Source organism: Ptychodera flava, chromosome 5 (assembly GCF_041260155.1).
Source record: "Ptychodera flava strain L36383 chromosome 5, AS_Pfla_20210202, whole genome shotgun sequence".
Taxonomy (NCBI): Eukaryota; Metazoa; Hemichordata; class Enteropneusta; family Ptychoderidae; genus Ptychodera; species Ptychodera flava.
In genome coordinates, this window is record NC_091932.1 from 21,289,438 (window position 1) to 21,405,307 (window position 115,870).

At 38.5% G+C, this 115,870-nt stretch overlaps 5 protein-coding genes and 1 long non-coding RNA gene across 6 annotated transcripts; 5 read left to right on the forward strand and 1 right to left on the reverse strand.

Annotated features, from left to right (window-relative positions):
- The first annotated feature begins 2,640 nt into the window (after window positions 1-2,640).
- Window positions 2,641-10,340, forward strand: LOC139133237 (aqualysin-1-like). Its single transcript, XM_070699733.1, has 9 exons — window positions 2,641-2,768; window positions 3,548-3,669; window positions 4,251-4,385; window positions 5,013-5,139; window positions 5,626-5,738; window positions 6,509-6,650; window positions 7,439-7,623; window positions 8,423-8,594; window positions 9,833-10,340. The coding sequence occupies exons 2-9, from the start codon at window positions 3,559-3,561 to the stop codon at window positions 9,982-9,984; spliced, it is 1,137 nt and encodes a 378-aa protein (XP_070555834.1). The 5' UTR covers window positions 2,641-2,768; window positions 3,548-3,558; the 3' UTR covers window positions 9,985-10,340.
- Window positions 10,341-16,962: 6,622 nt separating this feature from the next.
- On the forward strand, window positions 16,963-18,644 carry LOC139133244 (uncharacterized). Its single transcript, XR_011552549.1, has 3 exons — window positions 16,963-17,073; window positions 17,787-17,908; window positions 18,533-18,644. It is a non-coding gene; the product is annotated as an uncharacterized lncRNA (long non-coding RNA).
- Window positions 18,645-19,980: 1,336 nt separating this feature from the next.
- LOC139133238 (aqualysin-1-like) lies at window positions 19,981-28,681 on the forward strand. The gene is made up of 6 exons (XM_070699734.1): window positions 19,981-20,113; window positions 20,677-20,789; window positions 21,592-21,733; window positions 22,383-22,567; window positions 26,901-27,072; window positions 28,160-28,681. The coding sequence occupies exons 2-6, from the start codon at window positions 20,784-20,786 to the stop codon at window positions 28,309-28,311; spliced, it is 657 nt and encodes a 218-aa protein (XP_070555835.1). The 5' UTR covers window positions 19,981-20,113; window positions 20,677-20,783; the 3' UTR covers window positions 28,312-28,681.
- An 11,607-nt stretch (window positions 28,682-40,288) lies between these two features.
- On the forward strand, window positions 40,289-41,302 carry LOC139133570 (beta-3 adrenergic receptor-like). The gene has a single exon (XM_070700299.1). It carries the CDS (start codon window positions 40,289-40,291, stop codon window positions 41,300-41,302), a length of 1,014 nt encoding a protein of 337 aa, XP_070556400.1.
- Window positions 41,303-68,199: 26,897 nt separating this feature from the next.
- Window positions 68,200-69,261, forward strand: LOC139133571 (beta-1 adrenergic receptor-like). The gene has a single exon (XM_070700300.1). The coding sequence runs from the start codon at window positions 68,200-68,202 to the stop codon at window positions 69,259-69,261; it is 1,062 nt and encodes a 353-aa protein (XP_070556401.1).
- Window positions 69,262-77,786: 8,525 nt separating this feature from the next.
- Window positions 77,787-112,875, reverse strand: LOC139133235 (digestive cysteine proteinase 1-like). Its single transcript, XM_070699731.1, has 10 exons — window positions 112,747-112,875; window positions 110,338-110,490; window positions 108,180-108,352; window positions 106,885-107,122; window positions 103,761-103,959; window positions 99,997-100,190; window positions 98,958-99,049; window positions 93,942-94,103; window positions 91,050-91,239; window positions 77,787-79,384 (listed from the first exon to the last, which is right to left on the reverse strand). The coding sequence occupies exons 1-10, from the start codon at window positions 112,799-112,801 to the stop codon at window positions 79,200-79,202; spliced, it is 1,641 nt and encodes a 546-aa protein (XP_070555832.1). The 5' UTR covers window positions 112,802-112,875; the 3' UTR covers window positions 77,787-79,199.
- Window positions 112,876-115,870: the final 2,995 nt, after the last annotated feature.

Sequence of the window (115,870 nt, forward strand, 5' to 3'; positions counted from 1 at the left end):
GTAGCGGACTCGAAGAGGGCAGTGGAAAGATGTTTCACTGGAGAGTGGGGTCAGCAAAAACTCTTCTCGGTGAGGAGAGCGGAGAGGGGAACAGAAGATACATGCAATTTTTTTTAAATCGTAGTGGAAGAGCATTGGTGAAAAGGTTACACTTCTTCTTCATATATTTATATTACAATACGGTAGAATGGTCAATTTTCATGAAAAAATACCCGCAGTTGCTTTTCCTCGAAATCTGCTGATTGGCTAGCCTTGCCTTAAACTCCTATACAAAAGAACAATAAATGTGTCGACGTCTACTGGCGCTCTTTTGGGTATTGGTGCCATCATTTATCGGGGCGTAAATCATGGCGATGAAGAACAAAGTCAGAAAATAAGACATATTATCACATTAACTTGTTAACATCTCTACCCGTCAGTGTTTTTTTCTGCATGTTCATTGAAAGGGGCACTTTGTGCCCTGTTCATCAAAATTAGGGGATAGACTTGATATTTTAGGGGGCAGTCACTGTTGATTCTCAGTTGTCACCCTCTTATGGACGTCTTTGCTGGCTTTGTTGTGCGAGCGATTTCGTTTCCGCGATATCAGGAACTTTTCCAGGACAGACAATGGCTCGAAATGCGCAATTTGCGCAGCTCCCAGTCGAGAGAAAACCCTAACCCGTGCAACTTGGAATAGCTCAGATAAAAACAGTTCCCTCTATCACCCATGTTTAGGTCATCAATCGGAACTTCTTTCCTGTGGGAGCTGGATACATTTGCATGCAAACTGCGCATGCTCACTTTATCCGAGTAACCGTACAGGAACCTCTGTTCCGCGAACAAATATAGAAATAGTAAAGCGATAAATTCATAAAATCGCACGATTCAGAGTGTGTCCAGCGAAATATCAATGCGCAAAAGTTTTTCTGATAAGATTCAAAGCTGTCCGAGCCCGAAATGAAGTTCACAAAAGGGCAACGTACACGATGTGTCAGGAATTTGTCAACGACGACCAAAGGTAGTTATAGTATTTGGCACCCGATTGCCCCCTCCCCTGGGTGCAGTTTGGCAAACAACATGATGCCTTTTTTAAATTGATAAGCGGAAAGGCAACATGGGAAGTAAAGCCTGCCGCACACGAGAGAAATTACCTGAGCAAAATTTCATTCGAGGCTGTTTGCTCAGCTTAGTTTACTCGCGTGTGCGGGCGATTCGTCGTGAGTTCTTTTCCTCTCGAGCCGTTGAGCAAAATATTCAATATGTTTGATATTTTTTCCCTCTCGACGCAAATTCATAACGGCGTGCGCCGGAGAAAGTGATTTTCCTCAAGTCGTTTTGACTAAAACATGACAGTGCAAAATGATCGCCCGTAGCCTGGCACATTGCATTTAAAACAGCCACTTGTGGTTAAATACACGGCGAATGCCGTCAAATTACATGGCAGACAAGATAGATTAGCCTGTCTTTCTAATGCGTACAGCGGCCTATATATGTATACATACATACATTCATACATACATGCACATATATATATACATATATACATACATACATACATATATTATATATATAATATCTATATATATATTTCGCCGCCTTTTGTCACCAAACGCAAATTAAATCAGTATCGGCGTGATTTTTCGCTAAATTACCGCTGTTGAATTTGAGATGGCGTGAACTGAAATTCAACAGCGATAATTTCAGTTCACGCCACCTCAAAATCAACAGTCTCAACAAAGTTTTAGACGAATCCGTCACTCCAGATCTTGTACTCTGTTTTGCAGCGAACAACCAGCCATTCGAAGCGTTAGGGTGACAACTTGAATGGCCAATCAATGCAAGCCTTGGTTGCGCATGCGCATAGGATCCATTTGCAGATTTCAAATTAAAAATAAATTATGTAAACTAGTAATGTTATATACGCAATGAAACCGATCATATTTGAAGCCTGGACGCAGTCCCGCTGTCTCTGTATTTTGACCGGCATATAATGGAGCTACATGACCTATATCACACAATGCAAATTTTTAGTTAATAAATTATTTTTGTTCCCAAGTTATGGCACTATCATACTCCTCTATCATAGTGGCGACCAACGTTTCACAGTAAAGAGAAAACAGCAGGTGAAATATCTGTCTCTTGACACAGAATTATCGTCAGATAAGTTATCACTACGGTATGTGACTCACGCCAGACCACAGCATGCACCCTGGACCTCATTTCGCAGCACTCTGTATTAAGGCAGTTCGCACTTCAAAAATTATAAGATTTAAACTCTTGCCCAAACTTTCCTCAGGGAAACTTTAAGCTATTCACTTTTGAAATCATGAATAGAGTTCAGAGGTCACCGTGAAAAATTCCGTACTGCAGAAATTATTTTTACTGACGCTTGAAATTCAAAATGGCAGCCATCCCTGTGTTAACCTATGGGAAAAAGAAATTTTCGATTTTTTGGCAAAAATAAACTGGCGACAATTGTATATGCTCAATGATCTTCAAAATGAGCCCTCACAAATTGTATATCAAAAATTATTGTAAAAGTTTAAGAGTCCGAATATTTATTCCCGAGACGCATTCTACCTTAAGTACCAGAAGTACGATGTCCCTAATGTCACAATACAAACGAAGTTATAACTGATAATTTTATCGCTAATTTTATCTAAAATAACTGATAGTCATCAAGTCAGGACTATTTGAAAATTCGGTCCGATAACGGCAGTTTTTCATTTCTGTTGAAGACACGGGTCAACAAGGTCCGACACTTTAACGTACGCAGTTTATCTAAGGTGAGGAGGCCGTATACTTTTATGATAATTTTACCACATTTTTACAATCTTTTACCACATTTTTACAATCTTACCACATTTTACAATCCTTCTCACAAAGCTCAGTTCGTAGACACATTCTAACGGACGAGTGTTCGAAACTACAGATCGGCTCCTTTTTTCGTATTTGGAGAAGTGAATCGAGCCATATGTTTGAAGCAGATAATCTATCGATAATGAGAAATTGCAACAAGTGGGTTTTTTTCGTTTTAAAAATGTAATATCATTATTTTGAAACGAACATGAAATTTGGAGGAACAGGGAGAGCCGTTAGTAACTGCTCCTCGCTAAAATTTGCAAATCACCGCCCCCCCCCGACCGTCGACAAATTTTTCCCACTCTTCCAACTGCCCATGTGGAAATTGTCCGTTGATCCTCTCTCACCATTACAAGTTCCTGACTGTATTTCCCCTAACCCATAATGTGCCCTATCAGTTGACAAAACTCCTAAAACGATCGAACTCAGGCCTACTTCTTCTGACTAACTAGTTGGTGTTTTTCCAGGTCGCCTGCTCAGAGAACGAATACATGTGACTTCTCGCTTCTGATAAAAATTACATACGTTTACCAGGTCTCTACACCCAGAACAGGCCCTCAAACAACATACTTTCCCACTCTCAAAGGAAATGCAAAGCTTAACCAACTACCTTTTCACGCAAACAGCATTATTAGCCGCCCCTTGCATGGCAATAATAATGCGGTTTATGATGTTTTTAATATCTCCACTTTTCTTTTCTTAGAGGTTACCAGGATGTATCGACTAATTCTGCTCGCTGCTATCATGCGGAGCGTGTTATCAGCTCCTCTCTACGTTTCAAACACGGGCCAGGTGGTACCGAACCAATATATCGTCGTACTGAGGGTATGAGAGATCTATGTGCTCAGTTTATATGTTGCAGGTAGAATGCGCTTCGGGGACAGATATTTCGACATTCAAATTGTATATTTCTTTTCTTATCTACCCTTTGCGGGGGCTCATTTTCGAAATTATATCGAAAAATTAGAGTTAACAGCGATGGCGGTCATTTTCAAATATCGGTAAATGTCAGGTAATACGTTTCACTAGTGCCAAACTTTGCACGGTGACCCCTGACTTTCAGTAAGAGAATGGTTGAAAGCTTCATTGAGAAAAATTCGAGCAAAAGTTATAGTCTTTCACTTTTCGGGCGCGTGTTATCTTAAATAGACAGAAAAATCAGCGTGTTGTCCCTGTATCCTGTACTCGTATGTAAATTAATGTAGGTAGGTAGGTAGGTAGGTAGGTAGGTAGGTATAGGTAGGTAGGTAGGGAGGTATAGGTAGGTAGGTAGGTAAATACATTGTTCCGAAAATATTTTAATTGGGCAGAAAAATGTTATTGTTATTTGTTATTTTGTCTCTTCACACATATTTTTATCTAATTGAGATTTCTAAAGAAACACTATTGTTCATCGCTTTCCACAGGATGACGTCACTGTCATGGAACGCGACTCTCTTGTCAGTAGATTTCAGACAGATTTCCAGATCGAGGTTGTCGGACGATACAGTCACGTGTTCCGAGGTTTTACCGCGTCAATGAACAAACATGTCGTCAAAAAGGTGAGGCTCATCCGAGCGGTTGGGAGGACGGTGTCCGAATGTAGAGTTACACCAAAGTCACTCGAATCATCAAAAGCACAAAGCGAACGTAGATAAACTACTCTTAATTGCGCAATAAGGGGATATAGAAGCGTGTGACCGACTTGTAATTTCTGAAATATTTAATGCTAAGGAATACGTCACCATCTGTTAAACACTATTCCAACAAACGCAACAGCTGTCACATGATGTTACAGTCACATCTTTTCTTAACCATGCAAATTCAGTTTCTGCAACACCAAGCCTAAATCTAAGAGGGCAGGTCTCGAATGCACTTGAACCCCATTCGTTTACACCAAAGTCAAAAACAAACCGTCCATGCGTGCACACGTTGCAGCGAAGTATCCTACAGTTGTGTGAACGATGAACTGATAAACATGTCAGACGGATACGGTTCGAAAGGAGCCATGGTAATTTCTGCGTACAGAAACGACATTTCTTAGTAAACACAACTGACCCTCACAAGTACTTGCCCTCATCAACCGTATCATCGTCTGTCTATGCGAACCATAAGTTTTATGGCCACGTTTCTGGCGGACAGATGCGATGATAACTGATGTTTGTTTTTATGAATATTCTATGATAAAGCTCTTGGAAACAGACCAAGTCAAATATGTTACGGAGAATGCTATTGGTGGAATAGTCTCCGTGGGTAGTTGGGGCCTGGACAGGGTGGATGCTAGAGTCGGATTGGATGACACATACAACCCAAAATGTGAGTGTTTAAATTAATTGTTTCCGTTGCTCATTAGGTATTCAGAGGCTTTCTTTCAAATAGAGGATAGAACTATATCGTCGCCTGATATGTCAGACCGAACAGTTTCGCTGGTGACGCATGCGCATATACACTTGCTTGCAGGCAGCGAAATAGTCAATATGTGACACACAATCTCCTTATCACAGGTTTACTCACGACGCATTCACACACTACCCAAATCAGGGCTGTAGTCTATTTCACCTCAGTGGTACGATGTCAATATATGCCATTTGTTCAGTTGATTGATAATTCTATTGTAAATTTAAGTCGTCGTTTCGAGTGCGGTACAATTGCTGTTTTGAATCGATAAGCATTGCACTAAAGTGTCACTTTATCCGCATTCTCACGAATTTGGTCTTGTCACGCCCTCTACGCTAGATCTCATATTTTTATATGTTTCTGGTATATATACACGTTTGTAATTGTTTTTTGACCCGTCCACAGATAGTGGAAGTGGTACCAATATATACGTTTTGGACACTGGTATTCGTAAGACACACGTCGACTTCGGCACCCGTGCTGACTACGGCTGGGATGCCGTGGACAAAGACATGGACGTGAGCACTATTCTTTTGAAGATAAACTTTTAATTTGTTTAGTGTCACTCTCTCTCTTGGAGTATATGCTGATAGTTTAAAAATTAATATAATACTACCGGAGCTATTGCTTCCCTAAAATCTGTGCAACGTGTCAGCTTCGAAGGAAATCTCTGGCATATTGCTTTTTGCATTGCATCATCGCGTTATTTTGCTGTACTTCACCGTAGTATGCACGAGATACTTTTCTTGGTCGATGTAGACAAACCAAAGTACCGACGTTTATTCACGGTTCAAGGCCTCAACCAATTGCACATTTCCTTGTAAAGCAAACACAACCGTGTTTTGGTCTATGACGATAAAAGTACACTTTTGAGAAAATCAAGTTTCTTCTTACACTTAAATTAGATAATTATACGATTTGTTCAGCAAGTGTTTTGATATGAAACCGGGAAATCGTTCTGTAAATAGAGTAAGGACTGGAAAATTTCTTCTTGTTTATGTGTTGCCATAAGTTAACATCTTCAAGCTTACAGATGACTTTTGTAAAAGTGACAATGAAACTTACGATCGGCGTAAAAAGATAGATCTGATTCAATATAACAATGAATTCATTTTCAATAAATTCTACGTCTACGTTCACAGTGATCCCGTTTCTTAAATTACAATAATTTAACTTCCGCTACGTTCATACCTTTGAACAACGGATTTTTTGCGACATTACGCTCTGTTTAACGTTGGTGAAGTTATTTCATCAAGTCTAATTGCTCATTTTCCAACTTCTGTTGTAGTCTGATGATTGCCACGGACACGGCACTCACTGCTCCGGCACCACATCTGGCACTGTCTATGGAGTTGCCAAGGAGGCTAATGTGTTTGGTTTGCGTGCTGTCAACTGCCTCGGGTTCGGCCCGGTCGATTGGGTCATTGAAAGTTAGTAATTAACACTGCTAGTAAATAACTTTGCAGTTTTTGAAGCCTTTACTTCAGCTTACGAAAGTTGAAAACAATAAGGTTGAGCGCGTGCGCACATACGAACTTGTCAGCCGACTGAACGATTCACTAGCGCGAGGGCGCTCTTGATTCCGCGACCTCCTACGCCTTCAGGTAGAACGCGCCTCGGGGACAGATAATCGGACTCTCAAATTTCTTCAAATCTTTTCTGCTCTACCACTTATTGGGGTTCATTTTAAAACTCTTGGAGCAAGAAAAACTTTCACCGTCTGAGTTTTTTTCGAAAATCCAAAATTTAATTGCTCCCCCATAGAGTTAACACAGGAATGGCGGCCATTTTTTATTTCAAATATCACAAAATATTGGATTATTTGTTTCGCTAATTCCGATTTTATTGTTGATTTGGTAAGAGAATGGTTAAAAGTTTCGTTCATCAAACCTTGAGCAAAAAATTAAGTGTTTCGCTTTCGAGGCGCATACTACCTTAAGGCGAATGAGCGCACATGTTTTAAATATATTAAAATGTAGTATCAGCGTTGCTATGAAACGTCAGTAGCCCTCCACAGTTTGGTGATCGACCAAAAATTCTCCGTTCAAACGATTCGCCTTATCACGATAGATGAGGTCTCACCATCTGTAATTTCTATGTAAGGGCATTTCGTCTCTGTGAAAAAGCAATGATGCCTGATGTATCGATTTAAGTTTAACTTTCTCCTTCACTGTTGTTGAATGTTGTCAAACTCATGAATTGCTTCTATACTTTTTAGCAATGGACTGGACTGTCGAAAACGGAATACACCCCGCCGTTGTCTCTATGTCGCTGGGTTATCCTCGCAACCCGGCTATCGACGACGCCGTTGACAGACTGCACTACAGCGGCATCATCGTCGTCGCTGCGGCGGGCAACGACAATGACGATTCCTGTCTGCTCTCCCCAGCGGGTGCTGCCAACGTAAGACTTTGTAATACTTTGTACGGCCTGTTGCGAGATGCGATGCGCGCGCAAAATTGATGTACTTACAAGTTGAAAATTCTTTGGTGCCAATGCTCCCTTCCTGGTCATAAGTTTATTATGTAATGGTATCATCATCGTGTATATACTTGCATATCTTCAATATTGAGTATTCTGAAATGAAAATGTCTTTCTGTATTTTATATATCCGTCAGTCTGTCTGTCTGTCCGTCAGAGCATCTGCCTGACTGTTTATCCGTAAACCCTTCCACTTCATCACAACACGAATCATAATTTTAGGTTCGTTACTAATTACAGCGTCTTGCGCGCGACAGTGGCTGCTGCCGACAGAAATTCTGACAATTTTCATTTTTGTGCCGTTTTATGGTTGCATTCTGTAATCAGATCCCTTGACAGTTACTATTACAATTCCTACCACAGAATCGACGATAATTTCAAGCCGCCATTCATATGAGAATGGTTTAAGAAAGTATCATGAACACATCAGACAATTGTTTATTTTTGTATATTAATTATGAAACTGTGACGTCATTAGGAATAATCCCTATCGGCCCATCAGTCTGCCTCTCGTCTTATCTCTCTGCCTTTATATCATTCACTGCATGACGTCTTTGGTGCCTGTTTGTATGGTCGTCTGCCGCTATAGTCTCTCAGTCTTGCTTCCCGGTGAATGTGTAACTATATACTTCTACGATATCTGAACTGTTTGTGAAATCGAAGTTGCCTTCCGTGGAACAATATCTGCGCATGAGTATCATCGCCTTCACCTTTTTTCCAGACCTACACTGTTGGCGCCACCGACATCAACGACGTTAGGGCCTCGTTCTCAAGCTATGGCACCTGCGTCGACATCTTCGCTCCCGGTGTCAACATCGTTAGCGCCCACCACCTCAGCGACGATGCCATCGCAACTATGAGTGGTACATCCATGGCTTGTCCGCATGTTGCAGGTATGTGTACCCTCATCGTGCAGTAACAGGGTCCCTTCTTAACGACAGAGAACCCGATGTTCATATTATGTACGAACATGTACCGAAATGTTTTCTCGAACGCTCCGTTGAAAGCAAAAACATGAGACAAATGTATTCATGATGAAAAACAGTTTATTTCAATGACATTATCTGCGAAAAAGTACAAAGAATGGGAGTGTCGATCGCTGCCTTGTCCAACATGTTCAAGGTATGATGTCTGTCATTGTGATCAAATGTTAAAATGATTATGTGGTGAGAGATATTGTTCGGAACGATTCCGTGAGTTGGTTCAATCAACTCAAAATATAAAGACTGGGCAGTTGCCGATGAGTGATCGTGTTTCAGTCGAATAAAACGTACTGACATAAGTTTAATGCACTCGTCTAGTATGTTACATGTACTTACACGTAAGCATGACCACCAGGTGCTTCCGTTCAACAATTGGCAATACGGAAAGTAGACAAGCTGTCTAAATTGAGTTGTCAACTTTGTCAGGTGCCCGGTTCCCGTATTGCTAAAGGCTCAACACAAACACTATACAAACATAGAGATACATAGGTACATATATATATATATATATATATATATATATATATATATATATATATATATATATATATATATATATATATATACAATCATACATCGATACATACATACAAAGGTGACTACATAATACATACATACATACATACATGCATACATACATACATACATACATAACACATACATACATACATACATACATACATACATACATACAACATACATACATACATACATACATACATACATACATACATACATACATACATACATACGTAGATGAATACATACATACATACATACATACATACATACATACATACATACATACATACGCGCTCACATATTGTACATATATGCATATATGTATATATGTTTGTGTGTGGTTGTTCATGTATGTGAGAAATACATATACTGTCATTTACGAACACACTCATGCAAGTATTTGTACATGTGCATGTGTAGAATAAGCACAATATTCTATTTATTTATTTATTTATTTATTTATTTATTCATTCAATAAATGTATGCGTGTTTATGGAATTTTCCGACGGGATTTCAGATTTACGATTTAGAATAATGCGACACCGGAATTACTTTTGTTGAATTTCTATCGATACTATATTCAAATGTAGTGAAGAATATTACAACCTCTATACTCCGTATTGCAGGTGCTGCCGCTCTGGTCCTTGAGGAAGGGCCGACGAGAACCCCAGACGAGGTCAAAGCTCGCCTCACGGAAACGGCAACTCTGGACGTTATTTCCGACATTGGTGCAGGATCACCGAATACGTTCTTGTACGTCGAACCGATGCCCGTATAAGGAAGTGCCCTTCTTATTAAAAGCAAGTTCAGGATACGAAAGCCTTATGGCGCATGTAATTGTTATTGAATGAAAATCATCGGGAAGAATTATTCCCTTAGTAAAGTTTAAGAAGGGGCACATCTTGATTCTAATACATGCAGCTAACATTGTTCTCTTCAGATGATGCAATGATATTCACAGGAAAGAACTTTCATTCCTTTCGTTGTTATTACTGTTCAGGTGGTGTTGTTACCTGTATTGTCAGTATACATCAAAGTAACTTGATTTGTTCTCAATCCTGTATACGTTCTACCAGCCCCCACGATGTATCACTATGATTTAACAATAAAACACGATATTAAGATATTCCATGACGTCAATGCCTCAGGTGTATTGTGTACATAACAAAGATGAGCTAATCAGTGCACATTTTGTCTGCTCGGGGCCAGGGGAACTATTCGAAAGCAGAATTCACTAGCTTGCCGAAATTGGGGTTGGAGTTATCACTTTTGGCGTGTCAGTGACCCCCCTTTCCACATCGTCATATCCATCGTCCGCTCGCACGGGTCTGTTACTTCTCACAAACTGCCGACTAACTGACGATTTTGGGAAGCATCCAGCTGCCCGGACAAGAGGCCTTAGCAAGCGAAGATGCATCATATCAGCCGTTAGAGATGTTGAATTCAGAGCTGCAGGAACGCCATCTGCTTCCTGCTGATAGGCAGCGACTCGGAAGGTCATGCCTGATTGGCTGGCACTGCGCAGGGGTTCGGTATGTTACGTCTGAATGGCAAATTGCTATTATTTTCAGCAAGATAAGGAGTTTGAAATCAGGACTATTCTTTACCGTATAGTTCTTTCACCGGGTCCATGATGCATTGTGCGCTAAGGTACACACGCGTACGTTACTCAGAGAACTTTTTGGTCGTAGGGTATATGCATGGTATGTTATTCGTTGAACACTATGGCAGGTTACACCCTGACTCATATTTTCGTCGCGGATGGATTCAAAATACACAAGGCAATTTTTTGCATTGCAAATGCTTATGCAAATTGCTCATGGTATCGCAGTTCCATCCCTTGGAACGATTAAATCTTAGGGTGGTGTAGCCGAGAATGCCGACAAGCAACTTTTCTCTGTTTCCCAAACTATGACATTTTTTATTTTCCTTTCATGTATTTCATAATATACTATTATATATATATATATATATATATATATATATATATATATACTATATATATATATATAATATATATATAGTTTCGGGCTCTTGGTATGGGAAAAGGCAATTAACGGGTTTTCTGATAGGGAGTTGGAAGACAAGGAAGGTGTTCACATCGTTACTTAAGGGCAATGGGCAACAGCCAGCTTTAATTTCCCCTTCCGATACCCTATGTTGTAATAGCCTAAATAGTCTAGACTGTCATAATGGTCTATCTACTTGTGAAATAAATTTAGTTTAAACTGTTTTTACATTGGCTGGTTCCGGACAATTTGCAATCTGGATTTTTTGCACAGGTTCAGGCACAGTACTTCTCGGGACGGGTAAATTTGCCGACACGCAACTCGTTCCTTCGGGCACAGATTTTTCACGATACACGATGAGCTTAAATTGAAGTGCGTTCCCGTCCACACACATCGATCACATTGCCTCACAACCACCATATGTCGTGGAAATTACACAGGCCTCGTATCTTACGAGAAAGGAGCTGGAACTGACCACGAGTTTTAACGTGAAACTTGAACTTGTTTATTGAATACGGAACCGTGGCTAGGCCTCACGGCCCAGCCACCGATACATCATTCTGTAAGTCGGCCCGTGCCATAGTCGGTCCTAGTTAGGTTTTTTTTTTGTGAGTTAGTGTGTCCATTTATAGAGTATCTTGGCTATGTCAGATACCGATGTCATAAAGAATACAATGAGACAATACTTTGATTTACCGACATTGGAAATGATACAAAAGCACAACTTATCACTTCCCCTCGAATGGTATGCTACAATTCTTTTGTTTCAAACCAACGCTATGAATAAATTAATTGATAACAACGGTTAATATTGAAATACAATGGAACATGGGGAACACGATTGGAACTAATTTGGGATAATTGAATGGTGAACTGATGTCAGTGTAAACTGCAAATAGGCTTATCTCCTTTCCTTTTTAAGTTATACCATAGGGGGTTGTAGAAATGTCCGTCCCCAGGGTAAGGGGAAGGGGTAGGGGTGTCTTGGTCTCAGCACAGGTTTCTTCTTGATATAGTTTATTTTATTTTAATACGTTTGACTATGATATGTATTGCCAATAAACATTTAAACTGCTAACCTTTGGTGTCTTGGTCTTATGTTAGCACTGGTTTTGTAACGTTTTTTCTCCGTCCGCGTTCGCTGTGTCACGTATTTGTCCTTTGACAATCTTACGCGAAGTTTTGTCACTGTGCTGCGTCTATTATCTGATGCGTTTGATTGCTTAATGCGCCAAAGCAAGCAAAGGTAAATTACTAATCTGTGGACGCTGTCACCAGATTATCACCGGATTAACTTTGACAAAGTCAACAACGAACGCACCAGCAAGGTATAACTGAAGATACCTTGCTGGTGCGTTCGTTGTTGACTTTGTCAAAGTTAATCCGATGATAATCTGGTGACAGCGTCCACAGATTAGTAATTTACCCTTGCTTGCTTTAGCGCATTAGGCAATCAAACGCATCAGGTAATAGGCGCAGCAATAGCACAGTGACAAAACTTCGCGTAAGATTGTCAAAGGACAAAACGTGACACAGAGAACGCGGACGGAGGAAAAAAGTTACAAAACCAGTGCTAACATAACAGACACCAAAGGTTGTCAGTATAAATGTTTATTGGCAATACATATCATAGTCAAACGTATTAAAAAAAATAAACTATATCAAGAAGAAACATGTGTAAGACCAATACACCCCTACCCCTGCCCCATCCCCTTGGACGGACATTTCTACAACCCCTAGGTTATACACTTGTTTTTATGAGTAATTTGTATTATCATACATATGCCTGTATTGCCATTCTCCTATTGTTTAGACGGTACTGATATGAACCCGTATTTTAACTAGATAAAATACGAATTATATTTTCACTGTGTAACCGAACTACTTACAGCTACGCGTACGCGTGACCGTGTAGATACAAGTACACTTGTACAAAAAACATACAAACAATCGCATTGAAAATTTGTATGTTTTACCGAAACGCACAGTAAGTGAGGCTATCCACAATTCCCATTGATTTGTTCACAGACTTTTTTGCTAAAGGCCTTTTCACTTTTATCAGTTCTTAACAGTTATTAATTTATAATTTAAGTTCAGGATTATTTGTTAAAACTCTGTTCCAAAATTATTGATAATGTTTAAAATTCAAGAGTAAATTGAATGAGAAGTTGATGTTGGAGGTGCTAAAATTTGCACACTTGTCAAGATAAAGTTATCATCAACTAAGATGGTCTCATCATACCACCTGTCAGACATGCAAATTTCCTTTGTTACGAGCATTAAATAAAATAGTCTGGTTCCCTGACACTTTTTTTCGGTAGAGGGCGTGGGGGAAAATAGGGTCTCTATTTTTCCCAACGCCCTCTACCGGGGAAAATGGGTCAGGGAACCAGACTATAAATAAAATCAATACCCTTTCTTTTGCCAACACAGATGCAACTTATTCCCCAGTTTCCTTGAAAATATTGTGTATGGCTGTCAAAAATCTATGTCGACAAAATTACAAAATTGCTATCTCCTCCGCGGTAAAGGGGTTTATCTTCTCATTATTCACAGTGAGAAATCAGAAAATTGTGATTATCAGAACTGTGTTGCCAGAATTTTGAAATATGGACCGAGTTGTTCTGTATACAGAAGAAATTTGCTTCAGTTCAGTGAGTGATGTCCGTGTGCACAGATCATGGAGAAATTGTGGGTAACCCCACTTACTGTGAAACCTGTCATGATCGTTCACGGCTGGTCCCACAGTGCTGCTTTCATGTCGGTCCCGGTTGGACAGTGCATCATGATAGAATCGCTATACGACAAGGGAGTTTAAGTATCTAGGTGGTGAATTACATTGTTTACAGCCATAATTGAGCCACAAAAATCCAACAGCACTGAAAATACTCACACGACAGACAAGGTGCACATTATTATATTTCCGATATGTACCTGCGTCAATGAGATTAACAGGACATGATCGTGTCCGGTGGGGGTTTCGGATACAATGTAAGATACTAGAGGAAAGTAAAACTTTCGTTTAGGTTGTTAAAAGAAGTTTAGTTCTATTTAGGCAAGCCAGTAACGAAAATATACGAGCAGACGATGTAAATACCTTTGAAATGTTTTATTCGTACAACAACAAAATCACGAACGAGTTACGACGCTACAGCTTATAAAATATACAGTGTACTCACTTCACGTTTTCCCTAATCCGCTCACAAATTCCTTTCTAAGATGGTAAATTCGGCATATTTGACGTCTGAGGACATGTATAATTTTTGTAGGTAAACTGACTGGTACGGGTATTATATCCACTATGCATTCATAGGTGTCGCAGAGCTGCTTGCTCTCAGCTGTTCATACTCGATCGACTTTGAAATCGAACACTGGCGCGGCGTGAGTATTTTGAGCCCATTTTGGCGGGCCTCATTTCTTTCGCGAAGGGATGAGGTTATATGTTTCAAAACACGAAAACACACTAATTTTACACACTCCGGCGTGTGTTTTACGTCCACCGCCATTTTAGTAATTCTGTACTCAAAATAAATCTTCTTCAAATTGTAAAGACTAGTGGCGACATCTTAATATTTAAATTGTTCGCTTTAAAAGTGTGCCATAAACCCTCCTTGAAGTGGAATGGCCCAACAGCGGAATAATATCAAGAAGTGATACGGTTGTCATCACTCCTTAGCAACCAACTTTTTATGAGTACAGCGAGGAGCAAGCAAGGTCGATTTCAGTTGATTTCGTCGCTAATTTCGGAACGTCCGTAGGAAAACAGTCATAACCAAAGCATGCATGTATGATAAAGGGGTTATTACACAAAGTTTGGGCGATATCGCGTCGTATTCGAGTGATGTGTCCGCATATGACTCGTTGCTGCGTAAGTCGTCAAAATACGGACACATCAATCGAATACGACGCGGTATCGCCCAAACTTCGTGTAATAATCCCTAAATATTGCAACATCCAGCTATATTGCACCTAACGCTTTTGAAAAATCTGAAACATATGAAGACCAAATTATCCAAAATTAGTTCCAATCGTGTTGGGTGTACTACTCAGAATACCTCCATGAGAAAAATAAGCTACTGGCGAATTTTTGCATGTGTAAACGAGCAAGACCATGTTGTCGATACCGTGCTGGCATTTCGTGTCGTCAGCATTGTTAGAGTCTAAATCGAGAGATTGCGCGGGATTTATCGCATCCATGGACGCTGATGTATCGAGAGCGTGAACAATTAATTTTCTTTGCGCCAGTTTGGAAGATCGTGACATAGGCATTGCATGGTATAGGCGCCAATGCGATAGACATTTTGGGGTGTTTTACACGTATCAATAAAATATCGGTAATATATTGCCGGTTTATATAAATTTCAGAATGCTGCAAGTCGTGCAAATCAGGCGAAAAATGAATAGAAGCATGGGATTTTAATGTGTTTATTAATAGAGTGGATAAAATGCTTTGGAGTCCCCATATTTTTGCAGAATTTTGCCATCTTTTGTCACTTAACGCAAATAAAGTCGGTATTGATGTGATTTTTACCTAAATAAGCTATTGCTGTTGAATTTCATTTCACGCCATTAACAGTCTCGACAAAGTTTTAGACGAATCCGTCACTCAAGATGTTATAATCTGTTTTGCTTAAGGTAGTATGCGCCTCGAAAGTGAAAGACTTAAACTTTTGCTCTAACTTTCCTCAAAGAATCTTTCAATCATGATTCTCTTTCAAAATCGAGAATAAAAATAGGGGGTCACCGTGCAAATTTTGATACTAGAGAAACAAATTACCCAAGATTTACCGATATTAGAAATTCAAAATGGCCGCCATCCCTGTTAACTCTATGGAGAAAAATAATTTTTTTCGAATTTCGAAAAGCTAAGCCGGTGAAAAGTTTTCTTTCCCCAAGAGCTTTAAAATGAACCCCCACATGATGTATATAAATTCAAGCCTTGGTTGCGCACGCGGAATAACTGGACAACGGATCCATTCACAGATTTCAAATTCAAAATAGATATGTAAGGTAATTATGTTATCCGCAATGAAAACGATATATTTGAAGCTTGGACGCAGTCCCACTGTCGGTGTATTTAGGCCGGCATATAATTGAATTATATGACCTGTATAACACAATACAAATCTTAAGTTAATAAATTATTTTTGTTCCCAAGTTATGCCATTTCTCAGATAAAGAGAAAACAGCCGGTGAAATATCTATCTCCTGACACAGAATTATCGTCAGATAAGTTATCACTACGGTATGTGACTCACGCCAGACCACAGCATGCACCCTGGATCTCATTTCGCAACGCTCTGTATTAAGGCGGTTCGCACTTCAAAAATTATAAGATTTAAACTCTTGCCAAAACTTTCCTCAGGGAAACTTTAAGCTGTTCGCTTATAAAATCATGAATAAAGTTCAGAGGTCACTGCGCAAAATTCCGTACTGCAGAAATTATATTAACTAACACTTGAAATTATAAAATGGCAGCCATCCCTGTGTTAACCTTGGGAAAAATAAAATTTCAAATTTTTGGCAAAAATGAACTGGAGACACAATTGTATTTGCTTAGTGATCTTCAAAATGAGCTCCTACAAGTGGTATATCAGTAAATTATTGTAAAAGTTTAAGAGTCCGAATATTTATTCTCGAGACGCATTCTACCTTAAGTACCAGAAGTACGATGTCCCTAATGTCACCGTAAACAAACGAAGTTATAACTGATAATTTTATCGCTAATTTTATCTAAAATAACTGATAGTCATCAAGTCAGGACTATTTGAAAATCGGTCCGATAACGGCAGTTTTTCATTTCTGTTGAAGACACGGGTTAACAAGGTCCAACACTCTACGTACGCAGTATATCTGAGGTGAGGAGGATCTATTGTTACAATAATTTTACCACTTGCCTTTTTAAAATCCTTCTCACAAAGCTAAGTTCGAACACAAATTCTAACGGACGAGTGTTCGAATTACAAATCGGCTCCTTTTTTCGTGTGTAAAGAATAGAATTGAGCCATATGTTTGAAGCAGATAACCTGTCGATAATGAGATATTGCAACAAGTGAGATTTTTTCTTTTTAAAAATGTAATATCATCATTTTGAAACGAACATGGAATTTGGAGGAACAGGGAAAGCCGTTAGAAACTGCTCCTCGCTAAGATTTGCAAATCACCCCCAGCCCGTCGACAACTTTTCCCCACTCTTCTAACTGCCCATGAGGAAATTGCCTGTTGATCCTCTCTCACCATTACAAGCTTCCAACTTTATTTTCCCCACCGCACAATTTGCCCAATCAGTCGACAAAACTCCTAAAGCGATCAAACCCTACTTCTTGTGACTAGTTGATGTTTTTCAACGTTGTCCACTCGGAGAATAAATACATGTGACTTTTCGCTTCTTAAAAATTCACCATGCCTCTACCCAGTACAGGCCCACAAACAACATGCTTTCCCACTCTCGAAGGATCTGCAAAGCTTAACCAACTATCTTTTCACGCAAACAGCATTATTGGCCGCCCCTTGCATGGCAATAATAATGCGGTTTATGATTTTGTTAATATCTCCACTTTTCTTTTCCTAGAGGTTAGCAGGATGTATCGACTAGTTCTGCTCGCTGCTATCATGCGGAGCGTGTTATCAGCTCCTCTCTACGTTTCAAACACGGGCCAGGTGGTACCGAACCAATACATCGTCGTACTGAGGGTACGAGAGATCTATGTGCTCAGTTTATATGTTGCAGGTAGAATGCGCCTCGGGGACAGATATTTCGACATTTCTTTTCTGATCTACCCTTTGCGGGGGCTCATTTTAAAGCTGGTGGAGTGAGACAAATTTTCACCTTTTAGTTTTTCAAAGTTATTGAAAATTTTATTTTTCCCATAGCGTTAACACAAGGATGGCGGTCATTCTAAAATATCGGTAAATGTCAGGTAATATTTGTTTCTCTAGACCCAATCTTTACACGGTGAGCCCCGATTTTTAGTAAGAGAATGGTTGAAAGTTTCATTGAGGAAAGTTTGATCAAAAGCGAAAGTCTTTCACCTTTCAGGCGCGTATTACCTTAATGGACAAAATACTAGTAAATCAGCGTGTTGTCCTTGTATCCCCTACTCGTATGTAAATTAATGTAGGTAGGTAGGTAGGTAGGTAAGTAGGTAGGTAGGTAGGTAGGTAGGTAGATATTTTAATGCACTGTTCCAAAAAGCTTTTCGTTAGGCAGAAAAATGTAATTAGTATTTGTTATTTTGTCATTACACTTATTTAATATATTTACATTTATCTAATTGAGATTTATAAAGAAACACTGTTGTTCATCGCTCTCCACAGGATGACGTCACTGTCATGGAACGCGACTCTCTTGTCAGTAGATTTCAGACAGATTTCCAGATCGAGGTTGTCGGACGATACAGTCACGTGTTCCGAGGATTTACCGCGTCAAATATTTAAGCAGTCCGGGTTATGTCCATAGAGAGGATAGTTGGGAAGAGCCAATGGCGTACCGTATATGTAATGAGGTTAAGGCAAGAACCAATCACGTACTGTATATGTAATGACGGTTAAAGGTTAAGTGGGTTCACTTTGAAATGTTATGCTGAGATCGCGATCTGACCTGACAGATCCACCGTACCGATCGAGTGAGAATGTTGGCTACCCGGAAGTGTCGAGTCGATTTGCGACGTTCTACCGTGTTAAAAATTGTAAGGATTTCTTCAGGAATAGTTTTCTGAGTTTCTTTACCCTAGACCATGTTCGACAAAGAGTTATTGGACGTTTTTCGTACTCTTTACCAGCTTCTGGTTAACTTCTCGGCGATTGATTCTGCGCGCGTTTTTCTGAGCGAAGGGTCAATCGTACCGGGAAATGCGTGGTGATCGAAAAAATCGTGCTCCATCGTGCTCCGATCATTGACAAGAACAGTTGACCCATCGTTGCAAAGCTTGAAACATTCTCCATGCTACAGATGGAAAGGTTAAATTAAATTTGACCAAAAATAGGCGATATTTGGCAACAAATAACTTGCCGTAAATTTACAAGGGTCAAATCCCGCTTTCTAAGAGCGGTACCTGGCCAGGAAAACCATCCAAAGAAGTATTTTTGGATGTAATAACCACCAGTGTCAGTCGCAATCTTGACCGTACTGAACATTGTGCGTCACATCTACATCTAAAAACTACCGAGTGCTAAAAATAAAGGGTGAAATCTGGCCGAAAGTTCCGAACTCATTGCAATCTGCGAGCCAAGGTTGCATGGTTAATTATTCATGACGTTGGCGGCGGCAGGTTCGCTGATTGGTCAATCGTAATATCCTCTCTATGGACATAACCCGGACTGTTAATGCTAAGGAGTACATCACAATCTGTTAAACACCATTCCAACAAACTCAACATGTCACGTGATGTCACTGTCATATTTTTTCTTAATCATGCGAATTCAGTTTCTGCAACACCAAGCCTAAATCTAAGAGGGTAGGTTTCGAATGCACTTGAACCCCATTCGTTTAAACCAAAGTCAAAAACAAACCGTCCATGCGTGCACACGTTGCAGCGAAGTATCCTACATTGATGTGAGCATTGAACTCATGTACGAAAGGACCAAGGGCATTTTCTGCGTACAGAAACGACATTTCTTAGGAAAACCTACACAACTGACCCTCACAAGTACTTGCCCTCATCAACCGTATCATCGTCTGTCTATGCGAACCATAAGTTTTATGGCCACGTTGCTGGCGGACCGATGCGAGGATAACTGATGTTTGTTTTTATAACTATTCTATCATAAAGCTCTTGGAAACAGACCAAGTCAAATATGTTACGGAGAATGCTATTGGTGGAATCGTCTCCGTGGGTAGTTGGGGCCTGGACAGGGTGGATGCTAGAGTCGGATTGGATGACACATACAACCCAAAATGTGAGTGTTTAAATTAATCATTTCCGTTGCTTATCAGGTTTCCATGGGCTTTCTTTCAAATAGAAGATAAAACTACATCGATGCCTGATATATCAGACTGGACAGTTTCGTTGGTGACGTATGTGCATATGCACTAATTAGTCTTGCTTGCAGGCATCGAAATAGTCTTTATTTGACACACAATCTCCATATCACAGGTTTACTCTCGACGTATTCACACAAAATTATGCACGACGTAACTTAATACTTTACTCTGAACTACTCAAAATCGGGCCGTGGTCTTTTTCACCTCAGTGGTACGATGTCAATATATGCCATTTGTTCAGTTGATTGATAACTCTACTGTAAATATAAGTCGTCGTTTCGAGTGCGGTACAATTGCTTTTTTGTATCGATAAGCATTGCACCAAAGTGTCCCTTCATTTGCATTCTCACGAATTTGGTCGTGCAACGCCCTCTACGCTAGATCTCAATTTTTTAATATTTCTGGTATATACACTTTGTGCCCTTTTGAAAGAATAGTGCAATTGAACCTTTGTAATTGGTTTTTGAGTCGTCCACAGATAGTGGAAGTGGTACCAATATATACGTTTTGGATACTGGTATTCGTAAGACACACGTCGACTTCGGTACCCGTGCTGACTACGGCTGGGATGCCGTGGACAAAGATATGGAAGTAAGCACTATTCTTTTAGAAGATAAACTTTTAATTTGTTTAGTCTCTCTCTCTCTAGGAGTATATGCTGATAGTTTGACATTTAATACTACAGGAGCTATTACTTCCCCAAAATCTGTGCAACGTGTCAGCTTCGAAGGAAATCGCTGGTATATTGTCTTTTTGCATTGCATCATTGCGTTATTTTGCGGTACTTCACCGTAGTATTCACGAGATACTTTTCTTGGTCGATGTAGACAAACCAAAGTACTGACGTTTATTCACGGTTCAAGGCCTCAACCAATTGCACATTTCCTTGTAAAGCAAACACAACCGACTTTTGGTCTATGACGATAAAAGTACACTTTTGAGGAAAAAAATCAAGTTTCATCTTACACTTAAATTAGATAATTATACGGTTTGTTCACCAAGTGTTTTAATATGAAACCTGGAAATCGTTCGGTAAATACAGTAAGGACTGGAAAATTTCTTCTTGTTTATGTGTTGCTGTAAGTTAACATCGTCAAGCTTACAAATGAGTTTTGTAAAAGTGATAACGAAACTTCCTATCGGCGTAAAAGAGATAGATCAATATAACAGTGAATTCATTTTCAATAAATTCTACTATTCCAAAGGGCTTACGTCTACGTTCTCAGTGATCCCGTTTCTTAAATTACGGCAATTTAATTTCAGCTACGGTCATACCTTTCAAAAAATTGTCTCGGCATAGATAAACGGATTTTTTGCGACATTACGTTCTGTTTCAATTTGGTGAGGTTATTTCACCAAGTACTAATCGCTCATTTTCCAACCTCTGTTGTAGTCTGATGATTGCCACGGACACGGCACTCACTGCTCCGGCACCACATCTGGCACTGTCTATGGAGTTGCCAAGGAGGCTAATGTGTTTGGTTTGCGTGCTGTCAACTGCCTCGGGTTCGGACCGGCCGATTGGGTCATTGAAAGTCAGTAATTAACACTACTAGTAAAAATGTTTGCATTTTTATTGAAGCCTTTCCTTCAAGTCACGATGCCATGCACTCGAAAAGTTGGAAACAATAAGGTTGAGCGCGAACTTCCAACACGGATCTTTGAGTGATATTGGTCAACGACACTGTTAAAGTTGGCATTGTCAGCCTGACGTCATCATCAATCCCGTCCACAAGGCTTTGCTAGGTTGGCGTAGCATAGTCTCGAGGGAGGGGCCCTGCCTGATGAAAACAGGATTGGCTAGCAGAGTTGACTGAACGATTCACTTGCGTGCGGGCGCTCTTGATTCCGGAGACCTACACGCCTTACGGCGAATGAGTGTACATGATACGTAATCAGTATAGTATAAGAGCTGTATCAGCCTTGTTATGAAACTTCTGTAGCCCTCCACAGTTTGTTGAGTGATCAAAAATTCTTTGTTCGAACCATTCATTTTTTCACAGGCATTGTCACGATGAATGAAGTCCCACCAAGTCCTGTTATCTCTATGTGAGGAATAAATTTACCAAAAATTAAATGGTTATTTCGTCTCTGTGAGAAAAGCAATTATTGATTGAAGTTTAACTTTCTCCTTTACTTTTGTTGAATGTGGTCTAACTCATGATTTGCTTCTACACTCTTTAGCAATGGACTGGACTGTTGAAAACGCAATACATCCAGCCGTTGTCTCTATGTCGCTGGGTTATCCTCGCAACCAGGCTATCGACGACGCCGTTGACAGACTGCACTACAGTGGCGTTATCGTCGTCGCTGCGGCGGGTAACGACAATGACGATTCCTGTATATACTCCCCAGCGGGCGCTGCTAACGTAAGACTTTTTATACTTATGTACGGCCTGTAGCGAGGTGCGGTGCGCGAAAAATTGATGTACTGACAAGTTTACGCCAACTTGAAAATTCTCGGGTGCCACTGCCCCCTTTCTGGTCGTAAGTTTTATTACGTATTTGTATCATCATTCGAATACGAAATGTCCCTTGGTTTTCATTTACATGTATACTGGCATATCGATCTGCCATCTTGAGTATTCTGACATGAAAATGTCTTCCTGTATTTTATATATCCGTCAATCTGTCTGTCTGTCCATCAGACCATCCGCCTAACTGTTTATCCATAAACTCTTCCACTTCATCAAAACACGGATCATAAAGTTAGGTTCGTTTCTAAATATAGCGTCTTGCGCGCGACTTTGCTGCCGACAGAAATTCTGACAATTTTTCACCTTTAGTGCCGTTTTATGGTTGCATTTTGTAATCAGGTCCCTTGACAGTTACTATTACAGTTCCCATCATCGATGTCGACGATAGTTTCAAGCCGCCATTCATCTTATAGTGATTTAAGAAAGTATCATGAAATATCAGACAATTATTCATTTTTGCATATTATTATGAAACTGTGACGTCATTAGGAATAATCCCTATCGGTCCATCAGTCCGCCTCTCGTCTTGTCTTTCTGCCTTTATATCACTGACTGCATAACGTCACAGAGTAACATGGACAGAGTGGCAACACTTGCATGCCTTTTGTTCCATGGTCGTCTCGGTAGACTATTGGCTTTTCATATTAAAATGAGCTTCAAAGGTGTTAAACTTTTTGGAGGCTTTGTTTGTGGTTGATAATTACACGAGATTATGCGAAACATACGACGAGATGGCATCGTACTGCCAGTCGCGTAGCAACCATAGTTACTTTGTGAGCTCTCAGGCCAGAAACACTGCTTCACGCCAATCAAAACATAACACGCCAGCAGTTTCATAAACATGTCCTTTATTGACGCACGTGTAAAAGACGGTACGACTGACTGTAAACCATTGAGTAAAACCAGACAGTATCGATAAAAGACTTTCAAATTTGGTTCAAACACACTCATTATATATTCATAAAAATATGAGAGGAATTTTTAAAACGGTAAAACCCACTTTCCTGAAGCTCAAAACATTCCCGTTTTTGCCAGCACATCAATTCCGATCAGCACCACACGACAACAACAACACAAACTTTGTCGAACATACTTTCGCTTAACAATTGGTGAAAATCCGAAAATTACCGAAGGGTGCATGGTCGGCACTCTTCGGAAAAGAGAGCCAGAGCTTCGTGAGGCCACAGGCAGCCCAATCATAAGCTTATTATTGAGTTTTTCTCAGTTTTCTCTGTCACTGTCAGTCCCTCTCCTTTTTTTCATGCTCCGAATGATCGTAGTAAATAAAAATAAATGACTTTATAGCCTAACCTAGCCTCTTGACTCTTTATTTATTTTACATCCCATTACAAGGACGTTTATCTCTCATATACACACATCTCGTAACTAATAGTCAACATGACTAATTATGCTAATCCGTGGACTTATCAGGGACTTTATGGGTTAGTCAACATCGCGAAAGATAGGAAAGGTTACTAAAACGGGAAGGTAAGAAGCTCTCCTGGAATGTGTCCAGAAATTACCAAATTGCGGCCAGTCATGACCATTTATCCAAAATTTACTGCAGCCAATGTATTTCGATGGCCGAGGAGAGCCAGCTACTCTAATTTCAAACGTTTAAATGGTCGCGAACAGTGCAAACCCTGCCAGTGCCTTGCGTGCAGTTCATGGCATGAGGACGTCCGTAAAGCAGGAAGTCGGAAGTTGAAACCTTTGACCTTTACGTTGTTTATATGTGGGCAAACTTGTAAACATATTTCCCAGGGACAAGTCTGATTTTGACTGGGGTCAAAGTTCGTGTGGTTAAGAGTGGTTCTCTCAATCGGGTGGTGTTGCATGTGTTGCTAAGGTTTTGTCTGCCATTCAGTTTAAATGTGCGTTGTCGATAATTTTTCTGTATTTTTTTTCCAGAAACATGGGAAATTCGTTTAAACATTAATTTCTCTATGAGAGGAATATTCTAGCTCGTTGTATCCTCGAATTAAATCGGCCGATTTTCTTTGATACAGTTATTTATGTGGTTTGGAGAAATCTTCGGGGCGGCGTCAGAAACCAAGTGGAATGAGACAACTACATTTCGTTCACATAAGGAAATCATATAGCAAGTACTTCTTGCGCTGGTGCAAATTCTACGAAATATTATGATATCAAAGATGTTTGCATTGCAATGATAGTTTACAAGGTTTCCTTCTAAATTCGCTGATATCATCAAGAATATCTTTAAAAATACTACACATAATTATGACTACATTTTGTATGTGTAGAGGTGTTGTTTGCCGTTCCGAACGTCTGCACGTACGCGACGTCTGGTTATCAAGTGACAAAGACACTACCTGTACTGATGATGGAATGTAATTACGTGTGACTAAACTTCTCTATAACGATATATGTTACCGGCAGACATGGAGATAATAGCGAGTGAATAGAAATGACGGTGACAGTGCTAGCAAAAATTCTCACAGGCTTCTTAACGTAGTGGCCGACATCATCGGTGATGTCAGTTTGTGTTTCAAAGTTGCGAGGTCACCGCTCACGTGAATTTAGTGACGGGCTACACTGAGCCTCTTCCATCGCTTGTACGCCAGAAAAAGAACGGTTTGCGAGTAGTCATATCGGAAAAAAGCTGGAAAAACGGCGATAGTTTGGTGATTTTTGAGCGGATTCCTGGTCGTGCTAGGCCCCCTAATAACCAAGCTGTCGATGAGTGTTGGCAATTGCAATTTGGGTGGAAACTTTTCGAAATATCGACGAACAAACTTGCGACAAGCGTGCTGTCGGGCAGAACATGGACGTTCCCATGGCTGTGGTGACGGGGTTAAAAACGTAAAAGTCAAAACCAGCCGTAAAAGGCAGAAATCCCGTTCGAAAATACTACAGCTATATGGACCCACAGCTAGCTTAACAGTACAAACGAAGTTTTATAGCCCGTGCGCCGCTTCTTTCGGGAAGTGTACACTAACAGCATAAGCGGCGATTGAAAAATTGATGAATTCCTTAGACTAGTATCGACTAGCTAGTATTCTAGCTCCATGTAGCGACCAACTCTCTTTTATTAGGCGAAAAAGTAACCGGTGAGATTATCTCTTTGACGCCGTAGAGTCATTCTAGTCATGAGCTTGGTTGCTACCGTATATCAGAAAACAACCGACTTTGACGTCAAAGGCTTGTTGCTAGTACGTACTTTGAGACAGCAAATAACGATGTGTTACCGGTAGACATGGAGTTAATAGCGAGTGTAGAGAAATGACGGTGACTGGTTTAAAAAATTCACAGTGCTGGCAAAAATTCTCCAGTGTGTGCTGCTGCTAATGTGTCACCATTGTGCCACGACGCGGTTTGTAAATTATACTTGGTATATACACTCCCAGAAAACGACGACGTGAAACATACATCTATATAATTTTGTTGAAAAACTCATAAAACGGCAACTCCAGCGATCTTTTTCTGCTTGGTCGGTCGATACTTTCTGGGTGGCATTTGTTACATGGAGCAGGACCATGTCTGCTTAGTTATGTTTGAATGTGGCGCTTGGCAACGAAAAGCATGCGCGTTTCCAGCGTTCCTTTCGATCAAACTTCCCGTTTATTTTTGAATAATGAGCAGTGTTTGTTTGCGCATATCATGAATATATAAGCGTCCACTAGGTTTACGGACGTCCTCGGGACATGTTTCCCAAGATCTTCATACCTTCTCCTTTTTCATTAACATCACTATCTTTGCAATGTTGACCAACCCTTGATAAGTCCACGGATTAGCATAATTAGTTGTGTTGACTAATTAACTACAAGATGTGTATATGAGAGATAAGCGTCCTTGTAATGGGTGTAAAATAAGTAAAGAGTCAAAAGGCTATAGGTTAGGCTATATAGTCATTTATTTTATTTACTACGATCAGTCAGAGCATGAAGAAAAGGAGAGGGACTGACAGTGACAGAGAAAACTGAGAAAAACTCAAAAATAAGCTTATGATTGGGCTGCCTGTGGTGAGGCGAGGCAAACATGGATTGCTTACGTAACAATAGGTGTTGCCACTCTGTGTATGTTACTCTGTGATAACGTCTTTTGTGCATGTTTCTATGGTCGTCTGCCGCTACAGTCTCTCAGACTTGCTTCCCTGTGAATACATATATACTGCTACGATAACTTAACTGTTTGTGAAATCGAAGTTGCCTTCCGTGGAACAATATCTGGGCATGAGTATCATCGCCTTCAACATTTTTTCCAGACCTACAATGTTGGCGCCACCGACATCAACGACTCCAGGGCCTCGTTCTCAAGCTATGGCACCTGCGTCGACATCTTCGCTCCCGGAGTCGACATCGTTAGCGCCCACCACCGCAGCGACGATGCCATCGCAACTATGAGTGGTACATCCATGGCTTGTCCGCATGTTGCAGGTATGTGTACCCTCATCCTGTAGTAACAAGGTCCCTTCTTAAAGACAGAGAACCCGATGTTCGTATTATGTACTAACATGAGCCGAAACGTTTTCTTGAACGCTGCGTTGAAAGCAAAAATGAGACAAATGTATTCATGGTCGAAAAAAAGATTTTTTTCAATGGCATTATCGGCCGATAAAGTACACAGAATGATAGTGTCGTTGTCTTATCCAACATGTTCAAGGTAATGATGTCTGTCTTGTACTGTGCCGAGAGATATTGGTCCAAACGATTCCGTGAGTTGAATTCACCAACTCAAAATATAAAGAGTCAGCAGTTGCCGATGAGTGATAGTGTTTCAGTCAGTCGAATAAAACGTAATGACATTGTAGTAATTTAATGCATTCGTCTACGAATGTTATACGTACGGTGCTTTCGTTCAACGGTTGGCAATACGGAAAGTAGACAAGCCGTCTATATTGAGTTGTCAACGCTGTCAGGTACGGTGTCTGATTCCCGTATTGCCAACGGTTCAACGCAAACAACTGTTCAATAACACACATACATACATAGAGAATACATAGATACATACATAGATACATACATACATAGATACATACATACATACATACATACATACATACATACATACATACATACATACATACGCAGTCACACACTATGTATGTATGCATATGTGCATATATATGAGAAATACAGGTACAGTCATATACAAACACACACACACACACATGCAAGTATTTACACATGTATAGGCCTATACGTGGAATAAGCACATATTTATTCCACACATAATTCCTATGTGTGGAATAAGCACAAATTTATTCATAAAGCTTTTATATATATATATATATATATATATATATATATATATATATATATATATATATATATATATATATATATATATATATATATATATATATATATAAATATTTGTGTGTTTACGGACTTTTCTGAGGGGATTTCAGGTTAAATGTACGATTTCAACAATGCGACAACGGAATCACTTTCGTTGAATTTCTATCGATACTATATTCAAATGTAGTGAAGAATATTACAACCTCTATACTCCGTATCGCAGGTGCTGCCGCTCTGGTCCTTGAGGAAGGGCCGACGAGAACCCCAGACGAGGTCCAAGCTCGCCTCACGGAAACGGCAACTCTGGACGTTATTTCCGACATTGGTGCAGGATCACCGAATACATTCCTGTACGTCGAACCGATGCCCCAATAAGGAAGTGCCTTTGTTTTAAAAAGCAAGTTCTGGGTATACGAAAGCTTTATGACGCAAGTAATATCCTTGAATGAAAATTATCGAGAATAATTATTCCCTTAATAAAGTTTAAGACACTTTAATAAGAGGCAATCCTGATTCTAGTACATGCAGCTAATATTATTCTCCTGAGAAGATGTAATGATATTCAAAGGCAAGAACTCTGGCCGTCATCATTTCATTCCTTCCGTTGTTATTACTGTTTAGGTGTTGTTGTTACCTGTACTGTCAGTATACATCAAAGAAGCTTGATTTGTTCTCAATCCTGTACGTTCTACCAGCCCCCTGAATGTATCAGTATGATTTCACAATAAAACACGATATTAAGAAATTCCGTGATGTCGATGCCTCAGGTGTATTGTGTACATAACAAAGATGAGCTAATCAGTGCACATTTTGTCTGCTCGAGGCCGGGGAACTAATCGAAAGGAAAATTCACTAGCTTGCCGAAATTTGGGTGGGGTTATCACTTTTGGCGTGTCATTGACCGCCGTTGTCATATTATCATACCAGCCGTTAGAGATGTTGAATTCAGAGCTGCAGGAACGCCATCTGTTTCCTGCTGATAGGCAGCGACTCGGAAGGTCATGCCTGATTGGCTGGCACTGTGCAGGGGTTCGGTATGTTATGTCTGAATGGCAAATTGCCATTATTTACAGCAAGATAAGGAGTTTGAAATCAGAACTATTCTTTACCGTATAGTTCTTTTACCAGTTCCATGATGCAGTGCGCGCTAGGGTATACAAAGCGTACGTTACTCGTAGAACTTTTTGGCCGCAGGGTATATGCATGGTATGTTATTCGTTGAACACTATGGCAGGTTACACCCTGACTTATATTTTCGTCGCGGATGGATTCAAAATACACGAGGCAATTTATAGCATTGCACATTTATGTCGTTCTTGTATAATAATCCGTTGTACAACACAAAATCAGTATATTTTTGTTGTTTTGAGTGTGTATACAGTGTTTGGTACAGCCACAGTGATGCATTATGGGATAACTGGGAAAAGGTCAATTGGCTTATGGGAAATAATTCACCAAGAACAATAAGTTTCGGCCGTGCAAAAAATTGGCTAAAAGTTTCAGCCGCGTTTCACTTTCTTAGACTTTATTATTTACAGCAATATCGCGAGTCTTGGGCTATCGTGTAGCTGATTGGCTGTTTGGAAGTGAATCCGTGAGAGTAACCGAATGTATTTTGTTGCCCGAGGGCCTGAGAGTCGCCCAGAAACAGTCTCACGAAGCCGTAGGCCGAGGGACAACATCGCTTTTTCCTGAGTGATTAAAAACCCCTCGAAATGGAAAAAAGAGAGAAACGTGCAAGCAAACCATACTTTCGCATTGTATTTCAATGCCAATGAGACACTTAAAGATCTTGATAGGTGTGTTGCGCAGCTGCCAAGGTTAATATGTATGCCTATTCTGTTGTCCTTGTTGCAAGCAAAGCAGGTAGTCATGTGACAGTGGACGCAATGACCACCTTATCAAATCTTCCAGAAAAATAAGATGAATTAAAGAAGGCCGTCGATGACGTGTTCTGTATACCTTTTGAAATCTTGCTCTTTGAGAGAAGTATTTTGATGTCTTTCCTCTGATCATATATATGATAATCGAGCGGAAGAGGGGAGTGATATCGACAACAGCATTTATGATGCAACTTCTGTGGAGTGAAATGCTGTAGTTGTGTTTACAAGAAACAGGTAAGGTTTTAAAAACTGGTTTACTTTTTCACACACAGTGATCTCGGATCGGGAGGAAAATCTAGTGTCGACGACATCTTTCCCAAATTTTTTAAAGTTTGACACAGCATTCGCTTTTCAGGTGAGAATACATAAAGTAGTGTCTGCGTGGTATTTGGTATAAAACGCCAATTTTGTATGTATAGCAAAGAGTGAAAGATAATTTGATCCATAATGAACTCAACTTTTCGATTATTCCAGAGTTTAAAGGCATCTGGATGATCACACTTTTTCCATTCCGAGCCGTTAGATGAGGAATAGTAAAATATATGTTGATCCAGTTATAGATGGAAGAAAGCGACTTCTCTTGGATACACATTTTGGAAATCCTGAGATAGGGCTGTAGCCTAACCGAATTGCCAGTTCGAGGGGGAGGGTAGAAATTCGTCTGTGTGTAATCATTGCATTTAAAATATGAAAAAGAAGCCAATTTACATAATATGCATGCAATATACATTGTATTTTTTAGCGTACGGCATTGCATGCAGCATGTAATAATGTACGTCGTCTCTTTTGAAAGAAACTGCCGAAGAGATGTGCAACATGCTGCTTTGAATAATAATAATCTGTCACTTTAAACAATGGTCGAAAGAAAACAATTTGTATATGCATATGATATAAAACTTTGAGGATGAAAAATGTGCATGAGATAGGCATATTTGAAGTCACAGAGGCTCAATAGAAGACCAAAATATTTCAACTGTCACTGGTTACAGGACAGATGAGTATTAGTCACTCTCTTTTAATTGTATAAATGAAACAAGACAAATTGGTTTCAAAATCGCCAAACAATATGCATTTTGAAGTAACAATCTACAATTCCATATGAAGAACAAACAAGAGAAAACACCTTGACCCAAGTAAGAGAAATGAATGGTAAATTTCTGGTCAAAGGGCTGCACCTAGCAGTGTTGGTTAGCCTCTAAAAAAGAAATTCATCAAATATGCAAAAGAGTTGATAATTACAATGGTTTGCAGAGTCATCAAACCCACAACATAACTAAACCCAAGTATGGTCAATTAATAGTATAGAGGTACAGTCAAAATCCGTGTCCTCACTATTGATATATAGCTTAATAAAAAAAATAGTTAAATATGCAAATTAGCTTATAATTTGCCAATTATGCCCTAAAAACTTGCATCATAAAAACACCCACGTATGATCAATATATAGATCATAGGTACAGTCAAAATTTGTGCACTCAGTATTGATATAGAGACTAATTAGAGAGCGTTTAGTTATTATGGCCGGGGATGGGTCGGCAAATTTAATCTACATGTTATGCAGATACAACGGGAAGAACAATTATTTTTCTGCTTTTCCAAAACCTCTTATAGCCCTAATTTGTGTGGAATAGGAGTTAACTCCGTAGATTTTCCTTGCCATTTTCATTTAAATGAAAATTGAAAAAAGACATTTTACGTCAAAGGTAAAACTCCGTTTACAAAAAAGAGTCCATTTTTTAATCTCAAACTGTCCATGTACCTTATTTGTATGATTCTGATCCAATTGCTTTTTTTAAATTTGATCCACGCTCCGGGAACAGTGGACAAGATCATAAAATGTAACAAGGTATTTGTTGATAAATATTGTATTTATATTAAATAATATTAAATATATTTTCGAAAAATTCCAGGAATGTCTTACATGTAAAAACACGCAGGCATTTGGATGAAAATTAAATTTTCGAAAAGAATGAAAGCTGTTTGGGCTCCCCTCACCTGACGGTTGGAAAAAATGCCCCCTCGCCATATACCAACTACTTTCCCCCTCCCTAACTGACGCGCTCTCTCCGTTACACGGGTTTTCCATCAACCTCTCATGACTCAACGGTTACAAACTGCCCTCTCTTTACTGCATGATTTTGCCCCTCCCCATCAGATTAATTTGGAGACCCCACAAATAATCGACTTCTTATTCATCCATATTCTTATGTAAAACAGCGATCTTCTAGCAGAAGGCAGATCTTTTTCAATTCCTGTAACAATAAAATTTTCAACAAGTCGCATTTTCAGCAGTATCAAGCCTATGGCTTTACCTGTGTAGGACATTTCATTAGTCCGGTAATTGCTTCGCTACCGTGAGAGCACCTGAAGGGTAATGGAAGCATTTATATTTAAAGGAAACCGGTATACAACCAATTGCATTTTAGTGTATCGAGAACTGATAAGAACCACAATAAAATCGATGTGGTACAACACTAAAATCCACGTGGTCAACGAATTTTAGGTACATATGAGGAAAGACTATATCATATTTCACTATCGGGTGCAATTGTCAGCTAGGAAGTAATAGAGGAATCAATTAAGTGTGCAAAGGTTGAAACATTGTTAAGCAGGAGGTCAGACTAAGTCAAAACAACACCACCCGATCTACAATCATCGGCGTTTTATCTCCTGCTAGACAATGTTGCAACTTCTGCAGACGGAGGTGATTAAAATGTATTAAACAAATTGTTGAAATCATCGATTTTAGTGTTGTACCACATCGATTGTTGTTCTTATCAGTTTTTCGATACACTAAAATGCAATTGGTTTTATTTACATGACGGTACACGACTGTGCTTTTGGGGACAAAATAAAAACAACAACTTGAAACTGATATGCTACACAGAGAGAGAGAGAGAGAGAGAGAGAGAGAGAGAGGAGAGAGAGAGAGAGAGAGAGAGAGAGTCGAGTAACACAACAAAGTAATCCTCAAGTTTACGCGAACATTTGCTCTAATCTTTAGCTTACGCAGATACAACGGGAAGTAAAACCAACGTTTGGAACCATTTTTTTCTACTTTTCCAAAATAGCCCTAAATTGTGTGGAATAGGAGTGAGATTTTCCTTGCCATTTTCGTTCACATGAAAACTGAAAATAGGAGTTTATGTCAAAGGTAAAACTCTGTTTAGAAATTTCAGTCCATTTTTCCATCTCAAACTGTCCATGTACCTCATTTGTATGATTCTGATCCGATTGCTTTTTTAAAATTTGATCCACGCTCCGGGAACAGTGGACAAGATGATAAAATGTAACAAGGTATTTGTTGATAAATATTGTATTTATATTAAATAATATTAAATATATTTTCTATAAATTCTAGCCAGGAGTGTCTTACATGTAAACACATCCAGGCATTCGGAAAAAAATAAATTTCCGAAGGGAATGAAATCTGTTTGGGACTCCTCTCGCCTTACGGCTGGAAACCCCTCCCCATAGACCAACTACTCCCCCCCCCTCCAAAACTGACGCGCTCTCTCCATTGCATGGGGTTTTCACTACCCTCTTAAGACTAAACGGCTACAAACTGCCCTCTCTGTACAGCATGAATTTCCCCTCACCATCGGAACCCCCCACAAATAATGGACTTCTAATGCATCCATATTCTTTTGTACAACTTACAGCGATCTTCTAGTAGAAGGCAGACCTTTTTCAATTCCTGTAACGATAAACTTTTCAACAAGTCGCATTTTCAGCAATGTCATACCCTAAGGCTTTGCCTGCGTAGGATGTTTTCAGTAGTCAGGTAATTACTTAGCGCTACCGAGAGAGCACCTGAAGGGTAATGGAATCATTAATAGTGAATATTATATGTGTACATGGTTATGCCAATGCTGTTTAGACAACTCGTTTTCAATGTCCCTCCGGCGAGGTTATTTTAGTCTTTACGAGCGAGAGAGTCAGTCCTTGCGTAACGGTTTCCCTGCTCCCAACTTTGTGCCAGATTTGTTAGCTCATTATTGCTGACTGTAGACTCTGTTACCCAGACTATACTGGCTCTCATCTGGTGCAGGGATTGCCGCATGAGGGCCCCGCAGTGCAGTCTGGGTAACCGAGATTACATTGTTCAGCCTTGCATTCCTAATCTAAAATTAAAATGATACAGAATTATCATGAGTGGATCAAATCCCCAATCGATGTATCATATACTTACAATGCATACGGTGTCATCGATAACAGATTGCAGATTGCTAGGATTTACATTGGGCTAGTTGTGGCGATTTGTCGAAATCGATCTACTCTCTCTTCAATCTGGAGCTTGCCAACTTTGTTTCTAAGTGTCAGGAGTGACATAAGACATCAGAAACGATAAATTTTCTATTTGCTGACCTCTGTATGAAAAGTGAAGTACCAATAAATTGTGAGCCAAAGGTCCAAGACCTCTCCTTTTAACAGTGTGTCAACTTCAGCGTATGATGTGTCATCACATTTATCATAACAGTTTATTTCCCACCCTCTATTGTTCATCTTATCTCAATGATTTCAAACCTTAAATAAACACTTTTTATTAATTTGGGCTGTGATTATTATTTTTGCACCACGGCTGACATATTAGAATTCATGATGTATTGAGCAGCCAACCTACTTTAAAACTATTGCTATTCTCTAAAAGAGCTTCTATATTTAGTATTTGCAAAGAATTACCGATTTGATATTTGACGGTTCCTGTTTAAACACTTAAGAATCATGCTTGGTGCGAGTTTTACTGGCATTAAAGAGATGTGTGTTACGAAGGCATATTGTTTGTTATGTTTCTTAGTGGGTTAATGTAGCCGTATTCACAAAACATACTGCCCTTAAGACATGGTTCATATTTCTCCTACCAAAAATCTTAGAAAATTGCGACTGATCGAAACATACTGATTGGTTAGATTTTTCTGAGATTCGTTCACATTAATAGCAGTGAACAATAGAGTCTTAACACTGAATGGTGTAAATTTATTGTCAATGGTCAATAACTGTAAAGTGTGGGATATGTTCAAAATATTAGTAGGGGAAATTTAGATCTACGTCCCGATGTAGTAAAAATAGCAAAAGCGTCAGAATTGTCTGGCGTTTAGTGCAGGAATGCAATCTATCTCCAAAGTAGAGAAAATGCACAGCGTGTGTTAGTCTCGGTTACCCAGACTGCTCTGCGGGGCTCTCATCCGGTAACCCTTACTAAGTCTGGGGAAATCCAATTCAAAAATCTCCAAGCAAGATGGCGCGATACGAACAAGAGCGATGCACCCTGGGAGCAACTGATCAATGATGTAATTATTCTTTCGTGAGACAAAGTTCCAGAAAATATAGCTCCAAGGTTATGTAGAAATAGCTTTCGAAGTCCATACTTAGTTATGCGTGTGAGCCATGACTTTTATTTCTTTGATCAGTTGTATCGTACTTGTCTGTAAACTGATCCAAGACATTCAAGTCATAGTTCCCACTCATTACTGAGAATCAACTTCGAAAGCCACTTCCACATAAACTTGATAATAATGTGTATTCCCAAACATTTAAGGAAACAAGAAATCATACAATAATTCAAATAGATGAAAAGGGGAAATGAGTGCGGAAAATAAACGAATCGAATTAGCCATAAGACACGTTATCAATTCTTCAAAACAGCCGCTTACTTTACGTCATCGCGGGGAAATTCAGGTTTTGAATAGAACCAAGAAAGGCGCTTCGATTTGTCCAAAGCAAGAGGTCGTACTGCATGGGCTTCAACATGAGTCCACACTTTAGCAGTAGACTTGAAACGTTATTGTACACATGTAAGAGTCCGATAAAGAAAACTGTTTCCGAGGCGCATTCTGCCTAAAATATTAATAAGTGCTATACTAGCAAATGCACAGCAATGCATGCAATGAGTAACGTCATCATTGAGGAATGACCCCCAGTCTGGACTTGACTTCAGTTGCCAACGACAACATTGGACATTGCGCATATATAGGCTGTGTTGACGGGTGGAAAACTTGGTATTTTCCCTTGACATGATTCTTGGAGTAGCAAAAGGAATGTTTACAAAAATATGGAACTGCAACAACAGCTACAGCAAATTGAGATTTGAAGACCAATACCTACAATTTTACTCTAAGCTCTTCGTCCCTGAACAATTTGGCATACAATGAATTGTTTACCTCAGAGGATTTTGGGCAGAACCGACAGTTATTATGTAATTTACTGTGGATAACTTGGGCTGATCTCTGGCGACGAATGGTTCTTTTTTGAGTCGATTGGTCGGTCAGCAGATTGACAGGTCGATGGCTGCATTGGTGGAACGAACTCTTGCTATCGAAATATTGGACAGCGTGTCTTTTTAGAAAAATGAAACTTAGTGTATAGCTTACAAATAAGCTTACAACCAATTTCAACAATGAAGGGATGGGGTTTTATACATACACTATTCCTTCACACTCAGGGACGGCTTTAGGGACTTCGTGTATGTCCTGCTGTTCTTTGTTCCTTAACAGGCTCGTACATATATACGTGTTTGATAACCTCCCGGAGAAAATGAGTCTTTTGATATTTGAGGCTACTTGCTTTCTGAAGCCGAATTTTCCCCAAGTGACCGATGATTTTGATTATTGTAATAAAATTGAATTCTCTAAATATTTATTGAACAACAATTACAACCTTCTTGTACGAGGTGAGTATTGTCCTATGCACTACCGTTCTGTAGTGCACGGCCTATAGAATGAGTAAATAAGCGAAGGTAAATCGATAAAGATACATTATCCTTGTGAAGTTGTTGTGGCCCCTATTAATTGAAATTTACAGCCACCATTTTTGGACCGTAATAGTGACATTTTTTACAGGCTAAAACCTTTACCTAATTTCAGACTTCGATATATTCAATACCAGATGTGAACTGAATATGCTCATGTGTTTTACAACACGTTCATTAAAAGTAGTATGCTTCTCAGAACAATCAAGTATCTGTTGAATCACTATATGTAGCAGGTTTCATCAACTTTCGCACAGTACTCTCTCAGAGTTAAATCAATAATTACAAAAAATATATTTAATAGGCAAATGAGCCGTTTATTAACTTGACACTGCTCAATGCGCAATGGGACAATTGCATATCTTTCAGATCAACATCTATAGCACGTTTCATTAAATTTACTGCTGTAATTTTATAGTAATATCACTAATTACAAAGTTAATGAAATAAGCAAATAGACCCTTAAAGGGGAAGTTCACCAAGGATGATTTTTACATATGTGGTAGCTCTGTGGTCATTTACCCAGGAAAAACTATTTTTACCATATATAACTTTCAATATTTTCTACAAAAACCGATAAATAGTACAGGAAGTTGCCCATGTAATTTGAATCATGGGAAAAAAGCTCCAAGCTTGGAGCTTGCATAATGTGATATGGAAGGGACCATTTCCGGACGGGTATGGCCCCCACATTGTCCAGTCACGGTAACACAGTAGTAAACAGCAACACAAAATCTGACAGTGGACAGTTTATTATAAGTGAATCATCGTTTATGCAAGGATACTCAGTATAAACAAAAGTTATGTAAATACGCAAAGCCTGGTTTAAGCATGGGTGGGTGGACGATGCCATACCCATGAAAAAATGGTTCCTTCCATATCACATTATGCAAGTTCCAAGCTTGGCGCTTTTTCCCATGATTCAATTACATGGGCAACTTCCTGTACTATTTCTATCGGGTTTTGTTAAAAATCTTGCGAGTTATAAATGGCGAAAATAGCTTTTCCGGGGTAAGTGACCACAAAGCTAGTACATATGTCAAAATCAGCCTTGGTGAACTTCCCCTTTAATTAACTTGACACTCTTCAATGTTTCATAGCACAATTAGTTATTTATCAGATCAATTTCCGTAGCAGGTTTCACCCAATTTGGTGCCGTAATTTCAGAGTTATATACCTAATTACAAAGTTCACTAAATATGCAAATGAACCCTTGATTAACATCACACTACTAAATGCTTCACAACACAGAGAGTTACCTGTCGGATCAGTATCTGCAGCAGATTTCATCAAATGTGATGAAGCTATATCGGAGTTATATGACTTATTGCAAAACTTCACAAAATATGCAAATGAGCTATTTTTAACTTGACACTGGCCAATGCTTCTCAGTACACTTAGATGTATACAAGATCAATATTTTCTTTCATGTATCATCGAATTTGGTGCAGGAATGTCAGAGTTATGTCACTAATTACAAAAGTTCATTAAATATGCAAATGAGCAGATAATTGATATGACACGCATAATATAATCATCATGTTCTGAGATTGTTATCCGTGAAAAGTTTCACGAAATTTTGTGCAGTATTTCGACACTGTCATTACTGTGTCCATAGGGAAACCATTATATGAAAAAAATTGATATTGCATAACTTCCATTAATATGCAAGCCACACTAACCAAAATCTATTAAGTTCTTGCAAGTAGCATATGGTACTTGTCTACGAAACCTGACTTGAATCTGTTCAGGCGTTTTTGAGTTATCCTGTAAACAGACAGACAGACGCACACATACACACACTCACACACACATACACACACACGGACAGACAGACAGACAGACAGACAGACATGGCTATAACATTAGCTCACATGTGTGAACACCTTAGCTAAAACAGCTGAATCTGCTCACTATTGTTACGCACAAAAGATGTCTCGTGTCCCGTCTTTTCTCGTGAGAGCTTATAAAATGTTTGGTTGTTTGCGTGGATATAAGAAGAATGCATGTTGCCGGACTTTTGTTCATTTTAATAAAGAGGAGAAGGGGAAGGCTTTTATTATTGGCCAAGCCGTTTTCCTTTAGAGCTGTAGCTTACATCACTCATAAAAGTCAATTGTCATTGCTGCTCCGTCATCTGTGGCTCCACAGAGTATTAGGGACTGGTCAGTTTCTTCAGCCGGGGGGGGGGGTGGATTGATGGGGGGGGTCACCCTGTTTTTGACTTTGGTGATAGGGGGGGGTCATCATGTTTTTGAAATGCCCAATAGGGGGGGGGGGTCAGTGTGTTTTGAATTTTGACACAGGCTCATCATTGCCTAAAATGCTAGTGTCAGCCACAAATTTCATCATTCAGTTGTATTTTTCGGCGCGCCCTTCGGGCGCGTAACTTTAATAATCAGTCATATTTTTCAGCACGCCCAACTTTAACATATAAAGCATACATACATCAGAGATATCTGATATTTTTCAGCGTGCTCTTCGAGCGCATTACTTTAGTATATCAGACATTATTCAGCATGCCCTTCAGGTGCATGACTTTAAAATACAAGGCACACATATAAGAGATATCAGGGTGTTTCATATTTTTCGGCGCGCCCTTCGGGCGCCATACTTTAATAAATCAGAGATATCTTGATGTTTGCTAAGTGAAAGTGTACCATTATGAAATCTGCATTTCATATGAAAAGAATGACAAATTCCTGATACTTTTCTGTTCTCTCTATGAGAATTCAGTATGAGAAAGCAACATGCACAAATATTTCACAATATATATTTGATACAGTGACTTATTTTAGAGATAGAAAAATGACAAGATATCTTTCCTTCTCATTGATGTAATTATTTTCCTTTGTTTCACAGGTTTTCTGTAGAAAGATGTTTTTTTATAAACAAAATAACAGTTAAAAAAGGCAGTTTTTGTCATTATTAGCTGTGCTTTTATGGTTTCAATGTTACAAGAAAAGGTCCTCTCAGACACTGTACACATCAGATTTGGCTAAAAAAGCTCTCTATGGCTCCTCCTGAGATTTAATTGGATGGTTGGCAAGTCTCAACACCCATCAAAGTTTTTGATTCACTGCTTTTTCCTCTCTGATATTAATGATTGACATCCATTTCTGTACAACAGTTCAGCACATCTGGTTAAGCATAGAAAGTGTGAAATACATTCACAGCTCATTCAAAATACAGCTCATTCAAAATGTACTGTATTCAAACTTTAAGATTGACACTTTGAAATTCCTATCTTACGACTGACATGTTAACAATTTCATTAAACGTAGAATGACTATTTAAAATATAAATATATATATGAAATGTAAAATATAATATATATACGTATATATATATATATATATATATATATATATATATATATATAATTTATGTCCACCTTTTGTTTTACCTATGTCGCGTGCTGGGGGGGGGGTCACCCTGTTTTCGAAATTTGGAATGGGGGGTCACCCTGTTTTCAAAATTTGGAATAGGGGGGGTCAGCCACTTTTTGACGTCGGCAAAAAATAATCCACCGGCCCCCCCAGGCCAAAGAAACTGACCAGTCCCTTAGAAGGCGTGTTGTATGTTGAATTGTATCGATGGTCATTAACGTTGCTGTCTTTTTTCACTGTAGGAGACTGGTAATTACTCTGTCAATCTTGATCGGCGAAAACTGGTGCTGTGGAGACATTCACGACACGTTCAGCTTTGTTGCAGTTGCAGGATGGAACCATCCCTAAACGATACTTCACCGAACGATACAGAACTGGGTTTGAGCGGATTGCATTGGGTTAGCGGAACAGGTGCAGTGTGGGTACTTTGGACAACGATCGTGGCAGCAGTCTCCTTGCTCTCAGTGTTTGCAAACCTAACTGTAATATTTGTTGTTTCGAAGATTGAGTATTTGCTGGAATATTCAAAGTACTTCATCCTGTCCATAGCCCTTGCTGACTTTGGTAATGGACTGGTGTGTTGTATGGCGATTGTACCTAGCATTACCGGTGAATGGCCGTATGGAAGAGTGGTTTGCAAGTTGCAGACCATACTCTCCCTGACGTTCACGGCTGCTTCAGTCACTGGTATCCTGCATATTCACATAGAACGCTTTGTGGCGATAGAGAAACCTCTACGCTATTACTCGATCTTGTCCAAACGAAAGTGCTTTGGCGTGATTGCCACAACCTGGATACTGTACACGGCTTTCGCGACTCTCATTGTCGTGGATGGGGGTAGTGACAGTGACCTCTACGACCATATGTTATACCAATGTTGCGGAACTATGATTTTCAAAAAACCGTCGATGTTAATCTATCTTATAGTCCTTGCCATGACGTCCCTGTTTCCCTCGTCTGTTGGTATCTTGGTTATTAACTACAGGATTACACAAGTCTTAAAGAGGCTTAGGACGACAGTAGTTCCAGCTGAATCCACCCAGGCCTCAAGGGATGCCACGCTAGGAGCACCGGCTTCAACATCACTCCCCGCCTCCGAGGAACGTCGGGGCACGTACAGGACATTCATCGTAGTGGCTTTAGCCTTTCACATTTCGTGGGTACCGCTTGTGGTGGTGGACACTTACTGCTTCGCGACGAACACCGAGGTCAACCCGACACTGCAGTTCCTACTGTATTGGCTAGCCATGTCGAATAGTTTCTGGAATTTCTTCATCTATAGCATGAGAAGCCAGAAATTTCGAAATCAGATGAAGAAAATGTTTAGCTCATGTGCAGCTACCTGAGTGACTCAACGTGTTGGACCTAACTTTGATGAGATAGTTACAACAGGGTTGACATTTTTTCAATACTCTGTTCCTCCTGGACACTTTCCTGACCCTTCAGCCATAGGGAGCTTAGTAATCTGGTTGTTGGCCTTGTTTATGTGTTTTTGTTTTTGTTTTTTTTCGCGGATAAAACATTGGCGTGATGTTCCTTTTTTGTCAGTCACATTGATATCGCCACAGTAACTAGGCTTTGTCGGTTAATGAAGAAAGTGTCAAATGTTATTCTCCTTCCTATGGTAACCCATTGAAATCTGATTATTATGGTGTTCCCTTGTAATGTTTTGCAACGATATGAAACAACAGCAACAACACACTTAGTGTTCTTTAATTTTATCAGCAAATAACAACTTAAATGGAACAAAACCCAGATTATTAAGCTTCCCGCGGTCGAACATGCCCTTATTTGATTCGCCGAAAGAGAGAGCTAAATGTTTCTTTAATTCTGAATGAGATCAAAAGAAGGGTTGTTTTTATAATCATAGTTAGAAAAGCTTGCCTTTACTCCACATTTATGTATTACGTAGAAACTATGACAGATATACCAAGGACAGACCCGTTCACTGTTTTGTAGCTCATATTTGTACCCAGGGTGTATACACATTGATAACAAGTAATAGTTCATGTGGAGTGTGTAATGATACTGATGTCTCTGGAAATTTGTCTCTCGCATCCAATGTTGCAAGGCAATTCACACGTCTGTGGTGTATTCACAAGCTCTCCTATGGGTGTGCTTTTTTGCCCTAAAGCTGTAAATGAGAAAGTAAGCATGATCTGTCTACACTGGAAAGACGCAGAATCCTTCGAATGTCACATATTCTTTTGCAATAATCTAGCGTTCAAAATTGTTAAGATCTAATGGTGAATGCATACATATAACGCATTCTACCTTAAAGATTCATCAACTCAATAGAGGTCGGATGGGTTACCATACCTCACAATTTGATGGGTTGCCATATGGATAGGTTATTTCGACAGGCATCAAGTGGTTTCGACATTTACTTTCCTCTCAACCGTGTCGCCATGTATTCTGATGATTCTCATCACGACATTACAGACATTAGAGGTCAATATATCTTTCTTTCATGATTTTGACTTTGTTGTGTGTACCGATGCGTTACTGCCTGTTCTGTGTCCATGTTCATAGCTATTGTATTATGAATATTGACCTAGGGTTTTCGGATTATGGATTGGTATGATTGCGATTATTTTACACGGGATTATGATAATATTACAAATTATATCATACCAGTACATTGATGGTGCAAATACAGCGATCTGTTTGATCGAGACGTTAAAATAACCATGGTATATTCGCGATATATTGCGGTTGGCACACTCACGAGCTCTTGGCAAGAGTAAAATATCCTTCTTTGACGTTCCATCCCAGAATTTCAATATGCTGTTACGATACAATAGCAATAATCCACACCGAGCGACGGTATACTACTCGGTGATATATACACTCGCTATCGCTCGTACATATATGTTATGTCGTTAACTGGTCAAAATCTCGTGGTATACCGTCGTTGGGTGTGGCTCATTGCTAAACAAAATATGCAACACAGAGTTAAGTCTATCTTCCACTTAACCATGGCTTCACGCCCGTCGAAATGTCATCTTTTTGAAATCCAAGAATTGTTACTAATGCAAACGAAAGAAGGACGAAACATTGCTCGTAGCCTGCAGCTCCCCCTTAACCACCATAGATTTATTTATAAAATGAATAGCAATATCAAAGCCATGATCACCTTGCCTTTCCCGAAGTGATCCCGATAAACAAACTTGCTTTGTTAATAATAAGGGCAAGGCATTTTTTTCTAGTTCAGTAAGAATTAACTATTGCTTGTGTAAGGGAAAAAGTATCTCACAAGGGTACACTTCTTATTATTACATGTGTTTACACGCGTGAGCTAATGTTATAGCGATGGCTGTCTGTCTATGTGTGTGCCTTCCTGTATGTCTGTTTACACGATAGCTAAAGAACGCCTGAACGGATTCAAGTCAGATTTGGTGGATAGGTACCATATGCTCAAGGCAAGAACTGATTAGATTTTGGTTGGTATGGCTTGCATATTAATAAAGTTATGAAACAGCATTTTTTCTCATATAATGGTTTCCTATGGAGACAGTATTGACAGTGTCGATATATATCAAGAAATACTGCACAAAATTTCATGAAACTTTTCACTCTTAACAATTTCAGAACATTAATGATGATACTGTGAGTGTCGTGTCAATTATCTGCTCGTTTGCATATTCAATAAACTTTGTAATTAGAGATATATCTCCGAAATTCCTGCACCAAATTTGATGATACTAGCTACAAATATTGATCTGGTAGATATCTAATTCTACTGAGAAGCATTGAGCAGCGTCAATTTAATAAATAGCTTATTTGCATATTTAATGAAGTTTTGTAATTAGTCATATAACTTCGAAATAATTGCACCAAATTTGATTAAATCTGCTGCAGATACTGATCCGACAGATATCTGATTGTGTTGTGAAGCATTTAGCAGTGTGAAGTACATTTTAAGCGTTCATTTTCATATTTAATTAACTTTGTAATTAGTGATATTACTCGGACATTATGGCACTAAATTTGGTGAAACCTGCTAAAGATATTGATCTGATAAATATCTAATTGTTGCCTGAAGTACTGAGTAGTATCAAGATAATAAATAGCTCATTTGCATATTTAATTAAGTTTTGCAATTAGTCATATAACTCTGAAATAACTTCACCAAATTACATGAAATCATCAATGTCATTGTTGAGTCAGCGGGATCTGAAGGAAGTAAACGAGTAGGGATTGGATGTGGATGTGTCCTGGGTAATGTTTTCTCAGTAGAAGGAGAACGTGGGTTGACAAATATGATGGAACATGAGATTCCAACTGGCTTTTTTTTAACCTCCTGTTGCTTTGATGCCACGGCGGGTGCCCTTCAACAGGTTACAGGAAGTTGAGAAATTTATTGATGATGGCCTTAAAGCAGATATAATCAGACCAAGCCACTGCTCATAGTCAAGCCCATTAGTGCTAGTTAAGAAATCTGATAGATCTACAAGATTCTGTACTGATTTCAGGCAATTATTTGAAGTAATGGTTGGCGATTCATTTCTGATTCCGAGAATCGACGACAGCTTAGCAGCTCTTGGTGGAGCAAAGATCTTACCACCCTTGACCTGGCAAAAGGCTATTGGCAGGTGCCTGAAAAGGAATCAAATCGAGCCAAAACAGCATTTGCATGTCATAAGGGCCTGTTTGAATTCAATACAATGCCCTTTGGACTGAAAGGAGCACCTGCAATGTTTCAGAGACTAATGACATCCATAATCAGTACTTTGAACTGGCAAATATTGCTGATATACCTTAATGATGTCGTCATCTTCTCATGTAGTTTCGATGAACACTTGGAACATTTGAAGGTAGTCTCCAGTAAACTACATGATGCAAGCCTACAGCTGAACGTTGGGAAGTGTGTGTTTGCTCGGCCACGAGTAAAATATATCTAGGCTTTATAGTTGGTAAAGACGGTGTCAACCCAGACCCAAATAAAGTCAATGTAATTTCCAATTTTAAACTATCCTAAACCACAGTCAGTCACAGAATTGCGTCGTTTTCTGGGTATGGCATCATATTGCCGATGCTTTATCGACATATTTGCACATATTGCACAACCGATAATCAATTAACTCAAAACAGTGTCAGTGTCAAATCGACTGATTCCTGCCAACAAACACTTGAGGAACTGAAATTGAGCGGAAAAGAACTACTTGGCTACTGAGAAGGAATGCCTTGCTGTTTTATGGGCACTTGAGAAGTTTTGGATGTATTTGGAAGGACGATGTTTCACAGTCATAATAGACAATAAACCCCTGACGTATTTGCAACATTTAAAGAAGCCCAAAGGAAAAATAGCACGTTGGCGTGTTGCAATGGACAACTATGACTTTACCATCACCCGCAGGCCTGACGAATTAATAGTAGTGGCAGATGCATTGTCTCCGGTACCCCACATAAATTCAGTCATATTTTCAGGGACATGTTCAAAAGATGAACTGATAGATCTACAATGTCGTGATACAGAAGTGAGAATAATGCGTCAGAGGAGTAGCAGCCATAGGAAACCCACGAACATACCTAACTATATGAAAAGCTTCCTCGCCAAACGAGGTAACAAACTGAAATTAGTGGATAACGTGCTGGTCCTAACATCACGAAAGGGAGACATACACATACAGCTGATTGTTACTCCAAGGACACATGGCAGACAAATCCTGACTGCGCTTCATTATGAGATGGGCCACCTTGGACCATCCAAAACAAAGGATGCTGTTGGTTCAAGGTATTTCTGGTTCCGATAGAAAAAAGATGTTAACACATGGTGCTATTCCTGTGAGGTATGCTTGTAGCATCAGACACCCACTACTTGTGACTGTCCTCCAAAGGGTGAGCTACCCACCCAACATCAACCTCTAATGTGTTTGCACATGTACTTTGTTGAGCCACTTCCAACAACGCCAAGAGGAAACAAATTCATTTTTTCACTGGCAGATCCCATCAGCAAATGGATGGAGGCATTTGCAGTGCCAGATGAATCAGTGCAAACAACAGCAGTCTGCAGGTATGGTGTTCCGAAAGTGGTACATTCTGATCAAGGGAAGAATTTTGAGGCAACGGTCACACAGGAATTGTGTCATCGCATTGGTATCCACCGTACACGTAGTTCTCAATATAATCCCCAAGGGAATGGCCAAGCAGAACGAATGTACAAGACAACAGCTGAATATCTTGCTATGATTCTGGAATCGACGGACCAAACAGATTAGGATGAGAAACTACCAACAGCGTTGTCAGCCACTTGAACAGCTGAAAGTAGTGTGACACAGGAAACCCCTCATTACATGCTGTTTTCGGGTACCTGCCAAGGAATAAGACAGACTTGCTTTCTTCCACAAGCAACTTGAACACTGAGGGAGAGAGAGATGTTAAGGATTACTTGAAACTTGAAACTCTGAGAGAAGTCCACAAGTCCGCAAGAAAGAAAATACCGGAGGAACTCGAGGCGCGCCACAAACAACAAGAGTCAAAAGTTCGTTTTAAGCCTTTTACAGTTGGAGAAAAAGTTTGGATGTATAACACCAGAAGAAGAAAGGGATTATCAAAGAAATTACTAAAGGAGTGATGGCAAGGACCATGTGTTGTAACTAGCCAGGTTGGTGAGAAAACCTACAGGATCAAGCCACTCCTTTCACAGGGAAGACAGAAAATTGTAAATCATAGACGATTGAAAAGACACTGTGACAGACCTGCTCATCTGCTGGAACCTTACAGTAATACTGATTCTAGTGATGAAAGTGCTGAGGAGGGCGGTGAACCGTTTCCAGATGATCCTTGTGTGCTGTCAGACTCTGAGAACAATATTACCAATGTTGACTTGCCAAATCAGGCAGAGTCACCATCATAGATGTCAGAGGAGAGTACTGAACTGAGAGAAGAGACAATTCAGAGACCGCATCACATGCGGCAAGCTCCGCGGTGGCACCAGGACTACTGCATGGCTGATAACAGTGACTGGTTTACTATTTCTGCATTTTTCATGTTCAAGTCTTAAATATTTTACGTTGAACTTCAAATTTGGTGTTAAATACATTGTTTTGCTCTTCTTGGGGGAGTGATAAAAGTGACTTTTGAGCATTTGACTCGTACACAAATAGAACTTGATACCCTTGACACAGGAGGGCGCTGTTTTGGGTATGTGCTTTCGTTGAGTTGTACTTCTTGAGCAGTGTTGAGTGTTGGCCCGCATTTTGGGCGATCAGTCGAAATATACTACCGTTCGTTTCCATGAACACTGTGTGTCCCATGCCTTATACCGTTCTATCATCAGGCTCGGAAACCGTTTCTGTGTTTGCTTTGCTTTTATGCAACAATGATATCTATTTCATTCGATGCCGATCGATTTTACTACTCGCCTAATTTACGCCAGCCCGTCAGGCTAGTGGGCACCAAAAATACTTGCCTGACGGTAAAAACGCAATATCTGTGAGCTCCGGCCAGTGGATTTGCTCATCCGAGGTTCAGAAGTGTGACAGTAATACTGACAAAAAAGAGAACGTCCTCTCGAGTACAGGCACTTTCAAGGGCCTGCCTTTACTTCGTGTTAAGTACAATTCTAAGCTCTTCTGAACACTTTCTAAATGCCTCATGATTCAAACAACGTCAAAATCACGATCGTTGCTTGTCAGAGTTGTTGCATCACCATGGATACCACCAGGAAATAGGCGGAGTCATATGCTAATGTTTGATCATGCACTTCGCTGGCTGCATGGGCGTAACATCATGAGGGGAACGCTCCATTAACTTGGACGTACCCGAGTAACCCGAGTTGGTTATCAGAGGATTAATCGCTATGTCAACATATGCGAACAGATTATATTTTAGTGTAAACAAACATTAGCACTGCCGGAACTACTTTTAACATGACTCATGCCGTTACGGCTCTTGTCCGGCACTCATGATTTCCGACCAGCGTTAAAAGTGCCGTCCAGCACTTGCTGTTATTTTGAAGTCATCATTTAGTTCATAAAATTGCATGAAGAGTTTATAAAAACGATGGTACTATAGAATCCCTTTCAAATAAAATGCTGTTTAAACAATACTAGCAGTTAATTAACGTACGCTGATTTTGCATACGAAAAGCTATTTTTGTATGAGAAAGTACGGTAGCGAAAATCAGCACAACAAAACAGGACTTCAGCACAACAAAACAGGACTTTTACTAAAACGTACTCTTTCAATTTCAGTTCATACTCACATTGCGGAAAGGTGCATGCAATGTAATGAAAGTCACGAGCAAACTTTGGTGTCAACGGATCCAGTCTTTGAATTATCAATGAACACTCACTTATTTTTCTGGTCAAAAGCCAAAGGCTACTCGTCCATCGCAACAAGCCTCTCTGTTTGCAGCGTGTTCATTTTTAGCCGGATGCCAGCCAAATTGACCGGCTACTTCCGTATTTTGGCCGGCTACTTTTCAGCGATGTTTCGCTCTCTAGCCCCGAAATTCTGGTTTTGATGATAATATTTTGATATTTGTTGTCTTGCAACCCGGAGATAACATTTCAGAAGTGCCTATGTGGCTATATGTAATCTAGCAATTTACGCGGTGAACTTGTTGCTATCTAGTATCAGCCTGTAGTACCGCGATCTGCGAACGTGTACTGTACTCGGAATCGCTCTCGAGGTCATCCTTGCTTTCCCGACTACAGTCCGAATTATTCCGACGTGAACTCACATCGGGTGCAGCTTGCCATTGGACTGACGTTACGCCCACCAATAGCCGGCCATTTCCGAATATAGCCAACGTTTGTTTCTCTCAAATGCGAAAGAGAAGAAAGTCTCAAACACGGAAGAGAAAGTCGACGCTTCAGAGCTTTTGTTTTCTGCGTAAGAGTAGGGCTTTGTCTGATGGGTAGGTTTTTGATCAAATGTAAAGCGACCAAAAGTTACTGAGTCTCATTTGTCATACTTTTGAAACGCCACGTCAATCCATCCATAGTCGATCATAGATCTACATCGCGTTTTTTTTGGAGGGGCCCTGGTTTAGCGGAAGGGAAAGTCTACGCGGGAGTCTATGCTTGAAAACTTTGATTTTCTGCGTAAGAGTAGGACTTTGTCTGTTGGTTGCCGGAGGTTTTAGATCAAATCTAAATAAACAAACAATTACTTGGTCTCATTTTTCGTACTTTTGAAACGCTACGTCGATCACAGTGTCAACTTTCAGGTCGACCACAGTCCCTCTATCCACCGGTCTGGAAACGCCCATTGTAAAAGTGTCAATCACCTGGATCGCACAGCCAAACCGCGATACGAGGGACAGTCACGTGATAATGCGTAGCTTGGGTTTGTCCTGCATGCCACAGTCCCCGATTGTGTGTACGCTTTTCTCGAATTTTCGCTGTTTTTGGCTCTGTTAAGTGTTCTCTGCGTCTATCTACGACACGAAGACAGAAATTATCATATCCTGAAACCGGTGTTTGTTTTTCGTGATCCTTCTCCCATCGTAAATGATGATAGTGTGCGATAATTTCTGGGGTTGATCGCTGCGAGTGTGTTGACGCATGGATGTCTATTTTTTACATTCATGGTTGACGTAGCACAAGCAACGGCTGGAATCACACCGGAAAATTTGTCGTCGCTTTCTCTTGCAATGCTAATATTCAGTGCCTCCAAATATGATCTAATTATGTTTTCTGTGTAATATTCTGTGAAATCATGTTGTCTGTTAACTGAGCAGAATAGGAAAGACAACTGCAGAAATGCATGGATAGAGGGACTGTGGGTCGACCGATATTGCATTATGTGTAAGCACAGTCCCTCTATCCAGAGGGACTGTGGTGTAAGCTTACTGTGTCACAATCGACTAGTCGACTGCAGGTTGTGTTGTACACATACGGTGTCGTACAGGTTGACGTTGGGTGTCGTCAATTTGGAATTTTATCAAACATGAACACTGGAATTTAGCTCTCTTTTTCAATTATATTCAACATCACCAAAAATCAATGGTAAGCTCGCGAATTCGTTTTATTGTGAAATTCATACCGTGAATCAAATCACTGAAAATTGTGCCGTCCGCCGACCGGCCTCGTTAACTGCCTCTACTATATCTCCTTTCTTATAATATGTACGAGTGGCCATACTGTTTACAGACGGATCCGGCTAGCAATTTATTGTAACGTCACAGGATACGCGCAGCTCTTGGAGTCCTTACTCACTCGTTTGCAAGTGCAAGAAAAATCTCGTGGAAAGAACGTTCCATGCTGTTCTGATTACATTTCCATATAGGATCAATGCGCGTTACTGAAGTGAAGCGTCCGAAAATAGGAAACTTGAATGAAAGTGAACGAAGAACGATATTTTGTTTCACCGTATTTCTAAAACTTAGTTTAGAGCCTAAATTAAAGAATAAACTAGATTACTTGCATTGAAAAGAGGGCAGTTCACTTTTTCCTGTCAACATAGTTCCATGTGAAAGCATATGTGTGTGCCCGAGGTACTGAGTGAGTCGTCACAGCCCTGACATTCCTATTATAGCACCAGCTCGATAAGATATCGCAACAATGGAAAATTAACACCTTGGGGATTAAAAGTCTTCTGTTTGTCACCCGAGTTGGCAGGCAGCAACTCGGGTTTCAGGTACCATCAAGTTAATGGAGCCTTCCCCTAATGAGACCTCAAAACTGCCATTAATTTCTTGACAAAATTGGTTGGATGCAACAAAATTCTGTTGCTGGTCAGGAATATTACAGATCGCATCCAGTTGTATGAGGGAGGAGCGTAGAGAGCGCCCTCGAGCGACGGATCTTCAAGTCTACTGCAGATATTGATCTGATAAATATCTAATTGTCACGTCAAGCAATATGCAGTGTCAAGTTAATTAGGGGTTCATTTGCATATGTAATAGACTTTGTAATTAGTGATATAACTGAAATTGCAGCATTAAATTTGATTAAACGAGTTACAGATTTTGATCTGATAGATATCTGTTGACCCATGAAGCATTGAGCAGTGTCAAGTTAATAAGCTGCTCGTTTGCATATTAAATGAAGTTTTGTAATTAGTGATTTAACTCCGAGAGTACTATGCTAAAGTTGATGAAACCTGCTACATATACTGATCTGACAGATATCTGATTGTTCTATGAAGCGTACCACTATTAATGAACCTGTTGTTGACCAAGTGAGCGCATTCAGTTCACATCTGGTCTGAAATGTTATTTTAGACTTTTTGCGTTATTTTTTGTAAGAGTTGCGATGTCCTTGTTTTATATTTGTTGGTTCGGATTTCAATTTAACTTTTTGCGCGTCACTTTTTCAAGGAACTTTACCCTTTACACTTTGGCTGGGTTGCATACATACATGCACAATGCGATACATAGATAATTCATTTATGCATATGTATAATTGTATAATTCGAATTATTCACGAAAGAAAACGTTTCGGGAGAAAAATGCAGGTGTGATTTAATTTTACAATTTTTTTAGTATTAGACTTTTAGATTTATGTATATTTTCAGTGTTTTCTTAAAAATTAAGATATTATTCTAACATAACTTGAACAGTATTAAAACTTTTGGGAAAAAGCTGAAGCCGTTCACAACTGCCTTTTCTTAATGATTTGAAAATGCCCCGCCTCCTGTGTGTAGTTGTTCCCTTTCCCAATTCTCCGGAAAACCTCCACATGCTACACGGATAAAGATTTAGGACAAGAGGTGTATCAGTCTTGCTATGAAACGTCAGTAGCCCACCACAGTTTGGTGATTGATCAAAAACGATTCATTTTGTCACAGGCCTTGTCACGGTAAATGAGGTCTCACCATCTTTCATTTCTATGTAAGGACGAAATTCACCAAAATCAAATAGCTATTTCTATTATTATTATTATTATTAAAAACTTCTTTAAAGCGCACAACACGTACGTTTCAGCGCGCTGTACATGACTGAAGAAAAAAAAATACATGACTAAAATGAGAGCAAAGGTAGTTTTTAAAAGAAAAAGTCACAAATATCGCAAAGAAATTTAGAAAGGAAGTAAAAACAGCGTAAAATGAGCAAAATGGCTAAAATCACAGATGATAAAACTCAGTAAAAAGGTAAGTCTTCAAAGCACGTTTAAAACATTCAACATTTTTTGCAGAGCGAATCTCTGATGGCAATGAATTCCAAAGGAAAGGAGCATGAACAGAAAAGGCCCTATGGCCATAGGACTTATTATACTTCCCTTTAGGCGGGACTAAACGTAGCTTTTCCATGGACCGGAGATTTCTTGCCAGAAGATACAACTTAATTAAGTCGCTCAAGTACATGGGTGCAATACCATTAATAATTTTATAAGTAATTAACAGAACCTTGAATCTTATTCGAGCTTCGATTGGAAGCCAATGCAGGTCGATCAACATATGGTCAAATTTGCGTGATTGAGTGACGAGACGTGCAGCAGCATTTTGAACTGACTGCAATCGTGAAAGCTGTTCTTTTGATACTCCGTACAAGAGACTATTGCAGTAGTCCAATTGGGATGTGACGAAGGCATGGATCAATGTCTCGGTGGTACTTCTGTCAAGTAATTTGCGGATCTTGCTGATACGGTATAGAGAATAATATCCGTTCCTGCATATTTGGTTGATTTGGTCAGACATAAAGCCGTCACTGTTCAGCCTAACACCAAGATTCCGCACAGAGGTGGAGGGTGTGATGTCAAAGTCGCCAATCCTGAGATTGGCCATCACCGACACGTCCGATTTGAGCCTTGATGAGAAATGGATAACCTCTGTCTTGTCGTCATTTAATATCAGCATGTTTGACTTCATCCAGATCCGAATGTTGCTAATGCAATGTTCGAGACAAGAGCGCACATCAGCCGGCGTGTTGCAAATAACATAAACTTGACTGTCATCCGCGTACATCATGCATTCAAGGCCGTGTTCCGTGATAATGTCCTCTAAAGGTGCTATGTAGAGCGTAAAAAGAAGTGGTCCCAACACCGATCCCTGAGGAACACCATATTTCACATGAGAGCTAGAGGATGACGCAGTCCCAGCTGTTACAGATTGTGTCCGATTTTCAAGGTAAGAGCAGAACCAAGATAAAGCTGTTCCCGTAATGCCAAAGTGAGATTAAAGGCTCTAAAATTGAATCTTGTAGTCTATGATGTCAAGCGCAGACGACCGATCCAACACGATGAGAACAATGTATATTTTCTCGTTTAGCGCACACATGATGTCGTTATGTACACGTAGCAGGGCTGTCTCCATTCTGTGATAGGGACGATACGCATTCTGATGACGTGGGAAGAGACAAAACTTGGTGAGGTGATTGCCAAATCGCAGGGCTACAATTCTTTCCAGAACTTTTGATATGAAGGGAAGGTTAGACAAAGGTCTATAATTTTTAAATATATTTTTATCGAGATTGGGTTTTTTCAACAGTGGTCGGATAATAGCCGTCTTGAAATAGCTAGGAACTATACCTGACGATAGGGAGCTGTTGTAAAGATGTGTATGTAAAGGTGTTACAACGTCAATACAGTTCTTGAGTAACTTTGTCGGCAAGACATCGAGTTCGCACGACTTTGATGGAGCATTCTTGATGAGGCCCTTAACGTTGTCGACTGTAACAGGAGTGAATTTAATTAGTATGTGGGATGGTAGTCTGGTATGATCACACTGGTCAATTTGCGCAGACAGCCTGTTCCGGAGCTTTGAGTAAGCAATAATTTCTGATGTATCGATTTAAGTTTAACTTTCTCCTACACCTTTGTCGAATGTAGTCAAACTTATGAATTGCTTCTACACTCTTTAGCAATGGACTGGACTGTCGAAAACGCAATATCCCGCCTTTGTCTCTATGTCACGGCTATCGACGACGCCATTTACAGACTGCACTACAGCGGCATTATCGTCGTCACTGCGGCGGGCAACGACAATGACTATTCCTATCTACACTCCCCAGCGAGCGCTGCTAACGTAAGACATTGTAATACTTATGTACGGCCTGTAGCGAGATATGGTGCGCGAAAAATTGATGTACTCACAAGTTTATGCCAATTTGAAAATTCTCGGGTGCCACTGCCCCTTTCTGGTCGTAAGTTTTATTATGTAACTGTATTTTTATTCGAATACAAAATGTTCCTTGGTTTTCATTTACATGTACATACTGGCATATCGGCCATCTCGACTATTCTGAAATGAAAATGTCTTCCTGTATTTCATATATTCGTCAGCCCACAGGGACGCGTTATCTCTCGAATGTAGCCATGCAATGCGCTACATGAATTATGACGAGTGCTGGTACTATGAGTACACATTGTCGAACATTATGAATTGATCTTTTGCAACATTTGTTTTCCTTGTTTGCTTGTTCATAATGACATATTAATTATTAATGAATATTTATATTTCCGTCTGACTTTAAAAATAGTATTTTCAAGATTAGGTGCATTGCCGCTGTTCTTATATAAAATACCAACTTGGATTTTCTTATGAGTAAGAGTGTGTGTACAACTATTCATAGTACCCAAGTTCGCCAGAGGTTGCAGCGTGCGCATGACACAACTCGGAAAATAACGCGTCCCTGTGCGTCAGCCTGTCTCCGCCAAACCATCTGTCTGACTGTTTATCCGTAAACTCTTCCATTTCATCAAGACACTGATCATAATTTTAGGTTCGTTACTAATTATAGCGTTTTGCCCGCACAGTGGCTGCTGCCGACAGAAAGTCTGACAATTTTCATTTTTGTGCCGTTTTATGGTTGCATTCTGTAATCGGATCCCTTGACAGTTACTATGACAATTCCTACCATAGAATGGACGATAATTTCAAGCCGCCATTCATATGGCCACCGACATCAACGACATTAAGGCCTCGTTCTAAAGCTATGGCACCTGCGTCGACATCTTTGCTCCCGGTGTCAACATCGTTAGCGCCCACCACCTCAACGACGATGCCATCCCAACTATGAGTGGTAAATCCATGGCTTGTCCGCATGTTGCAGGTATGTGTACCCTCATCCTGCAGTAACAAGGTCGCTTCTTAACGACAGAGTACCCGATGACAATATTATATACGAACATGTGCCGAAACGTTTTCTTGAACTCTCCTTTTAAAGCAAAACAGACGTGAACGGAAAGTGCTCACGTGTTTGACAACAGGTTCATTAATAGTAGTACGGTACGCTTCACAGAACAATCAAATATCTGTCAGTTTTATCAACTTTCGCACAGTACTCTCGGAATTAAATCACTAATAACACAACTTTATTTAATATACAAATGAGCTGTTTATTAACTTGACACTGCTCAATGCTTCATGGAACAATTAGATATCCATCAGATCAACATCTGTAGCACGTTTCATCAAATTTTATACTGTAATTTTGGAGTAATTTCACTAATTAAAAGTTCATTGAATATGCAAATGAACCCTTAATTAACTTGACACCGCTCAATGTATCATAGCACAATTAGATATTATATCAGATGAATACCTGTAGCAGGTTTCACTAAATTAAGCAGCGTAATTTTAGTGTTATATACCTAATTACGAAGTTCATTAAATATGTAAATGAACCCTTGATTAACTTCACACAACTAAATGCTTTACAACACAGTCAGATATCTGTCGGATCGGCATCTGCAGCAGATTTCATTAAATTTGGTGCAGTTATTTCGGAGTTACATGACTAATTATAAAACTTCATAAAATATGCAAATCAGCTATTTATTAACTTGACACTGCCTAATGCTTCTTAGTACAATTAGATATATATCAGATCAATATTTGTTGCATGTATCATCAAATTTGGTGCAGGAATTTCAGATTACATGTCACTTATTACAAAAATTCATTAAATATGCAAATTAGCAGATAATTGACATGACACTCACAGTATCATCATAATGTTCTGAGATTGTCATCTGTGAAAAGGTTCATGAAATTTTGTGCAGAATTTCTTGATATATGTCGACACTGTAATTACTGTGTCCATAGGGAAACCATTATATGAAATAAATGATATCATAACTTCATTAATATGCAAGCCACGCTTACTAAAATCTAATCAGTTTTTGCAATTTGCATATGGTACCTATCTTCCAAATCTGACTTGAATCTGTTCAGGCGTTTTTGAGTTATTGTGTGAACAGACAGACAGATAGACACAGACATGGAAAGAAAGACGGACATCGCTATGACATTAGCTCACGTGTGTGAACACGTGAGCTAACAATGAGACAAATTTATTCACGATGAAAAAAAGAAAGATTTTTTCAATGGCATTATTGGCCGACAAAAGTACAAAGAATGATAGTGTCGATCGTTGTCTTATCCAACATGTTAAAGGTATTGTGTCTGTCATTGAGATCAAATGTTGAAATGATTACTGTGCCGAGAGATATTGCTCGAAACCATCCCGTGAGTTGGTTCCATCAACTCAAAATATAAAGAGTGGGCAGTTGCCGACGAGCGATAGTGTTTCAGTCAGTCGAATAAAACGTAATGACATTGAAGTAGTTTAATGCACTCGTCTACGTATGTTATATGTACTTACACGTATGTATGACTATACGGTGCTTTCGTTCAACAGTTGGCCATACGGAAAGTATAGACAAGCTGTCAGGTGCCTGGTTCCCGTATTGCCAACGGCTCAAGGCAAACTACAGTACAATTATACAAACATACACATACATACATAGATACATACAGATACATAGATACATAGATAGATACATAGATACATACATACATACATACATACATACATACATACATACATACATACATACATACATACATACATACATACATACATACATACATATACAGTCATACACACGTGCACGCATTATATATTGTACACATGCATAATAATTTATGTATGTTTATGTGCATATATGTGAGAAATACAGGTACAGTCATATACAAACACACATGTAAATATTTGTACATGTGTATGTGTAGAATAAGCACACAATTTCATTCATTAAAGTATTTATTTATTTATTTATTTATTTATTTATTTATTTATTTATTTATTTATTTATTTATTTAAATATGTGTGTGCATGTTTACGGACTTTTCTGACGGGATTCCAGATTTACGATTTGAATAATGCGACAACGGAATCACTTTCGTTGAATTTCTATCGATACTATATTCAAATGTAGTGAAGAATATTACAACCTCTATACTCCGTATTGCAGGTGCTGCCGCTCTGGTCCTTGAGGTAGGGCCGACGAGAATCCCAGACGAGGTCCAAGCTCGCCTCACGGAAACGGCAACTCTGGACGCTATTTCTAACTCTGGTGCAGGATCACCGAATACGTTTTTTTGACGTCGAATTGATGCCCGAATAAGGAAGTGCCCTTCTTTTAAAAAGCAAGTTCTGGATATGAAAGCCTTATGACGCGTGTAATGTCCTTGAATGATAATAATGATAATAATAATATAAATAGAAAAGAATCGTTCCCTTCATGCTAGGAAGGAGCACATCTTGATTCTAATCCCTGCAGCTAACAGTATTCTTTTGAGATGATTTTTGCAAGAACTCTGGTTGTCGTCGTTTCATTCTTTTCGTTGTTATTACTGTTCAGATGGTGTTGTTACCTGTATTGTCAGTATATATCAAAGAAGCTTGATTTGTTTTCAATCCTGTACGTTCTACCATTCTCCACGATGTATCACTATGATTTCACAATAAAACACAATATTAAGATATTCCATGACGTCAATGCCTCAGGTGTATTGCGTACATAACAAAGATGAGCTAATCAGTGCACATTTTGTCTGCTCGGGGCCAGGGGAACAATTCGAAAGCAGAAGTTACTAGCTTGCCGAAATTGGGGTTGAGGGTTATCACTTTTGGCGTGTCATTGACCCGGGTCATTGACCGCCGTTGCCATATTATCATATCAGCCGTTAGAAGATGTTGAATAAGCTTCAGAGCTGCAGGAACGCCATCTGCTTCCTGCTGATAGGCAGCGACTCGGAAGGTCATGCCTGATTGGCTGGCACTGCGCAGGGGTTCGGTATGTTACGTCTGAATGGCAAATTGCTATTATTTTCAGCAAGATAAGGAGTTTGAAATCAGGACTATTCTTCACCGTATAGTTCTTTCACCGGCTCCATGATGCAGTGCGCGCTAGGGTATACAAAGCGTACGTTACTCATAAACATTTTGGCCGTAGGCTATACACAGGCTATGTTACTCGTTGATCACTATGGTAGGCTACATTTTCGTCGCCGATGGATGCAAAATACACGAGGCAATTTTCGGCATTGCAAATTTGTGTCGTCCTTAATAACAATCAATTGTACAACACAATACAAAATCAGTATTTTTGTTGTTGTTTTGACTGCATGTACAGTGTTTCTCACAGCCAAAGTAATGCATTTTGGGATAACCAGGAAAAGGTATAGGCATTATTTCCTATTGACAGTTAGGAAATAATTCAATAAGAACAATGTCAATGAGTTTTACCCAAAAAATTGGCTTAGGGAGCGTTCAGTTATTATGGCCGGGCGTGGCCGGCAAATTCTTCCTGCGCATCAGTCAAAACAAGTGAACCCCCCTACCCATTGTACCACAAATTTCAAGATGACAAAAATTTCATGACCCCCCCCCCCCACACACACACACACCGCTTGAGTAAAGCTGCACACACAAACACCTTTGGGGGTATAGAGCGATAGAATCCTAAAAAAGAGCTTAGATTTTTTTCAAATGACCTTCCTTACAAACTCACAAGGTGTTAATGCTCAGATTTCCCTTTCTGACTTGCTATATTTTTGAAATTACCCCTCAAAGGGGTTGGACAGAAATTACAGGTGGATCGCAATATTTTTGCACAAGCGTGCGTGTACAAAATTTTGATATTTGGATTTAATTAAAAATCAGCTGTTGATAATGTTGATTCACTATACATGGTAATGTATGAGAAAACTATGTAATACTTTTTCAATGCAAAACTATATCTATGCATTTATAGATATTTGATAATTTACATAAATGTACTTAAATGAAATAGGGTTGTTACAACTGGCATGTGGACAAAAAGTTTGACCTTAGAATTTCACCAAAAATGTTCATCCACTATACATGGGAGTCAATGATAAAATTGTGAATAATTTTTTTTTCCAATGAAAAACTTGGTATACTTGTGCATATACAGACGTTCAATAATTAACATAATTGTACTTGATTAGAATATGATGGTTATAGGTGCATATTATGTGTACAAGAAATCTGATTATGGAATTTCACTGAAAATGTTCATCCATTATACATGGGAGTCTATGAGGAAAGTATGAATAATGTTTTTCCAATACAAAAATAGGTACACCCGTGTATTTGTGTACTCTCGATTATTGATATTAATGTACTCGAATAGATTAGGGTGGTATAAATGGATGTGTTTGCCAGAAATTGGATTTTGGAATTATACCAAAATGTAGATTCACTGTCTATGGGAGTCTATGAGAAAAATATGAATGAAATTTTTTCCAATACAAAACTATCAAAATCTGTGTATTTATAGACATTTGATAATTCATTTTAAAGTACTTAGTTAGCCTGGGATGGTTAAAGGCTGATATGTGTGCAAGAAATTGGATTTTGGAATTTCACCGAAATGTTGATTCACTATACATTGGAGTCTATGAGAAAACTAAGAATGATTTTTTACAATGCTAAACTAAATTAATTTGCGCTTTTATAGGTGTTTGATAATTGATACAAATGTACTTGATTCAAATAGGATATTTAAAAGTTCAGGTGTGGACAGCAATTATGATATTGGAATTTCACCTAAAAGTATTATTTAACTTTTCATGGTACTAGTAGTCTCAGTACAGGTGACTGTTAAATAATTTCCCTGACAAAACTTGCTATATCTCTAATATGTTAGTAATAGGAATTGTTCATTGCCCTCAGTGCAGTGAGCTTGATTTTTAATAAGACAAGCCTCAGAGTTGTCAAGTCAAGATGTTCATGTGATAGATAATTATACTCTTGTTCAGATTTACAGTTGAATAATTTCAGAGAATGAAATCATGCAACGAATCATTTTTATTTCCAAGAATATTTCTGAACACTGAAACTGCTTTTTGATGGGACGGACACTTATGAAAATTAAGTGACCTCCGTCTAAGCTGTTTGAAAAATACATGACCCCCCCACCTTTGCAGTTTTCAAATTTGAGGTGCCCCCCCCCCCTCTGGATTTTGCCGGCCCAACCCGGCCATGATAACTGAACGCTCCCTTATAGCTTCCGCTGCGCTTCAGTTGGTAGATTGTATTATTGACAGCAACTTCGGGAGTCTTGGGCTATCGTGTAGCTGATTGGCTGTTCGGAAGTGAAACCATGAGAGTAACAGAATACATTTTGTTGCCTGAGGGCCTGAGAGTCGCCCAGTCGCCCGAAGGCCGAGGGACAACATTGCCGTTTTTCTGAATGTTTAAACACTCTTTCGAAATTGGAAAATAAGAGAGAAACATGCAAGCAAACCATACTTTCGCATTACATTTCAATGCCAATGAGACACTTAAAGATCTTGATAGGTGTGTAGCCGGCGCAGCTGTAGATCACGGTTTATTTGTACGTATGGGCTTTTCTGTTGTTCTTGTTGCAAGCAAAGCAGGGGGTCATATGACAGTGGACGCAATGAGCACCTTATCCAATATTTCAGAAATATAAGATGAATTAAAGAAGGCCATCGATGACGTGTGCTCTGTGTACATTTTGAAATTTTACTCTTTGAGAGAAGTGTTTTGAATGCTTTCCTCTGTTCATATATATGATAATCGAGCGAAAGGAGTGATATCGACAACAGCATTTATGATGCAGCTTCTGTGGAGTAAAATGCTGTAGTTACATTTACATGAAACAGGTAAGATTTTAAAAACTGGTTTACTTTTTCTCAGGCTGATCTCGGGCCGAAAATCTGGTGTCGACGACCCTTTCACAAATTTCGAAAGTTTGACACAGCATTCACATTTCAGGTGAGAATACACAAAGTCGTGTCTGCGTGGTATTTGGTATAAAACGCCAATTTTGTACGTATATCAAAAAATTGAAAGCCAATTTCATCGACAGTGAACTCAACTTTTCGATTGTTCAAGAGTTTGAAGGCATCTTGATGATCACACCGGTTTTTTCCATTCTGAGCCGGTAGGCGAGGAATGGTAAAAGATATGTTGATCCAGACATAGAGGGAATGAAAGCGACGTCTCTTGGATACACATTTTGGGCATCCTGAGATAGTTAGTAGGACTGTTGTCAGTTGGAAGGGGGAATTCGTCTGTGTGCAATCATTGCATTTAAGATATGGAAAAGTGGCCAATTAACATAATTTGTATGCAATTTACATCATATCCATGTTAGCGTTGGCAAGTGCATGTCATATGTGATGTTGTATCTCTTCAAAGTGGCTGCCGGAAAGATGTCACATTCTGAAAAAAAAGTGGATGGTGCGTTCTCAACCCAAGTAACACAATTAAGTGACCCTATTTGTTACCCGAATATTCGCCCCACTCTATAGGTTTTGCAGATTCAACGGGAATTAGAACCAACATTTTGAACATCGGTTTCTCTGCCTTTCCCAAAACTTTAATGGCCCTTCTGTGTTTCGGATCGGAGTGAAATTAGTTGATTCTCCTTGCCATTATCGTCAAAATGAAATTTGTATATTGGATTTTAATCTCAGGGATAAAGCTCTGTTTATAAATTTAAGTCTATATTTCAATCTCAAATTTCGGGTACCTCATCTGTATGATATTGATTCAGTTGCTTTTTAAGTTTGGTCCACGGTCAGGGAGCAGTGAGCAAGACGAGAAATAGTAACAAGATAGTTTGTTGATAAATATTCTATATTAAATAACATTAAATATTTTTTTCGATAAATTCTGGCCGGAAATGTTTCACATGTAAATACACCAAATCATTTTGAACAAACTTAAATTTTTAAAGAAAATAAAAGCTGTTCGTGACTCCACTCCTGATACGGTTGGAAGAACTCTCCAACCAAACTACTTTCCCACCTCTCAAGCTGGCACGCTTTCTCCATTGCGAGGGTTTCCCACTACCCTTACACGACTAAGCTGCGTCAAACTGCCCTCTCTTTACCGTATGAGTTTGCCCTTCCCATCGAAAAGAAAAACCCTACAAATAAACGAATTCGAATTCATCCACTCTTTTGCATAAAACGATTTTCTTATAGAAGGTAGATCTCTGTTCGTTTACCAGTAAACAATTAACTTTACAACAAATCGCAGTGCAGTATTATGCTTAGGGCTTTGCCTGACTCGGACGTCTGTAGCATGGTGATTGGTCTGCTATTGTCTACACGGCTGTGCCACTGCTATTTATACAACTTGTTTTCGAAGTTCCATCCGGCAAGGTTATTCCAGTCTTTATGAAAGCTGCTGACATTTTCTCGATTTACAATTGGGGAGCGAGAGAGTCAATGCTTATATAACGTTTTCCACGCTCCAGGCTTTATGCCAGATTTTAAAGCGTATGCATTTCTGATCTAAATTAAGAGCATATGAACTGCAAACGCTCACAAGTATACAAATATGTAATTATCTGAAATAAAAATACTAAATTTCTTTGGCTTTCATTCTCATTCATTAGTTTCTAATATATATATATATATATATATATATATATATATATATATATATATATATATATATATATATATATATATATATGTTATATTATACTACTTTTCTGCTATTCCTTGTTTGAGCCAAAGTATGTCTTTCACGTCTCAGATGAGTACCTTTTTACCAAACTGGCAAAAATTGCCCCAAAAAACAAAATTTCAGATTTCATCATAATTTGAATATTTTACATTTTTATAATCCCTGAAGAAAGCTTTTGACTCAAAATGACAAAAATTACCATTGAAATACTAATTTGCATATTTCTGCACAATTTAAATAAATCTCAAATAGGTCCTTAGGGACCTATAGGCCTATACCAAATATCAAAGCTCTCTGATCAGCAATTTTGAAGAAGAGGATTTTTAAAGATTTTTTGACCAAAAGAAGTCAAGGTCATCTTTGAATTGCTGTGTGCATTCATTCTTTGTATACGACCGGCATGCCGCACATATCGTTATTATTTGCATCTCGCATATGTCCATGTTTGTTGTGCCCGGTGCATGTAAAGCTTCTTTGCCAACAGCTTTTTCACTTTCAATATATTTTTTTTTGTCCGAAACGCCTCACAATATTGTTATTTCTGAATGTAGTCGGTCTGGGGAACTTCACCAGCGCCTGAGAGGTATTTCGAGATCTTGAACAGAGTAGAGACTCACGAAGTATGTGAAAATCAATCGACTTGGATCTATTGTTGAAGTGCAAGGTTGCACATCAGAGACACCCAGCTGAGGATAGTCTGTGTTCCTCTCGTTATATTGTATGTAGATGAATTTGGATATGACTCTTCAATCACTAATGAACTAATAATCCTTGTTTGCTCAAGAATAATTCAAATATTCTCTCATGGAGAAAATACACTATTTAATTTTCTCTCGTTGGGCATTCATAATTTGCATATTTTATACAATTATTGAATAACTGTGCCATATATTTTATTAAGTACTTTCCCAAGCGTCTTAAAGTGAGAATTAGGTGCCAATGACACAAATTTTCTGTTTTTTACCTTGGAAATTAAGTGTCGGTGACGCAAACACAATCAATGCCCCTGTCAACGAAGATTTTACGCAACATTAACCCTTTAAGCGCCAAAGTCAATTTTTGTCGCCTTTAAAAAATATACCCCAGTCAATTTCTTTAAGATTTTCGCCACAATTTTGATAAGAAACTGTAGTTCAAAATTGTCAAAAAATTACAGAAAATTCATGAAAATTGGTAAAATATTGCACTAAAATTTTGGTGGGAACAATTACAGCACTCAAAGGGTTAAGGAAAATTCTTATCGTTTACTGACTTGCTACATACTTTGGATTACAAAATAATATTCAAGGCAAAGGAAAATTTTAGTGTGTAACATATTTGAACATCTTTTAGTTACTTTTTCTCGAAATCAACCCCTCTTGGTATCCACCGACCCCTATCAAAAATGAATGTTCCCTAAGATGGAATCACGTGGTGCAAATTTCTATTTCTAATTTCAATTTACTGTCAACATTGCACAACTAGAGGTTTCGTCAGTAACGTCGCCATTCGTACCCAGGAAAACCGACGACAATTTAGCATTTTATTCCATTCGTAATTTCTATTTGCATTTATTGATCAAAAACAAGGCCGATAAAGATACCGCACTGAACGTGTTATTCTTAATTCAGAAATACAGCACATCTAAGATAGAAATTTGGTTCAGTTTTAATGTAAATTGTCATGTCAACCAGTGAAAAAATGAAATTTACCCACATTTCGACCAACTTCCATTGCTTTATTCCAAGATGAAAAAATGGTTGGCCGAATAATGTCATGGATTCAACTCACTCAACATGAGTCAACGCTGACAGCAGACTGGAAACGTTATTGTACCACAGATAGTAGAGGGATGTTCCCCCTGTACTATAGGATTGTACATATGTGAGAGGCCGAAAAAAACTGTTACCGAGGCACAACCTGCCTAAAATATAAAGTTCTATCGTAGAAAACACATAGCATTGTATGCAATGAGTAAAGTCCTCATTGAGGAATGACATCTAGTCCGAACTCGACGTCAGTTAGGGGTTGCTAACAATACCATTGGACATTGCGAACGAAAAGGCTGTGCTGACAGGGGGATGCCGGGTATTTCGATATGATCCTTGGGAAAGCAAAATGAATGTTTACAAATACTTCAAAAACTTATGGAAATACAACAAAAGCTACTGCTACTTAAGATTTAAACACCGATATTTTACTCTGAGCTCCTCATCCCTTGGCATACAATGAATTATTTACCTCAGAGTACAGGGGAAAGCTTACATGTCCTTTCCCAAGAATGGGGGCGGGGGTAGGGGTGTCTTTGTCATAGCACGGGTTTCTTGTAGCTATTGTTTAGTTTATTTTATGATGTTACCAATAAAGATTTATTCTACCAACTTCGAGTGTCTTTGTCTTATCTTAGCACTGTTTGTAATTTTTCTTTTTCTCCTGGACTGTGCCATGTTGTTGACTTTGTCAAAGGAAAATCCGGTGATGCTAGTAACCTGGTGACAGCGTCCACAGATTAATAACTTACCCTTGCTTGCTTTCGCTCATTAGGCAGTCTTGCGCATCAGATAATAGATGCAACATAATGATAAAACATAGCGTAAGATTAGCACGGGACAAATACATGACACAGTGAAGAGAAAAAGCAATCTTTACAAACCAGTGCTAAGATAAGACAAAGACGCTCAAGGTTCGGGTAGTAATTTCATGTAATGTTGCGAATGAAGTGCGTCAAGAAGGAACGCTTTCCCGCTTTGTGTTTAATGTTTATGTTGACGCACTGAATGCAAGGCTTTCTGATGCTGAAGTGGGTTACGAAGTGGGTGGGATCATGATGAACCATCTTTCCCGCGCTGATGACATGTGTATTGCTGAACCGTCAAAGGTCTCCGCAGACTCATTGAAATTTGTGAAAACTACGTACGTTTCTGACCACGATATTAAATATAATTCACAAAAATGTAGGTGTATCCATTTTAAATCGTCGACCAAGCTGTCCCATCAGTCGAGCTTTGGAATATTTCTCTTGAATTTGTTCCAAAATTTACCTGGGCCATATTCCACATGTGAATTTCGCGACGACGACGATGTTAAATCTCGTCTTTTTCACGCGTTTTGTAATAACATTTATTGTTATTACTTATCGTCCGATTTCAATGCCAGCGCTATTCGTAGCATCATTGTATGTCACAACAATGTATTTCGTAGACTGTTTGGCTATCTAATATACACTAGTGCCTCAAAAGTGTTCCTTAATCGTTCAGTTAACTGTTTCTCTGCTTTAAGGAGAAGGGCAGCGTGCAACTTTTGTGCTGATTTGTAAAGAAGTAATAACGTCTTAATTAATCGAGTTGTTGCAAGTGACATACACTTGTCACGGACTTCAAGCCAACTGGGCAAACATATTAAATTAATTGTGCTTATATTTTACTGTTTAATGACTTTTCGCTTACGTTTTTATTTAAGTTTTTCTTAAGAAAGTCTTTCTTATTGGCGTTTTTACAGTCAGAAATAAAGTTATAAATTAGAATTTATTGGTAATATATATCATGGTGCGACGTATTAAAATAAAATAAACAAGAGCAACTAGAAACTTGCACGTGCTGAGACAAAGAGAATCTCACACCCCAAGGACCTGGGATCAGATTTCTCACACGAGTTGGGGATATTTTGTCTCACACGAGCCGCAGGCGAGTGTGAGACAAAATATCCCCAACGAGTGTGAGAAATCTGATCCCAGGTCCTTGGTGTGTGAGATTCTTTTTCTCACATGACCACAAAATGCGTTAAATTCACATTGGACATGTACAACATTATCCAAAATCGTGACAAGTCTGTCGTCTGCCACTGTACTTTGACCTGCTTACTTTGTAGTTCTGGTCTGTGTGTTACTCGTCGTGCCATTGGATAACATTTTGCGCGTGGAACAAAACAGACTGTTTATCATCCAATCAGAGCTCGTGTAATATTTACTGCAGAGTGTGGGACGGTTTCTGAGAGTGTGGGATCGATTTTTCCCACACTGTCGATCCCGCACTCCCAGCGGCCAGGAATGTGAGAAAAAGACTTCCCCCCCCATCCGCACCTTTGGGACGGACATGTAAGCTTTCCCCATCCTACCAGGATTATTCGCATAAATCATGCCGTTATTATGAAAACTATTGTGAATAAGTTGGGCTGATCACAGGCGATAAATTTCACACAACAAACATTTCAGGGAAGCCTGTCTCTTTGGAATGACTCTTGGAGTGATCTCTCTGAATTTTGTAGAGACACACACGATGCGCGTTTTATTTGAGTCGATTGTTCGGTCAGCAGATTGATGTAGGTCGATGGATCGTTGGAATGAACTCTTGTTATCAAAGTTATAGGACAGCGTTTCTTTTCTAGAAGAATACAACTTAGATATATATAGCTAAAAATACGACCTATATCAAAAATGAAGAGACGTCGTATTTTCTAACCTTTTCTTTCACCCAGTTTAAGCGAGGTGTCCATTACTTCGCTTGTGTGCGATGTATTGATATGATAGTGAGCGTACGAGCGTGAGTGCTTCACAAACTCTAAGTGTGGAGGGGTCGCAGTCAATACAAATGTAACAATTTAGCTCGGTTATTGAACCAATCTTGTTTGTGATTGGGGATTTGGCTGAGCGGTTTTGTCTGAGACTTCTCCGCTAGGAAAAAAATCCCTATTTATTAGTACAGTATTCCTCTTCGGAGTCGGGGACGGTTTTAAAGACCCCGTATACGTCCTGCTCTTGTTTGCCCCTTTACAGGCTCGTACGGTCTTCCTCGAGGAAGGGAAGATTGCGGTATTTTAATGTTGTGCAATTCCCGGTTATACAAATGAATTTTTGGGCCATTTGCTTCCCGAATCCGCTATCTCCCAAAGTAACCAACTACTTTCATTATTGTAAATGAAAGTGAATACGCTAAATATTTATTAGACCAAAATTACAACTTTCTTGTTCGAAGTACGTATCACTGTAAGCACTATCGGTCTTTAGCGCACATTATGCATGGCATATAGAATGTATATATGAGCGAAGGTAAGCGTTGTCAGACAAACAGGATATATAAGACAAATCATCCATTTAAAGTTATTGTAGGCCCTATTAATAGAAAATTACATCCTCAATTTTGGGGCAGGAGTAGCAACATTTTCCAAGCAAAGCCCTTCATCTACTTTCAGACTTTGTTAAATTCAATAAGATAGCTGAATCTGCTCACCATTGCGTCTTTCGAAAAACTCTCGTCTTTTCTCGTGAGATATTGTAAGATGCTTGGTTGTTTCAAGATGTAACAAGAATACACGTTGACAGACTTAAAAGATCGAGGAGAAAAGGAAGTCTTTTATCATTGGCCGAGCACCTGTCCTGTAGAGCTATAGTTTACGTCACTTGATACGCATAAAAAGGTGGCTGTCATTTCTGCTCTGCCATCGACGGCTCAACAGAGCGTTGGAAGGTGTGTAATATATCAAATTGTGTAGATGGTGATTTTAAATTTGCTCTCCTATTTTACCGTAGGAGACTGGCAATTACGCTGTGAATCTTGATAGACGAAAATTGTGGTGCTGTGGAGATATTGAAGATACGTTTATTGCAACTGCAGCATGGCATCATCCCCAAACGAGACTTCGCAGAACGATACAGAACTGGGTTTCAGCCGATCCCATTCGGTTGGCGAAACAGATACGGTGTGGGCACTTTGGACAACGATCGTGGCAGCAGTATCCTTGCTCTCAGTGTTTGCAAACCTAACTGTAATATTTGTTGTTTCGAAGATTGAGTATTTGCTGGAATATTCAAAGTATTTCATCCTGTCCATAGCCCTTGCTGATTTTGGTAATGGACTGGTGTGTTCTCTGGCAATCGTGCCCAGCATTACCGGTGAATGGCCGTATGGAAGAGTGGTTTGCAAGTTGCAGACCATACTCTCCCTGACGTTCACGGCTGTTTCAGTCACTGGTATTCTGGAAATTCATATGGAACGCTTTGTGGCGATAGAGAAACCTCTGCACTATTACTCGATCCTGTCCAAACGAAAGTGCTTAGGGGTGATTGCCGCGACCTGGGTATTGTATACGGCTTTCGCGACTCTGACTGTCGTGGACGGAGGCAAGAACACTGACCTCTACGATCACATGGTGTACCAATGCTGCCCAACCATTATTTTCAAAAAGCCGTCAATGTTTATCTACTTAATAGTCCTTGTCATGGCATCCCCTGTTCCGTCATCCATCGGTATCTTGGTCATTAACTACAGGATCACAAAACTCTTGAAGAGACTCAGGACGACAGTAAATCCAGCCGTATCATCTCACTTCCACGCTTCAGGAGTTACCACTCTGGCAGCACGGGCTTTAACGACGCTCCCCGTCCCCGACGAAAGTCGAGGCACCTACAGGACATTCATCGTAGTGGCTTTAGCCTTTCACGTCTCGTGGGTACCGCTTGTGGTGGTGGACAGTTACTGCTTCGCGACGGACACCGAGCTCAACCCGACACTGCAGTTCCTGCTGTTTTGGCTCGCCATGTCGAATAGTTTCTGGAACTTCTTCATCTATAGCATGAGAAGCCAGAAATTTCGAAATCAGATGAAGAGAATGGTCAGCTCATGTGTAGCTCATAGAGTGACTCATCGTGTCGGACCTAAACCCACAGAGACGAGATAGTTGCCAAAGGATTGACATTTTTAATAGGCTGTTCCTCTTGGACACTATCCTGACCCTTCAGCCACAGGGAGCTCGGTAATCTGGTTGTCGTCTTTGTTTATTCTGTTGTTTGAAGAACATCGGTGTAATGCTGCTTTTATGTCAATCATTTTGATATCGTCACAACTAAACCTAAGGGAACTCCACAATAGTTGGGCTTCGATGGCTGTAAGCTAGATTGCAGTTAACGAGAAAAGTGTCGAACGTTCCTCCCATTCCTATAGTTAGCCGTCGAAATCGAATTATTATTGTGTTCATTTATTCTTGTTTGAAACAATATCAAGATTACTGAAACAACAGAAACAACAGACTAGTGTCCATCAATTTTACCAGCAAATAACAAGATATAACAGAACAAAAACCAGATTATTAAGCTCCCAGCGGTCCAACTTTCCTGTATTTGATTCATTGAGAAATTCAACGTTTCTTTAAATGTAAACAGGATCAAAAAAAGAATTGCTTTTGTTATAAGCATAGTTAGAAAAGCTCTTATTTACGTGAATTGTAAGTATTACAGAAACTATGACACACGTACCAAGGATAGACGCATTCACTGTTGTGTAGCCCACAGTTACTGTAGTACCCTGCATGGTGTATACACATTGATAACAAATAATGGTTTATGTTGAGTGCGTCATGGTGTCGATGTCTCTTGAAATTTGTCTCTTGCAGCCACGTTACGTACTCAAGCTTTCCAATGGGAGTGGTTTTTTGCCCTGAAGTGGTGAATCATCGTATAACCATAGTCTGCCTACGCCGAAAAGACGCGAAATCTAACATATTGTTTTGCTATATTCTAGTGCTTAAACCTGTTAAGATCTAATATGATGTGTGCATCCGTAACCGTGTCTCTGCTAATAGCATGGACGAGTATTTTTTCATCTCCCTGTGCATGTATTTGACGAGTTTGTTTCATTGGATAGGAAACGTATAAACAAACTGGCTTTGTTAAGGGCAAGGTATTTTTTGATTTAGAAATGATCCACTATTGCTTGTCTGGAGAAAAAATGTATCTCAAAATGCTAGCTTGTGATTATTTGAATATTGTCTTATGAAATAGCATTTATTCAATAACTGTCATAAAATGTACAATTTTATAAATCATGGTCGGCAATACATTTTTTGTGTGGAAGGATTTCTTCTTTTGCTAGTGTAGTCATCCATTTTTGAAGTGTGATTTGAGACGTTTTGTGTTATTTTTACAAGGGATGCTATGTCCTTGCAAAGATTTCGATTATTTGTCGCTTGTTCGAATTTCAATTCCTTTTCGCAGGTTGCTTTTCAAGAAAGCGTACCCTTACACTTTAGCTGGGTTATATTATTTAATACTGGAGACGAGATACATGAATAGTTCGAATAGTTCACGAAAGAAAACTGTTCAGTAGAAAAATGCAGGTGTCATAAAATTTTAGAATTCTCAGAATTATAGATTACTAGATTTATGTATTTTATCAGAGATTTTCTTAAATCTGAACTTGTTATTCTAATATAATTTGAACAGCATTAAAATTTTCAGGAAAAATCTGAAGCCTTCGCAACTGCCTTTTCTTAATGATTTAAAAAATTAACACGATTGGAACTAATTTGGGATAATTGGATGGTAAAGTAATGTCTCTTTGATCTGCAAATATAATTTTATCTGCTTTAATTTTATGTTACACACTTGTCTTTATGAGTAATTTAAATTATTGCAACAATCAGTTAAAGAGCACCTAGCACTTTTGAGAAATTTTAAAAAACATGAAAATCCAATTATCCCAAATAAGTTCCAATCGTGTTAAATGCCCTGCCTCCGATAAGTTCCTCTTTCTCCATTCCCCCCCAAAACCTTCCCAATCCCCTCTTCCTTCTAGAACTCCCCATCTCAAAGCTTCCTCACCACCACACCTCTTTGCCAAACGCTTTTCCCGATCATGGACCACTGCGAAAACAACCGAATCGAATCATGATCCCTGCCAACTTGAATTTTTCTTTTGAGGTGCCCGCAAGGGAAAATGGTACATTTTCCTCGCCTGTAATTATCTGCCTAGAAGCCGCTTGTGAACCACCGTTTTTCTCGATTTATTGATGGCCTGATATAGATTGATTTTAATGAACAGATGTCATAAGAACCCAATTTGAAAAAAAGTTGATTTTTTAGTTTTAGTTTTTAATACTTACATAGTGACGTCCCTGTGCAACGCTGTTCGTCTGTTTCGAAATTTCACAGCGTTTTTTCAGGTTTATACTGGTATTTATCAAGGTACCGAGTACGGGATGCGCATGAGCCGTGCGACACTTTCTAGCATTTAACATCACCACTTCCACGGACGACATTGTACAGTTCAGTGACATCGCTCATTTACCTACACAATGGACTAGCAGCCATAGACGTACACTTGAAAGAGTAGGCAAAGGTACCTTGTACGGATATTTATCATTCAAAGGTATAGCAGCAGTGAAAGATATTTGGCGGCTTCAGGTTAGCTAACTTTAAATTTGCATGTTTTATTATATTTTATTGACGCCACTCATCAACTATGACATCACCGAATTTAATGAAACTTGGTAAATATTTTCCCAATGAGTACATTTGAGTGACGTAAAGGGTATATTACAATTTAGTATCAATTAATATCTAATTGGCATATTAAACAAACTTTAGAAATGGTCCTTCTTTATCTTGAATGTTTATGTTATTGATGAATTTGGCCGGTGATGTTGATCATGGCAAATAACTGTCAAACTGTACGACATCTTCATGTTCAATATCAACTGGAGTTATGCATTAAACGTTTAATACGGTTAGAAATGCAAGGCAACGAATTTACATCCAACTTGAAACCCTGTATGTATCGAATGACGTGAGCACAGCCAGTTTACAACAGTAATTATTGGTATTAATGGTTGTATCTATCTATCTATCTATGTCAGCCATGAGATCAGAATGCTGTACGAGTTATTGCTGTCACTTGGAATGATTCACGAAAGCATCTTCTTTTTGAGAATAATGCCAGGCAGATGGCTTTGATATGTGAAATTTTAAAAATTCTGGAATTACATAGTGTTTGCTAAACTTCAGAACAACTAGGTACACTGCAGGCTGGAGCAGCAAACAAGCCGTTTTCCAGAAATTGTGACCGAATATATTTTTAAACAGTGAAATGACAGTGAAAGACAGTGAAAAGAGGCAATAATGGGCAAAGATCAAAAATAACTGTTTCAAAAATCTAAAAATTATCTGTCACTCGATTCTAGCCTAGTGACACCATCATTCAAATATAAGAACGTGAGGGACCGCCGATAAGGCTGATCGAAAAATGGAAGTGCCTACTTTGCGGCATATTTTCTTTCTATGGCGGGCGGAGAAATTTAATTTAAGCAGGCATCTCTCTCTCTCTCTCTCTCTCTCTCTCTCTCTCTCTCTCTCTCTCTCTCTCTCTCTCTCTCTCTCTCCTCAGACACACGAATTGGCAGGTGGATTATAGACCGAGTTTAACGTCATCGTAAAATAGCAGAAAGTTTGACCCTGAATCTATAGCCCTTCAGCTATTACAAGCACATGTTGCAGTGACGCATAATTATGAATCATGGGTTTACCTTGCGGGAGGCAAATAATATTATAATGCATTTATACCTGCAAAATTGATACAAATATTAAATAAATTAAATAGGCCAAGGATTTTAGATTCCATCAAAGCAAACAACCTCTAATTTATCTAATTTTATTTCATGTTAATATTGCCAGTTTTGATCGCTGAAAATCCAAGTTTGTGTTAACAAGTGACCTGGCGGCCGATAGAGACCCACTGTGTCACGTAGAGAATATCTATTTGTGACACATGTGTTGATGAAGAAGGTGGAAATTTTGATTGCTTACTTCAGGATGACCTGACCAATCATGGTAAAAATAGTCGCAAAAATACACAATCGACCAAAAAACGACAAATGTGGAACAAAAGAATGGCGCAATATAGATGTATATTATCATTTTAACATAGGTTATCCCAGAGAGCATAAAATCAACTTTTAACACGATTGGAACTAATTTGGGATAATTGGATTTTCACATTTTTCAAATTTCTCAAAAGTTTTAGTTGCCTTATAGCTGAATGTCTCAATATTACAAATTTCTCGTAAAAACAAATGTGTAACTTGAAAAGAAAAAGCAGATGAGATAACATTTAAAGATTTTGAAGACATTACTTCACCATCCAATTATCCAAAATTAGTTCCAATCGTGTTTTTTGAGATTTGTAAACCAATTATAAAAGTTCTATAAACAGAAACTGCAGAGAATAAGAAATCGTCGATCATAAAGCTGACGCACAAGAATGCAATTCCTCAGTTTGGTGTCAATTTCCCTTAAACACGAAATTCCTTAATGCGAAATTGGTTTCACGTAAACTGTATTTTTAAGTATTTATTGAGAATACCTACCTGTTTGTAACGCACACGTCGTGCAAAATCTAAACAAGTAATGTAATATTTTTATACACTCACACTCTTTCAACGTTACACAAAAGAGTGGTTTGACCACGAATAGGTATGATTTTCTTCATGGTAAGATAGAACACGGGCTAACCGATGGGAGATAGCTCTGAAGAGTCGATCTATCATGACTTTTCCCGGTACAATTGTATCGAATCGTGTCAAAAAAGAAGGGGTTCATAATTGTGCAACAGACAGGTCAATTCTCAGGGCATAGACCATAGTCATGTCATATTTCAAAATCGACGGCCCCGTAAGTGTACAGTTGATGGATTCCTAAGAACAATCGATCTGATAAGCTCAGCTTTGCGGACAGCAGAACTAACGAAAAGCTGGAAAAGAAGAGGTTTTTTTTGGAAGAGTATCTTAAATTCTTGCCGGGTAGTGCCAGTATCAGAAACTAACCTCCAATGGTTCATTCTAAATAATCATAATCCATGCATAATTATGTAGACACTTCTACTAGAAAATGCACATTGGTTGACACAGATAACTCTGATAATTGACAACTGTTCTCCTAAATATGTAACAGCCTGCACACAGAGGAAAGCAGCCTTTGTGGGTGACCTTGCCTGTTATCTGGGGTTGCAATACTGACTTACATTTCATTCAGCTGCCTATTTCCCACAAAACATCTTTAGAATCCGCCTTGAAAGAAAGCTCTTTTTGATATCAGAACATCATATTTTTTCGATGCCTTGCCAGCATACTTGCTCATATCATTGAAAGTGTCAGCCAGCATTGATCCATCAAAGAAAGCAGTCCTTTGCCCTTTGAAAGTCTCCTCATACATGCTGTTGAGTGCAAGTAGTCGTTATTGACACCAGCACAGTTCAATAGACGTCACTATAGGGAAAAAGTGCGTGATAAGAGCGAGAAACTGACACTTTCTCGCAATCGGTGAGAATCTCTGTTGTCGGTGAGAAAATTTCAATCTCCACTGGAGATTGGTGAGAAATTCACTCCGTGGCGAGAATCAAGTGTGAGAACAAATTCTCACCGGTGAGAATGAAAATTCTCACTAAGTACAGAGAGAATTGAAATTCACTGGCGAGAATCATCAAGACTCGCCGTTCATTGGCGAGAATCATAAAGACTCCGAACGGAGAGTCTTGATGATTCTCGCCAGTAAATTTCAATTCTCACTGTACCTAGTGAGAATTTCCATTTTCACCGGTGAGAATTTGTTCTCACACTTGATTCTCGCCAAGGAGTGCATTTCTCACCAATTTCCAGTGGAGATAAAAATTTTCTCACCAACAGCGATGAGAATAAGAACAGATTCTCACCGATTGCGAGAAAGCGTCAGTTTCTTGCTCTAGTCACGCACTTTTTCCCTATAGTGCGTACGGCCGTCATATTTGTTGATACCATAGATAGAATCGGCCAGAATTGACACGTCAACCAGAGAAAGCTTGACGAAGTTGAGGCCTTTGAGATTAAAATTTCTGCACAAATCCTCGAGTTGTGATTCTCAATCCCCGGTTTCCTTATTTGTTCTCGGAATACTTACACGCCGTGACTCCTTTAGAATGCGCCTACGTTGGGCACAGACATGCCTTACACTTTTCTAATGTACCGCTTGTGGGGGTTCATTTTAAAGCTCTTTGATTAAGAGGAAAATTCACCGTCTTAGTTTTTTGATAACCAAATATAGCAATGGTGGCCATTTTGAATGGCAAATAACGGCAAACGTTAGGTAATTCGTTTCTCTAGTACCAAACTTTGTGAGGTGACTCTCAATTTTATTCTTGCTTTGGTACGAGAATGGTTGAAACTTTCGAGACGCACAGCCGACTTCCATAATGCGTTCTAACAATTTGCTGAAATGTAACTGAAAGTTTGGGGTTATTGGTGCAATTACATCACACCAGGATTAATATATGTGTTGTATTATAAGGAGGGTCACTGAATGCTTGTTAGTTAAGTCCATGAATTTGGCTTCGTGCGTGCGTCCGCGCCTCCACACAGATATCTCAGACATGCCAGAGCCAATTCCTTTTAAACTTGGTATAAGATAACACACCATAACATACATATGCACGTTCATTGTTTTGGGTGTGGCTTGCATGATTAGTGCTAATTTGCATAATTAGTGATTTTTGAAAAGTTCTGCTTCAAGAGAGACTGCGCCAAATTTCATGAAACAATGTACAGATGTTGGTCACTCAGGGCTCAAATAACGCACAAAGACATTTGTCAGTGGTGTGTCAATTAATTGCTAATTTGAATATTTAATGAATTTTCGTGATTAATGTGATATGTCAAGAAATATTGATTCAAATTTGATGAAATTTGATACAGGAGTTGATATACCAGAGCTGTAAAAGTGAGCAAAGGCATTTAGCAGTATTGTGTCAATTAATTGCTAATTTACATATTTGGTGAATTTTCTTGCAAATTTGACCTTTGAAGAAATATTGATCTCTCCTTGTTGTAATAGCATGGAAAGAAATTTAGCAGTATCACGTCAATACACTGCAAATTTGCATATGCAATGAACTTTCCTAATTAGTGTACTATGTCCAGAAATACTGCATTAAATTTGATGAAACATGGTATAGATGTTGATCTCTCTGTACTGTAATAGCGTGCAGAGACAGTGTTGTGTCTTGGAACTGTTAATTGGCAAATTTAATAAACTTTCATAATTAGAGTGCTATGTCTTGAAATATTGCAGCAAATTTGATAGAACTTAGTACCGATGTTGATCTCACAGTGTTGTAAAAGCACACAAAGATTTTTAGCAGCATCCCGTCAATTAACTGCCGATTTGCATAGTTAATGAATTTTACATATGTATAGAAATACTGCATCAAAATTAACGAAATGTGGTAAAAATGTTGATCTCACATTGCTTCAAAAGTACACAAATATGTTTATCAGTGTTTAGCAAGATCCTGTCAATTAAATACTAAATGACATATTTAAAGACCTTTTGTATTTAGGGTGGTAGGCCAGGTTGGCTTTTCATTTTCACCACCATGGTTTGGAAAACCCCCATTGTTTTCTACAGTAACATTGGCCCTATACACAGGGAAAATATTTGTAAGTAGTGATCTATATCCTGAATGACTATACTAAATCCGATGACACTTACTGCAGTTGTCGATCATACAAAGATTTTAACTGTCAAGAAAGGCATGTAACAGTATCAATAGCAAATTATAGCAAGTCTCTTCTGTAATGAACATTTGGGCATTTTTGGTCAATATCTGGTTTTCTGATTTTTTTTTCATGTCAAGAGCCATTACTCAGACATGCCTGAGCCAGTTTCTAGCAGATTAGTTGAATTTTGACATTTAAAAGAGCTGTCCGATATGGTGAAAGGTAATAACCCTGTGCCATTTATACTATTACTAATGTCTACTTATTTACAGTTCAATCTAATATTGACATTAGTCACAAACAGGTCTTTAGTACCTCGTTTCATTTCCATGTGCATCATATTGACTTCAATTTATTTAGTGTACTTCCACTGAAAAAATCTCAATTACAAGAGGGGACTATGTCATGGTCAATAACTTGTTAAATATTATTTTTCACCAAACAAACTTTTGTATCATGTGTACCAGATCCTTGGCATAAGAGGCCTTGGGATTTATTCATTTCTGGTCTACCACTTGTTGAGGTTCTGTCTTAGTTTTTCTAAGATTGAAAATTTTACTTTTTTACCTTAGAGTAAACGCAGGCGTGTCGGCCATGTTGAATTTCAAAGATCTGGAAATGTTAGGTGTTTGTTTCCCTGGTACCAAACTTTGCTGATTTTTTTTTTCTTGATTTGGTAAGAGAATGGCTGAAAGTTTCTTTGTGGACAGTGTGAGTGAAAGTTTAAGTCCCTCCCTCTTTGAGGGACATCGTATTGTAATTCACTTGTTACACAATAGCACTGGACGTTACCCATGTGCTTGATGTGTCAACAAATTGAACACAAGGCATTTTGTCACAACCTGGGTGGACAACACCAAACTATATTGAGCTTTACATACAAGTCATCACACAAAAGAGAACAGGACTTTGAAGCAAAAATACCATTACTTTATTGCATAACATCTGTCAGAAAACTAAGGGTCATTGCATAGCATCCGTCAGAATACTAAAGAACTATGTAAGTCGTTTACCATTTACGGTGATTTTATCAAGCATAGAGGGAAGACACACATCAGACGCATGAAAAAAAATCAGCATAAATTATACAAATAACTCTTTAAGAGAACAGTTGGAAGAAACAAGGAAAGAGAAAAGCCCTGTCAATGGAAGAGACACTGGATGCAATATGAAAGAATTTTCCGCATAAATTGGTGATGATATATAATTACACATATCACTGGAGTACAAGTTCAGGAATGAGAATAAGAGTGGTTATTGCGTAGTCTATAGTGGAGTTTGCTGGGGGTCAGTGGGATAGGAACCCTTTCTACCGGTACATGGCAATCAGAGGCGCTTGTTCAATACGGTACCGAAACAGTCTGATTAAAATCCGATGTAGAGATAGGTCAGTCTTTTACACTATCATGGTGTGGTCTGTATTTTTCTGAACCCGCGCCAGAGGAAATCCCGTTTTTTCAAAGTAAAGTACTCAACCAATCAGAGAGCCGTTCCCTCAGTGCATTCGGTTGCGCACTCTGTCGCCATGTTGTTTGCATTTGTTTGTTATCCTCTCCTCCAGCTCTTTGTGTAGTGTCCATTCTGATTGCCTTGAGAAAGCATGAGATTTAAATGGGATTTCCTATGGCTCACATTCAGATGTACTGGTAGCCCCAGGGCTACTGTAGCTCCGAATAGTACTACTAGCCCCATGGTCAAGTCAATACAGTTGTAAATTTCCCAAATGCACTAGTCTGCCAGGCTAGTACGGTAGATGAAAAATCAGTGTTGGCTGGGTCAGAAAAACTGCCAGCCCATGAGGTCATGCTTGTAGATTTGCCCGCCCCTGACTGGTTTCTGAATATGTTTAATCTTTGTGTTTTTTTGCTATGTCTTATGGCCAGCTTCCTACACATTAAACCTGCTTGCTAATATGAAACTCTTGGATAACACATATATTGACCATGTATCAAAATATATGTGTAAGAGTGCAACTTGTCTGAGCATATTCTCTATGAATTGACATGACATGACTAGGTAATGAAGACCTAACACCTATGAGATTTTGATGTGAAAAACCGAATCTTCTGAAAAGATAATGCCATGCAGTTTAAGGAACTCTGCCCTTATGTACATTTCTTTGAAAGGAATGGATCAGCATTTGATGATGCTGTGTTCATCAGTTGATAATGAGTGATGAGCGCTATTGAGGGAAAAATAGTGCATAAAGGTGAAAGACCTTTTCACACTGACTGCTTCAGAGCTATGTATACGAAGAACCATAGCACAGTTCTTACAGCATCCCACTCTGGAGAGATGGCAATGATGGAGATCGAAGACTTTTAGATGATGACAAAGGATGCGTCCGTGGCAACTCCACAGTTGTTGTCCTTCTTGCTGATTAAGATGTAGCCATTATTACCCCAGTAGGTTGACCAGGAATTCTTGATCAACCAGTAGTCCTTGTTGTCCAGAGTTCCGTAACCGACAGCCAAAACCGAGTGATCCAAATCGTCAGTGGTGTTACCTAGCAACAGGAACAGAATTTCATGATTAAAATTTTGGCAACTCATAATCATGCACATGTGAAATAAGATAAAGGGCTTATTTTGAATTAAGTACAATGCTTAAAATGTTTTAAAAATTATTTCTGATCAGTTTTTTGCTCACGTGTTTACACACGTGAGCATATGTCGTAGCGATGTCTGTCTGTCTGTCTGTCTGTCTGTTGGTCCGATATCTCAAAAACGGCCTTCAGATCACAATCAAATCTGGTACATAGATTCAGTTAGCAAATGGCAAGAACTGATTAGTTTTTGGTGGGTCTGGCTTGCATAATTTTTGCTCATTTGCATAATTAATGATGTTAGAAAAAACGGATATTCATTAAAAACGACTACACACAATTTGATGAGATTTGCTACAAATGTTGATCACACCAAGATATATCAGTAGTGGGAACCATTAAGGGGTGACATGAACGAGAGTTGCTAATTTGCATATGTAAATATATATATATACATATGTAATGAACTTTCCTAATTAGGGATATATGTCTGATTTGACTCGATCAAAATCGACCAAACTTGGTATGTATATTAAAGATACTATGATTTAACATTATTGAAAGTCATTAAGCGTTTTAACTTCAGCCAATTCCTTATTTGCATATTTCATGAACTTTGTTAATTAGAGATATATATTTAAATGGACTGTACCAAAGTTGATGAAACTTGCTACATGTATTGAAGCTACTATGATACAACATTTTTGAAAGTCATTAAACATTTTTACTTCAGCCAATTCCCAATTTGCATATTTAATAAACTTTCCATATTACGGATATATATCTGAATTAAGTTGATTGTAGTTGTCCAAATTTGCTATATACATCAAAGATACTGTGATATCATATTATTGAAAATCAAAAGACATTTTTACTTCAGCCAATTCCTAATTTGCATATTAAATGAATTTTCATAATTAGGGATATTTATCTGAATTGATCAAAATTGATGAAACTTGCTACGTACATTAAAGACACTATAATACAATATTATTGAAAGTCATTAACGGGTCAGTCACAATCAGGGTGCGCTAGAGTGTGTCACTTAGGTCAAAATTTCAAGTTCATGATAACTGTCCAGTTAAATAATATGTTGAAAGGTTATGGTATGGGGCATATCTTCCTAAAATTTGGTGAAGCAAACGTCATTAGTTTTACCACAGTGCACATTGTTTTATATGGTCGACGCAGTGTCACGGACGCTACAGAAATGTTGAACATGAAACACAAATGTCATAATAAAATTTTAAACAATGATTTGTTAATGCTTTCTTATGTTATTACAATATAAAAGATGCATATTGGCATTAAAATAAGCTATACTTGGTATGATTTACTTAATTTTTCCATGAATAAACACAACCTCAAGTTAGTGAGAAATACAATAATATTGATCATATTTTTTAATAGGACTTTCAACTTCTCTATGTCCTTCCGCTGGTATGCTGTACTTAAAAGTTTTATTGCCATGAATTAACCATGCTATAGCAACAATATTAATACCATTCAGTGTAATCAAAATGAACTTCTTTCTAAAATATTTTCTGTTTAGTATGACATGTAATTTTGTCACGGACACTACCAAAATCAAACTTGAAAGTTAGGTCAATTTGAAATATAAAAAGCAATCAACAATCTGGTTTTTTCTTTCTCTTTTCTCCAAAACCTTTCTCTATCAAACATTTAAATTGTGAAAATTGTGTCAAAACATTGACAATATTTAAATTGAACAAGTGTAAAACCAAGACAAAACTAGACACCCAGATCAGGCTAGAGCGACAGGTTGTTAAACTTTGACCTGTGGTCCCACAATAAAATTTGCTACAATGTATCTGACACACCACCCAAGAAATCCAAATGGCTTGCATCTGTTCTAACACCTGTCAGGATGGGGCGCACACACACCTAGGTGAGGCTGGAGATCAGAGACGTAGTCTGCCAACCTTTGACCTCTGTTCTATAATATATCTGTACTCTCTGACGAGCGTAAAGTTGGCGTCATACTCATCCTCATCCTCAGCCTCAGAGGTCACGCGAAAATGAGGATGAGGATGACGCTACAGCTTCAGCTTCGGTGCGTCGGACCTTTTTTTTGTCGATCTTCGGTGTGCTCGTAAATATGTAAACAAACAACATGGTGGCCGATGTTTCTCCCACGATCAAAAGTCATGTAATGAAATCGATATTTTCACAGACTACGACATTACTAATCCGAACAATGTAAACACAAGAGTGTACCGCCTGTATATTCCGAAGGAATTACGTGAATAATTTGCGGAAACAACGAACTCGAAGCTGGTCGCGTATACCTTGGGTTCCGTACGCATTGCAAACAGGGTCAGGCGCGACGTTTACAGTGTTCGCGCCGTCGAGATTCAGTCGATATTTGTTCCCGAAAAACAGCGTATCTTCGTCTGTGATAAATTTCTAGGACTATGCTATCTTTGAAATAGAGTATAACTTTGCGGAAGGTAGCCTACATGTAGACCGAGAGCTGTCATTTGCTCCACACACGAACGAACGTGAGCGCAAACGCACACGACGGACGACTGGAAATGATTGACAACTTGTGCACGGCGTACTGATATTTATTCCTAAAGTAGTTCAAAAGTTTAAACGCGGAATCCTCATGGAAAACTTATTTTATTTTGCAAAAAATAACGAATTCTTGGCTTGTGCATATGATAAGTATATTATTCCCTAATATTAGGGAATAATATCTAATTAATTATGACCATGTAGTAAACACCGTCATGGACGCTACACCGTCACGGATGCTAATACATTTCCATATTTTAGGAAATTAATAGTGAATGCAAGGGACAGTAATTATATAATTTGTTTATTTAAGGTAGGCACCTATTGACACTTAGGCCTGTGACATCAGATCTTTTAGAACTCCTGTTGTCCTTAAGATATGAGTGTGTCACGGACGCTACAAGAAATTCCGACCACGACGATCTCCATTTTCATTTATTCACAAAACAATACAATATGCAATTTTATTTTAATTTTGGTGTATAAAATGCTTGCCATGGATGTTGAGGTTGGAATTAAATTCAATATTACAATATTTAACCCATCATTCTACATATAAACTAAAGGTATTTGTACTTATGGTCACAAAACACAAAAAACATAACGATGTTACAGTTTTGGTAAAAATACCACAGTTTCTGTTCCGATGCACATAATCACATGAAATAACTTGTGAAAGAAAGATTAGGTATTCTGCAATAACATATGTAAGCTAAAAATTCCACAATTTTAACACTGTGTTCCAAAAAACATTTTGAAATTAAGTACATTTTGAAGTGAAACAGCATAACGCTACTTTTTACAGTTTTTAAAGGCATTTTTGTGGATGTACAACCAAACCTGCACAATATATGCAATATTTCTTTATGTGACCAAGTTAGATACAACTATTACTATTTATTAGAAACAAATAAGCAATATAATATCAGTCTGAATAGCAGATATATGTCCATAACAAATGAAAATCATCTAGCGCACCCTGATTGTGACTGACCCGTTAAGCATTTTCACCCTTTTCAGCCAATTCCTAATTTGCATATTAAATGAACTTTCCTACTTAGTGATATATATCTGAATCAACTTGACCAAAGTTGACAAAACTTGCTACATATATTGCAGATACCATGATACAACATGGTTGAAAATCATTAAGTATTTTTACTTAAGCCAATTCCTAATTTACATATTTAATGACCTTTGCTTATTAGGGATATATACTGGATTTACTTGATCAAGTTGGCAAAACATGCTATGTACATTGATGATTATACCAGGTTAAAACAATATCAAAAGTCATTTCACATTTTCATGTCAGCTAATTTATAATTTGCATGTCTAATGAGCTTTCACAGCTCGGCATATATGGCTTGAAGGACTTGGCCAACGGTAATTACACTTGCTATATAAAGTGGTGATACAATGACAGCAGTAAAAGAACTTTGATATTTTTATTTCAGCTAATTACATATTTGTATACTTCATGACCTAATCGGCGGTGATTATTGTTCATTACGTTGATCATAATATTTTCAATGAAGTTGCAAACATGTGGCAAAGGTTAAAATTTACACATAACTGCAATATATAATGAAACACGTGAGCATTTTCAGTTCATATCTGGTTTTTACTGTAACTGTGGTATTTTCTTGACGTTGCCATATTTTACACAACACAGTGTGTCTGAGAGATTCCCGATATTTCTAATTAACCCTTAAAGTGCCATAGACTTTCTATGCAATGCAACTGCCAGGCCAAGGACTTTTTGAACCCAACTTCTCAACATGTTATGCTTTTTTCAGACAGGTGCAGTTCATTTTCTGTGACGAGAAACCCTAACAACCCATTATTATTTCCAAAGCTCAGGATATGAAGAAGCTCTCTATGACAATGAAAAGTTTCAATTTACACATTGAAGGTGTAAAATTGGGCTAAAATGCTCATTTTTTGTTCAAAATTCACTAAAAATGATAAAAGTTTCTAAAAATGTATAAAATTCATCAACGGCCTTCAAACTTGAATAAAATTTTCATGTTATGGAAAGACACAAATTCAAGTACACGATTTCAGCATCATGTAACATCATACGTAAATAATAAACAAAAACAAACAAACAATTAGTGTCTTTCAAAATAATACAAATGCTTCCTGTGCAAATGCATCTCTACAAAAATACAAATAATATTTTACATGTAGTACATTAAATGTAGATTGACAACTACTGTGTATGGAGCATCGGCATGATTGCATTGCCCAAGCATTGTCGTTTACTTGTCTATTGTATTTGTTTGTATGTTTGTCTGTTTGTATTTGTTTGCTTGTTTATATATTTTATTTCTTCTAGTGGAAATGATTTTCCAGAGAAAAATTCAGTGTACATATCCACTTTGTCATCAGTTTACTATCTATCATACGATTTCTTGTTAGTGTTATTTAAAATCTGTCTTCAAAGTTAGAAGAAATCAATTATAGTCTTGTTTGCCTGTAAACACAAACAATTAATTTGCATACACAGAGACAACAGGGTTCCATATTGTACATGGAGGGGTAACTACTGTGCAACACATGCACACAACTATAGGGCATATTCAACTGACTCTGTATAGTTTGAACCGCCGGTATAATTATAATGAAGAGTTGAAGACAAAAACACATTTCACTAACCTTTTTATCGATTAATTTTGGTGTTTGACCCAACTTACATTAGTTTAATTCACGTACGCGTGTGTAACTATCTGTGGCTTATCGAGTCACGGACTCGTACTACCATACATACTAGTCAATCCGTTCGCCAAGTTTGATCACGTATTTTGACAAGCATGCCACAAAATCCGCCACGAAATGGAAAGAAACCACAAAGTATCGAGAAAAAAGTTTCATGTCCGGTTTATTTCAGTTAAAAAAATGCGTAACACGTAGGAAATGTCTCGCAATGTCAACAGTTCGGAACAACTACATTTCATTTACAAACCGGGTCGACTGTCATGGCCGTCTCGCTCCAGGACGGCCGGAGGTCAAATATCAACAGTTTAAAGGGGCTTTTTGGCAGTCCAACGCTTGAAAATTCACAAAATACACTTCAATTTAACCAAATCCTTAAAATTTCACAATCTTGCATGTTTTGGACTTCGAAAACCTTAACCTCGGGTTCCATGTCGAGAGTTAGGCATCACACAGTGCCGCCATCTTGGCCGCCGATACGTTCGAAGTTCACTATCGCGATCGATTTGGTCAGCAAATCGCGTCATTTTCCGTAAAATATTCTCAAAAAAACTGTAAAATCTATCATTTCTATCACCCAGAGGGCAGTAGCTTGGCATAATATAGTTGTCTTCCATGTCTACGGCATGGTAAAGCTTTCAAAACGTACGTAAGTGTTTCGTTCAATGCACTGTGGCCGTATCCGCGTACGGGTGAAACTGCAGACCTGATTAAATATTCATGAAAACCGCTGACCTCTTTTGAAGAAAGTTCGCATAAATTACTGGAATTTTCGATTGTTAGGCATCATGATGTCATTATTTTAGTCCTTATATGGTACTAAACTGGGTTCAAAGGGTCAGGAATACCCTTCTTCTGGCTGAGTTCGGCAATGCATAGCTGAGTTAGGCATAAGCATAGAACGCAACCACTGTCGGTTTATATACCGACGTGGCGCTGAGAGCGAGAATGCCGTGTCGGTTTATAAACCGACGCGGCACTTTAAGGGTTAACATCTCCCAGCCAATGTCAAACAAAATGTCTCTTGCACAGCAAACAATTGCTGGGCTTTTTCTAACAATGGCAGTGACTTTAGGCAGAGTTGGTCAAACTGAAAGAACTCTGATGCTGACTTCTGAACTTGGAGTCAGTCCAGCTATGAACAGCCAGCAGAAATTCAACCAATGTCGATTTTGCAGATGAGTATAAATATTCAGTAATGCTATTCAAGACAGTTGAAATTCTTGATCACAAACTTTTGAAAACTTGTACTTTCAGTCTGAAAGGAGGGTACTTCATTTGCATGCATAATTAGGGATTTAGTTCAAATTCGAACAGCGCCCTCTAGCCAGTGAGTGACGGTTATGGCATTTTTCGCCAGAATTTTATCCGCAGATATCTCAGCCTTCGTTTAGCATCCGTCCTGTTTCCAGTTAGCGGCTGAATTGTACTCTTAGTTAGTGTTCGCCGATGATTTTTTATGGGGTTTTATCGATTCGTTTTTGCGTTAGCCTTATTTTCATGGTTTTCGAGCGACCGAAAATGCCGTTCACTAAACACTGCCGCAAAAGCATATCCAAAGTCAATTTCCATGAGAAGTAGGGAGGGGACGTATCTTGAGTAGGTCCATACGATCTGAAAAAATCTCAGTGGCTTAAGCCTCCGTTTTTGAAATAAGTCTCGTTGAAGTTGACTATGCAGCGACGTTCATGTGTTAAATCTAACATGGCGACCTACAGCGCAGCGTAAGTGTACACGTAAACTCTTTCAGCTCTTTCTCGGTCCTCACCGGCTAACTTGGCAGATTTTTCGGTTCTGTTTATGTTTTCATGATTGTGACGAGGAAGCAAGACTGCAAGCTTTTGTTACCTCACTGGCCAACACAATCTGCCTGGCTGGCTTCTCGGTAAAGTCGTGGACAGTGTAAATGGAAAAAAAAACACTACGGTGACAGAAGAGCTACGTTTATCACTGTCTGCGGCCGTACACGTAGTATAGTGGTAGACACCCGTCGAACTGACTAGCAGTGCTGTTTCGTTTATGAGTGATTTTTTCCGTTTTCGCATTCTAGTAGCTAGCAAGCATACAAAAACTGTAGGAAATAACATCGACTGCAAAAAATCTCCGTGGATAAATACGGCTACTCTGTATCCCGCACACGAGTACGTACGTGAATATAGATGCGGCTAGAATGATAGCCGGTAAACAGCTGCGCGTTGCGGCCATCCCTGCTAGCATTACCGTGCGTGCTCGAACTAGACTGGCACATTTTATAACTCATGTAACTAGCAAAAAATTTATTGATGGTCATAATGTGACATTAATTAAATACTTTATTTATATATAACATCAGTGACCCGAGATTATAGGAGTAAACTTTGAAAAAAAATGAAAGATTAATCGTGTAACACCCGCGCCGTGTGAACTACAAGTGGTTTGGTCGCGGGAAACAGCGTGGAATGTACGTAGCGTAACGGGTGTTCGTATACTCATAGACCCTCGAGATCTACGTATACAGCGATATGGTAACTGCATGCCAACATTCAACACTGCCGCAAATACATGTCCATGGTCGCACGGTCATGAAAATTTCACCAAATGTTGATAATAGTTAAATGAATATTTTCTGAAATTTTCGGCTTGGCTTAAGACCTCTAAGGTCATTATCGAGCTGTTTTACGAAAAAGGTGAAGTTTACTTCCGCATTTGGCGGGTCGACCTCGCCACCCACTTTGTAGCGATTTAAATAAAATCTTCTCAACTTTTGTGAATTTACCCAAGGAAAACAGATCATTAGTATGTATGCTACAACTAAAAGCAAAAATTATAGTTCTAGCTATTGTACGTTTTGCTGCACGTCGATATTTAAAGACCACCCTTTCGCCGTATTTTATCCCTCACTGCAGTGGCGGTCAGCGTAACGAAAACGAGGCTCTCTAACACGAACTTTTATGCAAATTTCATAGGCTCCTTTCAGACTGAATACACTTTCAATCAAATTTTACACATTTCACACTGGACACTTCACAAAATTTCAAAAAAATGAGAATGAACTTTAAATGACACATAAACAGATAAAATGCCTTTTAAATAATCTCTTCATCTTTTCCTTTTTGCAACTATCCAGCCACATTTTCTTGTCTATTTTCAAACATGCATGCCTGACAGATATAAAATATTTTTCTCTTCATTTAGTTCTGAGAGATGGACAAATTTCAGAATGGGGCAATATTTTTTGTGGAGACAGAGTATGTATAGGGTTGGATGTACAACTTTACATAGTACCATAAATTACAGCAATGACCTTGATCCATTATTCTACTGCCTTGCAATGGAAATTTCCACTCTTAAAGTCAACACTGTAAGGCTCTAAAGTTAGGAGTTTTGTGAATACATATATTGTAGATACACTCAAATTGCAGCGATTGGTTTGAAAAAATTGCTGATAGAAGTGCGTCAGTATGATGTCAGACATGCTGACCCACGGGTATTTTGAGTCAAAATCAAAGATCTTTGACATCTTCGATACAACTGGCACCCTCTGCACGTGATATCATTATTAATATTTCCAAAGCATATAAGAATCATTACTGTACACCTTCAGGCAAGGACAAGCAACTGTATTCATCCTAATGAGAGTGTTTTCTTCAGTGTGTGTGATTGTGCGAATGCTCCATTGCAGATGGCGTTATACTTAAAACCAAAGACATTTTTTTCTCCCCAAAAGCAATATTTCTCATCAAAGATGACATGAAAATACTCTTATACTATATACTTTCAAAAGGTAGAGAATTGTATGTTTAGTAAGGTAGCAATAGTTTACTGAAAGGATGAAGGCAATGCATGTTTCGAGTAGAAAACCTCAAATTTGATATAATGATAAAAATTAACTTTAGTCAAAAACTACTTGATGAAATTTAATATTGCATTTGATAATAGCGTATATATGTAGAAAAAACAACAAGTTTGTTTTGTATTTATCTATTCTCATTCTTAAATGGCAGGACTTGAGAGACTGTCATTCAAAAAAAGTGAAGAAAATCACGATAAGCTAAATTGAAATTTCTCTTATTCAAAAATATGTAAAAAAATTTATGGCAAAAAAATTGCTGTTTTGTCATATATTATTTTAAAAATGTACAGTGAAAATTTCACAAAAATGTGACCTTGCCAGAGTATAGTTAATTTTTTTTTAATGTTGAAAATGCTGGGCATTAATTGGACAATTTGCATACATTTTGCATAAAGTTACATTTCTTTCTCAACAAACTTATGACTACTTGTCATGCTAAAAGGTGAACCCAACCAATATTTTAACCTTGGGTTAAAAAATTAATGAAAGTTGAATAAATCTTTGGAAAAAACATGACTTTGAGCAAATTACGCTGTGGTATGTGCAAAAGCACCTTAATAAGCTCCTCCTTCAAATAAATACAAACATGCGCCATGTCCCCCTCTGCAACGAGATCTTGGATTACTGACATACACAGAGTGTTGATACAGGCATTTCACACAATGATTGCTGCCTACGATGTTACATCATACACCTGATTTAACCCACAATCAGCAGAGCTGCAGTAACTGTTCCAATCCACACAGAGATGTGCTAAAGATGAAAGACTATCAACTAGAGTTTGCCCCTGAAATTACACAACTGTACTTGAACTAAAATGAAGTGTGAATGACCTGTACTGTAAAGCCTCTAATGCACTAAATATTTACTATATGGCAAAGAGCAACAAATGGGAAATTGTCTTTAATTTGATACTTGATCCACACTACAACCTAAATTTGCCAATTATATACATGTATCTTGAAAACCTTAATGACAGTCAGCACAACTTAAATTTGCATAATTTATTATGGTCTTGTTCAGTCAGAACCAAAGCGACACCCCTACAGTTTCGAGCACAGGGACTTCCCCTCAAAAAATTTCACCAAAGGTATGGCATTCACTGAATTGGCCGATCAAAGTATCTTTCCACAGTTCATACCTTAATTATTTTGAACTTCTCATATTTTAGGAGATCTTACCGGCATAAAACAGATGTTCACAAATTTATATCTTGGTGAAACAAGTCATCGTTGATGACACAGTCCCCACTTGTTAATGGGTGCTTTGATTACAGGTCCTCAGAGAGGATAGAGTCCTCTTCATTAGGTCTGTGATAAAAATACTTTTGAATAAATTCGCTTGATACATGTCTGAGTTGTAGTTCAGGACATGAAAAATCGTAATAAAATGGCCACATGGTGGCCATATTGGATCGAATCACAAAACAAATCAATGTGCATATGTATGACATAGGTCAAAGTCCTTGTATCAACTTTGATTAAAATCGGTTGAAATATGCCTGAGTTATGGCTTTGTACATGAAAAATCATAACAAAATGGCCGCACAGCAGCCATATTGGATCGTATCACAAAACAAATTAATATGCATATGTATGACATTGGTCAATCTCCTTGTACCAACTTTGAATAAATTTGCTTGATACATGTCTGAGTTATGGTTCTGGACATGAAAAACGTAATAAAATGGCCACACGGCGGCCATATTGGATTGTATCACAAAACAAGTCAATGTGCATGTGTATGACATAGGTCGATGTCCTTGTACCAAGTTTGAATAAAATTGGTTGAGATATGCCTGAGTTATGGCTCTGTACATGATAAATCGTAACAAAATGGCCGCACGGCGGCCATATTGGATCGTATCACAAAACAAATTGATGTGCATAGCTATGACATTGGTCAATGTCCTTGTACCAACTTTGAAAAAAATCTGTAGAAACATGCCTGAGTAATGGCTCTGTACATGAAAAAAATCGTAATAAAATGGCTGCCTGGCGGCCATATTGGATCGTATCACAAAACAAATTGATGTGCATATGTCTGATATAGGTCAATGTCCTTGTACCAAGTTTGAATAAAATCGGTTGAGATATGCCTGAGTTATGGCTCTGTACATGAAAAAATCGTAACAAAATGGCCGCATGGCGGCCATATTGGATCGTATCACAAAAAAAATAATTGACGTGCATATCTATGACATTGGTCGATGTCCTTGTACCAACTTTGAATAAAATCAGTTGAAACATGCCTGAATTATGGCTCTGTACATGAAAAAATCGTAATAAAATGGCCGCCTGGCAGCCATATTGGATCGTATCACAAAACAAATCGACGTGCATCTGTATGACACATGAAGTAATCCTTGTACCAAGTTTGAATGAAATCGCTTCAAGCATCTCTGAGATATCTGCGTGAACAGACGGACGCACGGACGCACACACGCACACACGCACGGACATGACTAAACCTATAAGTCCCCCCGGACGGTGTCCGTTGGGACTAAAAACTATCACTCAGAGATATAATTTCACTCACCACACTTTGCATCATAGTACACTCCATTGGCATAGAAGGAGAATGATCTTGGAGACGCATCAATGCTTACTGTCACTGGTCCCTGGTTTGCAACGGCTACCTTCAATGCATCAAGATCACCCGTCGGTATGCTTGTATAATTTGAAATCTTTGTTGCAATCTTTGAAGAGTTGAAGTGACACAAGCCGTTCTGTAATGACAAGAAGTGAATGTAATGGTCAGATCTCTCTTTCAAATTTAAGATACCAAATATATCATGCTGCCATGCTGTGTTAAAATGTTGAGTTTGTTGCCGCTCAACGATTAATGTTTCAATTCTGGAATTAAAGGAGTAGTGGTGGAATTCTACGGACTCAGTACACCCTAGAGATCATGTGATAGCGGTACAAACAAACCAATATGTACAATCGCATATGGAAACACAAATATTTCTATGAGTGTTTGTGCATACGGTAAATTCAAATTTGAAGTTTAACCTATTACAGTTTGAATGTGCCCCATGGGGAACAGTTTTTGGGACAATAAATATCTGGTCTGTTGCTTGTGAGGTTTGTTTTTGTGAGCAGGTGAAAATTATTCTGGCCCTTTTTGATATGCGTCTTTCTTTATTTTGCATGATTAGGTGTTTAGTGAATTTGGTCTTACAGATAGTTTTCAGTGCTGCAGATATTCCATATTTTGTCATCGAAATTGGAAATTTCCCAGAGAGACAGGAGTTTTCCGTGCTGCAGGTATTCTACAATCTCATGCAAGAATTGGAAACGTCTTAGAGACATATGAGTTAACGTGCTTTAGAATTCCATACCAGATCTTCATCTGAATTCTGTGTCAAAGTAACATGTGACTGTTCATCAGTACAGAGTTCTCTTATCGGAAGGTAAACTTTAAGTTTTTTGGTATCATCATGTGGATTTTCTTGAAGCAGTGCTCAAATATGCAGCTAACATATTCTCGTCATTTATTCGACCATCCTTGTATCAACTTGTCGGTCTGCTCATGGTTGTGATGAGCCGTTAAGGTAGATCCCACCTCAGAGACAGACATTCAGACTCTCAAACTTTTACAATTCTGTTCTGATCTACCGCTATTGGGGGCTCATTTTGAAGCTCTTGGTGAAAGAAAATCTTTCAGTGGCTTGGTTTTTCGAAAATCTAAAATTTTATTTTTTCTCCATAGAGTTAACACAGGGATGGCAGCCATTTTGAATTCAAAATATCAGTAAATCTTGGGTAATTTGTTTCTCTAGTATTAAAATTTGCATGGTGACCACGATTTTTATTCTTGGCTTTGAAAGAGAATGATTGAAAGATTCCTTAAGGAAAGTTTTAGCAAAAGTTTAAGGTAGCGGTAAAGGCTAGAGCGTCAGTTATAAACTTCAATAAAACTATTAAAACATGAAAGAAGTCAACATTCTCTGTGGAATAAAAAAACTAACATTTGGGGTCATAAGCATTGCAGAGTTATAGCCCATTGAAACTTCTGAAAAACTGACCAAATAAGAGGAAGTTGGGGAGTCCTTAGTGTATTAACTATGGTAGAGGTCCCCTAGCTTTTAAAAAAATTTTGAAAAGGGAAAGTCATTTTTTACTTTTTTTTAGGAAAGTTTGACAAGGCAGTGCTTGCATTCAGAATGCGTGACTGCTATTATAAATGCATTTTTAGATTCTTTGAGTGTCAAAGAGGTGTCAAAAGTGAGATTAACCAAAAAGACTGCTCTTTGACTTCAAAAGAGGGGTGCAAATATGGCATGTTTTCAACAATTTTGACAGAATAACAGTTTTCCTACATAATTTTATACCAATTAAATCCAACCTTTGAAATGAGATATGGACATGGAATTTTTACAGCCTATTAACAAGGTTACAGATAAGATTTGTACGGCACAATTTTCCTGTATTTGAAGTACTTTTTGAAAAATCACATTTTGAAATTTGAAAGAATTTTTAATAATTTTTTGATATGTAAACCACTGTAAAATCATAAAAACAAATTTTATTTACAAATCCTGCCGTACAAATCTTACAATTAATAGTGTCAACATATTTATAACTAATTTGGTAATATTAATTTATTATTAAATTCAAAGATATAAAAAAATATGAAAAATTAAAATTTAATATTGATTGGTGTCATATTTCAAAATCATGGCTACAAATATACAATTTTTATATTTTTTGGAGAAAGTATTAACTAAGGGAGTTATCCTGAAAATTTGAACTAAATATCTTGATTCTAACACTTGAAACATGACATTAACTCTGAGAAAAGAATTGGTGCAAAAATAGCCTTTACTGCTACCTTAAGTCTTTCGCTTTCAAGGCACATAATACCTCATATTTGAAATTGTTGTAAATTTACATGGGCAGTAATTTTGTGCCTTGTTACCCAGATATTGTAACATTTGTCTGGACTCATTTTGAAGCCTTTGGAATGAATAAAGTTTTGACAATCTTGCTTTTGTGAAAAGTTAAAACACATTCAAATTTCAAATGTCAGTAAATCTTGGGTAATTTGTTTCTCTAATCTGATATGTTCAATAGTGATCCCTGACTTTCATTCATCAATGTTATGAAAGTGGGTGGTGGAGACTTACCCTCACTAAAAACTTAAATCTTTCAGTTTCAGGGGACATTATTAGTCAGTCCTATTTCACCCAGATGGGAGTCCTTTAGTCAAATAAACGTGGATATTCTACTTCGGACAAGTTCAGAAAGTTTTTTTCGCATGACATCCTCGCACAGAGTTTCGTTGATTGAGTTCATGTGTTGATAAATATTATCATACAGAAAATGGTAATGTATTTCCACCATGAGCCATTACAGGACATATAAAGGTTGCCTGATTGGTTGTACGCCATTCAAGAAAAGTTTGTGGATTTCCATATATACTCACCTGTCCCATATAAGGGCCATACTCTTCTTCACTGGCGATGCCACCATTGGCTATCACCCACTGAAATGACCTGAATTGCTCACCGCCATAGCAACCATTGTTACCGTATCCCCATGAACAGTCGACCAAATTCTGCTGCGAAAGTCTCACAAGTTTACCAGTCTGAAATACAGATATCATATACATGTATGTTTCACCCATGGGTATTGTTGAGAACAGTGGGGCTCCAACATCTGATTACTTTGGTCTTTCTCACTACTTTCCTCAGTCAATACAAATATTGATTTTGTCATGCTTTTGAGGTGTTTGATGCAAACGTTCTTGTAACAAAATCACATCCTTGATGAGGCCCTTTCTGACAACTTAGTCAAATGTGTGGCCAAATCTTACGCGCAGAAAGTTACACCTCTTCAGATGATAAACACATAGCGTCAATGATATGACACTGTGCTCCTCAGTGCATTTAGCGGTAGGGATGCAAGGAGAGAGGTTTGGGAATGTTGCTGAGAAAGATGCAAAGAAAGGTTTGATATGTTAAACTGTAATAAAATCTATTGTTTTTTTAGCAGTGAGCGTCCAGCTTGGTAAACATGCCATCTTGTACATGAAGGCAAAAAACATAATTTTCACATGTCCACCAAACTTGGAATTTGCATAGATCAACATAGATCATCAAAATTGATTTTTCTGCATGATTTTGTGTGTTCCTTAATTGCTACAAAATTCTGACCCAATTGAATTATAACAGGAAAACAAGCACGCATGATTGGACAGTGTGGATTGTGTATTGCATGCACTACATCTGCCGTGATGATGGATTGCCAGACGACTACACTGCATCAAAGAACTGTAGTTTAAAACGAAAATATAATTCTTAACAAACTTTCTTCGTGTCATTGATAGCCTTGATTTTCTTTGGATATTAAAATGGACACATTTATTAAAGACGTCACTTTAGCTTGTCATTGATGGTGAAATGATTTTATGTAGAAACTTGATCGGTCCAGTCAAGTACACCATGCTTACTCAAAACAGCTAGCTGGACTGCGATGATCACAATATTGTTTTGTGATATTCCGATACAAAATTAAAATAATTTTATTAATATGTCGCATTGACTATAAAGTTGCAAATGTTTCCTTTGGTGTTGAAACATGTTAGCATTGTGTGTTACAAATCAACACACCAAACAGCAATCTTCATGTAAGAACAACCTGCTTGATTTCCATGGACTTCTTTGGTCCGCCCATCACACTGGTATGTCTGTTTCCCCTCTAGCTTCCGAAAATTCTTAGTAAAGTTACAAATTCAGTCTCAAAAGTTTTGAGTAAATTTCAAATTTGATTGTATTAACTAAATTGTCACTTATCAACAAATTCCTTTTGTATGCCAATACCACTCATCTCAGAACCGGACATACTTATATACACACAAGATTTGGCAACACCCTGACAATTAAATAATCTTCAACAGCACTGATTTACATTTACAAATTATTCTATGTGAAGTAATTCTTCAATTGCAGATACTATGACAGAAGAGTTCAGCACTGCCAAGATATGAGTATAGCACACTGAATTTTGAACCAGAGTTATGAAAATGACTGAACTGTGTCACAATAAGTTTCTTTTATTAAATCAATCGTTTCATTTTTTCTAAGATTGTAGAGACTAAGGGTTAAGGATATTAGTAACTTTAAACCAGGAAAAATACCAATAAGTGCAGTGGAAAGGAGCAAAAGAAATCAACTTATTTATTTCTTTACATATTACAAAACCTGAAAGTAATACATAATTCTAATTTAAGTGATTTAAGGCTACTTTTAGAAGCTTACTTGTCAATGTTTGATGATGGAAAGAAACAAAAAACCATGAATAAACCTCAAAAGCAACAAAATTCGATTACACGATGGTTCAGAATGTTCATTTACAAAGTTCACTCAAAATGTACTTTGAAAACGATAGTATTTTGACAGCTGTACCGCCGATACTTACTAAAAGTCCGTTGAAAAAGAGTACTAAATATAGTTGTTTTTCAGGTCAACAAGTGATTGAATCAGAAACATGTGTCATGAAACAGTAAAACAACAACTAGTAAATAAGTAACTTTTCACAAGAGTAACTTGAAACGCCTCGCGTGAAAGAAAATTTCATCCCGTTTCACAAAACTGACTGCATATTCGAGCGCCACGGCGATGAACGGTCGGGGAATCCCCGCGAAAATCACTCACACGTATGTACTCGTCAAAAACATTGATTGTTCACTTTTTAGCTGCATGATTCAGCCTGCCAAAAATATTTTTATTTTGTAGATAAATCACTAAATGTCTTACTTTTTTATTTCGTTTGTTAATGAAAAGTCATTTTTATATTTTTAGATGCTTTAAAAATTTCAAAACCCGCTAAAAAGCGACTATTTGGCAAAAATTCAAACAAAAAACAGGAAAACCAAGCTCGAATCATGGGCTACTTCTGTATGAATACTCTCAGTCTCTATACGCTTACACTTATTACTCTCGCCGATGCACCATTTTTGCATCGAAATTTTTCACTCATTTTTGTTGGTATGACTTTGAAACTCCAGAAGCGATTGAGAAGAAAGGGTTACCTTGAATTATTGAGGTTTTTGCTGATAATTTGCCAAATTAAATAAGAAAAAACACTACGCAAATTTCCTCACGCTTACACACTGAGTGTTTCAGAGGCCGTCCTTTCATACTCGTGTACAACATGTGATCATGGAGGTAGTAGGAGACTGAGGTTTCTTGCACAGTCGCGTCGATGAAATGGGAAGCTGAAATTTTCACTCGTAATTTTACAAACGAAATAGTAAATCCACTCAAAACTTCGTATTTTTTTGACATATTTGAAACCCATGAGGGACGTAATTCATTCTCCCCTGCACAGTAAAAAGGAGATCGAAACGAGATGCATGTCCAGTGTTCATTCTAGGACGTAAAAACAGGGGGCCACTGTGGGCCCCTACTCCTGTCCCAAGGGGGCCATTTTAGAAAATCGGGGGCCGTCATGATCACACATGTAAAACCCTTGAATTTTCTGCTGAAAATACCATAGTCTATCAAGTCAAGAAAAGGAGAATACTAGAGATCGGGCCACCTGTAACCAACGAAGCCTACAGCAAAGTTGTGCCCCGTATACGCAACAGGCCCAACAATGGCAGCAGCAAACTAACCGTTTGGTTTGATTCAATTGTTTACGTAACTTATGTGATGAATTATTGATGTCGGACTTTAACAACTGTACAAATTACTACGGACTGTGATTTTGACTGTGGAAACGATCATGATCAAAGCATAGACCCTAAAAACGTCCGTTTTTAGGGTCTATGATCAAAGCTTAGCGCACCGGTAGGATTTCTCCGAGTGGCCTCCCATTTGCACTGGTCGACAATTATCACACTGATACAACACGAGTGTAACCCGTACGACCTACATAAAGTGATCGATACATCAACTTTTAAACATAACTTGTATGTATTAGCAAATTTACGATCATTGGTTCTGACCAAAGGGTTTTACACAGCTGTGTTGTTCTATGCATAGACCTGGTTCCTCTGGAAAACGAGATATGAGATACTGTGTTGCTCTTCAAACCGATCATCTGGCCGGCCAAGCATGAATGCTTTCCTTGCAGTGTTCAACGTTTCGCTGGTATGGACGATAGACGTTGCAAACGCTTCAATTTAAGGGACTGCCCGATCATCCTGGGTTCATCAACTATTATATAGTACTGGCGTTAAAAATCTGAGCGGCGACTAGCTTTTCACGATAACGCGGCGGCCGGAGCCGTTGTTTACATTCATCGATCGTACCACATGCGCACGGCTCCAATACACCATTGCCCCTACATCAGTCCTTTCTACCCAGCTTCCTATGCACCACCATATATGCCGTAGTGGGCAAAGGTCGAAGGGTAACTGAATCGTTTTACATGGCACACTATGACTGAGGTAATGACCTTCGGGGAGCTACGTAAATGTATGAACTAAGTATGAACCTCCATGGCGTGATCGACCGACCCATTCATGAAATGTTGCGCCCTTAGTGGCGCATCAATGGTAGAAATGAGGGCCATTCGAGATTTTTTTGCCCAAATTGCGCAATGGCGCGTCCTAGAATTAACTCTGCATGTCAGGACCAAATTAACGCACGCAAGATATCCGTCAACATCCACCAATCTCGTAATTTACACTGACAGAACAAAAACAATTTGATCGAGCATGGACGTTCTAACGTATTGCATCATTGTCTATCGCATTTTAATGTAAGCCAATACACTCACACGTGCGCTCTAAGTTCAATTATATGTCAATTCAACTCGATCTGGTATTTTCGCTGATAGTGAGTGTGCAGCGTTAATGGTATGCCACGTGGTGTGACAAGATAGTTTTACGGAAGTTGTGATCACGTGGTGTGACAAAATAGTTTTACGGAAGTTGTTGACGGAAATGACGTCAATTTTGCTTCTCCCAACTCTATAAGCTTCCTCAGTTATGTAACTTTGTCGCTAAACACATATCCTTCTACAGACTGAACTTCATCACCCAGAACATTTAATCGATAGACATATTATACACTATTTTCATAGAAAATTATTATTAGGATATCTTGTTTGAATAATATTACAAAGAAGTTGTGATGACCTTGGACTAAAAATGTGAATGACCAAAATTCCAGATCTTTTTGAAACATACGCTAAACTTTCTGAACTTGGCTTTGCTCACTACGGAGAGGCCACACTGCTGAAAAGATGACTACATTCTCCCTAAAGTCAAGGCGGCCATTTTTTTCTGAACTATTTTACAGGGTTGACACATTGAAAAATATATGATGGCAAACAAATTAGAGCTCACTCAAGTTCATGATTGTACAAGAATTTTGTGACAAAAGCATTGTACATGAGCACATAGCTGAGCCAGGCAAACCACAATACCGGTACATTGGCGAAAATTTTCCCTGGTTTCCGTTTCCAGCGATCACCTGTCAATAAATCTAACCTTCATGAACAGAGCGCCCTCAATGGCACCAGTGGATCCAAAACTCCAACAAGAGCCGCAGACTGCTTGATCTTTCACCTGGGTTACAGCACCTATCGGTAGAGTACGTGTGGAATAAAAAAAACATCCTCATGTAGGGTGAATGTAAAGGTGTCCCAACTGTGCTAGTTGTCCCCATCATCCTCTACCTAAAAAAAGAAGACAATTCCAACTACCGTACAATATTGAGAAAAACGATGTAACACTGAGCTCTGAGGTGAAGAGTTCGACAACAGGTCTTGATATAGATAATGCATATAAGACAAGAGAGAAAAAATTATTATACTAGTTTGTTTAGAGCCATTGACAATAGGAGAACTACACATACTGTCTAAATGGAGGGGTTGCCAACTTTGTTACACATAATTATTGTCCAGGCAGTAATATCAGTCGACCATAAATGAATCAACTCTGCGAAAGTTGAGGCAGATCGTCCATGTAGCCGACACGAACACGAAGTGTCTGTTACGGGCTACCAAAACTATGAAAAGTAGTAAAGAATGAGCTACAAAATCACTATCAGTGTTAAGTTGAAGGTAGAATAAGTCTGTGCCTTTGTATAAAATACTATAAAAATGGTAGAAAGTGAGCAACCAGCTGAAAGTTATTCGAGAAGACCTTAACCGCATATCATTTGCATCTCATTGTCGGCTACATGGACTGTGTGCCAAAGTTGAAACATTGTCCAGAAGCACGTAACTCACAGTGAAAACAACACAGTATTTGAGTTGGTAGGGTGTGCACTCACAAAAAGAAACCTTATGCCCCTTATAGACATAAAACGGCAATATTTTAGGATGAAATTTAAGACCTCTGTGTTCTATTTGTTCCCCGAGTTCTGTTCAAAAATTATCAAAATAAAAATAACAGAAAAATTAATAGAATTAGTTAAATGTTGCAATAAAATTTTGGCGGGAAAAATTACAGCACGCAAAGGGTTAAAGCAGTCAGTATTTTTTAATAGTTGAAAGGATCCATGTACAGTGACAGTAGACTTTACCTCTTATATTCCAATCAATGCTATCCGGCAGGTCATCCGTACGGAGGTTGAGCTGTTCAAATGGAAGCCCACCCCTGGGACCTGGGGAGTATCTAAACCCACGCATCATCTTCAGCTCTTCTGGAGTTCTATCAGCAAGGTGGTTGATTTTCAACTTGTAACTTTTACCGGCCCGGTTATTGGAGTGGATGTACCTACAAAAGGTGTATCAAAATGATTTTCATAAGAGGTACTTTGGAAAAGTCTTTCAAAAGTCATTTTGCAAGATTATGGCCGAAAACATGGCCAAAAATGAAAATATTTGTTCCATGAGACTGCGACTTCAGGCAATAGAAACTTAATGATTAGGTCAGAAATTTTTGTTAATTTTTGTATTGAGGAAGAGAGCAAAATTTTACCCATTTCTGAGGGAATTTGCTCACATAAGGAAACTTTATGTAGGTCACAAGGTTTGAGATGGTGTTTACTTTTACTTCAAAAGATAATTTGGCCAAAGAGCTGAAAACAGGTAGCAGATTGTTTGACAAATAAGGAGTGTCGCATCACCTTTACTGCTTACAGGAGTTGTGTACTTGCATTGATGACATCTTTACAAGATTTGTGCATATAAATTCAGTACATGGACAAAGACTAGAGAATTTTGTTGACGTTTGTTTATGCATTCCATGGAGCAGTATTTGAGCCAGATATTTTTATCTCAGTTTATTTTCTTTTAAACAAAATAATGAGGGAGAGATTATTATCCTTACAGTATCTGTCATTGGTATATTAACGTTATTAATCTAAGTGTGACTTTGGACCTTTCTGAGCATGTGCAGAGATTTCCTGCATGTATTAGAATACTGAGCTATGGCTTCCATGTGAAGTATGTGTTGTTGAGTTCACTTTGTTCACTGTGTTGTATACAGGAAACCTCACTGTCTGGGAACTTATCTATTGGTTCCCTTTTCACGGATGCAATTCTTTTATGGGGTGGAGTCAAGGCCAAAATTCGAACTCCCATTTTGGACTCATAGATGCATTTTCAACTTTCAATCTCTCATTTTTGACTAACTCCCCATTTTTGACAAACTCTCGGACTTTATAACTTTGGGTGTTCTATTATATGCTGTATATATCTAAGTCTTCAATATTTGAAGTAAAAAAATATCATATTTCGGGCAAAATAATCAGAATGTGCGACTTTGCCAAAATGCTGACATTTCGGCAAATATAACTACATTCAGTCATACTGTCAACAAATGCCCGGCACAAGTACATTGACCAAAAATGAATCAGTCACTGAAGACTCAATAGTCATGTCCCAATGAATGGGCATACTTTCATCTGTTTTAAATGTTTTGTCATTTCTGAAAAGTATAACATATTTTATACAACATAGAAATTCAACATTATATATCACTGCATTTACATTAGTTGCAATCACTTTCATTCCATGGGTCAAAATCTGCAACAGAACCGGATCAGCAGCTATAGCTGCCTCTAATCCTGCGGAAGCAGGTCGGTGCAGGGATGAGATTGGCGTGGGGATAATAATGGCACTGCACCAGTTCACATTTCCATGGACCCTCTATAGCATCACACAGGAATATCCTGAGACCTGTAAAACGCTACCGATACGGAGCGAAGTGAGTGTAACTAACAGCATGTCACTAAATGTCCGAAAACTGAGGTCGTCCGAAAACTGTCACACTGAGTGTACCGGTACATGTAGGTGTCATACTGCGTAACTTAAGGTAATATGCACCTCGAAAGTGAAAGACTTAAACTTTTGCTCAAACTTTCCTCAGTGAAACTTTCTACCATTTTCTTACTAAAGCAAGAATAAAAATCAGGGGTCACCATGCAAACTTTGGTACTAGAGAGACAAATAACTTGTGATTTCTCGATATTTGAAATTCAAAATGGCCGCCATCCCTGTGTTAACTCTATGGAGAAAAAGTAAAAATTTTCGAATTTCGAAAAACTAAGCCATGGAAAAGTTTTCTTTCACCAAGAGCTTTAAAATGAACCCCCACATGTGGTATATCAGAAGAGAATTGTAAAAGTTTGAGAGTCCGAATGTCTGTCCCCGAGGTGCATTCTACCTTAAACAAACAGATCCCAAGGACCATGTTCCAGAGAGGATTATGTACATGAAAGCTCTTGCAATTACAAGTATCAGTAACTGATTCGAACAGGAAAGCTACGCTTTATATGAAGATAAGGAGTTCTCTTTAAACGCTATTACCGGTAATGCTTATATTCTCAATTTAAGTGGGTGTTACTGTGTTCAACACTTGAGACAAACTCGGCACAGTGTGAGCTGAAGACATTTCTATGGCGACAACGAATTGGATTGGCAGCAGTATTCATCCAAATCTGCAGGGACTCATTGAACACAATACCATGGACATAAAAACATGACAAACCAACTATGATGATTCCTTCAATTAATACAAGGCCGAAGTATTAAAATCTTTTTTTCGCAACCCAACGTGCGTAGGTTTTTGGAGATTTTCATGATAAAAAACAGTGTATTTGAATAGGATTTTAACACTTAGCTTTTCTGCCTACAAATCTTTGCTTACAAATTTTTAAAAATGTACTTAAAATGTCTACATGCTTGCAGAATCTCAATTGTTATGTGTGTATATGACATTTCAGAGGCGGATTGTAAAACACATGACCCAACAGAAGTGATGATAAGCAAGGGGCTGGAGTGAAACTGCATAGAGTAATGTCTAAAATAAACAGAGAATAAAACCGCAATGTAAGTTTCGCATCCTAAAATGTTAACAATGGTAATTCATTTAAATAATTACTGTGCTCCATAAGGTATATGATGAAACCCTCACAGCCGTGAAATGTATCTCTGTGCACTAGATCATGCCGTGGATGTATATGGATTAGAAGTATGGGGAAGCACTTATTTTTCTTATCTGCAACCCATTTTAAATTTTCAGAAAATATGTGTACGTTGTATGACATATTCTGGCTTTAGAGAGATGTCTTCTTCATTGTTTATGGAACTTAGTGAACTTGGTATAGGAAGTATTGTTTTTGATCTGAACAATGGGAAGCTTGCTCATCTCCTTCGTGACTATTTACAATTAATTGAACATAGCAGACATTGCAAGATTCAAAACTTCACTGAAATTTCTGTATTCTGAAAATACTCACTGCTGCAGGTCAATTTGCTATTAATCATGTTAGTGCACGACTATGAAATAATTTACCTACAGATCTGAAAAGTCTAACATCAAAATATCAGTTCAGAAAAGGTCTGAGGCAATACATTGTTGATGACGTGTAATTTAGCCATTACAATAACTTGGGTGTTTTCTGGTAGATTTGCTTATGTTATCCTTTTTTTCCCTTTGTGTGTGTTGAAAATTTAAATATGAATGCACCAGAATGTTTGACGTGAAGCCAAACTTGACTAGCGAAAAGCTAGTTTTTGGACTCCAAAATTGCCATTTCAGTGTTGTATTTTTGATAGTTTGGATGTTTATTAGTAATGTGTGTGTTCTTTTTTACTAATGGCAATATCTAAAATAAATGATTTGAAGGGCGCCCTCATAAGGACAGGTCTTTCTACCGAATGCCTGAAACATTTTCAAGGGACGATGTTGCAATAAACAAAGGAAAAAACAGCAGAGAAAAACTTTGCCTATATTTCTGTTGGCAGCTGCCAATATTGCATGTATTCTGAAGTTTTTAGAATCAAAAACACACTCGTGATTAGCACTACGGGCCTTGTCAACTATCCTTGTTAGACGTACCTCACATTGTTCGTGAAGTGCACCATCCTCTCAGAGTGTTCCCTCTCATCTTGGTACTTGCGACCGTGCTTGTCCTTGAATTCGTCAAAGAGTTTGTGGATTCTATTGACCTTGGCAGGCTCGATAATTTCCTGGAACGGATTTGCTGTGACATGATGCTCCAGGCCTGGGCCTGGGAAATCTCCACACCTTGACTTGTCTGTACACACAAAAATAGCAGAAAAACAAGTTTAATCATAGGTTTTAGAGGAAACCTGGTCCATTAAGTATTCATATAAAGATCTCATCCCTATACTGTAGTTAGGTTCCATAAATTAAAAGTCATTAAAAATTCAAGGACTTTCAAGGACATTTTCAGCAATTTTCAGGGGCTATTTCAGGTTCAAAACACGATTTTTCAGATATCGTTTTTATAGTATATCATTTCATTTAACCATATCACAATGGATTTATTTCTCATATTTGAGATCTGTGGGTGAATGATCAATTTTCCAGGACTTTCCAGGACTCCAATTTCATTTTCAAGAACTTTTCCAGGACTTTCAAGGTACCCTAAAATTCAAGGATTTTCCAGGACCATTGACCATACAGACCTTGTGTAATATTACTTTCATTGAAAGTATGTTTAGCTGTTAGATTTAGAAGGTCTCTTCGGGTAGCCTGTTCCCCCCATTCCTTGTGAACAGGTCCACACTCATCATTGATAACAATGAGTTTGGGCCAAACCATTGTGGTGAAAGGGTTAAAATATATATGTATGCAGCCAATGGATATGTTTCAATGATCTCAAAAGTAGTTGGTATACCACATGTAAACTTGTTATCTTTACATAACATTAACAAATGCATTTATATGGTCTCTTAATTTTACCATGAAATGTACATGTTTTATGTTCAGAGTTTAATTTCCTTTCTTTCAGTGGGCGTTTTAAGTTTCTAACTTCAAGGTCAAAACCAAATGACATTTCTTTGGTTGAATATTGAATCTGCAAAATAACTTTTTGCCTGTTCCAGTTTTATCATGAAATGTGCATGTTTTATTTTCCAGTTTCATTTCCTACCTTTCAGTGCCTGCTTTAACCCTTTTATCACAATGGTTTAGCCCATAGCTATTGTTATCAATGGTGACAGTGGACCTGCTCACAGGACATTGGGGTGAACAGGTTAACTTTGTGATTTCACTAAGGTCAAAGCAATGGGTTTGAGCAAAAGGTGAAGGGGTTAAATTATGTATACAATAGCACTGTTTGCAGTTACAAGTTTTTTTACTAAACATATATAGCTGTGCGCATGCCACATTTGACATGGCCGCTTTAAATGCTGACAGATTTTATCAATGTTGCATGCATGGCTGTTTTTGCAGCTTGTACTCTGAGTCGTGAATATGATTTTTAGTATTCATTGTTACACTACTAGTAGTAGCCGCCTACTATGATGTATTTTCGTCTTTCTTGCATTCGTAATTTTCAAAATTGTACTCTAAAAATGCGGACAAATATTTATTTTTGCACATTAATGAGAGAACAATGATGTCAATTGTGAACAGTCCTATTGTAATATGTTATTATGCAAATACTTTCCTTTGATTGAAACTGTTTCCAAACTTGTCATTGTCAAAGTTTGCAAACAGAATTATATTACACTCAATTAATATTTCCCAATGTATAGTATTCCACGTTTCATATTATAGCACAAAAAGTTTTGATTATGGAACAGAATTTCATGATGTAAATTGCTAGCTTCTGTATGAAAAACCAAGGCAAGTATCAAGTCTGCTTAATTATCTCTATGTTGCCAGGCAAGAAAGAAAACTGAAGTATTTTGATATGTAAACTTAGCAACGAATTTGGACACCAGACCAAGGAAATGAATTTTGCCTCGTCCTTGAACTAAAAATAATGGCAATGGGAGAACATATGTTAATATCCCACTTAACATGTCAAATTTTGCACCCAAGTAATCACTAATAGTGACAAGCAATATTAGTTGGCCTTCAACTGCAGGAATACCATGCTGTTAGATACACATCACATGCTGTTTTGTTTTTGTTTTTGTTTTTATGGCTGGCTGTAACTTTTGCCCTTATCCTGCAAATGTAAACAGTGCCAGGTTTATATGTCACCATCAAGCCACATGAGTTATAACTACTTAGGCATAACATATGTCCCATATGTTGCGTTTGAACAGACTTGTACATTTAGAGGCCCCTGAAAACTTAGATATTGTAAACATGATTTTTACCAACCAACTACAATATATCATGACAAGCAAGTGAAACTACCAGCAGGATTTGACTCAATACCGCTTTTTACTGACTCTGCAAGGAAGAGATAGGCATGGCACGATAAGGAATATATGATAACACATGGTCTGAGTATGTTGTAAGCAAGTACTCTACTGGTAGATGGTGGATTCTTGTATGGATCAACTGCTGAAAGCACTGGCGCAAAACATTCTGATATTAGTTAAGGTACTTCGCGCGACTGGAAAATGAAAGACTTAAACTTTTGCTTAAAGTTTTCTCAAGCAAACTTTCAACTATTCTCTTTCAAAATCAAGACTTAAAATTAAGGGTCGTGGTGCAAATTTTCGTAGCAGAGAAACACATTACCCAATTTATCGACTTTTGAAATTCAAAATGGCTGCAATCCATGTGTTATCGCAGTCAGAAAAATTGTAACAATTTAGCTTGGTTATTGAATCACTCTTCTTTAAGAATGGGGATTTGGCTTAGCGGTTTTGACTGTGATGTCTTCATTAGGTGACAGAGTGCTGTATGTTGTGCGTTCAAATCTGATTGAAAATCTCCTGAATTATCTCTAGGGGGTGGGGGGGGAATAAAATTCCTGATATTCACAAAACTAAGCTGCAGAAAACTTTTTTTACTTTGCAGGTGGTGTAAAAGTTTCAGAGTCTGCATATCTGTCCCTGAGGTGCATTCTACCTTATAAAGTACTCTGGCCAAAACGGCACCAGTGACTTTCTCAAGTATAGACTTCAAAGACAGTCTCCTTGGTGGAGATACTTATGATGAGGAATTTGCCTAAAGCACTACTACCCTTGTAAGAATGTGTGACCAATGTACAGCAAACACCTGAGTCTTACGGAAACACAAACTATCTCACCTGAAACTTCAAAAACACTTCGGTCGATAGGGGCTGTATCGTAGTACATATAGTCCACAAAGTACTTGTCATAGTGGGAGCCCAGAAGACTGTCATATCCCATCATCTCATACTGGATAGGTTTGGGGTTTTCACCGGGCAATATGTACATGGTGTATGTACTGGTCTTGCCGCCCTCTTTGCTCACATACTGCCATGTATCCACTGTTATTCCACGGACGATGCTTTTTCCGATTGACTGAAAAATTGCATGAATGATATTTAGTGTACCATATATACATTTATATGTCAGTATCTTAAAAATCTACATATCAAAATGCATGGCCATATATACTGGGTACGTATCCCCTGGCAAACTGACGATGCAAAAGGCTACTCATCCCAATACGTTACGTAATTGCAATGTTAGGCTACTTATTTTCTGGTTTGTGTATCCAATGTGCCATTCTGAGTGGAGCAACTATGGTGGCCCTGCAACAATTTTTCAACACTTATGTAAACCCGTGCGTGAGAACTGACGTTCCCTATGATGCCGAAACTAGTAAGTCTGATAATGTTTGTGGGAAAATGTTGCATGCTCCATAGGATTCAATGGTAACTTTTTGATGATGTGGCAGGCCACATAGTCATCATTCAACTGAAAGTGAACTGGAACTATTATCAACTTGACAACTTTTGGATGTAAACATGATCAAATTGCATATTTTACATAGGAAACACTTTGTTACAAAATTATGCATTGTAAAATGGATAAACTGCATAACGTACTCCCATAACAGTTATTTCACTATATCAATGCGCCATTTGATGATGAAAATCATTGTATTTTTCAACAGACTTTTATCTAACATGGAAATAAAGCATCTGATTGTCATTTGTTTGTAAGACTAAAAATTTGGAGTGAAAAGTATATAAGCATGTAATAAATTTTATTTAGCCTCAATAAGGGACCATGTACCCACGACACAGGAGACCATTTGCCTCCTGACGTTGGACAATTGGTCACCTCCCTCAGGCACACAGTTCCTTGTTTGGGCTTTAATATATCACAGGTGCTTGTAACTAACCAATTTATGTACGAACAGTTACAATTACCACGTACCATTTCTCATGTTTGCTAATCCCCAACTAGCGTGCCTCCAGCACATGGGGACAAAATCTGCAAGTTCATTCTTTTTAATTAAATCAATTTATTTGAACAGATAATTCAGACACTATTACTGCATTCATGGTACTTCGACACAACCCAATCTTTGATGAAGCATTTGAAAAAAATCCACTGGTTAACAACTTACAACAAACTTAGCCAGATCTGGGAGGGCTGTCTGTGGTACAACGGGTGCCTCTGTAGTGCCGTTGGTGAAGAAACAGGCATCAGATGTCGTCTTGGTCTTGTCTGTCATGGGAGAAATGATGTACGTTGCACCATACGGCCCTTTTGAGCCAAGGAGATAGGTCTTGTCCAAACCTTTTGTTAATCACCAAAGAATGAGAAAATGACATACATTATAATGACTAACAGATGAAATTATGTCAATTAGTGTTTCCCCTACGGTTTCAAGTGGGTGTGTAACTTAGGCATTGGTGCCTGAATGGCACAGCGACCACAGAGGCAGCCATGCTGTGTCTTTCGCATATATGCTAATTTATCATGTTATGTAAATCCAGCCACGTAGTCAAAACGTATTCTGAACGCGTACTTGTACCCTGTGTTGGCATTAAAAAAATGTGTTTTAAAAATGTTACCAGGTGGGAGTGCCACTTTAAGAGGTGCCAGGCGTGATATTTTAATCAACTTCATTAATTCAGCAGTCTTTTCCATCAATCACACATGAGCCAGTATCACAAAAATATTTACTGGCCAAAATTTCCCTCTTGTCTCCATGGAAACATTAATTCTTCATTAATAAATGCCTAATTTTTATCCCTGTGTACATTTGAGTTCAAAACTACAACGCGAAGATCAGTTGAATATTGGACAAAAATTTTGCTCACAATAAAGCCTATCCCTATGACCCATCATGGTTCATCAATTTAAAAAATACCGCAATTATACAGTGTCGCTCAAATTTGATCAGAATTGGTACATACCAAAGATCAACAATAAGTGTTATTTCTATCTGTTCAGTGCAGGAAAATTATACGTTGATGTTATGACAATTTCTGCACAGTACAACCAGAAAAACAACAAGAAATATTTAAACAAGAAAATTAAGAATGACAAAAGTAAATAAGGTCTGAAACTTTAGGTACTGAAGGTCAACTTTAGCAACATGCATAGCAGAGAATCTTTCAACCATGGATGTACAAAAATAGACATCCATGGTTTCAGCAGATCTGTTAATATGTCACAGTTCATAAACAATGACAGGAAACGACCAATTAGCTGTTTCAGTTACTGCTACCACTCCCAAACATAATAGGTACCCTGCATACAAATAGGTTAAAGGTCAAAATCCTCTTATTCAGATGTGTGGGCTGATTCAGTTCACTGCCACCACTCCTGCACATTTGCAGGATTTCCCTTTTTCTTACATCATTTGCACATTTTTGACACTGATGTGTTCATTTGAACAAATTCACATCTCAACCCCTACATCTACCTGTACACCAAATACTGAGACGGTAGCTTTGGTGGTATGGGAGCCTTTGTGTGTGACGGACATACATCCGCACATACATACCCACAAATATACAGACATACAGACGCCACCGACTCATCATATAAGCTCTTTTTGGTATTTATATATAAAACCAAATATGAGCTAAAAATGTGATTCCCTGTTCATAAATATTGAGATATAAAGGTAATAATTATTATTTGTTCTGTGCTACAGTTTTGTGAGATATTTAAAGTGTGGGCTGCATCTCTATGAACACACCTTCATGTTCTGTGTCATTGTTAAAGCCAGTACCTCACTAAATATTACTGATTTCCCTACTGGGGTTCACCCAATCGTATCGATGCAATCCTATTAGTGACAACACAAATGGTATGATGACTTCTACACCATTGATCCGTCTAGCCAAACATCAGCAAAAACACTGATGTTTTAGACACCATGTAGAGTAAACGAAACTGGAGATCACCGAACAATATATTCAACCCTTTCTCCCCAGTTTTCTGTACTCAGGTCCACACTCACCATTGAAAGAATGGGTTTGGACCAAACTATTGAGGTGAAAGGATAAGACAACTTACCATTACTCTCATTACTGATTACAATTTGCTTATAGGCCTGCTGGGAATAAATAATCACTGAAAATGGCAGGTTTTTTCCGCCAGCTATATATTTCGTTGAAGTCAATAAGTATTTCAATCATAATCACTGAGAAAGATTTTCAATCCGCCCTTTACGAATACCATCATAGCCCAATGCTAGGTCATGTGTTCTTTATTATCTTTCTGATAGGTCACAGCTACTTTTGGGTGAAGAATTTGAACAGACTTACCACCATAGAAGTCAATTCTGCTGTTTCCAAGGGAACCGTTGTAGAAGATCTCAAAGGGTTCTTCTAATTCAGCATACGGCAGGCGCAAGATACCTCTTGCGTGGTATGCTTTGCTGAACACTGGGGGCGCCCTCACTGGTCCAGCCACAGCACCTGAAGGACAAGCAAGAAAGGTGATTTTCAATCAAACATGATAATCCCAGAAGAGAACAAGGAGTCCACTAGTATCAGACAATTATGCACCGTAGCTGTAGATCTCTTTTTGTTTTAATTTGCATTTCACCTATACTTTCCTTTTGCTAGAATCTCCAAGCACTATGAAGCCTTACTGTACGGAATGTTGTTGTTCAGATATTGCAGAGAAGAATTTTATTCAGAGCCAACCACACTGTGCACACATCTATACTTCTTGACTGATTGGCATAACTGTGAGTTTTGTATGCATCGATAAGTTTACTGTTTCTACAATTTCAACAGAGAGCACGGGTGGTGCTCTCATTTGCTCAGAGTTCTGATATTTGTAGTCATATGATTAGACATGGACATTGCAAATAACGTGTTTGCGAGTTCTAGCTGGTGTTTGCTGTGCAGCTACAAGTTTTTGTTTTTCTGCCCTTCATGTGAACTAAATTCTTGTGGAAAGTGAAACATCATTTCTGCACATGCTGACCATACACCAGAGGAGAAGATGAAACCCATTTGGATTGTATGCAGCTATCATATGAAGTGGATTATTTCATTAGAAATCTGCCTCTAAAATCATACATTTTACCATACAGAAAGATCAAATTTTGAAACTCCACAAGGAATAACTCAAATTCCTGAAGAGAAAAGTAGACAGCTCTAAGTTTAAGGGTTTCTGATGACATACTGCTCTAATAGCTGTCGCTGACAGAAGAGTTAATTTGGGCAAACTTTTTCTGTTCATATTACACACAAGTGTGGATATTTGCTGCTTGAAGTCAGAACCTGATGTGTTTTCTGTGCTTTCCGCCATAAAATTGGTGCATTCCTCAACCACCAATACACAATCACTTCAGGAAGCCTTTGAAAGATGCATAATATCTTTTTGCATAAAAGAGGAAACGTGACCAGTGTTTGTGGTAAGGGCGGTATAAGCAGATAAATGTCATTGGGGTCCCCCTATATCAATGCAATCAGATTAGAAGATAGAAGAAACGTTACCGGGCTACCAATCATTTACCAATATTCCCCAACCTTGGCAAAAAACACAGGTGACACATCTAATTCTTGCAGTTTGGAAATATCTATATAGCCCATACAGCTGTAACATCGTAGCCAAAATACAGGTTTTTATACTTGCTCTTGTTTTTCTGCTTTTTTACTTATTTTATCATATTTTATACCACATATCATTAAATTGTACGTTTCTCCCCACAGTTTCACCTCTCCTAAATTTGTAACTCATGCTCATTTCATCAATGATAATAAATTTTCCTAGTGGCTGGGTAGACGTTGTCAAGAACCTCTCTGAAAATTTGGTTCAGCACACCAAATAAAAAGTATGGGTAAATGTACCAAAAGTATGTTTTTCCTGATACACGTTGTCAACGTCATGATCTCGTTCTGTGAAGTAAAACAATTTTGTGGTACAATTATCGATGTTTTGGTCACAAAATTTATAGCATGGCTGTGTGTTACCGGACATGCCTCCCACCAAAGATGCACAAAACATGTAGCCGGTAACATCCATCCCTGCTCTGCAAAGCTTAGTAACCACCACTCTTGCCTTGTCGAAGAACAGAATTCAATCTTTCGGACCATCGATGGAAGTTGCTGCAGTACAGTAGCACGAGATTTTGCCTGGGGTTGTCACCAGGGTTGGACGGCAATCTGGTTTTTGCCGTCTCGACCCAAATACCCACGCAAAACCTCGAGCTACTCTCGTCTACAGTATATATGATACTGCAGTGCAGTACTATGCAATGGAGCTCCGTTTCTGGCTCCACGATTGCTGCGGATCCGTAGCCCTACCACTCCCTTTGCTGGTTATGTTGGCCCCACTCCCCCAACATAACCAGCAAAGGGAGTGGTAGGGCTACGGATCCGCAGCAAGCTCCACGACTGCTGTTCGGAATATGTATTGTGCTCAATCATATGTAGCTGCAAGACAGTGACTGGGGATTTCACCTGGGGTTGTGGGTGAATATGACTGATCATGTAGTTAGTCTAACCATAGTCTAAACATGGAGGTACGGGCGAGATTGTACTCCCCTGCCCCAAAGGAAGAGCATGCAGACATCGTGACCGTCATGTGAGCTTGCGAGGTCAGACTGGAGGTCACCCGAGTAATTAGGGGAAATTGGCAGCTCTCACACTATTGAAACCTACATTCGTTGATGAAAGTCAGTCGCAAGCAGCAAAGTATATTAAAAACAGAACGCTTACCAACTCCGGACACCAACAGTGCGATAAAACACACAATACTATCCATACCGAACATGCAGTATGGAGCGGCGTACGTACACACAATCTACAACATGGTCACGCATGTGACATGACCGGAAGTAAAAGTGTAAATTACGCATAGCCGTCGAGCGGCTTGTTCCATTACGTGGACCAGCGAATTTCGTAGCATTTAATAATTATTTGATAAAGGCAAGTACATAGACTCTGATGAAGGTGCAACAGAAGCCGTTAAGGTACAATGTTATTTCACAAATACAAAACATGTCGCTGATGTAGCGTTCGCATATTTGTTGGCGGATCTGGATATCAACACTCTCGAGCGCATCTTTCGTAACCCCATGTCAAAAGTGTAGCGACCCCTTCCTCTCGAACGTGACGTTGTGGCTGCTCCATTTGCAATGAAACTTTTGACCAACCATGGATTGTCATGCCAATGGGTGCTCGCATTGTTGCACGGATAGTCGATGGAAGCCCGACCCTACTACCTAGGTTCGGCCTTCGATCGACTATCCACGTTTTCTTTTAGCTGCTTCCACGGTAGCCATGCGTACGATGCTTTCACAGGCACTCCTTAGCTGGGTAGTCTGGCCTACTAAGTAGATCGATTTTCGGATCGATCTATTGATCCCGTAGTCGATATGCCCGCCGTGAGTATTTAGGTTGCAGTGGCGGGCACATCGACTCAGCTCCGGGATAAATAGATCGATCCGAAAATCGTCTACTTAGCAGACTACCCAGCTAAGGAGCGCCTGTGGATGCTTTGTGGCGGGCAAGTCGAGTACTATAGCTGCGGGTCCATAGCTGTGGTGGTGTTTACGACTTTTACCCTCCACCACAGCGTTAAAAGTTGTAAAAGTCAAAATCAGTCCCGTAAAAGGCAGGAATCCCGTCTGAAAACACCACAGCTATGGATCAACAGCTAGTTGTGTGCGTATGTGCTTGCTCACCAGGGCATCAAGAGGCATTTCAGGCCGTGCACCCCACCACAGGATAACAAACCTGTATTTTTCAGAAGCCTTGGGATCCCTAGAATACGAAATGGAATTTTAACAGAAAAAAATAGGGATGCAATAGCTGTTAGGTTACAGTCATGTTTTGAAGGGTACCGGAAAATCACAATTTTGCGACCAATATGCATTTTCGTCAAATCTGTCTTCTTGTAAGTCATTTGCTGAGCTATTTTTTAACATAACCTCACTTTGGTATCTTTAGAAAGGCAATTTATTCCGTGTTGTCATATTGTAATATGCATTATAACACGCCACATGCTCATTCCGTGTCGCGATTCGCTAGAATACGTCACGTGACGAGAAAATAGATACGTCTAGTCCCCATCAGATCGACAAAAGTGACGTCAGAGGGTAAAAGCTATTTCCCTAGGGAAATAGTTGTGACCAAATTTGGAAAAGTGCCCGGTCACATGACCGTAGTGTCGTCTGCAGTTTTGCAACAATGCAATGGCGGGTGACTAGAACGTGATGAGCGTCCGGGATACGTGACGACACATTCTCTAAAACAGATTTTCCAACATTTTCCAACATTCCAACAGCGTTGAACTTGAACAGCTCATCGACGGAAAAGATTAAAGTGCAACTAAGGATGTCGCTAGGTATTCTTAGAATATTTTTTGAAAGAAAGTGGTACCACGTACAATTGAAACCGCTGTCACGGTGGAAACGTCGCCCAGTAAACTTGTCACAATGGATTGTTGCGGTGCAAAATATCAAAACGCATTAAAAACTATATATCAATACAACATGAGCATGTGGTGTGTTATAAAACACCTATAGCCTGGTCTTTATTCGGCCTATAGCTCCCCAGGCAATAGGTGTTTAATATCTTCTACAGTTTTTGTGAAATATGACCAAAACTTACCTCATACCCCAAAGTTTAACATCGCAAATTAAGTAAATCTCAAATTCTACCAGTTTTTTTAGCTAGTCATAATAAAAATTGCAATGCTTTGTATGAAATCTATTTTATTTGGTACAGGGATATGAAAGGAATATGAAATAGACTTTTAACAGAAAAATTTTTCAGAATTCTGAAGTTGTAACAGTCAGATTTCGAAGGTTACGCAAAATCTCAGTATTCCTGACTCACATGCGTTTTTGTAAAAACTGTCTTCTTATAGGCCTAAGTCATCTGCTGAGATTGAATGTAACCTGGGTTATTAGGTATCATTAGAAAGGTAATTTACTAGTCTGTAAAGTAACATATTGTAACATGCATTATCGTGTATACTTTTCATTGAATATGACCAAAACTTACCCCATACACCGAAGTTTACATCGAAAATTAACGTCATACCTATTAATGTCAAATTCTACCAATATTTTACATAGACATAAAAAATCAGGCAATGTTTTGCAAGTCTGTTTTATTTGGTACTGGGTCATATCAGAAATATGAAATAGACTTTAAACAGAAAAAATATAGGAATTATGTAATTATAACAGTCAGATTTTAATGGGTTACGCAAAATCTCAGTATTCCTGATTTGCATGCGTTTTTGTTAAATCTGTCTTCTTATAAGTCATCTGCTGAGCTTGTTATTGAATATAACCTAACTTGTTAGGTATCACTAGAAAGGTAATTTACTAGTCTTTAAAATGCAATATGGTAACATGCATTATTTTGTATATTTTATGTTTTCATGATATGTGACCAAAACTTACCCCTTACCCCGAAGTTTACATCGAAAATTAATGTCATAGCTAATGTCAAATTCTACCAATTTTTAATCTAGACATAAAAAAATCAGGCAATATTTTGCATTACATATGCTTTATTTAGTAATGGGACAAGTCAGAAAATTAACAGAGAAAATATTGGGATTGTATAGCTGTAACAGTCGTATTCTGAGGGGTACCGCAAAATCTCAGTATTACTGACTCGCATTCGTTTTTGTTAAATATGTCTTGTTATAAGTCGTCTGCTGAGCTTGTTATTGAATATAACCTAACTTGTTTGGTATCATTTGAAAGGTTTTAACTAGCCTTTAAAATGATATATTGCAACATGCAATATTTTCTACAGTTTTCGTTGAATATAACCAAAACTTACCCCACATCCCAAAGTTTGCATCGAATACAACTACCGT

Coding starts and splice junctions, on each gene's coding strand:
- LOC139133235 (XM_070699731.1), bottom strand. CDS start 112,801: ATGTTCGGTATGGATAGTATTGTGTGTTTTATCGCACTGTTGGTGTCC. Junction 94,104..98,957: donor AGGGCGCTCTGTTCATGAAG/GTTAGATTTATT, acceptor TCTGTATTTCAG/ACTGGTAAACTTGTGAGACT. Junction 79,385..91,049: donor GTACTATGATGCAAAGTGTG/GTGAGTGAAATT, acceptor TCCTGTTGCTAG/GTAACACCACTGACGATTTG.
- LOC139133570 (XM_070700299.1), top strand. CDS start 40,289: ATGGAACCATCCCTAAACGATACTTCACCGAACGATACAGAACTGGGT.
- LOC139133237 (XM_070699733.1), top strand. CDS start 3,559: ATGTATCGACTAATTCTGCTCGCTGCTATCATGCGGAGCGTGTTATCA. Junction 5,140..5,625: donor TGACACATACAACCCAAAAT/GTGAGTGTTTAA, acceptor ACCCGTCCACAG/ATAGTGGAAGTGGTACCAAT. Junction 5,739..6,508: donor CCGTGGACAAAGACATGGAC/GTGAGCACTATT, acceptor CTTCTGTTGTAG/TCTGATGATTGCCACGGACA.
- LOC139133238 (XM_070699734.1), top strand. Junction 22,568..26,900: donor CCCCAGCGGGCGCTGCTAAC/GTAAGACTTTTT, acceptor CATTTTTTCCAG/ACCTACAATGTTGGCGCCAC. Junction 27,073..28,159: donor GGCTTGTCCGCATGTTGCAG/GTATGTGTACCC, acceptor TCCGTATCGCAG/GTGCTGCCGCTCTGGTCCTT.
- LOC139133571 (XM_070700300.1), top strand. CDS start 68,200: ATGGCATCATCCCCAAACGAGACTTCGCAGAACGATACAGAACTGGGT.